Raw genomic sequence first — 144,179 nt, 5'->3', positions numbered from 1 at the left:
AGATAGATAGATAGATAGATAGATAGATAGATAGATAGATAGATAGATAGATAAGAATAGATAGATAGTTAGATGGATAGATAGATAGATAGATAGATAGATAGATAGATAGATAGATAGATAGATAGATAGATAGATATATAGATGGATGGATGGATGGATGGGTGGGTGGGTGGATGGATGGATGGATGGATGGATGGATGGATAGATAGATAGATAGATAGATAGATAGATAGAAGGATAGATAGATGGGGTGGGTGGGTGGATAGATAGATAGATAGATATATAGATAGATAGAAGGATAGATAGATAGATAGATAGATAGATAGAGAGAGAGATAGTTAGATAGTTAGATGGATGGATAGATAGATAGATAGATAGATAGATAGATAGATAGATAGATAGATAGATAGATAGATAGATAGATAGTTAGATAGTTAGATGGATAGTTAGATAGTTAGATGGATAGATAGATAGATAGATAGATAGATAGATAGATAGATAGATAGATAGATAGATAGATAGATGGATAGATAGATAGATAGATAGATAGTTAGATGGATAGATAGATAGATGGATATAGATAGATAGATAGATAGATAGATAGATAGATAGATAGATAGATAGATAGATAGATAGATAGATAGATAGATAGATAGATAGATAGATAGATAGATAGATAGATAGATAGATAGATAGATAGATAGATAGATAGATAGATAGATAGATAGATAGATAGATAGATAGATAGATAGATAGATAGATAGATAGATAGTTAGATGGATAGATAGATATAGAGTCTCTGCCCTTAGCAAAAGTAAGATGAGGTGCTGCAATCAAAGGCGACTACTCATCACATGCTGTGACGCCCCACAGTCAAATGCAAAGTAGTTTAAATTAAAACACACTTCATTTGAATAGATGAAAACTACATGGGAGATGAGTCGCCTTGTATTCCCGCCTTGCGACATTTATTTGTCGGATCAGCAGAACATGATTTGTTGGCTGGAGGGGTTTTCATAGAGGTGGCAGTGTGTTTGTTGGCTTCTCTTAGAACGTGTATGTGTGTGTGTGTGTGTGTGTGTGTGTGTGTGTGTGTGTGTGTGTGTGTGTGTGTGTGTGTGTGTGTGTGCGAGAAGCTTATATCTCAAGTCTTCTTTGGAAGAAGTTAGGAACTCTTGGCAGCAAAGATAATGGAAGTCCCCAGCAGTTGGCCACAGTGTGGTGTGTGTGTGTGTGTGTGTGTGTGTGTGTGTGTGTGTGTGTGTGTGTGTGTGTGTGTGTGTGTGTGTGTGTGTGTGTGTGTGTGTGTGTGTGTGTGTGTGTGTGTGTGAGTGCATGTAGGAAACGGCTCATTTGAATGTACTGGAGCTGGGTTGGGATCAGTGTGTGGGAGGTATTTTGTTCATATACCAAAATTGAGATTATTAAGGAGCAGACAATGTCGGACCACAGGAAGACAGTCTGTTCCCATCTTACACGAGTGTCACAGTTCACTTGTGTACTTAAAGTGATAGATCACTGCAAAATACAAATTCAGTCATTGCTTCTTTTCTCACCACCATGTCAGTCAAACTTCACTGAAGCTTTAAGAAACCAAAATAAATGGAGAAGATGTTACCTCCCTTTGTTCCACCCCAACTTTCTCCAAAACTATCTGAGGCCATATTTTTACTGCTCAAAACCATCCAAAGCAACACAAAGACCAACACAAGACCACAATAAAAAAACATTTCTTTATCCTACAGTGCAATTGTTTGGCTGCACGACTATTTGCATTATAGTGTCTGGTTCAGAAGACACAGTGTATTAGTTTCTATCCAAATGTAGCGCAAAATATAACCACATGCGAATACTAGGAGTTGGGTGCGATTGAGATAAACAGCTGGTGGCACTAATTCTCCAGTTGGGTGCCATTAAATCAAACTTGGAATCGAAAGGGAGGACTTGCTACTCAAGGCATTTGCGTCCATGTAGTACACTCGGGTATCAAGTTCCCCCCCCCCCCCCCCTCCTACTCATCGTGCATTAAAACAAGTGGATGGAAATGCACTTAGAGATTATAATCATGATTTCTACAGAAGCAAACATTATGCACTAGTGTGTCGGAGCAGGAGCACGGTGGAAATTATACAAAGAAAGCGTCGATAGTTACATGGCTTATTTACGAGACCTCAGTACAGGTCTGTTTCAGGGTTCAGGAAGGTCCCTGAATTATGCTTTTGAATATGGTTAAAGAATTCTACTATTTTTCTTCAAGGGTGCATCATAAAACTTACTCTTTAAGCTCAAACACTTTTCCTTTAGACTTTCCTACAATCCTGTTGCATCCATTATTATTTGAGAGAGGTTTGGTGTACAGGATGGTCTCAGAAGCCAGTGGGAGGCACAGCTATGTACTGAGGTGGTTTATTTGGTTGGGAGACACCTGGCCTGACTGGAGGAGCTCAAAACACTATAAGGCTGCTGTTCCTGACCTCCCTCCCCCCTCTCTCCCCCTCTGTACTCCTCTCTCCGGTGGACTGTTTAGCCGCTGTCCCCCCGTCTGTCCACATTCCATTCGCCAGGATACCTCTCCATCCTGTCCCAGAGGAGTGTGTGTCCGTCGTTGTGTGTGTGTGTGAGTGTGTATGTGTGTGTTGAAGGAGGAGGCCTACAGGCCTTGCCTCTGGTCACTTTATTAAAGTGTGTTTTAATTTACTCCTGTGCTCCTGTGAGCCCCTGCATCCTGACACACACACAGACAGACAGACACACACACACACACACACACACACGCACACAGCAGCCCCTCCTGAGACATGGCTTATTAACTCCGATCCTGTCTGTCAGAGAGTTAGTGGGGGGGCCAAAACTTCCGTACCGCATTCCTCAGTGTGGTCTGGTCACGTTGATTTTAGAAATCCTTTGAATGCAGTCACACAGTGAGACACATAACATGCATATATCTTTATGGTAATAGGCACAGACACATAAACATTCAAACATTGTTATATTGCCCTCCATGGAGTCATTGTGGGGTCAGACCCTGGGCTCTGCCAAAGAGCAGCAAGGTTGCATTTGTTATCCTAACAATTAACATGGTGATAATTGTCTAAATACCACTTAGCAATAATCACTATGTTTGACAACGCAATTACTGCTAAATCAGATTTCCTTGGCTTCAGAGAGCTAACAAAAAGCACACGGACTCACAGGATTTGAAGAAACCGATTAAATGATTTTTCTTTTCTTCGTAATTGACCAAAAGGTTTCCCCATGACCTGCATGTATCTATAGCACCCGCATATCTTTATCTCACGTGCATTCCATAATTTATGTGTCTCACATGTACATTATTCTCCTCTGTCTCAGTATTAAATATGGAGGGAGCTGGAGTCTGTCTCAAAGGAAGGTAGAGAAGTCATGTTGGGCTATCCTAAGGTCCTGGTGTGTGATGCTGGGGCCTCGGGCCCTCGACCTAGTCACACAGCAGAGGCTTCGGGGCACAGCCAGAGGGGATTCTCTGTGTACGTTTGCAGCTGTGTGCTTGTGTGTGTGACACTGTGCTTCTACCAGGGACTCCAGCAGACCTAAGCAGCATAAAATAGGATATCGTGCGGTGCATGGTTTTTATGTGTATATATTTGTGTATGCACATGAGTATATGTCACCATGGCGAGGTGTGTGTCCTTCGCTGAATGTAGAGTGACTGTCTTGCTTTACATGTGTCTCTTGTGAGTAGCTTGTGAAAAATGTATTAAGAGGGCCAGCTGGGGTAAGAAAGGACCGGGGGGAGTGAGATAGAGGGGGGAGGCAAGAAGGCAGGAGGGAGGGGAGTCAGGGAGTAAGGGGCACAGCTGTAGGGGATTAATGCCCAGAGTGGAGGAGCTGGAGCCCAGGAATGTTCCCCAGCACCCCCTCAAGAGGGAGGTGAAGAGGGAGGGAGTGCAAGGAAAGACAAGGGCACGGGCCTTAGATGTGTCCTGTGCTGCACAATCTTTACGTATGTTTGTTGGAGAAGAGGAGGGAGGCGGTATTTCATCCTTGTCAGTCTTATCCACTATCTCAATCTCCCCCCTGCCACCTCCACCCCACCCTCTCCTCCTCAGGCACTTTGGCAGTGATCAGGCCTAGTTCACAAGACTTTTCTCCGAGCTGCTCCTCCCTGCCCGCCTGCTTTTCTGCGTCACATTCTTTGTCTTGTGAGCGCCGTGATTTATGGACGGACAAAGGAAGCGCGCGTGTGTGTGTGTGTGCGTAATTGCACGGTTACGGTCAAGAGTGAGCAGAGGCGCATCTGTCAGACGTCCCGAGGCTGTCACTAAAATATCGATCCATTTTTTCCTCTCATGATCGCTTTGCTTTGTTCACCACACCCTGAAGGGCAGCCTAAAGCTAAGAAGACCGTATGAAATAATAAACATACATTTAACAGGCTATAGCTTCTTTTTGAGGCTTTTGAGTTTGTGTGATCAGAAACTCAAAGCTGTATTGAGTTACGCCTGCATGTGGACTTCTCACGCCCTCTTGAAGGAGTTTGGGTGGTGTTGTGGCAGAATTAGTTCCTTCCTCCATAGCTGTGCCCTTCACCTCCTTTTACTCATAGCAGTCCCCTCTTTGTTTGTTTTTCTGCGGATTCTGGAGCCTTGGCCTCCTGTCACTCCATCCAAACTCCCATTGTTGACAGTCGTCAGGCCCAACCCACTCATTTCCCTGTGACGTGTTCAATGGGGCTGCACTGATCCCCACTGACGACTCTGAAGAGGCGACCACGGCGATGGAATGGAGCGCCTGTCTTCGTGACGATAAACCTGTCCATCCATCCTCCTGCTTGTTCACCCGTGTCTCTCGTCCTCCCATTTGGAAACCACTCTACCTGGTTCGGACAATTACCTCACGTCCACTCGTCGCTGCCTTAACTCCTCTTCCAGCCACTTAAGTCGTGATGGGCTAAAAGGGATGCTCCAGCCACCGCATTGCCCCAGCACTGTTATTAGATGCTCAGAGTTTTGTTGACAGCCCATAAAAAAGCTGTACCCTCTCATTGTGCGTCTGTGTGTGTGTAAAAGTGTACTAAAAACCATACTTCGCCTCAATGGAATTTACCACAACTGCTGTGCGTCCGTCCATTAATGTCTCCGCATGTGTTTAAGCCCTTTGTCCTTTCTGATAGCTGCTTCCTGTTGAAATTGAAAGAGAAAGGGGAAGCCTCTCTAAGCCATCATCCCGCCCTGTACACCTTGGCCCGCCACCGAGTACAAGCTCAAACACTCTTCCCAGTTTGCATCAGCAGGGTGGGGTGAGACAGCAGGCCAGTCAGGAAGGTGCATGGCCTAACAGGGATACAGGTCTCAACACATCACCTCTCAGTCACTAACGCTAATTCTAACACGCAATCCCCTCCGTCTACCCAAGACCTGATACACTTCAAGTGCAGAACACACATTTAAATGTCCACACGCACGTTTACGTCAAAGAAAATCTTTTTTCCAATGCACACAGACATAAACACAAAGTTATGCTTCCTCTCACTGTCATTAGCCATGAGAAGGACTTCAAACACCAGGTGATATCATAGCAGCCTGGGAACAAACAGCGCAGTTTCCTTAATCTTCACATGACTTCTCAGCACTTAGACGATGCTTAATTGCCAGGGAAAGTTTTAACATCTGCTTTTATTCAACAGTCTTTATTGGCATGAGTCAGCCTCTATGCTACTGCCAGCCGCTTTCTTCACCCAGCATCATGTATTTGAAAAAAATAACAAAAAACAGAAAAAGGAAAAACAGAATTTAACCTAAATTCCTGCACACAGAACGACTGATAAATAAATAAGGTACAAGCCAGGCTTTCATGGGTACTTAGTCTTTGGAGGAGCAGTTTTATAATTCCAAAGCCATGAAATCAGAGGGTAACAAGGGGAGTAAAAGGCTGTGCTGCTATATTTATAGGAGTAATCATTAAGGGCAAATGCAATTTGAAGCAGGAGGAGGGGGCAGTGATGCAACTTTACGGTTTGCTTCTTGCTCCTGCCTGCAGGGGCAATGCATTGTCTTCTCATATAACCTATTTCAACTTGTGTCACTAACCATTGTTTACAATACTTTCTGAGGGCGTTTTACCTTTATTAAATAGCAGACAGTAGAGAGATGACAGGAAATGAAGGGAGCGAGAGAGACAGGGAATGCCATGCAACAAAGGTCCCCGGCCAGACTTGAATTGATTCTTTCGTATAAACTATATGAACGGGATTTCTTTCATCATCTTTGCTAAAAACATATATTTTATCAAACTACAAGATAACAATCCTGTTCTTGTTTAATAATTTGAATACATTTGATAAAGTGTCCTCAATTACCTTACATAATCCAGAGCCACTGTAAGTAATTTCCCAAAACATCTGAGTGTCAAACTGTGCAGAAGGCGGCAGCCTGCGTGGCCTGATGAACTGTTAATGGTGGGAATGAGGATCAGTAATTATTGTTCCCCATGAAGCTGAAGATGAAATTGGTAAAATTATTTTCTTTAGACATAGTTGAGAGGCCTCTGAGGACACTTTTTATGCTCCTGATACAGGACAGCTCCTCTTAAGTCACTGAACCACTCAAACCTGTGGTTATTAAGAGAGATGGTTTTATTGTGTTTTCTCGCGCATGTGTGTGTGTGTGTGTGTGTGTCTATGAGTGTGGGTTTGTGTGAATCTGCTGCAGCAGTGGTCAAAGCAAAGCGAGCCAGTATGTCACCATGACCTGGTCACTATGTGGGATCATGAAGGGAGGGAACATGGAGAGAGAAAGACAGATTAAGTCGGAGAGGTTTGGGTAAAGATCTTACGTAGAGACCAAAAAATGTGCAACAAAGAAAAATATATAAATGTTAACTAACCATTTGTTAAACCACTCACCCAAGCAGAGATTGTCCAATCATAGGTTAGCTAGACACACCACATATCCAAGTGGTTTGCATGGTGTACCAGTAAGTGCAATACTTGGCATTTAAGGAGTTTGGAGGGTGGTATCACAAAAACAACGTAATGACTGATTTAAATAGTGTGTTTTGCTCTACTGCAAACTGAAACTATTAGCGTGCAAGGCTAACTATCTTACTACCTACAGTAGTCACCATGCGTTGTATGCAAGCAAAGCCTGTTCTGGATGGTATCAGAGGTTAGAGTAACTTTAGCAACTCTGTCCTGTTCTTTATTGGATTTACACTCAACCTTGGCCAACGTTACCCGAGATAGTGTTAGCTTGCCAACAGTGCTTAATTTGTAAATCAGGAGTTCCCGGAGCACAGAGAGGGTGCTGTTCCGGCGGGTCGGGAGGGGGGAGATAAAAAGCCCCTGAACGCATCACAAATCCACAGAACCTGGAGCACATTGGACAATGCCTAAGTGCTAGCTATCAAAACTAAACTAAACTGCCATCACTAACAAAGCATTATTTTTTTACATTTATTTTGAAGAGCATTTATAATAATCACTCAAAATCAGCAGAGCGAGGCACGTGAACAACTGCTAAAGCCGGTTTCACTCTCTATCTGACCCCCTGTCGCTTCCATTCTGCCTGTGGATTGCTACAGTGGAGAAAATAGAATTAGAACAATGAAAAGCAAGCAGGCTAAGAAAACGGGAATTGTTCTGTCTGTCTGTCTGTCGATCGTGTTCTTCCGCTCTGTTTCAGTACTGTGGACAGCGCCACGTCTTAACACATGCCCACAAGGTACCGGATTTGCGCATATATACGTACCGGAACACAGGACGTAAAAACAGAGATGTCCTGTATCCTGTTCCGGCAAGATCCGGAAAAAATTAAGCCCTGCTTGCCGAACTCATCGCTTAACCTTCACCATAAAAGCCTTTTTCTCTTGTAGCGTTCAAGTGAAAACGTACTTTTGAAATATGAACAAGTATGGCTATATAACAAGTAGGCATATATATATATATATATATATATAGCCATCAAGAACATATTTAAAACCCCTTTATCAGCTGGAAACATTGAAAAGTCAGCCAGAGACTTGTGGAGCTAATGCTAGCTTAATTGGTTAGCTAGCTGACAGTTTTAGCTTGCGATTTAGCTGATCGATGATCAGTGGCTGGAATTGAGTAGCCTGCTTTTGTATACTCTTTCTCTTTGTCTACTACTTTGTCTGAAATCAAAGAACCATTTTTCAAAAACATATAATTTCCTTGACTAAATCTGTTACCAGGCGTAGCAACAGTAGCTAGTTAGGGCTTTGTGAGCAATCTGTTAAAGTAAACAAACAGTCACAAGTTATCCAGTGCAAAGTTGCTTTTTTCCACATCTGTCTCGTTCACTACAGTCAGAATATAGTGACAGTTTCATCAAATATGATAAAAAGTTATTTTTTATTAAAGTTACCAACTGAAGCTTTAACTTAGTCTAATCCATCTTGCCCAGAAAAATCGGATACATCTGGCAAGCCTGTGATCTGACACTGAGCCAAGGAATTTGAACAGTGAAGAATAAACATGGAGAGACTGAAAAAAGGGTGAAATGATCTTTGGGAAAAGATTAAAACGGTCAGAAGGATGAGGCGTCAGTTGTCCGGGACAAAGGTAGAGATGTAATCAAAAACAAAAACAGTAAAGGCCAAACATTGACGGATAAAAATAAGATTAAAAAAAAGGGTAAAAGTGAGAAAAGGAAGAAAGAATCTGAGAGGAGGGCTGGGTGGAGTGTTTTTAGGTGTCTGGCTGTAACAGCATGGGTCTCTCCCCTGACACCTCCACAACTTATCATCCCCGCATTCCTGCACAGGGACACTCCCCTGCCCACTGACACTGTGTGTGTGTGTGTGTGTGTGTGTGTGTGTGTGTGTGTGTGTGTGTGTGCTGTTTTAAGTGAAAGGGCACGTTGGCCTCCCTCTCCCGGGACATCTGGCTGCAGAAAGAGGGTTTGTGTAAGACATGTTTATGTATGTTTGTGTGTGTGAGTGTGTGAAAGAGAGAGAGCAAAGTGAAAGAGAGCCATAAGAGAAAAGCAACAAAGTAGGAAAGAAGAAAGCGGTATTGTGAGTGTGACACAAACACAGTTTCCCTTCACCACCTTAGCAGGGCCTTAGGTTGTAGCAGAGTACAGAAAACATCTCAGGGATTTCCTGCCATTCAAAACAGCCCCTGAGTCCCCTCTCCACTGCAACCTCACATTCTGTCCACCTCCTTGAAGCTCTTGAAGAGAGGGCTGTGGCTGCAGACAGACCCTCATTAATTCATTAAGGCATCCAGTGTGTGTGTGTGTGTGCGCGCGTGTGTGTGTGTGTGTGTGTGTGAGAGGGAGAGGCAGTCGAGAGGAAGCTCTCTGTGAACTTTACTGATTGCAGCAGAAGTGATGTGTGTTGTTACAGCAGCTTAGTAGACAATGAGATTTTGTGCAATGACAGAGGTGGAACTTTAACTATCTCTGACCTGCTTTGTCGTTTCAAGTCCAAATACTAAGTTCTCTTGACTTGTAGTCCAAATAAAACAACTTGTTGGAATACTTTCATGTTACCTACCAACCAAATGAAAAATAAAACTTAGCTTGTGAATTTTGTTGATGTATATTAGTACATTTGAAAAAAAGTAAAGTCACTAAATGAGGGATTCTGTTGTGAAGAAAATCTATTTTGCATGTTGGTTTGGTTTTTAGATGGTTCTTTCTCCAGCTAGTACGCTTTTTGTGTCTTAAAGTATACAAGCGGTCCATGTTTGAATAAGAAAAATAGGGAAAACAATCAGGGAGCAGAATCAGTTCCTGCATCCAGCGCAGTCATTAGACGTGACAGTGATGTAGTTGGTGATAAAGAAGAACTACAGGCTATTTTAACAAGTACTTCTCTCGGTAGCTAAATGGCGCTCAAAACCAGAACTTCCTTGTTCTCTTCGCTTGCATTGTAAACTAGCTCTGTTTCCGACAGCTGAAATGGTAACTGTAGCTCGCTGCAATTAATTCTGTGACTGGGCCAAACAATAATAAAGAACTCTCTGCTGACGCATAATAAATATGCTCTCTGTATGCTCTGTGCTTTCACACTTTGCCAAATATGGTTTTGCAGTAGAAGAAACATTTGAATGTAATGGTATCAATGATCATGGAGTTCCATATTTAGCACACATTTATGAGGATATTTATATCTTCATAAATGTAGAAAAACAATGTACACTCACTTAGAAGTGACAACCAATTAGCATATCTGATTCTCTTCAAGTAGAAACAAGACAATGTTGTGATTAATATGTAATAATCCCAATTTAAATGAAATTCACAGCATCAGTCAGAGCAATCTGAAATACATATTTCCTCAAATCGAGTTCAACAAAACAGTAATCTCTCTACATGAAAATGATCAGTTGTTAGGAGAGGTACGCTAGAGTATAAGGATTATAAATCGTATACCTGTATTAAAGTTAATAGGGGATATTATTCTTAGGGCTCTGTGACCCAGACAGCTGCAGTGTTTTACCACCCCTCTTAGAGACAGCCTCCTAATTGCACTTGATTGCTGTGTTTCTTTGAGTCACTGGCTGGCTGCTGTCAACATGTGGCTCGTACAGTCACCAGAGCCGGAGGGCACAAAAGCTCTGATGGAACCACTGTTGGCACAACAGAGGGCCGGGGGAGCGGGTGGCAATGCAAAGTTATCTCTTTGAAAGGAAAGTGTGTGTGTGTGTGTGTGTGCGGTTGTAGCTACAGGGAGTGTGTGTTGTTTTTACGAGCGCTCCCTCCCATCTCAGCCGCCTATAGCTTTGCTTTTAGACTGTGATTAATAGGAGATGGAAAAGGCCATCACAGAAATGCAACTTTGCACAACTATTAAATGTTTGCTGTGCTCTGCAGGAGTGAGTGCAAAAACCTCTAATGTGATCAGTTTGTGTAAAAAAACAATTGCAGTGTTGAAGTAACGTAACTTAAAATGAATACATCTTAAATCGTTTTGTGTACAAGAGCTTCACGGGGATGTAGATAAACATTAGGATGTTAGTTTTGTGTTTGGAAGTTGCAGTGGAGTTGTTTGCACGTTAAATAATTTCTGGACATTGTCTTTTCTTACTCAACCCTGCCTGACATGTCGGTCCCATGGTCTACCCTCTGCACATGAATTTGTATTTGCAAAATGTGTGTATGTTTGTGTGTATATATGAGTGTAAGTGTGTGGGTGTGTGTGTGTGCCAAGCCCCTGTGCCCTCCCCTGTCTCCACGACTGGATGCTAACCGCTAGTGAAGGCTAGCCAATTATCCCCAATCAAGCTACCCTCTCTGGAACTGGCGCGAGAGGAAGCTCCCACTAGAGCTTATACTAGTCATTATGGGGCACATCCTGACATTAACTTTCTTATTTTCCCTCCTTGACTACATCTCTTTATTACTTTCTTTCTTTCTTCTTCTTCTTCTTCTTCTTCTTCTTTTCTTTCTTTCTTCCTGTCTTTCTTTCTTGCTATCTTTCTTTCTTTCTTCCCTCCTGCTTTGTCTCTCACTTTCTCTCCCTCCTCCCTCTCACTGAAGGCCTGATGCGGCCATTGCTGAAGCGGTGCAGCAATCACACACAAACTGAAAGCACATGGGTGCTAATTCAAGCCTTCCTAATAACGCATTAAGGAAATTTGGGGTTGATGATGGAGGGAAGAAGCGTCGGCCATGCGTGACGTCATTTGCAAAAAGAAGAGCGTGTGTCCTTGTGTGTGTGTGTGTGTGTGTGTGTGTGTGTGTGTGTGTGTGTGTGTTTGTGAAATGGAGATGCAGAATGCCTGGTACTGCTTGAAAGATTGTGTGTGTGTGTGTGTGTGTGTGTGTGTGTGTGTGTGTGTGTGTGTGTGTGTGTGTGTGTGTGTAACTATGGGGAATAAGGAAGGGAGGCAGTGAATTATGGGAAATGTCACCCCCACACACAGTTTCCTCCCCTCTAGAGACTGAGAGACAGATTGGACTGAAATCAACTCAGGTAATTTACCCGTATAGAGACAGTGATTACCTCCTTCCCTCTGCCTCTCTTCCTTTTTTTTTTTTTTTTTTTACTCTTTCTGGTCTCGCAAACTTTCTAAAGTCTTTGCTCCGGGACCTAATTTGCAGTCCTCAGTCCTGTTCAGTCAGAGAGCTTCACATGTTTGATGTGAACTGTAGGGTGACACTGCCTTGTCTGTGCTCAGCCAGATCAGCAGGCAGCGAGTGGGAGACCAGGCGAGGTGTGGTGCCTGTAGGTGATCCACTTCATTCTGCTCCTGTCTTGTTGTGACAGGACCGGCATTAAATGGAAGGAGTCAGTGACGGAGCAGTGACAGGCCCAACCCTTCACCCTCCCCCTGGGTGTGTGTGTGTGTGTGTGCACGTGCGTACAAGCCAGCATACAAGTCTCCATATGCATTTTTCTGTTTCTCATTGGGACCTGACAACTGAATGGCACTTGAATGGCACTTTTCCCCCACTGCTCATCTAGCGGTGGCCATGTCACGTTAATGACAGTTGCAGCTACGCACAATAACACTTTCATTTCATTTCCATATATAGTACTCATGTGTCTAATAGCGGGGGCCGTGTGCAGAGCTCCACACTTGAGTTCAGCTTATCAATCATCGCACCATTTTGAGATTCGGACCACATGTAAATGTCACAGAGGGTTACATTTCACATGTGAGATCAATGGAAAGGTGAGAGCCATCAAAGCAGATAAAAAACACTTCTGCTTCTACTGTGCTGTGTGCAGCGTCTCTCCTCACAGTGATCGTATGTGTGTGTGTGTGTGTGTGTGTGTGTGTGTGTGTGTGTGTGTGTGTGCATGTTTGGGGTTGGTATGCAGCGAATGTTTGAAGATAAGCTTTTGCCTCTATACTCTCTCCCCTCGTGCTCTCTGTCTCTATTTCAAGCCAATTAGGTGTGTCTTTTAGCAGAGATTTGGAGTATAAGTTGAACATCAGCTCCCTTCATCGTTGAAAGGCACATCTCAAATTAGTGAGCACCACATACCCCCCCCCCCCCCCCCCCCCCCCCCTTTGCCTAGCCTATCACAATCTTCCCCTCCTTTGCTCCTGTGAAGACACAGAGGCCCCTGAGGCCCTGAAATGTCTCCACACGCTGGAAATTGAATCAAACGGCATCAATCAGGACACCCTTTCCCCCCCCCCCCCCCCCTTTCAGTCCTTCTTCCTCCCCCCCCCCCCCCTTTTTTTGTATGTGTTTGGTGTCTCTAAGCAGTCTGCCAGGGTATATAAACAGCACCACTAGGAAGCACAATTGCATATGAAGTGAAACAGAAGAACTATAAAGGATTTTTTAAGGCTGCTGATGCTTTGAGTTAGTGTTCGTTCATCTAAGTCAGATTGCAGGCGGCACTTTTTTACTTCAAGTATTCTGTCGGCCCAATGTCTTATAAACTGCATCCCGCTGACACACGAACACACACACACACACACACACACACACACACACACACACACACACACACACAGAGTGATATTATTATCCACCTCTTCTGTGGCTCTCTGCTGTAAAATGAGTTTGCCCCAACTCCATTAAAACCCGCGCCAGCCGCTCCCCTGACGCTGCCGCCCTATTTGCATGTGCTAGTGAGCCACTCCACGGAACAAAGGATCTCCTCTCTTCCTCCTCTCCTCCTTCACTCCGTCCCACTGGAATGCGCGATAAGTGGGCAGATGACATTCACGGAGAAAGACTGCAATAAAGTGACTCTCCCTCCATCTCTTCCTTTCCCCTTTTTCTCTTCCTCTATCATTTCCTCCTCTCTGTGCCACCCCGTCAGAAGCGGAAAGGGGATATTGCGAATGACACGGGCAAATCAGCAGTAAATGGGCGCTAATTTGATTGACATCTGGGCTGCTGTCACTAAGGCGGGAGAGGACAGGCCCCAGCCAGTAGACAGCTAACACCATTTACCCAGTGCACAAAAAGGCAGCTTTCGACTAAATCACTTCTTGTCCAGTGGGCCCTGCCTCCTCGTCCCTCTCTCCCTTTCCTTCGCTCCTGCTGTATCTCCCTCCCCACCTCCTGCCACCCACCGGCGGCCGACTTGCCAGATTCTAATTGCGTGTGTCCTTACTCTCGTTGCAATTTTCCCATTACCGCCACAAGAGCAGCCGCACAGCTCATCTGAAGCGAGGTTGTCTCCGAAAAGATGTACCTCCAGGTTAACCCTTGAATAGCTTCATGGCGGAGAGGGAGAGTGTGTCGCGTTGTGTTTATGGTTGTGGGGCTTTAACAATACAGTTGGTTACTTTATTAAAAATACATGTTTGCAGAAACTGTCACTATATCCTGGCAGTAGTGCATGAATAAGATAATATGTGAACAAATTCATGTGCCTCTTCATTTGCAAGATTCCACTGCACCAAATGAAAACAACCAATGAGAGCAGAGGAGTCTCTAGCTGTCAATCACTGCTCATTAATTCTGATTAAACTATCAAACGGGGCTCCATAGATCAAGTATGAATCAAGATTATGTTACTGCTTTGCCTTGTTCTCACCTCACATATTTGTAAAATGAGAAGGTTTGCTCTTGCCGGTGGTTGTTTTTGGCTCCACTGTTTTTTAAACATGGCGGCCAGGTCACAAACTCTCTCATCTGCATTTCTTCTGTGCAGTGGATTCTGGCAAATCGCATTAGGAGCACTAGGAGGAGAGAGAGGAACATGAGTTATAGCTTATCTTTAATAAAGAGCGGGCATCAGTTGTTCACAGACAGCACGGGCACATTCTTCTACCTCATGCAAATTTGGTTCATCGTTGTCAATGTTAACAAAATACATCAGTTGGATGTGTGTGAAAAATAAAAGTCTCACTTCTTTTTTTTTTCTTCTGTTTTTTCCCCCTCATGTGCTCCTGACGCCGTCTCTACATTACAAAGGTGAGTTTCTTTTTTTTTTCTTCTGTTCTTGTTCTACCAACAGGACACGTAAGTGATGGAGCCTCAGAGCCCAACTCTTCTGCTCACTATAGGTTTATTATGCATGATGACATACACACACACACACACACACACATTCACCCCCAGTCACAATCAAAGCATGTTTAATTCAGAGCATCGTATCTCTTTCTCTCTCTAATTCCCCACTTCTCTTTCTTGTCTTCCCCCCCCCCACACACACACACTTTATTTATGTTGGTGATGTTAGATTGTGCCAACAGCGATGCCCAAGGCAAACAGCAGGGACAACCATGGCAATGAAATGCTAATAAGTGCCGTGTCATTGCAACACAATTCACAAAAGTATGGTGTGTACATGTGTGTGAATGCACAGGCATGTGAACGTGTGTGAATGTCATTGTGTAAGAAAAATAAAGTATATAAAGTTATACAAGATAATTCACTTAAAGCTGATTAAAGCAGCCCTTCCCTTTGTGCAGGTGCATTGCTCACTACTTTGCACTGGTGAAGTGTCATTCCCCCCCCCCCCCCCCCTTATCTGTGCATCACTAGTGATATAGGAGGGGATATCAAGTTTCCCAGCTGATACTCTGAGACTCTCTAGTACCGCTACGAACACACGCCGCTTTCTCACACACATGAAAAACCCTAAAGACAATTAAAACTTCTCTCTCAGTTCTACATCGCCGAACTTCCTCAAGACCACCTATCCCCACAAATCCTCTGCCCACATCTTCATCCAAAAACCAGCAGGTTAGCGGAGTGAGAAGGAGATGAAGCCGCATGCTCCATCGCCCTCTTTCCAACATATCTGGCAAAAGCAGAGCATCGTTTTTCATGGCAAGTAGACCGGTCACTGTGATAACTGACCCGACGTATTCACAAAGGTTAAGAAATCTTAGGCGTTACCGGAAACTAAATAAATGAATGCAAGCGTAATAATAATCGCTCGGGTAAAGAAGGAGCCACCTCTGTGCTCTAATCCCTTGATTTGCATAAACATGGTGGTGGTTTCAAACCAACCTGATCTATTGACTTAATTAACTTAAAGAATAATGTAATGTAAAATAAAACATACATGACGATCACAAATACAATTCTAATCAAAGCCCAAGGAAGTCCATGTGTGGAGGAGGACGGACGGACGGATGGGTCAAACTACTAAAATGACTTTTTATTACTATTATTATGATTTGTCTGCTTACACAAAACAGTGTCATCTCTGCCTCGTGGTGTCAGCCCCCGACACTGCCAGCCCCCGACACTGCCAGGTAAAGACACTGCTCCTCATTACTTATGTACTAGTTTACTAGCACACTTCATGCTACACAGTACATGTCTTGTGTGGAGAAGTGATGCAGGGAGGAAAAGAATGGGGGCGGCATCGGGGACTCATTGCCCTGGGGCCAAACCTGCACTAGATGGAGGGAAAGAAAACTGTACACACACACACACACACACACATATATATATATATATATATATATATATATACATGCACATGCCATTAAAGGAATAAAACCGTGTTTTCTCTTTGTAAAAACTCTGCTCAGTATATTGAATTCTTGAGAGCTGGAAGAGATAAATCCAGGATGTGAGCAAGCGAGGAAACAAGGTTGTCCATTAGTCAGCTGCTGTGATAGTCTAAAGAAGCCACCCCTGGCCCTTAATGGCTTCTCAGCAATAATTGCTACACTACCTCCTCTGTTCCTATTCACCACTACGTGACATGCTTTCGCTGGAGCCACTGCTGTCCACGTCCTAGTTCTACTCAAAGCATCTCCGAGGAGCATTGTGCTTTACAAGTGTTACTCTAAAAAGAGAGGGTCCAGGTAAAGATGGGACTCTGAAAAGAAAAGGGCTGCCTCAGTCTCTTCCCTGCCCTCCGCTGCATTTATTTAGCTCTCTCCTCACCCTCTCCTTTACTCTCTCGGTTGCAAGCTGTATTGATGTAGAAAGTTAGAGGCTCTCAATGTGTGTAGGGCCACGTCTCTCATGTCTGCTCTTCTTTACCGACCACCTAATGGTTCGGCTGCGCTAAATGTTTTGGGGACTCTTCAGGTTTTTTGATAAAGTTCGGATCCTTTTGACCGTCGTCACACAATGAAAAAGCACGCTGCTTGAGAAGCTTGTGTCACTATAAGAGTCCCGTTATACTTATGTGATGTGTGTGTGTGTGTGTGTGTGTGTGTGTGTGTGTGTGTGTGTGTGTGTGTAAGAGAGAGACGGGAAGAGAGAAAGAGAGAGAGACGGGGATGAATGGAGAGTCTCACAGGTCCTCAAATTCAGCCCAGGTTAATGGAAACCATTATCACACACAGCCACTCTGTCTGTACAATCAGAGCCTCTCTCTCTCTCTCTCTCTCTGAGGGAGGCACTTTGTCACACACTCACTCACACACACACACACACAAACACACACAGAATATATTTGTGCCATATTCTTCAGCCTTCCCTACTTTGTGTCTGCTGCACAAGCTGCTCCTAAGCCTGTTACAGGGGAGGCTAATTGTTTTAGCATGTAGTTGCCACTCTTATTTCGAGCACTAAGAAACACTAGGGGTCATTTTTTTACTGAGATGAGTCAGAAACTGTTCGGCGAGCAGGCACTGACTCAAATCTCCCCGCTTTTCTCTTTTGTTCTGCTCAGCAGCTTTTTTTTCTTTTCTTCTCCCCAGCTTCCTGAACCTGAAGAAAAAGCTTTCATAGCAAACAGCAAATGTGGCCCAACAAACAGTTTCCCTTCTTTAAAAAGAGAAGAGAAACAAATGCTGCAGTGACATAGATTTGCCTGCTATATTTGCTGCGAGGCACAATGCAGCATCAAACACTTAGCGATATATGAGGCACACTTAAAAGAGCCTAACAGTTGTTTGCTGTGGAAAATTTCGTACAGTTTTGTTTGTCTATATTCGTGCCACAAAAAAAAAAATGTTCTCCTCCCACAGTGGCTTGATTGCTGAAGGCACAGAGAGGTGAAATGTCACATCCAGTCTATCTCTGTGTTTGCCACATGTGTATTTAAGAATATCTGCATGGCACTGAATCAGTGTTTCACTGTATGAAAGAAAGTACTGTAAGTAACACTTCCTTGGAGCATTATCGCCCCTTTTTTGATGACTGCCGACTGTTTGTTGTGGCTTAACTGTCACCATCTTGGCAGACTGAGCCCAGTTGAGTGGCTAGCCATTCACAAAGTTACATTACCAACCCTCAACAAATTGGGCACCTGCCTTAGGCGCCCCCAGAACCCTTGGGGTGAAACAAATCTGCTGGTTTGTGGTAATTTAATTATTGGGAATAATTTAGATTCTGCGCCACAAAAGCACAATATCAGCTGATATGAAGAGAGTCTTATCTTGAGTCCCTGGGTCATCCTTGTGTGTGTCTGGTTTCAAGACATTCGTCATCGCTGCAAATTCCTTATGTGTTCAAACAAATGACCAAACAGCAAACCTGGGGCCAGGTGCTATTCTGGCGTAGAGTGGAGAGTGGGAGGAACGGGGGATTAACGGGGCCCAGCAGCTAATTTTTTGCCTCGAGTGCCCCTTAATGGGATAATATGGCCATGGCTATGAGAATGAACAAGAAGGGTAGTGTGTGTGTTTGTTAGGCAGCAGAAATTACAGCTGAAAGGGTGGAAAGATGACATTAAAAAGAGGGCGTTTGAGGATAACATTGATAAGGAACAAAGTGCTGGGAAAGTGTCTTGAAAACTAACAAATGAATATTTTAAATCGACTTTTTTAGATTTATGAAAGAAAGAAACATCAACCAGAGACGGAAGTGGTGCTCGAGTTTACACTGTAGTCTAAGCTCTCTGTAGTCGTGTGTGTTTGTTGCGTTGAATGCATTTCTTGCGTGCTTCAGTGTCGAGCCCCCTAATTGTAAGCAGCATGTATATTTACGTATGGAGACATGCCACTGTACTTTTTTTTTTGATCCTGTCTCAATCAGAGAGGAGTCGGCCCATCATAAAAGCCACAATATTGCATTGTAAACCCACACACACACACACACACACACACACACACACACACGGAGCAGTAACCCTGCGTTCCCCTGTAAACAGTTTACAGAGCCTTCTCTCTGCCTTGTGCAGACACAGGCCAACGCGTCAGTGTTGTGTTCAGCTAATCCCAGTGTTTAGGCTTTGTTGGCGGCCTCTAGCTAGGACTATACATGACCCGAGGGGAAAAAGTGCTTCACTTGTGCATGTTTGGTTATGTCACATACATTAAGGACCTCCCCCCTCCCCCCCGCACTAATCTTCATCTATATTAATCTTACAGTTTGTTTGTATTCTGCCCCTCCCCAACCCCATTTGTTTAGCTGAGCTTGTGCTTGTTTTCTTGTCCTTCTCCCCCTTGATTGAGGTTGACCGAGCCATCTTCACAAGCTCACAGTATATACAGTATACATAGAGAGCTGTGTGTGTGTGTGTGTGTGTGTGTGTGTGTGTGTGTGTGTGTGTGTGTGTGTGTGTGTGTGTGTGTGTGTGTAGCCACTGTGCGGTTTTGGCTTGCTTTGTGTAGCAACGGCCCAAGGTAGGAAATGCTGTTGAGATTAAGTGCGTTGTGATGTCCTCTCCAGCTCGGCTCCTGCTGGATCGTGACCCGTTTGAACCACAAACCTCTCGAACACTACATGCGGAAACACCAGTGGTTTTAGGGTTAGGCACAGGACAGTGGTTTCTGTTATATGATTTGACTAACCTCTCACCACATCCTCTGTGTGACTCTGTGACTTTGACCGAAGGAAAAATGATTACCTTTGGTGGAGAATGCATTATTCAGAGAAATAATAATGCACAGGGGGTTTTTTTTGTGTCCAGGATTTGTTTTTTTAACCCAATAAATTAGATTTTTCCTCATTTGTTTTCTTTTGTTTTCAGGTTGGACTGCAAACAGCTCAAATAAAAGCTTGTCCTACGTGCAGGTTTTGAACCAGATGTTTCATTTGATTCCTTTGAGGTGTTCACGACTGCCAAACACTGAAGTCCAGCCAACTAGGGCACCTAAATAGCAGCTATCAGAAGTAAAGAGCTGACATCTGATGCCTGCTCTATGTTTTAATAGTGGGGAAAGGGAAAAAGCTTTATCCATAAAGTCAGTGTGGTCTCCTTATTTTCTCTCACCAGGCAGTAAGATGTTATGTTATGTGCTATTTGCACGTAATAATCTCTGCTGGTAAAGGAAAACACATATAAATAATCAACTAATACATTGGTTTGAAATAATTGACTAAATATTTAGTACATGTCTTTTTTTTAATCAAAAATAAATCTTGTCAAACACCAATTTGCATTAGATTATTTCATTTATTCCAAGAAAACGTGTCTTGATTATTCCAAATTCTATTTTTTGTCCCTAGTATCGGTCAAGGTGCTTTCCTACACTTCCCATAATGCAACAGGCTTCCTGTTTCCTTTTATATTAAGTCAAAAGTCCAAGCCGTGATTAAAAACAAATCTGATATTGTTTCATAACGGCCTAATTTGATTAAATCTTATTTGATTGTAGCAAATGTCTTTAAACGACAGAATGTGGTGCTTGTTTCTCTAACAGAGGATTTTCTGCAGTGTAGGTTCAAATGAAGCTCAAGAGAAGATGACTCAAACAACACGACGGCATTAGGGAAACGAAAAGTTGTCACTTTCGCCGGAGCACACAAGCTCGGAAGTTGTTGTGAGGCTGTTTGTGAAAAGTGTGTGATGTGATGAGCTCAGCAAAGAAGCACCAGAGACACCTCCCCTACACTTGTCTCAGTGGTCCCAGCATCATTACCAGCACCACCACGGTACACTGCCTTATCTACTGTGGCAACTGATACAGTGACAGCCACTCCTCCAGGACACACACACACACACCCCCACTCAATGCTCAATGCCATACTCACAGCGCTTACCAATCTACTGCAGTTTTCCCAGAGGGTCCTCTTCATTGATGCTGCAGTCTAACGGCGTGTGGATACCAAGGATACTTATTTTCGATCACAAATCTGCTGTAAAGTTTAATGTTTATGCACAGATAATGAAACATTATGTCACATTTGAGATGCGATCAAGTCAGGAGAGGGCAGTCAAGTCTTTCTATATTGTAATTTAAAATATGCGCACACACACACACACACACACACACACACCTGCAGAGCATACATACATAAACACTTATGTTCTGCCACTTTATTGGAAATATTCAACTAACCCCACGTGCCTTTGATTTGTGAGCTCAGCCGATTCAGTCACACACAGGCTCACAGTCATTTAAAATTACTGCTCAGGTGGGAACCATGTATGTGTGGGTGAGCGCGTGTGTCAATGTGTGTATGTGTGTGTGTGTGTGTGTGTAAGGCAGGCTCGGTGACTTCATTCATTTGAGTTGCTGAGAACTTAGCCCACACCTGTTCAACTTACCATGCCAACGCTCCCGAGTGGTCTTAGTCACATTAACGCTTTGAACCTCAAACACACTCGCAGTCCATCTGCTATTTAAACTCCAGTGGAACCCAGTAAAGTTAAGATTCATTTTTATGTAGTTGGCTCTTTTGCTGTTCAAGTTCAAGGCTCTGCGCTGCTATGTGCGTTTGCACCTGGTAAAGTGGCTGTATACTGGTTTAAATGGCAGAACTGATTTCCTCTTTAAACTACTCAGATTCAAAACATCTCCCCTCTCTGCTTTACCTGCTCCTTCCTTCTCCACCGTCCTGTTAAATTGTGCTTTTATTCTGACTTCTTGCCCGTCTCCTTCCTTCACCCCGTTCTCTGTTTGTATATGAAATGATGTAAGTCGATTTATGATGTATGGAGAAATGGGAAAAAGGAGATTTTGTTTCTTTGTTGTTGACATGAGAGGTAGTGCATGACAGTCTAATATAGCCACAACCACATGCGGTTACATAGGCCTAATACTGTTTTCTTTTGGCAGCGGAGCAGAGGATGACTATTGTTGCCCCTTTCAGACCCACTCCTGTTAATCATGAGTGTGTGTGTGTGTGTGTCTGTGGGTGCGCATGTGTTACTGAGAAAGAGTGTGCGTAATACTCACTGTAAATACATCAAACTGGAGCCTACACTGTCTGTGTACTGAAATATACACATGCACGTTGATACAAGAGGACAGGGAATAAGAAAAGATCTGTAAGTGAGCTACTGCGATGCGTTCAGCCCGTGTGTGAGCTGAGAATCTCTTCAATACATAAAGGACATGACATTAGATGAGGCTTTTAATTCTGCTTTTATTCTCTAACATTAACTATTTCATCGTTTACATATACAGTACATATGTTTATCTACTACCTGCTGAGGTGAACGGCTGTAAGCAACAGCAAGACAGATGTTGGAAATAATGTAAAAAAGTTAGTTAGTTTTGAATTGACCTTTTCCAGAAAGTAAAGAACATCACTGATGGGTGGAGGACATGTTTTGTTCAGAGCGCGTCCGTTTGTGTGCACCTGTAGGCTCTGTTCTATTCTTTATCTCCTGGAAGAGTAGATTTAGAAAATATTGTAAAATAGGAAGTGATATGTAAGAGTTTTGAGAATTAGAAACTAGTGACTGATGGCTATCTGGAAGAAGTTCATCAACAACTTTAACTTCAATCTTAAGGAACTTTTGTTTGCAGGCTTTAAACACACAGGTCGCAGGAATACACAGGTTAGCCGGCGTTCTCCTGCAGAGAGGCGTAAACATTGGTACCACTGTAACGCTGGAGTGGAACTCACTCCAATGATCGGCTCGTGCTTGACGTCCCTCGAGCTCCTTTTGATCTTGCAAAGTCGGCCTTTTCCTTTAGTGCTCCTGATTCATGGAACGACCCTACAACACGCTCGATACTCTTCGAACCTCTCAATCTCTAACTGTTTTTAGCCGATCTTCATATTTTGTCGTGCAACTGCCTTTGTCGCTCGATGTCCCTGCAGGTGAGGGCAACCTCAGTGAACCTCTCGAGTTCATCGAGGTTTGCACTGAGAACGCTGTTCCTGCGCCTCACCGCCTCATGCAGTAGCTCTGCTTTGTTTTATGACACATTTTGTGAAAACAGGATTCGGTGGTTACATAAACACAAACCTTTAGTGCACTTTCATGTAGCGTAAATGACCGTTTTATTAAGTTTTTTGATCTGGGGATTTTTACGGATAAGTGTCTGCTTTTACATTTTGAACCATGTGTGCCGGCATATGCATGTATGTGTGTGAGCATGGACGGGTCCTATATGGAAGCAATTACTGGCAGCGAGGGCCCTCAGACACCCACAGTGCCTCTCACTCTGGGCCAGGCGGAATGCATCTCCCTCCTCCTCTCTCCCCCTTTCTCTTTCTGTCTCTCCATTTCTCTCTTTCTCCCTCTGTCTTTTATTTTAAATTTTTTACTACCTCTCTCTTTCTGTACCTCGCTCTCTCTTTTCCTCTCTTTTCTATTACTTCCGTATGAGCCCCAGCGAAGGGGGCAAGGTGAAACCCCTTTCTATTTTTTATTGGAAAGAAAAGAACCACGGCCATATTTTAATTCACATCACACATTTCCAATTTGTGCAAACAAGCCCTGAAAATACCGCCGCTAATTAGACTAAACCTAACGTGTATGTGTGCTTACATGTGTGCATGTTCTCACGAAAAGAGACGGCCATCTCCAGTTGCATTGCTGTTCCCCCCTTTGGGTGCTGCACCGCCAGAGCCATGTAGGAATATGAGTTTTTGGGGGGTCCCTGTATCATGTGGTTCTACTGTGTGTGTGCGTAAATGTGTGTATGTGCAAAAGGTAGGCTTGCTTTTTCAGGACATCCTAATTTAGAATTTAATGCTTGAATCACCAGAAGAAATTGAATTAGTGGTAAAGCATCCACTGAAAAAAAGAAAACCCACAGATAATCTGGCAGCGAGCGGTGACAGAATTGCAGTTGTCAGGGTTTGGCAAAGGGTTGTCGCCCCCTCTCTTGTTACAGTAAAGAAAAGCTCAATGGAGGAATATCGTCAGCCCTGCCAGCGGTCTCACTTCCTCTGTCTGTGGGAACTGAGAAGTCGGTATTTGCCATGTGTATATCCCTCCAAACTGACTCTAAATAAGATAAATAAGTTCAGACTAAATTGGCAGCTTGCGTCCAAAGTGATTATTCTTTCCTTAATGTCTCCTCATTGGAATGGGAGAAGACTTGGCCTGAACGGTAATACCGCGGGGTGTGGCAAGGCGGTCTATTCCAACACAAAGAAGTGACGAGTGATGGCAGCCAGAGTTGACTTGTCAAGGTTTTTAAACACACACACACACAAGAGACACACACACACATGCAGCGCTCTCATGTGCTAACCCCGTTCTCTTTAAAACCGTTTGTCTCTCACTCCACACTCCTCGAAACTTGGCCCGTGACAGGGTCTTGCATTCCCTTCCCATGAGTCCTAGCGTGGCTAGTCAGCAGAAGGACCCCAGATTGCGCTGGCTGCGTCGCCGCCTGCCTCGTTTGGGAGCGTGCCTGGGCCCTCCTTCTCGGTAACCTTGGTTTGCCCCCTCTGTTTGTGAATTCCTGCCGCTCCAGTAGGACCACAGTGTCCCCAGCAAAATGATTTCTGGCAGTGGGCAGCTGGAAAGACTGGTGGGAAAGTGAAAAGCTCAGATTGTCTTTCAGGCAAATAAATAAAGCATGATTGTAATGTTTCAGCTAAGAGTCTTTTAGAGAAATTGCTTGACATAAAAATGGAGAGTTGGAGTGCGTCTGTTATTTATAACACGCTGCCAGGTCAAGAGTCACGGGCGAGCGGCGTTTGATGGTGAATAATGTGTCACATTTTATATACACATGTGTACCCGTTAGCCATCAGAGCAGCAGCACTTGTATGATCCTGGTTAATGATTGGTGCTTTTAAGTTTCGCTGAGAGTCGTGATTGGCGATCCAAGTGCTACCGGAGGTTGCAATTGGTGCGTTTTGAAGCCTCAGATTTCACGCTGTGGCGGTGTTTTGTGTCTGCCAACACCCAGACTCTGGAGTGTTTAGCCTTCGCTGCTAGTTCTGCCGTCTAAGGAGTATTTCTTTAGTTATGTCTCTCCATCTCTCGCTCTCTTTATACTCAATTCGGTCTAAAATCATAGTTATTTGTGGTGCAGCGCTGGATAGTTTGTGGTTTTTGGAGCTGCTGTATTATTCCAGTATTGGGTATCTAGTCTTTCACCGTAATGTTATAAGAGGCTTCCTTGGCTTTAAATATCAGATAAGTTAAAATAGTATACATATTTGTATCCGCCCAGTGTTTTTCAAGGTCCAATATCGATATAAACTTGATAGAGTTACAGTTTGGAGCTTTGATAATCCATTTTATATTCTAACGTTGTCTTATTTAAAGGGGATCTGCACTGATTTAACACATACGAGTCCATTTACAGGCCTTAAGGAATAAGAAAGAAAGAATATGTGGCGACAGAGGGAGCTGCGCAAAGTTAATGTTGTCTGATAAACTTTGGAATCTGAAGACTACAAGTCTGAAAATGAAAAAAAGATCTGTGGTGTGGAGTTCAGTCCCAGTTGTCTGCATGAGACTCGATCCTGCACTAGCCACTACTAGCATACCATACCCCGATTAAACTCCTGGTGATTTGCATTGTGGGCAATGTAGACGCCAGGTTTTGATAAGGAAGAGGAATGCGTGGAAATATCTCTGGTTCTGCAGCGTTCATTTTGAACTGTCCATGTGAGTTTGCCATTGTTATAAGAGCGCATATGTTATAAGTGGATTATTCAATTATTCAATTATTCAATTAGTGGACATTTCGGAAAATCAGTTTTGATAATCGATTAATCTTTTCTCTGTTTTACATCCTTGTAAATGGAATTGGTTTTGGACTGTCCTTTATTAGGATCTATTAATTGTAAATAGTAACAATTGACACAATAATCCATAATGAAAGCAACCGCTAGTTTATTTCAAACCTGCTAACCTGTTCTCCGGCGTGCCTGTCTGCCCACATCCATTCCCATTCTTCCGCCAGTCTATCTGTTTGCTTGACGGTCCACTGTGTCACAGCGCTACTAATGGCCATTGCTGAGCCAGCCACTTTCTAAATGACACCCTCCTCCTCCGCTCAATACAGCTGCCCTGCAGTTACGCACTCACTCCTCCTCTCCCCCCTTTTTTTCTTCTTTTCCTCCCTCTCAGTCTCCACCACTTCCTCTCATGCACAACACAGTGGCTTCCCTCCCTCGTGTTTCCACTCAACATGCCTTTTGACGAAAGAAACCTCATCTTGTCTGACACACACACACACACTTTCGTACATCACATATCACCGGCTGAATGACTGACTGACAGTGTACGACTGGAGCATCTTCTCCCCAGCTGTTAGCAGCGCCCTCACCAATGGGATGATTCGTTCATTCATCATTCATTCCCCCCCCCCTCCTCCCCATCTCTCTCTACCTTTAAAAAATATATTTTTTTCCTCCCCCTTCACACCACATCCCTTCCTCTCTCTTTAAATCATCTTTATCTTGTTGTGTGTGTGTGTGTGTGTGTGTGTGTGTGTGCGTGTTAGCAGCAGAGGGTGGCGTAGCACATTTCCTCTATTGTCAGACGGATCTGTACGGAAGACATATGGAAGCCAAATTGAGTTTGGCCTTAGTTTGACTACAGCAACCCTTGCCAGACTAAATCCTGGATCAAAACACTCGTGATCGCTCTCATTCTGCACACACACCAGCTCTCCAACCTCTGCATACCCGAGGTGCCACTTGTATTTACAGTTTTTTTTCCCGCATTTGCTTGAACACATTTGTCCACTCAGAAGTTACATTTTCAAAACGGTTCACACACACACACACACACACACACACACACACACACACACACACACACACACACACACACAGGCCTCGACTGAAAACATGCAACACAAGCAATTTTTTATATCAAAAAACACACTTTGTTCTCAAATGTATATGTTCTTCCAATCGATCATTACACAATTGAAAACAAAATATAGCTATCAATATGAAACGGTTTCACCTTCATTTATGCAATAACTAAATTAAACTTTATACATTTATACGGGCCAAAACAAAGGGAAGCGAGCGCATCACAGCACGAATAGCCCGATTTTTTCCAAAGATGATTTTAGTAGAGAAAAACAAACCCTGATGCTTTCTGCACCTGCACTTATTATTTATTTAAAATCTTTTTTTAGATGCATTTTGTAAAAAAATCAAATAAAAACTTAATTAAATTGTATTCCTGTGTAGGTTTCTCCATGCCCATGAACTGCTGTTGCATGTATAACCTACCGTAGTTAAGCACCTAGAATGGACACAATGGGACATTCATTATGGTACAGCTTTTGTACCATAAAGAACCAATAAAGAAACGCAGCAATACTCAGAACACACAGAGATGGGATCTTGTATAGACGGGGAAACTGATCGCTCATTGAAGAGTTGTGCAAAAGGAGTTTCTAACAGGTGCTTCAGATAAGGGATTTCTATCGGCTGTGAATGGATGTTTTCCTTTTGTTTGACACAATTATTCCAATAGAATTTTGTATCTTTTCTACAAGATCTGTGTTAAATATAGTATGTAAAAGTGTGTGAAACCAAAGAAAAACTTCTGCTCTGCTGAAAAGGTGATGAAGTGCAATCGAGAAGAACTGTAAAGTAGTTCGACTGACTCCAGAGGAGACACAGTAGCCCGTAACCGGATGTTCATCTTGTCTTTCCTCTGCACTTTTCTGTCCTTGGACCTCACACACACACACACACACACACACACACACACACACACACACACACACACACACACACACACACACCCCTCCCCTCAAAGTTCATTGGTTAATCAACCAGGGGTTCCAGCATCCTAAAAGATGGTGGTGGCAACATTTTGGCACTGGCAGCTCATAACTGGATTGCTGTAATTATTCATTGGGAGAGTGATGCCTTCCAGGGGCTGAAGATTGATTAGGTTTGATATGCGACTTAGTGTAATCTGTCTTTGACCAGGGCTCCTGTCCAAATTGGCAGGAATAATAAAAAGAGAGGAAGTTATTTTTACAGGGAGAGCAGAAACGAGTGAGCAAATGAAGGCGGAGGTGGGTGGACAAAGGGAAGAGAGAAAGATTGAGGCATATCCTGTGTCATATCTCTTGTGGCGCCCTTTGCCATACACAAACCATCAATCTGCAAACAACAACAGCGGGACAAGCATTTTGTTTACAGTTCAGAACCTCTTATTATCAGTGTTATGGTGTAAGTGTTAGTTCTATAAGCACATTTGGAGTATTATTTGTTTTCATGCCTTGCTTGTTTTGTCAGCCAGACCAACGCGATCCTCGGTTGTCTCATTTTCCACGACTAAAGTGTGTCTTCAGTTAATCCTCCAGTGTAAGCGTGGCAGAACTTAAAAGGCTCTGATTAGGCTGTTGTGTCCCACAGGTTGGCTGGATATAAACTCGTGACACACTCACAGTGCCCATACGTACCCCGGAGACCTCTCTTTGTGTTAATTAAAGGAGTCTCAACTGCAATTAGCAGGCTTTACAATGAGCAGATAGACACACACACATACACACACTGAAACGGATACATAACTGTGAGCACATTTATTGGCCCACAAACACTCTTTACAGTTGCTTTAGTATCACTGCCAGTGCATTTTGCTGTGAGGTCAAGTGCACCAGATTGTCTGCGCTGTCTGCTGGTGGTGGCTTTTAAGATGTCGACACGTGACAGCAGCTACTTTTTGCTTTAATTAAGATTGAATGCACCAATTCTTTTTCATTTGCTCTATTCTTGAGGCCTAAAATCTTAAAAACACATGACAAAACACATTTCTTTTAAGAATTTTCTAGCCTTAAGTTTCATTTTCTCGCGTCCAGGAGCGGGGGTCTGCCTCATCACTTCTCCAATACACTTTCTACTGTTCAACTAGTTGTAAGGGAAACTTTCGACAGTGCTCTATGGTGCCAAACTAAATTCTATTCAACTGCAGAATGTATGTGCAAATCTCAAAACACCAAACTGTCTGCACACGGTTTTGTGATTTTCTTAGTAAACTGACCCTGACACTTTTAGTTTGCTGGATGTCCAGTGTCTTGTGTCAAAGTAAGAAGCGAGTTGCTGTGCTCCTCTTCCTCATTAGACCTAAACATAGAGCCTGGGTCCATGGTGGCCAAATGGCCCATCATCCTGTCTCCTTATGTACCAAATTAGTCCCGAGCTGTCCCGGTGTGCTCCAGCCTTGTCTGCAGGAAATCAAGGCCAGGTGGAACTTAAGTGAATGAAGCCCCACTTTGGCACATTCTAGCTGGGGAGATGGTGGCAAGTCAAGCCCCCCCCTGGAGCTTGTCAGAGGTTTGGAGAGGACACACGCACACACACACACACACACACACACGCAGGTGCGAATACCTAATGTTCACACAGGGCCACAACCTCACAGTGGTTAGGTTCTGTCAACGCTGTAGCGACGCAGCTTAGCCACTCCACTCCCGTATTTACTTATTTATCGGCAGCAATGGCTGCGATGACAGGGCCACTCACTCTCGGAAAGCCTCCCGGGCTCCACGACGTCCCTTCAAGCGATAGCGTAAAAATTTTAAGAGCCCCGGGCCTAGTTTGATGATTTTGACGCGAATTAGCGTGTAGTCGAGTTGTCGGGTGCATTCAGGGGGCTAACTGTTCTAATGCGTTTTCCCGCTTGCCTTTCGAGTGCGTCTGCGTGTCTCAAAGCGAAGCGAAGTGTCACTTAATAATTTAGCCGTTGGTCTCGTCCCCCTCGCCATCCATCCATCCATTCACAACCCTTTATGTCTTGCCTCTGGGAATGCTGCGGCCATCCCCACCGGCCTCTCAGGGAGTGATAGAACGAGCAGAGACAGGTGACAGAATCCGGTGTGGTGGGGTGTAAGGACAAAGTGAGAAAGATTGACTGCGAGAGAAAGAGAGGCCGACAGCAGAGTGAACACAAATGCTCAAAAAACAGACAAGAATTAAAGGAGCATGAGTTGATTTATGAGTGATAGGAAGGTAATGAACAGCAGCCACCTTTTTTTAAATCTAAGTTGTTATAATGCAGGTTCATTACACAGAACCTCACGTGCACTCTGTCATTAAATCTGTCTCACGTGTTGTATGTATTAAAGCAATGCAACGCAGACACGCAACAATGGAATATACGCCCATGCCTCACACACAAACACACACACAGCTGAGTTTCTGGCCTCTGTGCATGCCAGATGTAGACTCTCTCTCTCTCTCTCTCTCTCTCTCTCTCTCTCTCTCTCTCTCTCTCATCACGGTTTTTAGACTAATAGGTTCTTGTTCTCCGTGGAAGTGGTTCTAAGGCGAGAGCGGTAAACTCAAAGCCTGCACGCCAAACCTGTGGCTACGGTTGTAATAATCAAATAATGTAACTTGGCCACGTGTAAGAATGTGTGTTAATACACGAGAGCTTTCAACAAAGTCCCTCAATGCCAGTGGCCTCCTATATACTTTAATATGACTTGATGTTCACTTAACCCCCCCCCCCCCTCTTCTTGGTAATTGAAACCTGATGGTGGAATAATAATCGTTTCTTCATATATTTCTTTCTGCATTCACTAAGCTGATTTCTGCCTGGACTGTTGGATAGTATTCACTTTCAAGAGGTTCGAAGGAGGGGGAGGGCACTGCGACGGGCTCTACACTCACAACCTCTCCACCATGGGTTCATTGGAAGAGAGGCTATGATTGAATGAATGAAATAAGAAGGATGAGCTTTGGGATTAAAACGGTCTTTTCTCCCAAAAAAAAGCGAAAGTTTGTTGTTTGTTTGCTAAGTGGTTTTATTACCACGGGATGATTTGTGTGACATTTATTTGGGATTGGGAGTCCCAAGTGTTTGCGTGTTTGCCGTGTAGTTAGCGGTTATGTTCCTCATCATGTGTGTGTATGTTAATGTAACCCACATGTTTTTGTTTGTTCCCAGCTCAGCATTTGTTTCCGGGGATGATTCAGATGGTACACACTTTTGGGAGGTTATTGAATCTTTTATGTCAAGAAGCAGTCGTGGACTTCCCTGTTACTCACAAAGATTTGATTCCCATTACTTCACTACCTCACCAATTAACAGATGCACAGCTGGTTAGGGATGACCTCTCTCAAACACACAGTCATACCCAGACATACATAGTAGACTGATAAATCCCTCATTTCTGTCTCAATTTGTAATTTCACATGCCAGTATTGCACCAAATATAAGATGACCCTGACCACAAGACGACTCCCCCTTTTCTAACATCTGCTTTTGGAAGAAGACTCGTCCTGTTGGGAGTGTTTCCTGGAGATGCTGATCTCCAGATCTCCGATTAAACAAAGCATTAAGTCGTACATTTGTGGGGCTTTGTTAATCTGTCTCATAATTAGTTTGTCTTTTTAAGCTCATCGGTAAGTTCTGTGACGCCAGTGATTCTTGGCTGCTTGACAAGATGGGTTCCCTATAAACTTCGCTTTCACGATTCAATTCTGTCTAAGTACGGGTAAGATCTCCCGGACAAATGAAGGCTTGAAGTGTGTCAACCATTGTGCCAAACAAAACAGGAAGAGGATAACACTTTTGGTTCCCCCAGCAGCTATAGGTAGCTAACCCCAGTTACCAAAGAGTATAAATGTAAGTTCTTTGCAGGAGCGGACAACCAAAGTGAACTGTGAAGAGAAAATGTAGCGTGTGTTTTGTTTTTAGTTGACAGGAAAAGGGAAAGTGATCCGGTCTTTGTCTGTTTCCAATCACAAAAAGATTGTACCTATCAGTAAAATGTTCACTGATGACGTATTTCATTAGTTGTCCATCAAAATATCTGGCCTTAGGCACTGGCAGCACTGGAGTGAGGTTAGGGAACAATCATGTCTTGGTTTAATACAGAAATAGTATGCAGTGACCTAAGATTGACCTAAAACTACTTGTTTTTGTTGCCTAAACTAACTCTGAACATAATCCAGGCAGCCATTACGTTAGCCACCAACACGTAGCTGCTAAAGCTAGCTTCGTAACACAACACAACTGTCATGCTTCAGGTGAGAGGTTTGGCCTTCTGGAACCGGGCTACATCAACACTTTCAGTGATGACTAACTCTAAAAGACACATTAAGGACTTGAAGAAACTTGCTAGCCTAGCAACATTAAGGCTCCAAACAACCCACAATGCAGCACTCTCCCAGTCAGTACACCGACAATCTCTCCACTCCAAAAAATAATAACACCATAATTGTAATTTCCACAAAAGAATACCGTCTGCTTTTTGGGCCACTACGGTAATTCTTTTCTGGCGCTGTGTTTCCTGTCAGTACTTTGTCCCATCACAACACAAAGACAGTTATGGAGGTAACAACCACTGACACTGCACTCTGTTTTATCTGGGCCTCAGCGAGAGGAGAAAGGGTTTCAGTGAGTGTCAAAGGGAGCAGAAAGCTAAAAGAGGTAAAAGATGTATTAGTGAGGTCAGAAGGGAAAGAAATCTGAGGAAGAGGAAGAGCAAAAAACAGAATAATGAGAGACGGAGAGATGGGAAGTTAGCGAAAAGAAGAGGACTTAGTCAAACTATCAGTGCTGGGTTCGTTGGAGATTCGGTTGGCGGTGGTGGTGGGGGGCTGTACAATGGGGGCGCTGGCAGGGTTGCCACAGCAGCGTTCCGGATGGGCAGGCGGTCTCCTCTCAGGGGGTGAGGGGGGACGTGGGGCTGTCAGGGAGCCTGGCAGGTAGAGACACAACGCCCTGTGACTGGGGGGGAGCACGGGTCAGTGAGAGAGGACAGGAGCGAGAGGATGGAGGCAGTGAAGGGGTGAGGTGGAGGCCTGTCTGATGAGGTGAGAAGAGAGAGAGTCGAAGGGGAGGGAGACATGAGGGAAGTAAATGAGGGTGGTGGAGGAGAAGAGCAAGAGATGATTAGAAGAGAATTATCCAAGTGTGAGCGTGGATGACTGTGGAGTTAGAGGAGGAAATAAGAGGGAGAAAAAGCAGAGGGATGGGCTCATGTTGCCCCAATATACACATCTGCCAGCCCAGTCAGGAGGCAAGTGATGGAACTCAACTTCTTCTTCTTCCCACACGATATCCCGACACCTCTTGGCTCATACGTAACCCTTTCCCCTGATGCGCCACACCGTTACTGTCAATTCCGCAAGTACTTTTAGCTAGGTACGGCGTAGAGCAGCACGTAATGCTACACAGCAGCTAACAAGGATGCTACGTCAGAATGTAAACAATCCCAATATTCGTTTTCTCTTCTTCTGCGCTGAACTTCCAGCTCCTATTGATGCCAGAATCACATCGTGGAGGTAAACGTATTTGGGGTTAAAGTTACATTTTGTCGAACTTTAGCTGCAGAAACCTGGCGGGAAAATCAGGGGGGAGGGTCTGAAAGTGTTGGTGAGTAACGGTCAGCTTTTGGGATTTTGATGGAGTGCAATATGTGAAAATCAAAAAAAGTCCAAAATATCTTTGGTGATGTCTGCGTTTGCTCTGTACACGTAAACGCTGCCAGTAAATGAACTAAAAAGCACAATATTGTTTAAATTAAAAGACTGATTTCATTCCATGGGGACGTGCAACAAGCTGAGAACATTACTTTCTTGAGGTAAACAATTAGTTGATTAATTGTCAAAGGAGTTTTCCAAGAAGAAATGACTGTTTGACTGTTTCCAGCTTCTGAAATGTGAATATTTGCCGGTCTCAATATTTCATAATAGTACATTTAATATCTTTTGGGTTGTGGACTGTGTGTTGAACCAAACATTGTGCTCTTTCATCACTTCATGACATTTTATAAATCAAGCAACTCTTCCAATAATTGAGAAAAGGATCAGTTGTAGGACCGAGTTACAGTATGTGTGCAGAAGATGCACGCTACATATTTTGGTGTAACAGAGAGCCTGTTGTGTTACTGTGATAACCTAGTAGAATAGGTGTGTGTGTGTGTGTGTGTGTGTGGTGGGGTGAACGTGGAGTGCAGAAAAGGAAGGCAGACAGCTGCAGGTTTTGCTGTAATTTGGTGAGAAGGGTCTGGTCAGTTTGGTGCTTGCAGGGTCAGAGGTGCAGATGTGTATTGGATGTGTGTGTGTCTGTGTGTGTGTGTGCATGGATACACTTGTATACCAGTGTTTGTGTTGTTGGCGCTGATAAAATCGTATTTTTTTTTCCTCCTGACCTCATGAGAGGAATCTTCCCTTCTTGGAAAAACAAGAGTAGCACGTGGAGCACTTTATACATAACATGTGTCATTAGGTCATGAATTGCCAAATAGGCATTAGCAGATTGTGCTCTCAGCCATTAACCTTTGTTACCACAACTACAGTTCAAAATCGTAAATAACTCATAAGACTTTAAAAAGACACTGCTGGGTTTTTTTTTCCTCCTCTTGTTTTTTTCTCACAAAGGTGCACTTATTAGTGGAGGCCAGATTGCAGTGATCAGTGACACAGACAATCATGTGGCTCTCTATCGTTACTCTCAGACCTTTCGGTGCCCTCGACTGTGTCTCTGTGTGTCTTTCTCGCCGTCTCTCTCTCTCTCTCTCTCTCTCTTCTCTCTCTCTCTCTCTCTCTCTCTCTCTCTCTCTCTCTCTCTCTCTCTCTCTCTGCCGTTATCACAAGTGGAGGGTTGTTCCTGTCTGTGTCATATGATGTCTTGTGGCCCTTTAGTGGTAGCAGAACAGTGACAGTTCTATCCCTGTGCCATCTGATCGACACGCCATTCCTTGTCACATGCACACTATGAACTCTAGATGTTTCCCATTGCAGCCCTCAGTGAACCAGTGTTCTCTCGCTGCGTTCAAGAAGCATCCTCCTCGGCAAAGAGACACTCATCGACCTTTTTTATACCGGCCTTAATCATTTGTTTCTGCGGCACATAATCACCATCACTGCACAAATTATGTTGTTTCACTTTGCTCCCCTTCTGCCCCTCTGCTTTCTGTCGTTCCATTTGCCCTTGTTTTAGTGTGTAAAAGGCCAATTTGAGTTGTGTTTCGCCCAGTTGTGATTTCATTCCATGAACAATTCTCTTAGATGTCAATGTTTGGGAAACAAAGTGCTGAGAGGTCTGATGGGTATAATAATCCAGACTCAGTGATGGAGGGTGCTTTCTGAAACACACTTGTATCTTACGGTCAAAAGAAAAAAAGTTTTTTGTCTCATTTTGACTCTGTGTGTACTTCTTTCACTGTGCTTTAGCTGACACGCTCCATACGCTTCAGTTTATTACTTCTTCTTACATTAAATCATCTCTTTAACCTGTACTTTATAAATGACAACTTCTATACTTAACTTGGAGCACATTACATCCATTCACACAGAAAAACTTAATATATTATATCAAACTCCACCATAGATAGTATAATAGTTATAGTTGTTATAGTTATATGCATAGAAGAGAAGCTCTACTGTCAGACTGTGCACAGACCTAATTGTATTGTAATACAGCCTCCAGGGATGTAGGGGGGGAGGGGTAAACATTCAGGTAACATATTGTGACTCTGGAAATTTCGGCTTTGCTCTGTAACTCTTCAATCTTGAGAAATCCTGCTTGGATCGTAGGACCGTACCCCAGACTGAGCGTGCTAGTCGCTGGGGAATAAGGATGCCATGGCAGAGCTTTAACCTCATGCACACACTTTATTGATCCATACAAGCCTCAGTGACTGTTGCTACAGGGCGGGCTGCACTCTGTCATACAGGGCTCCCCTGTCACCGGCTGCTAAGAAGGCCTACAACCCACACACATCATCCTCTGTCACCAACTCTGACCTACCCCAACCACCCTCACCCCCCCCCCCCGCCCCCTTTTTCTTTCCCTCTTTCTCTACCTCACTTTTCCTCTAATGAGTTGCAACACTGATAACGAGCCTGATGATCTTCCATTGATTCGGCTATCACTTGCTTGTCTGGTAATTGATCCGTAGCTGAGCCTCTAGTTAATTATATGGGCTTCGACATGGACCCCTGCCCCGGGGGGAATTCTCAAGTCCTGCACAATAATAGTTTTAATAAAGGAGCCTGCGAATCTCCTGCATCCTTTTTTCTTCCTGCTTCCCAGTATTTTTTTTTTTATCTTTCTATTTCCTTCTTCCATCCCTGTTTTCCTCTTAAATATCTCCATCTCCGTATTTGTACTTCTGTGTCTCTTTCTCGTTTCCTCTGTCATCACGGCCATTACCATCGGCAGAGGCAAGGGGAAAAGAAGAAGGGGGAGGGAAGAAAAAAAAGAGAGAGAGAGAGTGAGCAATATTGGCAGAGTCCACTCCTCCCCTCCCACAAATAACAGCCATTAACCAACCAGGTCAGAAGCTGAGCCACCAGCTTGACTTGAAACACTGAGTGCCATTCGAGAAAACCCACGGACTTGCACATTTGCAGACGAGAGGGAGAAAGAGAGAGAGGGAGAGAGTAGGAGAGGCGTGAGCTGGAAAGCAAAAGAAGGAACCTCGGCCTCTAAATTGTCACTTAATATAATTTGCATAAGCCTCGTGCATTACCTTCTCAAGAAGTTGTTAAGAGTGGAGCGTGCGGTACATGGACAGGAGGTGACACATTACGCCTTTTATGACAAGGCTGCGTGTGGCTTCTGACAAAGCGCAGGCCACGATGCAAGATAAATGAAGAAGGGAATAGAAAGGGAGGAGAGGGTGAAGAAGAGAAAGACATCACAGGAGACAAAAGTAAAGGAGTAAGATGTAGCTAGGGAGAGAGAGAAAGGAGGGAAGATGTAAATGAAGCCACAAGACACAATCACACATTTTCAAAGTGGTGAGACACGCTGTATACTTTTCTCTCTGCTCACAGAAATCTCTTGTACATAACAGTAAGGTACGGTGTCATCATCTCAGCAAAGGTTAACAGTATACTGCCATTAGTACATCGTACAAAAGGCTTTTAACAGTCGATCAAGCACCCGTCGACAGCAATTTACCACAAAATTTGAAGTGACTTTATACATCAGCCATTTAATGTAGCCGGGGAGAGAAGTTCTCTCCCTGTCCCTCTCTCTTTTGTTCCTTGGCGGGGGAGAGATCACTGTGACATCTCCCTCTCGCTGCAGACTGAGGCACCTGGTCTGTCATTTCTCTAATGATGGTCGGGTGAAAAGACTGGGGTGGAGAAGAGGAGATGGGAGATTTAAAGGGAAGAGGAAAAGGAAAGGAGGAGGAGGGGGGGGATGTCTTCATTGTTTGAGACGTGTCCTATGCTGTGTCAAAGGAAGAATAGATCTCCTTCCTCTTTTTTTGGTTCTATCCTCCTGTGTGTCTTTTTCTCCATGTCTGCCTCCCTTTACTCGTACATCCCTCATTTTATTCCCTTACCTTTGCTGCTGTGGGGACCAATTTGGCTAAAATGGAACCTCTTCCTCATTTTTTTCTTAATTAAAATCTGAGAGCCTCCGCGGGGGTGGGGTGGGGGGGGCGTTAGGGTTCCTGTGTGTGTGTACGTGTGTGTGTGCCTGCAAGTGTGTGTGTTCGTATGCATGCTGGTGGCAGATTGCCTGCGTTCCATTAGTCTTTCATTAGAGTGGGAGAAAATCAAACAAAGGCACCAGATTTTTTTTTTTGGGGGGGGGGAGATATAACAAGTCTATTGATAGTTCTTTTTGTTTATTTTTGCTTGTTTATTTTTGTATCAGCTGCCCTACAAATTAATTTCAGCTCTGTTTATTATTAAAGAACCTTAATGTTGCATACAATACTGCGTTATTTTTTTAATTATTATAAAAGAAAAGAAAAGAAACAAATACTTGATAACAATCTGCAACCGTGAGGCTTTTCTTCAAGATGTTTTTTTTCAAGGTAAAGGGCTCTTTTACTAAGCACCGTGCGCGCGCGCGTGTGTGTATGTGTGTGTGTGTGTGGCGGGATGGTCCCTGAGGGGAACTGAAAGTTGCTCTGAGACGTGCCGGCCGCTCGCAGCGCAAATGGTAATAAGGCAGGGGGACAAACGCTCCCCCCCCACCTTCTCCTGCTCTGCGATGGCGCTTTGCCCCACCTTCCTCCCCCTAGCAGAGGAGGGGTGTGTGTATGTGTGAGTGAGGAAGCGTGCAGCGCGATGTCATTGAGCATCTCAGAGTGGAGCGGCACAGTTGACTCAGTTGAGCCCGCACCGGCCCGGCTCACACACATGCTCACTCGCTCGCTCTCACACGCTCCCGCTCTATCGCACACACACACATTCATACAGACTCAGGCGCTCAGTTCAGTTCCTCAGCGGCTGCAGCGGAGTACAGAGGAGTCAGGGAGAGAGAGAGAGAGAGAGAAGCAGGGAGAGAAGGAAAGAGAGAGGACAGCCGGCACGGCACGGACGTCGAGAGAGGGACATAATCTCAGAGAGAGAGAGAGAGTAGCTAAGGGAGAGAGAAAGGGAGAGAGAGAGAGAAACGGGAGGCAGGGAGAGCTGGATAGCTGGTGGCTCACTCCCACACCTCATCTTCACTTTGCTGGGACAGGCACAGAATTGATGGTAAGAGACATTCATGCATTGTATTTGCTCAACTGTTAGCTTTATAAGATGCTTTTCATGGGACGTTTTATTTTATTTAGTTTACTTAAAAAAACAAAACATTTTTCGCGTGAAACTGTTTAAATTTGTTTCAAATGTAGTTATTTGTCTGCTGTTTTTGGTTAACATTGTAGGATACATTTTACATTTAAGACTCACTGATCACAAAAACATATGATTTACATGGATTACACAGGCTTGCATAGATTTGTTGTTATCCTTATGTGTACATGTGTTCGGTGTTGCAAAGTGCAGATGGGAGCTCCTAAGCTTTTCAACTTTTTCTTTCCTACTTTTTTTTTTTAATTCCTTTAATATTAGAGCACAATATGTCTGAATGTGTGCACGCAGGTAAATGTGCTCCTCTGTGTGTGTTTGTGTTGGGTCCATGTCCAAGTACAACATGACTGACAGATGGATTAAAGCACAAACTGAGGCCACGGGCAGCATCATGCACACCTCCTCGCTAATTCCCATAACCCCCCCTCTTTTTTCTTTAACTCAATTCTTGCTGAGCTTCTCATAAGCCCCCCCCCCTTCATCACCTCCATCTTCCTCACCTCCAGTGCACCGCTCATCTTGCCCTGTCCAAGACGAGGCCCCCGAGGAAATTCACTGCCCTCTTTTCTCTCTTTCTTCTTGAGAATTAACTCCACACACACTCCTCCGCCACCAGAGCTGCCAAGAAACCTCACACACACATCTTCTCCCTCAACTCCCCTCTCACTGTTATCCTTCTCGAGAAGCAGGACCAGCGCGAGACGGAAAAAAAAGGCAACACGACCCCAAAAGAACCCACCTTCACTGACTTTTTTTTTCCTTCTCTCCTCCTTCACACTCCCACATCCCTCATGCCCTCCCTCTCTGTCTCTCCCTCTCTCTGTCTAAGTCCAAGGAGGCAGACTTGGATGTGAGAGGCAGTGAGTGCGACACAGTCCCACAAGAGCCCAGCACAGACCCGGAGCCGCCCAGGCCACCTCCAGTTAAGGCTAACGGACCCACCGACACCGCTGGCGTTTGCACGAGCATCCCCTCCAGTAGCCACAGTAGCAGCAGCAACAGCAGCAGCAAAAGTGGTCTGGGTGGCATTAGCATCGTTAGCAGCAGCGCTGAGGGAGCAGGCGAAAGCTCCATGCAGTTCAGCACCAGACCGCCTAGTGCTGAGCAGCCGGGCTTCATGGGGACATGGCAGCAGCAGAGCACTGACAGCAACCTCCTCTACAGAATGTCCCAGCAGGTACGTCAGCTCAGCCTCACACCCTTCATCATCTCCATCTCTGTGTCTTCGCTCTTTCACTCTCTCCACATTTTTTATATTAATTTTCTATATTCAAGGACCTAACTTTTATATTTCTTCTCTTGGCGTATGTTCAGACTTTTGCTGTTGTGATTCCTACTACCTCTCGGTTTGTGTGTGGAAAAACAGAGAGTGCTTGTGTGTGTGTGTGTGTGTCAGTAGGTGGTTGTGGCCAAATGTTTTGTTTGTGATATTTCAAATTAAGCAGATTACATGCAATTGCATTTTTGCATGTAATCTTTGCATAACTTTTTTCCCCCACTTTTGGAAAATATCAGATTTGATGTTGTGTGTGTGTCTTTATGTTGTTGTTGTACACACACCATGCCTGGAAATGTTTTCATTCATGCAGCCTCTGTGTGTGTGTGTGTGTTCGTTTTACTAATTGAATGCATGAGTTATTCTCTGCCCAATAAAATAACTAAAAATCGAATATTTTGGGCATTTGTAAAAACACATATTTTAATGCAAAATTTGCACAATATCTGATAATTCGTTTATTTCACCATTTGATGAATTATCCCTTGTCCGGTTTCGTTACACACATGCTTAGGGCTCCGTAATTGGTCTATGAGCGGTGTGGAGTTTAAAAGCAAGCAATAGCAGTGTTTTGGTAACCTCAGTGCCGATAAAGACTCGGGAAGGGGCACCCCTCTGGGACCGGCTAATTGACTTCATGTGGCCGAGGCAGGAAGCCCCTCGCGCGGCTACAGAACAGCAGAGGAGCCGTGAATGAACACAGGCTCGCCTGGAAAAGTAATGATGATAACGGATAGCTTGCACCGGCTGAGCAAAGTCCACATTTCCTCCCGACATGTCTCGCCTGTTATTGTGGATGTTACACTGAATTCCTCTCTTGTTTAGTAGCTTTAAAAAAAAATTTTTTTTCAAGCAGCCCAAGTTAGAACAGAGTTATTTTAAGGGACGCGGGGTTTGTGGTTTCGTGGGATAAATGTCAGGTAAGGAAAAGGAAGAGGAGTGAGAGTGTTGTGTTTGTGTGTATGTGTGTGTGTGTGTGTGTGTCCGTTCTCGTGCGCGCACGTGTGTGAGGGGGAGACAGTAAAGATAAGACGATGGTTGTTAGGTTGCAGTTAATCATAGCGGGAGCTGCAAGCTCTCCGTACCATGCACATGCTGTTACACACTCAGGCCACAGCGGCTCTTGCGCAACAGCCGCGGCTCTCTGTTGTAAATGATGAGAAACTTATTCTGTCACCTTGACGGTATTTACAGCCCGTATAGTTTAGGCTATTTTTTTTATTTGTTACATTTGTAATCCCAGAGGTGTAATCGAGAAGGTGAAAGTGATGTGTTAACATTTCCACATCCCTAAATTATGGAATAGGTTATCACATTTCTAAAAGCATCTTTTCCGATATGATTGTGTGTTTCTACATTTCACTCAGCCTAACCTCTACCAAAAGATTATTATTTTTTAATTAATTAATTGCATAACTGCACATTTCATTCAATATCATATTTTTTTTTACAAGCCCCTGTCCTTAATTCTTTCCTAAATAAGCGATCATACACACTATTGATAAGTGAATTGGAAGAGCCAGAGCGCTCCTCTTCTCTTCCTCTCCCGGTATGAAGCAGGTGGATGGGCCCCTGCGCTCAGCATCTGCTGGGACCCCACGTTTGCATCCCCAATCCTTTTTACAAATGCGCACCGTTGTTTCAATATAATCAGCTGTGGGACTCGCTGTTATTTATCCTTCCTCGCACCACTTAGAAGACATCTTCCCATGTTTAGTAGGCATGACATAAATTCTCCGAAGGAAGCCTGTTCCTTGACAGACTCGCCTTCTTGGAATCTAACCGATAATGACTTTGTGTTTGCCGAGGCTGGCGCACCCTGGGGTGTTGGAGGAGAGAAATGCGTTATGGGCTCGTGTTTCAAAATCTCCACTCTCTCCCTTAAAGATCAACTAGGTGACACGAGGGATGCGGTATTTTATCGTTGTTAGGCCAAATTATATTTCCATCTGATCGATGGAGACACAAAACAGCTCTGCGCAGTGCGTTTAGGACAGATGCGGCTGTGGAGAGGAGCAGGGCATCACCAGGACAAAACATTTGGCAATCATTTGGAAATTCCTTGTAAATAACATACACAGGGAGAAGCTTTGGAAAAAGAGAAAAATGGGACTTTAACATGAATGCAGTTATTTCCTGTCGCGATTGAAATGACTATAAATATGCTCGTGCCTGGTTTACAGCAGGTGTCTGATCATCCCGGTGCATGCACACCAGTGACCGATGAAAGTAAAGAAAGGATTTGAAAGGATCAAATTACGAATCAGGAAATCTGATGTTATTCTTTCTCCTCGCTGTGTTTTATAAAGCAACACAAAAAAAAAAGCAGCACCTGTCTCCCCCAGCGTAAAGAAACCTACCTAACATAATGTCAATTTGAAAACGAATGCCATGTCAGAAATGTATTGATTTACTTTTTGTATATTTCTACATTCAAGACATTTTCACGTATTTTATATTTCGCCTGCAATTGTGAATTATTTCACAATGTATAAATGAATGTACTTCCATTTAACCTTAGATGTTTTTAAGACTATGACATATTTCCCTCCATAATATTTGGCTAGAGGGGATCCTGTTACAAATTGGAGAAACAGATGAAAAATAAAGGTGTGATAAATAATTGTTCTTATGTTTTATTAAGTTTGGGGTGTTAAGATTGCATATTGATAACCTATGTACATGCAATCGCTTTTTATTATTGCGTGTTCCTCTAAACTAACGAAATTAACGACAGTGGCGATTAAGACACGACTGCAAGCGAATAATTTACACCTTTCATAACAGGCCTTAATAGGCTTTTAATCTTAGAAGAAACTTGATTTTTTTTTTCTCCCCTACGCCACATAGCAGGAGATTCACAACCTTCATAATCCACGCAAATGTGTCAACAGGAAACAACACGAACAGCATGCAATTTAAATGAAATCAATGAAATGGATTCGATAAATACTGCCTATTTTCTCAGCTTCCTAATGTTCAGAAATCGGTGCACATTTTTTACAAAACACTGCAAGAGGGAACTTTCATAATTGTTTTTATGGAGGAAATAAATACAAACATTAATTAAGGAGTTGAGTTATTTCCCAGGCATTACGGAGTGATAATATTTGGAGCCTTAATTGACCCGCTGCTGTACATGCGTGGCTATGAATATCGACCCTTGCAAGTTAAAAACCCCGGAGTTAAGTGATACCACGAGCCTAATTGGTTCATCAGGGATAATTTCTTAACAATACAACAGCCGTAGGCCGCGTCTTTTTTTATTTTATTATTTTTCTTTTCCGCTTCAAGTCGGAGCAACGTGGGAACAACTCGTAAAAAAAAAAAACGTGCCTTAACCTCCACATGAGGATCTGGTGCTGCCACCCAGGCTTACAGCAGAGCTCGGAGAGAGAGAAAATCATGGTATGTCTTCAATCCCAAACTATCTTTAAAATATCCTCTCCCTTTTCTTTTTTTACAAGTAACGCGGCTTTCTTTGAAGTGCGACATTTGGACTCTGGAAGAGGTGCAGAGGCATTACAGCTTCTGTCTGCTGCCTCTCACACGGACACTTGTATACCAATGCAAGGGCTTATAATGTGCAAATATAATATAGGAATAAATGCAGAATTTTAGACAGTAATAATATTAGCAATAATAATAAACATTGCCCTAAAAAAAAAATAAGTTTTTGCATTCTTTAAATTGCACATGCATTTTTGACACTTTCAAAAAAGAAAAATATTTCTGTATTGTAAATGAAAACAGGCACACAGGCCTGCATTATTTTCCTTTCCTTCACATCATGCATTTGCACATTTTAAGATTCAAAAAAGAAAAGAAAAAGCTGCAAAGGATTGTATTACAACACATATTTATGCATTTTATTCAGTAATGTTAGCCTTATTTTCTTCCACCTTAATAAAAAAAGAAAATTAGAAATGCCTGTTTTTATTAAAGAATCTAATTGTTGGCATTGATCCTGAAAATATGAATATGAAAAAAATCCACCCTAAATATTTACTCTGAATCCCATCTTTCTTTAATATTTTCTCTCTTTATTTCTGTGTCTGGTGTTGTGTATGTACTTTTTGTTTTGATACATTTCACCATCATGCTGCTTGATTTTCCCCTTACTCTATTATATTTCGTTAAAGCACTGCAGCCTATACAATCCTGTCTGTGTGTGTTAAACCTCTGAATGCTGTTAGCTCTCAGGACGTGATGACAGACGTATTAGTGGAATAACATGTTCTGCTTTGTTTTGTCTGACTGAAGAAATGAGGTTGATATTATCCTCTTCAGTGCAGATCACAGAACGCGCTAATCTGCCTATTAACACACTGATACACTTACAGTGGTGAGTGTGCGTGTGCACGTAGTTTTGCCCAGTGGGGTACAGGCGTGATGCATGTTGCATATGTGGTGCATATGCATTGCTTCTCGCCCTTGTGTGTGACTGGGAGGCAGTGATTTGATGCATATGTGTAGAATTATCCACAGTCAGTAAATGTGTGTGTGTGTCGTTACACTCAACTGTTATTATTTCCATGTCTGTCTTTGATGGGTCGTTGCACACGGGGCATATGGATTCCTATACGTACGTGTATCTGGTGTCATGTGTGCGTGTGTGTGTGTGTGTGTGTGTGTGTGTGTGTGAGCTCTGACACTGAAGTTTACGTATGTGCGTTGAGGCGTTTGTGTCTGTGCTTTAGCCATTTATTTTTCTGAGTGGGTGGCTAAATACTCGTATGCCAGTTGTGTAAGTGTGTGTGTGTGCATGTGTGTGTGTGCGTGTGCGTGCGTGAGAGAGAGAGAGAGCATGTGCAGTTTTGTGGGTGTGTGTCCTTTCCTTCAGAGTGTGTGTTTCTGTGTGTTGGCTCTGGCTCCATGTGTGTGTGGGTGCGAGGTGAAGTGTCTCTTGGCTGGCCTTGGCTGGAGAGCTGGAGGAGAGCAGAGGTGAAAGAGGAGATTTGCAGAAAAGACACGCACCACTTCCCCCATTACTACTTTTTCTATATCTTCTTCTTCTACTACGTCTCTGTCTCTCACTGCCTCGTCTTCTCTCACTCGCTTTTCCTTCCCTCTTCCTATTCCCAACACCTCACCCCCCTCCTTTTTTTTTATTTTTTTTTAAATCTCTTCTTCTCGACTGTCTTTCCTACCTAAAACTATCTCCACCACCAGTCCACCACATTCAAAATCTGTTTTATTCCCCAGCTTCCGTCTTCACAAAAAGGGGCTCTTGAGATTGAACCTGTGTAACAAAGGGCCACTTAGGATTACCGCTTATAATAAGACACGAGGACAAGTGTCAGAAGGAGCACGCTGTTTCTTCAACAGGAGGAAGTGACTGGGTGTGCCTCTCAATCAGCCTGTTTGGAGAAGTTTAAAGCTACTTCTTCAGCAGATCCAACCGATAGCACCTAGCCCTCACTGTAAACTTGTGGTTGGCTATTACACTGTTTAATGCAACTATTGCTACTGGCCTTTTCAGAGTGTCCAGATAACATAAGCAAGCGCTGAGAAAGGCCACTGTGGCATTCAGTCAGCGGGCATCTCTCTCTCTCTCTGTCTTTGTGCATATGCAACGATGATGATGTGAGTGTTTCCTGAAGGCAGCATTATTTCTGCAAGAGAGAGCCCAGAAATGGGAGAGTAGAAGTGAGTGGGAAGGTGGCTGCAGCTACTAGTACATTTACTGTATGTGTGTGTGTGTGTGTGTGTGTGTGTGTGTGTGTGTGTGTGTGTGTGTGTGTGTGTGTGTTATTAAGAACCCATCTAGTTTGATGAAGTAGGAGGATGTACAAGGTCCCATTCATGCTGTGGTCCCCACTATATTTACCCAGGCACCAACCAGGGAGATATGACGTCCGCAACATTTTTACTTTTAACTTACTAGCTTCTTGAATCATTTTAATTTATTTATTTTTGCTTGCATCGCCAAACATGTCCTTTGATATTTTATTGAAATCTTAAAAATACATGAATATTATTTGTTTCGGTGTTTAATAAAAGATGTTCTCCATATACGGTAGCACAGCTACAGAACATGTTGAAGTGGATAAAAATCCATATCTGTGATTTTAATTCAATCATTTATTTGTTTGGTTTTCTGGAGTAATACAATGTGAGACCGTGCAGACTCCTCGTGCACACACCTCCGTGCTTTGCCTCACCATCTCTTACTATTATAGCCTTTTTTATAAAAATCCATTTTGACTTTTTTTATCTTTACAGCACATGCATGATCTTGCCAAAAAAAATAAAATTCCACCCCGCACATGGCCATGATCATGTGTGTCCCGGGTCATACGGTAACCTCTGTAGCCGTGCAGCAATGCCCTGCAGGACAGGCGTTATGGGTAAAGCACCGACCCTGACTCTGTGTGCGAGACCCGGGGCAACCAGCGATCAATAAGCATCATGTGAGCATCACTCACGGGTTCTATGTCAGCTGTTTCCTGTTTTTCCTGAGGAGACGGCCGCCTCACCGCCATGGTGAATGCCTGTATAATGGGAAGGATACAGAACGTAGAGACACTATCATGGAAGTCAAAAGGCTTTCTTTATCATATGTCTGGCAGGGCAGCGCGCTGTGCGCTTTGTGTGTGTGTGTGCGCGAGTGTTGAGGAACGATAGAAATGCAGAGACCATCTGCTCTGCTCTTATCAGAGGGCTGAGTGGTGAAATCTACTAGAGCTGAGTCTTTCCCAGAGACTCCTCTTCGTCCTGTGGGCATGTGCATGTACAAGGAAAGACATTTATTTCCTTCTTCTTCTTTATTTACTGTTATTATGCGAGTTGCTTTCGACAAAAATAATCAATAACGCGGCGGTAATCTGAATAGAAATGTAAACGTGTAACATTAAGGAGATTCATGGGATATTTTAGGCTGTTGTGTTGGTGTGATTTGTTTTAAATGAATATAGTGCTCAGTGTGGCAGCTTAACAGGGCTTTAGTAAACTCAGCCATGTGTGTGGCATGTGATTAGACCCTCACTGCAGTGAGACAAAGATGTAGAATAATACAAATAGAGGAAATACATAGTAATTATATTTCTTTTTATATTTGTGCAGTTTTTTTTGCATTTGGTTATATTTTAGTTTCTTTTTCTCCCCCACTGCTGTTTTAAAAACAATCCTGCTGGCTGTTTCAGCAACTGAACACGACTCCTTTCTCTGTTTTCTCCTTCGGTCATTTTCTGCATTTCTTCATTCAAAAGAGCTTCTCTTGGTTATTTGTCTTTGGGTAGTTTCCTGCAGTGGGAAGAAGTCGCCGGTGTGAAAAGGAAGTGTGTGTTTGAAGGGCCAGTCGCTCAGGATGTCACCACCCCGCCACTGGATAATGAGGGGGACATAAGCACAGGGCCAGGGCAGCAACACACACACACACACACACACACACACACACACACACACACACACAGACACACTGTGACACGACAGGAATGCAGCAGCTGTCACCAAGGTCCAGGCAGTTATGAAAGGGTTGAAGTATAGTCGTGTCTTCTGTGTGTGTGTGTGTGTGTGTGTGTGTGAAGTGGCAGTACCAGGGGTCACGGGGGTGTTGAGCTGGGATGGGCCCACGTTGGCTTCGGTGACCCAGAGATCGCCACCGGCAGAGAGGACCAGCACACGTAATTGACTTAAGTATAAAGAGACGGAGAGAGTGAGAGGAAACCTATACATTTTCTCTGTAGTATTTTAAGACATGGCCACATGGCAGAGACATTGTTGTGAGAGGCTGTTCTTTCCCGTCCTGTGTCCAGAGGAAGGTGACATTAGGTGTGACCTGTGTTAAGTGACAGGAACTTGGGCATACTTTCACCACGGCTTCTCCCTTTTCCTGTTATTCCTCAACTCCTGTTATTTTGTTTTCTTTGGAGCCGCGCCAGGACAACGGGCAAAAATTGACAGCCTTCTATTTTTACGTCCGTCTTAAGGACCCCCGTCTGCTCGCTCTGCCTGCCAATTTGCCCCATCAGCAGTGGCAGAGAAGAAGAGCTCTCAAGGCACCGAGCCTTTCATTTCTTTCTGTTGGCGGTGTGGCTAATGCTGTCACTGTTATTTGAAAAAGCACTCAGGGTGAATTGCTATTATTATTGTTAAAACCATCATCATCATCAGGCTTATTTATGGTTATGGATAATTATGGTAATTTTGTTCAGGGCTCACAGTGGACTCCATCTCTTTCGCCTGCTAATCCGACATGTACTGTTAAGTGTGTGTGTGTGTGTGTGTGTGTGTGTGTGTGTGTGTGTGTGTGTGTGTGTGTGTTTGCAGGCATTTTCGTTGTGCTGGCAAATTACCAAAGTTGTTGTGCAAAGAAAAGGTTTTACAGGTAACAGTGATTTCATGTCTAAAGTTCAAATGTGAGGTGAGGAGAGCTGAAGAATACATACGTTACATCTCTTAATGCATACGTTGAACTCTTTGGCTTTTGTGTTTGTGTGAGGATCCCCCCCCCCCCCCCCCCCCACACACACACACACACACTATTTTCTGTTTCATTTCTCCCTCTCGGTCTTTTTCGCTGCAATGTTTTACTCTCCGTCTATCTCTCCGCTCTGTTCTGTTCTGACTCCAGCTCACCGTGGAGATTTGATTGCTAGAGGCCCAGGGAGGATTTTAGGGAGGTTCTGGAGAAGGGAGGCTAGTGGTACAGACTGGGGTAGGCTTGTAGCCAACATACACACACACACACACGCACACACACACACAAAGACATTCAGTCCTACAGGCATAGATACCTGCTTTCACACACTCCTTTATTGTACCTCTTCTTTACACGTCTTTGTGTGTAAATTGCTTCCTAACTATGTTGTCATTTTAAACCCTTCTGAAAAAGAAACTTGAGTCTTAACTCATTAGCTACTTTTTGTTGTGAGCAAAGTGTTAAAGCAACATGTGTAAGCGTTTGTTTGCTCTCTGTGCTGACTTTGTAAAGATGTTTGCGCTGTTGGATTAATAACATTTAATGGCCACTGTTAAATGCAGCTGCCTTGGCATCCCACAGCTCGTGTTTTTCTGGCAAACTGAGACTCTGGGTGGCTTTTTGTTTTCGTGAGTGTGTGTTGTGTGTGTGTGTGTGTGTGTATACACAGAGCAATGAAATACCACAGTGTGTGTGTGGGCTGGGAGAGGCATTGTGTGTGTGTGTGTGTGTGTGTGTTGTCGCCGAGCATACCTGTTCACACTGCTGAATTGAACCTCTCTGCATATGAGCAGATGACATATTGAGCAGCATTGCGCTTCACTTTCTAACAATCTATATCGTCAATTAAGTCACAAATGATCTAATTAGCCGAACCGTGATACACATGAATTGGTTTGACCCTGTATCCGCGGCAACCAGCCAGAGGCGGGAGGCCACCGTGCGTGACCTCTGGCACCGCACACTGTCGGGCGTCCACCTCTCGTGACATTCATTGTGCAATTGATAGTGACGGCTTTCAGGACGGAGCAAAGTGAGAAGTCTTGTAAAGAAAAAAAGCTCTGTTTTTCAGTGTGTGTTAAAATATGTATTTTGTGTTGTTGAGACACACACACACACACACACACACACACACACACACACACACACACACACACACACACACATGTATATACTTGCTTTCTCTATGTTGATGTTTTCCCTGTAAATGGTCTAAGCCGCCTCTTCCATTGTCGGGAAACGCACTCAGCGATAAGTGCTTTGTTGGAGCCCCGTTCGCTGCATGATGTGTGTGACTCTGACTGGCATTTAATATTTCATAGCATTTAATCCATTTGATATGTTTCCTCCGAATACAAAAAAACAAAACACATTTTTTTTGGGAGCTTTTGTTTCCTTTATCCAGGCCATTACTTCACAGCTTGTTGATCAGTTTAGATTTGTAAAGCGTGGCAACAAGGGATTTATCACACAGAATTACTGCTATTCTTCTGCACCACCATAAAGCTGATACATTTAGCATCTTGATTGTGGCTAAAACGGGGGCCTCGTGAGGCCAAATCAATGGGCGACCAAATATAACTTAATAACATAAATAACACAAACGTCAGAAGAGAGATTCACTGCAGTAACAATGTGAAACGAGAGCACTTAAAGAGCAGTCGCGTTTACAGGATATAGCGGCAAAGAAAGATAGCGCATTATGACAAAGAAGAGGAAAAGGAGCCGGCAGCTTGTGCATCAGTCAGAAGGTGAGGAGGAGGCTCTCTTTGAGATCAATTGGTAATAGGCTGAAGTCACAGAGGCGATTAGAGGCGTCGACTTGCCTGTGTTGTAAATGCTGTCAGATCTGTTAAAGGAAGCCTAATACCTCTCAGGTTGAAAGCTGTAATAACATCAAGTGTAACTGGATCCGCGGGGAAGTGCAAGTGAGTCTGCTTATGCGTGAGTGGGAAAGGAACGGGCGGAAGACGAAAGTGTTTTATTGTGTGTGCAACATCGAGGTGTGTTTGCGTGTGTGTGTATCCGTGGCATAAAGCAGCAGCAGCACGCACAATGGCGAGAGCCGCGGGGTTGCTCCTGGCATTTTTTCGGCCACCAGATGCCTGTCACTGCTTTAAGGAAGGGAAAAAAAAAAAAAAAAGCAGGGGATGAGGAGGGGAGAAGGACAAAGAGGAGGGAGGGAAAGATGGGAAGTGGGAGGGGGGGGGGGGGGCACCACTGTTCAAATCATGTCACGTAGCGCTAATTCATCCAGCCTCATTAGAGAGAGGGAAGGGACCAGAGGGCCTCTCTCAGGACAGGGCCCGGGCTCAAACACACACACACACACACACACACACACACACACACACACACACACACACACACACACACACACACACAGATATATGCATACACTCATTGTCTCAGTTTTTCTCTGGCACATACTTACACACAGGTCCAATTTTTCTCTTCCTCACACACACACACACACACACACACACACACACACACACACACACACACACACACACACGCACGCACACACACGTAGACACACATACACAGATGACACTGGCACATGGCGCAGTGCGGGGGCAGTTTGGGGAATAGGAAATTGCCTTCTCAGGAAGGCCCCGGCCAATTAAGGACCTGACCGTATTGAATGTCAAGTGTTAATTTAGGCTCCCCCTCCTTCCCTCGCTCCAACCCCCACCCTCACCCTTCAATTTCCCAGCACTGGTGGGGGGAGTGTGTGCGTGCGTGTGTGTCCCAGAGATGAGCAAATACATGTCAAGCCAAAGTTGATTGCTTGCTCCGTATTATGTGTCGCAGGCAAGTGGCAAATGTGCTCCCTCCTTTTAGCCTCTCGCGTACCCCCTGAGGGACACCGCGATGGTAGGAGGAGGAGAGAGTGAGGATTAACTGTACCGCAGTGATAAGAACGGGGGGGTTCACACTGGGGAGGAAGGGGGAGAGGGGGGGGGGGGGGGGGGGGGGAGAGCAAAGGGGACAGACAGGGAGAGAAGTAGAAAGAGGGCACAGGGTTTGTTTGATCTCATAGGACTGGGTGGTGACTTTGATAGTCTTTTAATTGCCTTCATTTTCGCAGAGGTGACGTCCATGGCAGACTCTCGCACAGTAAATACTTTTAAATAGGGAATGTGTAAATTTCCTTTACAGTTTAGAGCCACTTATTTAAAAAAAAAAAACAACTAAAGAAGCTCTCTTAACTTTATGAGAAACTTCAAATGATGTCAACGCGATGGCTCTGCATTAGCTGTTGGCATGCAGGGGCAGACAAGGTTGTTTGTGAGTTGGACTGATGGTAAATGCCCACCTCCTTACCTCCATGATCTAATAGACATCCACTTAGTCTTAATGGGCAGATTCCCTTTCTCCTCTCGTGATGACTGTTGCACTCTTTAAAGGTGGAATTGCCTGCTTGTCTTTCCTATCACCCGCTCAACCCCCCCCCATCGCCCCTCCTTTAGCCTCTGTATCTCATGTCCACTACCTCTCTCTTAGGATAGAGGGGAGTATTTCTAACAAAATAAATATTAATGCATCGCTCGCATTCACACCAAAAGCCAATTCTCCTGCTTTAGCCAGCCCTCTGGCTACATCTGTTAGTCAAAGGCTCTTTGTTTTACATTCACACCCGTGTGTTTTACATCAACATGTGTGCCCGACTTTATGTGGGTGTGTGTGTGTGTGTGTGTGTGTGTTTGTTTGTGTGTGTGTCCCCGGTGATAGTAGTGATGTTGTGAAATTGAATAGAGAGGGTGAGTATTGATCATTTCCCCCTGTGTGTTATTAGTGCCTGCTGCTACTGACAAAGAGAGCATGAGCCACCCGCACAAAGACAAACTGACACACACACGAACACACACACGCACACACACACACACACACACACAGAGCCGTTGTTTACTCAAGAAATACAGTATGTTGTTTGCATGTTTTGACAAGCGTAATATATTGCCTAAACAGGAGAAAAGTATACTTTCCTGCAAAATATCAACATTATTGTTCAGAATTTCTGGTGGAAACCTGTGAAATTGCAGCTCCTGCAGTGTTATGACAGACTGCGTTATGTGTCACTGACTTATACGCGTCAAGGGCCTTTTCAAATGGAGCCAATTTTTGTCCTCTCGGCTCACACACACAAATCTACGTTCTTTATATTACAATCTACTTTGTCAATCTGCTGTAAGTGATGACACGTTTTGAGTTCACAAAGGTCACGGTGAAGTGTAATTCAATCTCTGAACACTGATATCCTAACAGCCATACGTACAGGCCTCCAGGGCCAGGGGAGACAGAGGGTGTTAAAGCCCAGTGTAAGTGCTCCGTCTCTGGGTAGATAGTGATGTCCGCAGGGCCTCTGGAGCTCCAGTGGTCAGGCAGGACTGAGAAGTCTGTCAAGCCCTAATTGATCACCCTGACCTGGGGAGATGAGGATAAAGGGAGAGGGGTGCGGGACATAGAGGGGGATAGATAAGGCCAAAGGGAAAAGAAAGAGGAAATTGTGCGACTCGTGGCTTAATCTCTCTGGATTGGCCATTTCCCCCCTCTGGATGATAGATATAGTAGGCCTAGTGTGTGACACAGATGGATAATGCACACGTCTGGGGTGATAGAGTTATAAATTAACACATTACTGGACCTTAATGTGGACTACTGTGGATGACCCCACGCCAACATCATCAACCCTCCAGGCGCATACACACACACACACACACACACACACACACACACACACACACACACACACACACACACGCCTCTCGCTGATGTGTCGAGCTGAGCTCAGGGTGCGTATAGTACTCCTCAAGTGGCATTGATTTGTTAAAGTGCTGAATTAGCAGAAGAAGTCCAGCTGCTCGCGCTTCTCTACTTTCTTTCCTTTTTTCTGTGTTTTACAAATTCGTTGTTGGAACTTCTCCCCCTCAAACTCTTTCAGGGAGTGAGCGAGTGCTTCGCTCTTCTTGCTCAAAGCAATGATTTTCCTCTCTTTCTGCTTCACTTTGTTCACGCAGCACTTTCTTGTCTCCCTTCTCTGTGTGATTGACCCACTCCTTTACCCGACAACACACCTTTTACTCGGTCACAACTGCTCCTTCAAAACAGCTTCGCTCCTCGGTTGTCCTGGCAAAAGCCTGTTTCTACCCCCCCCCCCCCCCTCCTCCTCCTCCTCCTCCTCCTCCTCCTCCTCCTCTGTCTCCAGCTGGAAGGTTTCACCTAAAAAGAACAGTTGGTTTTTCTCTCCTTCTTGTGGCCCACACAATACTGCCAGCCAAAACTGTTATGTCCCTGACTTTGAGACTGGAAGGGAAGTGGTATGTGTGTGTGTGGCTGGGGATTGGTATTTAATAGCCAGACATACAGAAGAACTAATATCCAGAGCAGCAGTAGCCTGCACATTGTAAGGCCACACACAGTGACAAGGTCCTACTCAGCTCGCTGTATTTAAAACTCACCCGACTCCTGCAGTGCAAAGCAATGGCTTATACATGTACAAGCTAACCGCATGAATTCCACTGGTGTAAATGTAATTTAACAACAAATGAGTGCTTCTGGAAACTGAGCAGCGTACAGTAAGGGTCACTGGTCCCTCTGTCTGCTGAGTATGTAGTGGTGTGTTGTACTTGGGCTTATGAGTTGGACAGACTGTCTGGCTTTCTGAGTCCGAGTCAAGGCCCCTGGCCAAGAGGTGCAGATTTGTTAGTGTCTGCTCCATTATCACCCATCACTCTCATGGTGTGTTGTGTGTGTGTGAGCGCGTGAGGAGGAGGAGAGAGAGAGAGAGAGAGAGAGAGAGAGAGAGAGAGAGAGAGAGAGAGTAAAAAGACTGTCCCCCTCTTTTTCTTGCTTGCTGTGGTCCAGCCCAAACATTTACCATCTGGTGACCAGTGACTGACCCTTTTCTTGTCCCACACACACACACACACACACACACACACACACACACACACACACACACACACACACACACACACACATGCATAGACATATACACACTGAGTGCCGGACTGCATCCAAGTGATGAGTGAGTGACCACCCGACTCCCCCACCTCCTCCCCTGCCGAGTGTCCGTCTCTGCCAGACCTCCCAGGTCCCTCCCCTCACTGCACATGATTGGTCGATGAAAGGTTGATGGGCGACTGATCTGTCCACAGCTCCAATAAAATGCTCAATAAAGCACCGATTCCGGCTCTGACGGGTCTAATAGAAAAACACCTAAGAGGAAAAAGCACCTAAACACACATACAGTACACACGGGTGCACACATACATACAGAATTGTGGCCCAAAATAAGCACATATCTCCTCGCTACTTTAAACCACATTGCTGTTTTTTAGCTGTTTCTTTTGTTTGCTTGATTTAGTTAGGCCCCCTTGTGCTACAGTCAGATATATATATCTTAATATATATATATATATATTGTATGTTCTGTTCAGAGTCTATTCTCTCTAACCCTAACCCTAACCCTAACCCTAACCCAACTTTTTGATGACAGATTAATTGTTTAAGTCATTTTAAAAGATAGATAGATACTATACATATATATATATATATATATATATATATATATATATATATATATATATATATATATATATATATATATTGTCACTTTGGGTTTTGGATGGTTGGTCAGACATATATTAAATTGTTTTAGATGAAATGATTAAAAGCGATGAACCCAAAAAGTAATAGCCAGATGAATAATTAATTGTCAGCCGTATTCCACATATCTAATAAAATAAACTTGGAATAGGAAGTATATTTGGTTGACAGGAAAGACTAGTGGTTGTTTTTGTGTGCAGTGAGGTGCAACAAGAGAAACAAGGGCGTGTGTGTCTGCTCTGCCTGGGTGACAGAGACGTGAGCGCCAAGGTCAGAGGCAGAGAAGAAGTGACACATGCATCACAGGGTTGTGACATGCCAGGGTCACGCCAAAGGTCACGCTGGCTGTCCAGAGAGTGTGTGTGTGTGTGTTTTTGTGTGTGTGTGAAAGTGTGAAAGTGTATCAAGAAGTGACCGTCACCTTTAAAGGAAACGGGAAGAAGAAGCAAACTCAACCTCTGCTTCTCTTGGGCAGTGCAGCCAGGGGAACAAGGATTGAGCGGAGAGCAGGTCACAGGCAAGGTCTAATAGTAGTGTGATGTTGTGACTACAACTTTCCCTTTAGGTTACCAGCAGGGAGGAGACAGAGAGAAAGAGAGAGTGAAAGAGAGAGGAAGTGGAGTGTGTGGGGAGGGTGAAAAAAAAAGAATAGACGGAGCGACGTAGAGAAACGGAGTGAAAGCACAAGTGGAGCATCTCAGCAAGAAAAACACTTAAAGTGAGGGATAGTGAGCGGGGATGGGGGTACGCAGCCGAGGGACTGAAGGAAGGAGGAGGAGGGAGAGGGAGCGAGCGGCCTTGCGTCCCTCGCCTGAGGCTGATGCATTGTGACAGTCACTTAGAAGGATTTCACTTCCCCTAAACTGTGGCTTGCAGGAAGAAGCACCATAACTTGGGACAATTATGGGCTGAAGGAGATATGACAGGACACATGCAGAGTGAGCCGCAGAGGGAGGGAGGAAGTGAAGCAAGGAGGGTGTGAAGCAAGGACTGTCTGTGTATGTGTGTGTGTGTGTAGGAGAACACCATCATATCATCTGCTTGCATTTGGCAGATTGGTCTGTATATGTACAGGACATATGCTGTCCAAATACTGTGTGTGTGTTTGTGCGCGCTTGCCTGTGGAGGCCAGGGAGGGGTTCTTGCTCGGTGCACGCCATGTCAGGGAGGGCCGGCGTCTCGCTCCTCATGGTACCGTATGTTACCACTCTGCCTCCCTCATTCCTTTGCCTCATGTCTGTAACTTAACCTGGTGACGGAGGGTAGGAGGGAGAGGAAAAAAGAAAAAAAAAGACAAGAAGTTGGATTTAAATGCAGCCAAGAAAACATGCCCGATTTTTTTCTTCTTCTATTCTTTGGTTGATTTGATTCCTTCCTGTGATTTCTCTTTTTGCATGCTAATAGTTTGGTCTTTGGTGTCCTGATAAGTGTCCCAAAGGTTCTTTTCGCTACAGTACATCGTATGTATGTGTGCTGCAAGCTCTGCCAAGAATGTCACTGTAATTTGAGTGTAAGTGGATTCCAAGAAATACACTTTTCCTGTTTCATTGAGTCGTTTTGCTTTCAGCGCTATTATGTCCTTCGTGCGAGTGAGGTGCTGGTGAAATTGTCTCTCTGGTTTTTTTCTTTGGCCTGTGTCTTTCTGCATGGCACCTACAGTTACAGTTCACCTACAGTTCTCTTATTTCTCTTTCCCTTTGTGTGCGTCTGTCTTTGTGTGTGTGTGTGTGTGTGTGTGAGCCCAAAGCGATAAATAATGACAACAGCAAAAAGAGCTTTCATTTTGAAAAATACTACACTTGACCGCTCGGTGATACCATCTATTCAAACATAAACAGACAGATGTGCGTCTCTCCTTCTGTCTTTATCTCCCCTCCTCAGTTCTTTATGTCTCCTAGATGTTTTTATATCCTTACATGTTTAACAGGCAAACGCACAACTGCCACAGTCCATGTGTAACTCATAGAAATCAATCAAAGTGAGGCTAATTTAGTATTTTGTACATGCCTTATTACTGCCGTTTTAGGTATTTAAGATCACAGGCATGGGAGGTTAGGGGTTGGAGTTTATCTTCATGATTGATCTGCTTTGTTAGCAGGGGAAAGTCCTGCAAAATGTTCTATCATTCATTTTTTTTGAAAGTTAAAACAGCATTTGATTTCATACAGTAACCGCCTCCAGTGTTAGCTGCCGCTGCGAGATATTTGATTTTGAAGATATGGATGAAAATATTGTGAAGATAATGATTCCAGTTTTCCCCGAAGTGATGTGTGAACTAAGCTTTAGTCTTTCGTCCTCACCACGGTCCCTCCCCGCTTTGCTCCCTACTCATCAGTATGGCGTCCGTGTTTGCTGAGCTGGCTTCTGATAGACTTTCGTTTGGTTCGGTCATCTGAGAGTTGGTATTAGCTCTTCCTCTCTCTCTCTCTCTCTCCTTCCGTACCGCTCTCCTGTGGGTTTTATTCAGATGCACCTCCACACTGGCTGTGTGAGGGAGTAACGGAGGGATGAATGGAGGAATGAGGGAGGGAGGGGCACACTGGGACTGAGGTTGAGGGGTATTAGACCCATGAACACAGCTGGGACCCCGACTATCAAAGAGATGGTAATGACCGTCTGCTAGCATTAGAGAATCAGGGATGAAAAAATGGCCAACAAACCCACTGAGAGGAGAGAGTTTGGCACTGTGTCGAGCCTGAGCAAGTAACCACCGCTGCCACCTCCCGCCTTGTGTCCTGGGGACTAATGAGTGAGAACTAATGTTGACAGATTTGACTTTGCGAGAAGTAAAAAGGTCCAGAAGAAAAAGAGGTAGGTTCGGGTGAACGCTAGACCCCAAAACAGTTTGTTGGTAGTGTTCAGACAAAACAAAATGCATCCTCCTCATTCATTTCAATGAGACCACTGCATTGGCGCAGTCAAGACTCAACCTTTAACGCATTGCAACTGTGTGGCCAATCAAATATCATGGATACAACTATAGTCTCTGAGATAAGGCTTAAGAGTCAAACTGGACGTGTTGGAGTGTCTTACATTGTCTCACCCATAGCAACACGTCCACACGTCCACACACAGCCTTTTTGTTTTTTTTAACACTGTGCTATTTTGGGTCTGAACGGCTGCTAAAAATGTTCTTAAGCAAACAAAAAGACGGAAGAAGATCCCAGAAGTTGTGCAAGTATTATGTTTAATCACGCACCTGCTGGCTGTCATTAGCCTGTAGGTAAAAAAAGAAGAAGGGCTGCTTCCCGCTCCTTAGTGCCTATTACCCATAACGCCTTGCAGCAGTCATTAACCGTGACAGGGGTCAAGAAGGGTCGTGGGCTAAGCACTCCATCGGCTATAGAGTCAATAAAAGACTCATGTCTGTCCACGATGTATAGTATAGTGATCTATTTAAGCGACAAAGCAATGTGCATTTGTACGTCGGTGGTGTTTGAGAGGAGATTACTAGTCAGTAGATTATGTTCTATGTTGTGACTTGCTGAAGCTTCTCCCATTGAGGTTTGAAGTACAGTAAGACCTCTTTACAGTGTATCTTCACTGACAAAACAAATCTGTTTACAAAAGGTGCAACCGTGGACTGAAGAGCACACATCTTTTCTGGCCCCAAGTCCATTTTTACCACTGGTAGCTGCAGCTCTCCATACAGTCCATGCAGCCTTAAATAATTCATCTCCTCTCGCTCTGCCTCGTTTTGCACTCTCTCTCTCTCTCTCTCTCTCTCTCTCTCTCTCTCTCTCTCTCTCTCTCTCTCTCTCTCTCTCTCTCTCTCTCTCTCTCTCTCTCTCTTTCTCTCTCCATGTCGCTCTCTGTTGCTCCCTCCCTTTTTTGCCCCCCCCCCCCCCGTTCCTTTTAGCGCTTGCTTCATTTGTTTGCTTTGAGGAGCTAAATCTTGTTTGCGCGTATTAATAAATCAAGGCGGATTATCTCCCCCCCCCTCCCTCTACCACAGCCCCCGTAGCATCCTAGCCCTCTCTGCTTACACTGTATTTGCGGCCGGGTGGCTATGTTTGCTGAATGCCTTCCCCCCCCTCCCAGAGAGGCCTAGTGCGCTAGGCTAATTAGATTAATTCCGATGCCTGTAATGATTGCTCGCCATCTATTTTTAATGACTGGTGCATATCAAAGAGTAGTAAAGCATGCTACAAGCAAGGCCTGCCCCTCTCCCCCAGCGTGTCAGGCGCTGTAGGGGGCACTGGCTTAGTGTTGAATGTTAGCATGTTGTCATTGTGTGTGTGTGTGTGTGTGTGTGTGTGTGTGTGTCACTGCAGGCTAAGAAGGAACATGTGTTCAGTTTGGCCTCTGCCCGGCCTCGTCAGAAAAATAAATAGAACACAAATAAATAAATTAGCATCCACTCGATGACATGACATCGTGATGTTTCTGTGGTTGTGATATACATGCTTCCAGCTGTTGGTGTCTCTGGGCGCTGCTCATACGAAATCTTTTGTTTTTATTTTTGGAGGGACTGGAAAGTATAATAGAGAAGGAGTTTCGGTTACGCAGTAGAAGAGATGCAGAAATAGATTTAAATGGGTATAAACTAAACAGTGTTACCTTGTTGTGCTCTATTAATCCCATCTGATGTTTTTCTCTCTCTCTTGCAAAACATATCCTTTTTTTCCCTGCCCCCCCCCCCCCCCCCCCCTCTCTCTTGTACTAAATCAAAAAGTAAACCTTCTTCATAGTATGTCATTAAGCATTAAGCCATGGCTTACACCTTGCCATCCCTGAGCAAGTGTGTTCATCACCCCTCTTTATGCATTTGAGATGTTTCTCATCTTTAATAGATAGATCCAAGTCTCTTCCCTCTTTCTTCACCCCTCTGTCTCTTGGCCCTGTAAAAGGGAGTATAAATATTTGAGAGGCAAGCAGCTCAAAAGTGGGGGAAAAGGGGCGTTTAGCGAAGCCATTTGGAAACACAAATTTGAAATGAGAGACTGTGAAGAGTAAAGGAGAGATGACAGGAAGGGCACAAGAAGCAGAAGTTCTTTCAGAACAAGCCTTCCACATACATATATCTCTCTCTCTCTCTCCTGATTTCCCTTTTTCTGTTCCTCTGTCTAATGCTGAATAAATACGTGCAACTTACGCTCTCATACACACACAGGGTAGATTTCCATAAAATATTAAAGAAGGTGTTTCCTGTAATTATAGCACTGTTTGCCTCTGCCTCAAAGCCTGATCTGTAATTAAACAGGATTGCACACGCATATGCCAAAGTAAAGCACGCACAAACACACCTACACGCCCCCCAGACACACACACACACACACACACACACACACACACACACACACACACACACACACACACTGAGCGAGGTGCAGATTTGTGAGTAGATCGCTGTAATTCATACTCTCCCATAACACATGCTCAAATTTGTACACACACACACACACACTCAATGGACTCATTCATAGCCAAGTACTCATAGACATCAATGCTTGAGTAAACACACACCTTTACTTCCTCACACACACACACACACACACACACACACACACACACACACACACACACACACACACACTGATATATACACCCATCTTTACTTCGTTCCCACAAGGAAAAAAAAAAATTCAGGAGTCTGTAATATGCTATCTTTCCTAGACACCCTATTGTGATGTTATCTCCATAACTATCCATATATTGATCCACCTCGCTCCTTCCTCCTCTTTAATTCTCTCTCCATCTGCCCCCCCTCCCTTCCACCCGGCCCTTATCTAATCTGGCTATGCCACTAATGGCAGCCATTCCCAGCCATGAACAAGTGCCATAATGTGCTCTGGTAAGCCGTTATGATGTGAAATGACCCTATTGATTGGCTTGCATCCCCACTGACAAAAAAAAGAAGTGGCGGCAGTCACTTATTACTGTTAATGAGCTGTGGGATGGGCCCTAAGTGGCACGGCACACGTGCGCACACACACACACACTCACACACACACACATGCATGTGCGTACAAATGCAGACTTGTGCACTTTGCATAATTGTGGAGGCATCACTCCTACCTGTCTGTGTCCCGCCACATTTCAGCTCGTTAGCGATGGGAGGTCCCACCGTGTGGGCGAGTGACGAGCTTTTAATGGCCGCCACTTGGTTTTGTCATGTCGCGTTTTCGATGACTGTTGCATCTGTTTCTATTTTTGCGTCTGTTGTACACACCTGGTGTGTTTGTAATGAACATAGCGAAACACTGCCACTTAGTCTGACAAATGATACAAGCTTTTGCTTTTTGAGTAAAGCGTGTTTTAGCACAGAAGCCCAGATGTGAGTTGATGTAGGCCGTGTAATGGGAGCTGTAGCAGCGGTAAGTGTAATGATGGCCAAAACAAAACTGGGAGGTTTGGTTAGACACCAGTGTGTCGAGGCCACAGGCGTAGATCTGACTCTGACACTGTGCCGTGTAGACAGACGAAGGGTGTGTATGCCAAGCTGCTTTATGAGTGAGGGGAATCTTCTCTTCGTTATGTGTGTGTGTGTGTGTGTGTGTGTCTGTGTGTGTGTGTACGTATGTGGCCGCCGCGTGTTTTCCAAGCTGGCAGCGCCTCCCGGGGATAATCCATGGGACACATCCAATCAGCCGCAGTGAATGTGCGACACATGTTTTTTTATTCAATCTTCTTGTCTTTTCATCTTCCGCCACCACCAGAACGTTTCCTGCTATTTTCTTCCCAGCTCGAGACAAACGAATAACAGATGTGAGAGTTTGGAACGTACCCTCCCCTCCACCTCTCCCCCCTTCCCCTCCTCCTGCGCTGTGACTAGTCTGTGACAACCTTTGCACTCTCACTCTCTCCTCTCTCTCTCTCTCTCTCTCTTTCCCGCTCTTTTGTTTCCCTGAAGCCTGCCCTTCCCTCGTCCGCTATGTGGGGACATAAAGCTGCACCCATCTCCCACCCGCTCCCTCTGGATGACTCTCTATGCTGAGACTGTTTGCCTCTTTCGTGTTTGTGTGTGTGACTTGCATCATTTTAGTGTAGACGGGGCCTCGGGGTGGGGGGGGACGGGGGACCCTGTCGACGCAGTGAATCAGATGATTTATTTAATTTACGGGAATGACAAGTCAGCATGGATTTGAAGAATATCTGCGTCATACATTTCAGTGGAAATCAGAAGGGGGACAGCTACAGGAGAGTCAAATAAAGCACTTTGTAGTCAATGTCATTGTGTTTTCTTTCTCTAAAACTTTCTAAAATCAACATTTTTAGTTTTGGAATTGAAGTTTTGAACATATCTTGAAGCTTACAGTGGCACTTTCTGCTATACAGCACATACAACGCTCAGATGTTCCCATACAAATCAATCAAGAACTTTAGTAATTAAACTATAATTCAATACATTTGCTTATTTATTAGCCCCTCAAACGAATAAATCAATAGCGTATCAATGTTGCATACTTGAAAAGATTTATTTATGCAAGGCTGCGGCTGGAGAAGAGGATATAGTGGGGTGTCTGGGAAGAGTCAATATTTTCATATGTAAGCCTGTGAAATTAATGACCTAATATCTGCAATGAGAAAGCTCGTTTTAAAGGCATAATCCTCCCCCTGTTTCTTGGGAAGACAAGAGCAACTGAATCAATGAAGGTTTAGGCTCTGGGAAATTAATACCGCATACACACGCACATGTATGGACTCACATGCATAGTTATATCCAAGACAACACACACACACACACAGTTTAATTCTATCTGGCATGCCAGCCTCGCTGCAAGAGAGAGTGTGCTTTTACTCGATCACACCTGCGACAATAAGTTCTACTAAAGTGGTATTAATGTCCTTTTATTAAAGGTGAAAGGGACTGATTCAAATGTAACCCACCGCATTATTTCTGTGCGGAACAAAAAGCAGTGCATGACATTTGGCAGTTCTTAAAAGTAGCAATCAGTTACTGTATTAAATCCAAAAGGCCGAATACGAGGGGGGAAACTGTACCTGCACTTTACATAGTGAAAACACATGTTGAAGGAGTGATTTCTAATTTTACTGTAATATGCTCCAGTTCACAAACTGTACACTTTAAGAATTCATTCTCAGATTATGTAGCAGACCTTTTTTTTTCCTTTTAGTTTTGAGGGCTCATTTATTTCAGCTTGTGCAATTTGTGCGTATGTAACCCTCACCGAGCTCATTGGTTACAGTTCCAGGAAAGACGAATGCTCTTTTGCATTCATCAAAGAGCGGTAGTTTCCTGCACACACACACACACACACACACACACACACACACACACACACGTGGAGACACGCTCACACATTTAAAATTAAAATGTCATTACTTAGCGGGAACAGAAGAGCTCAACAAGACAGAGGAGACTGTGAAAGCGAGAAAAAGAGAGACCAAAATGGTACTTAATTCTTTCATTATACAAATGAATGAAAATCACATCATTGCATCAAGACAAGGCCCGTGCATCTGTCGGACAATTAACTCACCAATTATGTGAGGAAGCTAATGAAGGCAGGGGCTCAGTGTGGCGATGGCTCACAGCCGTCAAAAGGCTTTTGATTCCATTTGGAGGAAAGACCTCCGAGGGCAGTCTGGTCCGGTGCCAGCTGACCTTCTTTATCTGACCTCTAACCTCTGTAGTGGCTCGGGAACTGGGCTGATAGCTGATTTGTTGGCTCGCCTGATAGCCTCAGACAAAGAGAGAGAGAGAGAGAGAGAGAGAGAGAGAGAGAGAGAGAGAGAGAGAGAGAGAGAGAGAGAGTTCTCGGAAATGTAGTTTCCACTGAACTTAGATACTCATGACAATTACTTGCTGGTTAGATGACTCGTTAACAGTGTTGCAGCCTTGCAGCGCACTGACCCCGCGCACACGTGCCACCACTGTGTCTCTACACCGTGTTTTAGAATCCATAGGAGGCCACAGCGGCCGAAGGAACATAGGAAGAATGGGATGGTAGGGGGCATGTAGAGGACAATCATTAGAGTGCACAGAAGGAGGGATGAGGAGAGGCGGCTGGAAGTGAGAGGACGAGAGCGGGAAGCGCAGCGGTCCCCGAGCATCTGGCAACGCGTCGCGGGGAGCCACGGTCCCTGTCATTAATAGTGATGAAATCATTTAAGCCATCAGGACTAAACGAGCCAGTTAAGAGACGCTCAACGCTACACTTCTGTCTTGAGACGGCCTGTGCGCCGGGGAAAAAGATGTGTGTCAAAGCTGACAGGGTGTAGAAAGTATATTATCGATGTGGTGCCTTGTGTGTTTATGGGATATAAGTTGTTCTGCATTTTTGTAAAGTTTTGAATTTGCATTAGAGACACACCATGTAGTCATCGGTCTGTACGTTATATGTATAGTTTGAAAGTCATGTTTAACTCTTGTTATAACATCTGGTCACCAGGAATGGCAGTACACAGGAGGAGATAGACAGATGTATTAGATGTAGAAGCAGAAGAAGAAAACCGTGCATGCTAAGTAGTGGTACTAGCTTACACAGTTAAAACTCAACAATCACTAAAGTTCAGAACACGTTGTTTATATTTGTTTGGTTCATGCCACAACTCTTTAACCTTGTGGTGTTTTTTTGTTGCTAAAAACGTTGTATGTTGTTTAAACGGAGACCCATGGTGTTGACATGAGGACCACAGGGCTGAAAAGCATTATGAGCTCACCACTAAATGAGTAGAACATTAAATGTGGTCCTTTTTATATCAAGTTCCAGCCTCAGCAGCGGCTCTGCTGAAACACTTTCAACAACAAACAGGTCAATTATCTAGTCCAAGCACTACCTTTAACTCCATGTTCCCAACCGTACTCGCGTTATATCCCATCTCTTTGTGTTGTCCCCACAGTGTGAGGAGCACAAACCGTGTACAAGTCTGTAGGATTAAAGTTTCTTTTTGGAATTAAGCAACAAACTGGTGCGCCACAATTTACAAGAGATGTTGCCATCATTAGAGCTGTAGCGAGTAGAGAGCCATACCACTGGCTAAATCTGCCATGAAATACTAGACTGCTGCAATAAAACCTGAGCATCTGCACCAAACTGGAAACAGATGAACCCTGTCAAGGATACACTGTGCTTTTCCCCCCTCCTCCTTGTTTCCTACGAGGCTGCGGGTCTCGTCTGGATGAGTGGTGAGAATAGCGATTTTGTGCGTAATTACGTGTGTTGATATGCGTGCACAGTGAGCACCATGTGCCGATCGTGTGTGTGTGTGTGTGTGTGTGTGAGAGAGAGAGAGTGCACACACTGGTGTACTCTTGTCGGCCTTTGTGTGTATCATGTTATGGTCTACACAAGTACTGAGGCCACAAAGGAAATCCATTGCCAACAACAGCACAGCTACTGGCAAGGAGCCATACCACCCCAGAGGCTTATGGGATAGGGTTTACAACCAGAGACGAAGTGTAGGAGTTTGAAATCGGCAAGGGTCACCCTGTTCTGTACTCTATATAGTGTCCAGTTATTCCTCAGAAAACTGTCAGATGCCTTCCTAGAATTCCATATTTCTCACATTTCTTGTACATGTGGAGATAAAAAGCCTATAGGCTGCTCCGCACACGATGTACAAATCAGGCTATTAATACCATGTATTACATTGATGTAGAGCAGAGTACCAGAGATTTATAGGCTACATTAGGAGTCAGACGAGAACATTACATCGCTTATTGTGAATTAGGACATGGGCTCTCTGCTTTGTTTGCTCCTGGGGAGAGGTTGTGATATCCCGTTACTTCCTCAAACCCCTCACTCGAGAGGGGACAAGTGTGCTTTTTCCATCTCTGTCCCAGACAACTTATTTCCATTGTGTTGGCCTTTTCTTTATATAACGATATTTGATCGCTGGAAGGCCACGCTGCATGGGCTGGTTACACTGTACAGATGTACAACGGCGATTGGTTTATTAGCCATATAAACATAATGATGTGGCGTATTACTAAAGTAACTGCACGATGGCTGAGCTGCGCCTTTCTCTTAGTCTCCCGGTGGCTCAGTTAAGACGACGTGTTATGTTTGTGGTAATTCATCTGCGTCAGTGTTAATAGCGAACATACATTTTCTTTTTTTTTATGGCATAATGTAGAATTGGAACCCACAGCCAGAAACCACCACGCTCACCACTAAGCTCGCCTCTCTCTCCCTTCTCCTTTGTCTTGTCATCCTTTTCTTCCCCTTCTCTCCTGTGAGCATCGGTGCTGCTCTTCGTCAGTGGCGGTGGCGTCTATTGACAGACCACTACATCCTGGACATATCTGGGGGATTAAGTTGCAAATTTAAGCAATGGGAAAATCAATGGGTTCCTCTTTTAATTCATGAGAAAGGCTGTCACTGTGGGGAAAAAAACAGTAGGGAGATGTGGCTGTTTAGATCACATTCATCTAGGGAGAAGCAGAGATGGAGGAGGAGAGAGTGAGGACAGCTTCCTTTAAATCTCTCCATCAAATGGGGGGGGGGGGGGGGGGGGGGAGGCTGATGGTGGCTTGCCAGAGATAAAAACCACCAGAGAGAAAACAGATCCTTTGTTTCCACCTTCATCAGTCTATGCCGCCATTTGTTTGACTGCTTTTTCATAGGCTGGATATTTGAATGTGATTTAGCTTTCATTTGTCTTTATCAGAAAGCAATGCGCTCTGGTTTGGGGAGCAGGAGTGTGTTTCCTCGTCCTTTAACTCCACGTACTGTAGAAACACTAGTAGTCAGCAGTGTCGGGAGAGGCTGCTGCAAAGCTTTTAAGTACAACCTGGCCTCTCAGCCAATGAAAACAGGTATCTGCCTTCACAGATGTATTCTTTCACTCTTGCCAGGGATTTCTTTTTTCTGCACGTATAGCTGAGAAGTCACCCGTTCCCTTTTGTTTTCATCCGCGATTAGAGATCTTTGTGTTTTTGATACAGCACACTTCATGTGTTTGAACTCTCGCCACCAGAAAGTAAGATTACAACAAGCCATTTGTGTGAGAAGTGATAAAAAGAGAGGGATGTGAGGAAGATTAATATGCACTTCTCAGACGCAGGTTCCTGAACATCAGACGTTTCTGGCCAACATTTCAGTAAAGTCATCAGATCCCTGTGTTTTATGACTCATCTTAACAAGTCGCATTCATCCCCCAGGTTACACTCTGGTGCCGTGTATCCACTGCTGACTTGAGGGAATTTGATTTTTTCTAATGAACAGCTCAATATCTAATTCATTAAAGTGGCCGTTTTCCTTACTCCGGCCGAATCCAGGGAGAAAGCCAGGGGATGAGGGGAGATGGCCCTGTTGATTGACGTCCATCTGCACACACAAAGTGCGCAGAGTGTGCGCCTGCATGTGTCCCCTCGGAGACTCGAGGGGGCTCCGGTCGATGGTGGCTCCTCTCCACGGGGGCTGAGAGTGGGAGTTTTACTCCTTTTGACTGCTGAAGGACGGGAGCTGTAATTGGCCTCGCACACACACTCTCGCTTGTCATTAGAGGCAGGCCAAGAGAGAGGCTTAACAATTGGTGTGGTGCACACTTGCCAGTGCTTTTCTCTGTTTCTCCGAGCGTCTAACTGGCAGTGAAAAAGCATACGGAGACATGTTAGGCTTTAGTGCTGTATTAAAAATGTCGCCCATGGCTTCACTTTGTGTGTGTTGTGACTGAGCATCAGTTCCCTTAGTACCAGTAAGGGGTAGAACTCTCACAGTTTATAGGCCCCTACTCACACCTACTTCAGATGCTTTTCATTCAGTGGCTTGACTGGATGAGGGGGGGGGGGGTGGTGGTGTAGGTTGTGAGTGTGGCTGGGAGCATCAGGAGAACACCTGTAGATCTGAGGGAAAAGGAAGATGGCTTGGGTGTCAATTGATGGATTCATGCAGCGTTTCTGATGTTTCCCCCATGCTGTAGTTTTTACCAATTCTGAGAAAAAAGACTTTACTCATAAATCTCTGAACCCAAGCAGCGAAGCGTTTTCTATACGTGGACTTGTCGTGTAAACAGCGGCAGCAAGTAGAAGCCACGTCTATCTGTGCGTATCGCCACAACGCAGACACGCTCAGCCCTCTGCAGGACACATGCACAGATACAATCAGAACAAACAGTTCATTCAGAGGCAAAATACAAACATGCATTGCATGATACAAAAATGTTATATACAGCAGGCTGGAGGAAACAAAAGTGTAGAGAAAAGGTGTAGTAAAGTGAAACAGAAGGCCTTGGTGGTAAAGGGGTCAGAATAAGAGTGGAAGGGGCTCCCTGGCGAGGGCCTGGGGGGGGGGAGGGGGGTGGCTGGGGATGTGTCAGGTGCCTGAGCCGCGCTCGGAGCTGGGCAGTGTTGTTGTTACACCGAGGGCAGCGCCACAAGTCCGAAAGTATTGATTTCCCGCCTTGTCGAGAGGCAGAGAACTGTCATGTGGAGAGCACTGACCTTGGTACACACACTAAGACAACTATTCCCCCCGGCCCCCCACGGCACGGAGAGGAGGGTAGAGAGGAGCAGATGCAAGACACAGCAGCGGCAAGCAACAAACAACAATGAGCTACCGATCCTCTTGTGTGGGGGGGGGGGGGGGGGGGGGGGGGGGAGAAGAGGAAGAGAGAGGAGCTGAGGAACAGAAAGGAAAGGAAAGGGAGAGAGAGCTTTCAGAGGGAAAAAACAGGGAGCAGGAAGCAAGCGAGAGAGAGGAGCTAACAGTCAAAGGCAGGGCCAGTTCCCCTGAGTTGTCAGTGGGCAGCCCAGTGTCTGGTTATCACGCTGTTTGAAATGACAATGGCTTGACTTGTATTTTCCTCCTGAGACCCAACTCAGATCTATAAGCCAGAGGAAGGGGAGGGAGGGAGGGAGGGAGGGGTGGGTTAGAAGAGCGGAGAAAAGAAAAGGCTGGTCAGAAAAGGAGACGATAGAAGAGACGAGAGGGAGGGAGGAAACGGCATGAGGAAAAGGCTGACAAAAAGAAAAGTGAGGGGGCGGGGGGGGGGGAACGAAGAGAGGGAGAGAGATTGACTCCTTCTGCCTCTGTATCACTGCAGCAGTTGTAGCCTTTGACGTCTACAGAGAGAGAGAGAGAGAGAGACAGAGAGGAAGGAAGAGAAAGAAGGCAGCGGCAGCAGCTCAAGTGAAATGTTTTTCATGTGGAAGCTCCATCAGGATTTGACAACAAAAAGGGCTCCCTGTCACCTGCAGCAACACGGCCCGGCTCATCCCCAGTCACTCCGGAGCGCATGCAGCGCAGACAGACAGACAGACGGAGAAAACACAGCTGTACAAAGAGTGACAGACACTTAAGAGACCCGGCTTTAGTCACACATCTCCCGCCTCAGATCAGGGTGTTTTGCTAACAAGCTCTGCAGCAAGTTCCCTCTCTTGTGCACTGGAGCTTATGAATAAAGGCCACTTCTTCATGATGAAGAGTTCTGTGTAGAGTTGTGAGGGGAAGCTGTTCACAAAGTCTCTTTTTTGGGGAATGTCAAAGAAGTGGAGTCCTAATTGAATTAGCTGGCTTATTAGTGTTTGACATTGTAAGCTTGGCTATAAGTAAGGAAGTGGGGACTTTGGGAAGTGGATTTAAAGAGCAGTGTTGGTTTTGGTTCTAATTTTACACTCTCCTGACACACATTATTCCCCTCAGCTGCAGTTAGGCCCAGATATGGTAATGCTAATAATATGTGTGCAAGGGGGTTTAAGTGGCTCTCTCACCTCAATTGCCAAGCCCGGGGAACACAGTCATTCGTAAAACCTCGTGGCTAAAGCCTTGACAATGGTGCGGACGCAATGTTTATGTACAAAGCAGAAATAGGGAAATGGGTGCGCTTCAAAAATAAACAGCAGAAAGGGTGTCATTAGACAAAAAAATAGAGATACTGAGTTATTGTTTCATTCAAAGATAAGAACAAGCAACCTTCCTCCTCCTCCTCCTCCTCCGCCCCATATGTGTCCGCTCACAATCCTCTTATTCCAACATGTCTTCGAGGGGGAAAACACACCCTGAGCACACCTTTGGCCATAATACTGTGTGGAAGCCTTGATGCAGATTTCTTTTTTGCCTTAATTTGTTCAAATCTAATTGCTAATTACACTTGCTCTCATTATCTCTGTGTGTTAAATCCAAGGGCTTTACTAGTATTATCTTTACTCACCGAAAGACAGAAAGAGCCTTTGATCAAGATTAACAGCATATACTCTCCTTTGGTCTGAGCACACACACACACACACACACACACACACACACACACACACACACACACACACACACACACACACACGGCACAAACTTAATGAATCTGTTTCATCCATCTTTTTGACTTTCTGTCTCTGCGTGTTGTCGATATTCACCTCGCCATGCTCTGAGAACACAATTTCTAACAAGTACAACTTCATGCTTTTGTAGAAGTGTATTAAATAATAAGATGCGCTCACATGCTAATGAACTTTTCAGTCAAGAGTTGTCTATTCTCGACACATTTACCATCCTGCCTGGTCTGTAAAGTGTTAAAAAAATGGGGGCAGGGGTTAACATCTTAATCTTTTTTTTTGCTTCATGTTGATTGTCCGCTTCCTTTGGGAGCACAAAGAGGAAACCTTGTGGCTTTTACCACATCACCACAAGTGCGCTGACCATTTAAAAACACAGAAACACAAACATGGGCATTTATTGCACCTCCCCAAAAAGTATAGTGGGACGACTGGCAACAAACAAAAATGAATAAATATAAGCCTCCACAATTAGCCCCTTGCTCTCAGCGGATGCATAATGGATCTCGCTACACAAAACGATTACGTGCCACTTGAGATAATGACAGATTGGGCTAAAAGGAGCTACTTTACCCACTTAGAACAGCTCTCTTTGGGGGTATCACACCGTTTGTATTTGTGGTGAAAAGGGACATGCCAGTGAGGCCTGTGGGCCCCTCGGCCTCCCTCGGTGCCAGAGGGCGTAATGCCAAACGAATGCCCAGCCTGACACGCGATGAACTTGGGGACAGGTGACCAAAGTGAAGCAGGACGTTCCTCGCATTCCAAGCGAGTTTGCCCGTGAACGCATGCCAGCAGCCAACATGTCACTTTCACCTCTCATAAAGCCAGCAGGGAGGAAGAAAAACAGGTCAACAGTCTCGCTGGAGTCAACAGGTATGATGAAATGAGGGAGCATCGAGGTTAGACATATTGACGATATAACGGCTACTCTTTTTCTCTCTGTGCGTATCTCAGAGAGGGCTTCATTGTACTCTTTTCAACATCCAATTTGGCTTGTTCTCAGCGGCTATTAAATATAGTGTTGAGTGCAAATGACAGTATATTACATAGCTACTTCCACGTCCGAGCTTGACAGTTTGACAATTATTCTTACAGATAATAACTCAGGATGAAGAAGATTATTTAGGACTGCTTTTATAGCAAGAAAATAGGTTTGAAAGAGAAAGAGAAGAATTGGCTTCACAACCTAATCAGAGGCAGCAGAGTGAGGAGGGGACAGGAATACAGAGACTAAGACGTTGGTGTTTGACAACATAATCGTCTCAGCACACAACACAACTGCCTCCCTTTTTATTTCCATCCTCGTTTGTCTGTGTTTTCTTGCCCTGGTCTTGTATCTATCCCACGTATTCCCCACTGCCCATGACATACTGAAAATGCCTGGTTAAGTGCTGTTCTGACATTAGCTGAGTGTAGTCACAGCATTTGGCCTGGGGACAAATGCTAGAAAGGCCCTATAAATATGGATGCCACCCACCCCTCCTCTTTCCTCCCGCTCTCCCCGGGCTCCCTGATGAGTTTGCATGTGTCTCTGTGTGTCTGCGTGGCACGCCGTTTGCTCTGTCACACCATGTCCCCACTGTTTGTTTACTCGCACTGACAGAGATACACTCGCTTGCTGTCGGTGCTCGCCACCTACGCCTGCTAACCAAGTGCCAAAGAGCTCGCTAATGCTCCAGCTCCTCATGTAAATAATGCATCCGCCAATGCCAGGCAGCTAGCTAGGGCCGCCGCCCCAGCTGTCTGAACTATTTCATAGGCTGATGAATCTGTTAGCCTGCGCGTCACTCTCAGTTCGCCCGTGTGAATGTGTGTTAGCGAGTGTCATTGTCACCTGCTGTTACATCGCAGAGCATCGCACCCAGAGAGCTCATGCTGCATGAAAATGATGCCAGTCGAGCCAGGCGTCTTCCTGTGTGCCCACCTCTGCCCCCGGCGCTGTGGCGGCCCCGTGGGTGCCCGGGGCTCCACTGATGCCAACACGTGCAAAGCTGCAGGGAGGGTCCCCGTGGGGAGGAAGTGGGCCATTAGTACAGTCCTTGCCCCGGCATTTTACTCCACTTCAGTACACATCACAGAGGGCCGCCCTCTCACTAACTAGCTAACACATGCTAATTAGTCTGGCGACAGAGCCAGTTTCTTCTTGCTTTGGGAGCATATGTGTAGCTCCAGAGCAAAAAGCTGGCGAAGGACTGACGCCGCTTCATTAAGTTTTCTTTAATGCACCTCAAATAAATGAGCGATGTAGTACAGAAGCTTAGTGTTTTAGAGAAGCCTGTAAAATATGATTGATGGGGCCAGAGTGATTATTTTAACTACAATTTCTACGAGGGTGAGAGTTCAGTCCTGTCTTAAAACTGTGGTGGTTAACTGTCACTGCTTCAAACAGGCGTCACACTTAAACAAGCTGCTGTGCGTTCGGACTTTCCTTACCTTTCAGATCAGTGTGATGTGCCGTCTGCTCTCTAACCAACTCGCCTTTTCCTGCAACGTCTTCATTTTCTGGAAACAGGAACAACCACAGCCTTAATGAAACATAATGATGATAGTCATAACACAACAATAATCCAGTGGTCTGGAAAACTAATCAATGCGTCTTCTCTCCTTCCCCTAATGACCTGTGAAAACAAAGCAATAAAAAGGCGGTGTGTGTTTATTTTGGTCAAAGCAACAGGCTGATAAGAGCGTCTGGCTGATTAGCGGCGAGCAAAGCCAAGACGGTCACAAAGATTAGGACACCACACAAAGCTAATGTCACCACTCGAGGTAAAGGTGCTTGCATTTCTGAAACCTTTTCTCTCGCTGTAAAGTTCGCCGGCCAATTTTCACTTTCCGTATTCGCTCCACCACAGCAGACTTTGTGATCTATGCGTAAGACGAGAATTTCCTGTTTCATGTCAATACGCTTTCCTGTTACTGTAACTCTAGTCAGTGTTGGTAGTTTGTCATCCCAGTAGTGCAACGATGAACACATGTTGTTTCCCTTGTCTTCTGTGTGAAGTGGCTTACCGGCGTAGCTCTCGTTTTAGCATGCCGCTTGTCTTTTGCTCTCTGGCTGATTCCTCCCAGACTCTGGCCCTTCACCACAAATCATTGTGGTGTGCTGCGTGCAGCTTCGGGACACAAACGTGCCCCCAAACCGTGTCTTAGATCCATCTTTTCCCTTTTCTCAGTGCAATATACAAAACATGGGGATCAAGCTTGTGATTTCCACAAGTGTTGACTTTGAGTGACTGCTTTTTATTTGTTGAGTAAAGATAGGGGGAAGAAGGAAAACATAATATTGTGCTTTCACGGTGGGAGGGATATATAAAAAAGCAAAAAGAAAATACAGATCGTCACATGTGTCAGTGCATGTGTTAAAAACCCACAAGCACACATTTATGTCACCGCATGCTACAGCACATTATCTGCATCCTGCCACTAGAAATAAAGGACCAGTCAGTGAATTATTCACATGGGTGGAAATCATGAAATGTACAAACACCCAGAGGAAAATACAACGTTTACATTGTGCTCTTGGGTCCAAACCCAATATAAGTCATGCATACTGTATTAGGACACGCAGAGTTCTCAGAATTAAAATGATCCAACAAGCCCTTTAATAAATGTATTTCTTATTCCCTGGCCAGATCATGTGAATACCTAAACACACAACACACTTCACATGACAACATGGGAGATCAGTGTCAGGTGGATTAAATGGAATGATGGGGTGATGGGTCTTTTTTTTCATGCTTGCTGGAGAGCCTGGTGTCCTGATTAAAAATTTCAGCTCCACTGCCTTTCTAATTAATTAGCGAGGCCACTCAGAGGAGCGCTGTGGACCAATTAGTCTCTAGCAAGCCGATGATGCCTATCGCTACAGCATCACTGTACAGCTGTCGCTCCCCGCTCCGAGGACGGCTGGGGATGGACCCTCAGGTGCTCGCACAGGTTCAAACAGCAGCGTGCGTGCATGCACACTACATCAGATGCATGCATACACACAGCATAATATTAAGAGTAATAATAATAGAGGAATAAGTGATGCACACGTACAGACAGGGTCATAAACATTAAATAAAAATAAGCATAAACAACAATACAATATACCATGTGTTAAGCCTGGATTAGATAGAAACAACTCGTGTAATGACTCAGTGAGTCTAAATGAATCTGTGAAGGGAGTTTGGCTGCAGACTGATGGAGAAATGTGTTGATTATTAATTAGCAAATTAAAAAAATTAATCCATGACAATTTAGGCAATTTATCAATTGAAAATTCCCTTTCTGAATTTAAATAGTTTATTTTTAATATGTGGAATTTCTTTAGATTTTGACCTATACAGAAATACTAATAATTGTTTATGACATCACTTCCTGTTGTGTCATATTTGATTGAGAAGCTGATATATTTTTATTATCTTAGAAATGTAACAATTGATAGATTATTTGAAAAAAAAAAACCTTATTTCTACCGTTAGAGAAAAATAAATCATTGGTTGCAGCCGTAATTTGAGACATAATAACACTGCAATCTCAATCATTTCACGCCAACTAAATATGGCGGCACTATTCAAAGATACTGTAAAGGCAATGCGGCGGGAAAACATCAATATGCAGCTAAATGAAATAAAGATAAAGATAAAATCGACTATTGAGCTCGGTAATGTCTTATAAACTGTAACACCATGAGTTTCCTTTCCCTGCCTCAACCTACAGTAGTTGACATTGTCTGCAGCATTGCTTTCAAAGTCAGGACAAAAGCCACCTGAAGACACTGACGCCTCTTTCATCCTGATAGAACAAGAAGAAAAGCAGATGAAATAAAGTTGACCTGATCCGTTTCTTAGGTCTTGATAGTGAATTCATCCTGCATGCTGACCACAGGGCCGGGTGGGGAGGGCGGAGGGGTGGGGGAGCTGTCTGCATTTCTTTGGAGGGGTGGCAGAGTTTGCTGACTTTGTGAGAACGGACTAGTTATAAGACCGAGGAAGCTCATTTCCACTTCAAGGGGTCGTCTGAAACATGGCATCAGCAGGCCTCTCTGTTAGCTCGCTGCGCACTCGCACATGTGTGTGTGTGTGCGCTCATTTGCACACGCACACACATTCTCTGATCGTCTCACATTCACAGATACTCATAATGTCGTTCCCCCCCCCGCCCCCTCCATCGCCTCCTCTCCCAAAGTTTAATGTTTATTCGTACTTGAGGAAAATGCGCTGATACAGTTTTTCTTCAAGGCTGAAAACAGCCATAAGCTAAAAAAAAAAGAAAAAAAAGTGGGACTTCAAAGCCCTGGATAATGGTGGTGGGTACATTAATGAACACATCACACATTTCACACAGACAAACAACCACATAACGTCCTGCAAATAATTTACTTTCTCTTGCAAGTTTAATTACAGCGTAGATTGGCACGTTCAAGCATTAAAAAGTGTGTGTGTGTGTGTGTGTGTGTGTGTGTGTGTGTGTTTGCACGGAGCAGAAACACACTAACACAAGTCACTTTGCAAGCACAAACAGTCAATACTGTAGTGGCTGATTAGTATGAGAGGAGGGGATGAATATTGGAGAAGGGCTCTCAAGAGTCACCCGTGAAACATGGAGAGGATGTCAAAGCATTTTGTTCTCATCTCGTTCATTAGATCTAACTCTAGTGGACGCTCAGTGTTTTTAAGTGCATTCACAATCACACACACACACACACACACACACACACACACTGACAAAGACAAAAAAAAAACAACACTGTCGGAAACAGTTGTAGTTATTAGATCGGCATGTCTGACATTTTGTCGACATAAGTAATTAATTTAGCCTTTCTATTGGGAAAGTCCAAAGAGCCCAATTAACATGGCTAATATCGCTGCATCGTGTAAAAACATCTTTTTTTTTTAATACAGAGGGAATATTCAAATGACTTGCCTTCATTATTCAAATGCATAAGCAAAGTCATCACTGGGGAAATAGTCAAGATGGGATTCACACTCGCAGGAACAAGAAAATTAAAATCAATCTTTTATTTCTGCAAAGCAATCAAATAAACAGCATATGTGATTTCTACTTCATCTTGTTTGTGTCATCTGAAATCTGAGTTTTTTTTACACTTAACTTTGACATTTAGAGGCTTATGTTTTGTATATGTCGACTACTGTAAGTGCCATGTTGCAGTGATAATTATTAATCATTCTTTATAACACAAAAAACAAAACTGATTCTGATTTCTTGACAGCATGTTTGGTATTTAAATGAAATGATACAGTGAAGTCGAGGCTTTAGAGAAAAGATGGAGTTTGGACTTGTACAGTTGGTCCAGTGCACATGCTCAGACGAGAAGCCAGGCCAAGACTCGCTCGGCTGCCAAATCCCACGGCTTTGTAAGCAACACGCTGCAGAAATGGAATCAGACAAATAATATTCTTAATTTAGAGAGTGAAAATGTAAAAGGTCAAAGGCAGGAGTGGGGGACATTTTATAGTTTACTTGAATCTGTTTTTATAGATCGCTATTGTGGTACTGTGTTTTCTATTTTCATGGCTCGTTCGGGTATTTGTTTTCTAGCGAACTCAGGGGCCCCACTACTGCAAGGCCCGGGCTCTTGGCTCGACTCTCCCACTCGTATAGCTATAACAAAGTCAATATTACAAAGAGGTAACACATGTCGAGGTATGCTTCAGGCCTGCCCTGGTGCTGTGATCCTGGATTGGGACGCACACTCAAACACACACACGCACACACACACACACACACACACACACACACACACACACACACACACACACACACACACACGTACACTGTGTAGAAGAATGCATGCCTTCAATAGTAGGCTGCCTACCTCCATGAAGAAAAATGTATGCCACTTTTTTTTTCTTCATCTCTTTGCAAATTTGTTCTCCGGTTGAAGCTGGTATTTTGGCTTTCACACATGAAATTGTTCATGTGTGTGTGTGTGTGTGTGTGTGTGTGTGGGAGTGTGTGTGTGAACTTCTCTTCCTACACAGTGTTATGTGTGAGCGCAAAGTACTTGTTGGTGTCTGCACGTTCCCATAAATCTTGTGTGTGTGTGTGCGTGTGCGTGTGCGTGTGCATGTGCGTGTGCGTGTGTGTGTGTGTGTGTGTGTGTGTGTGTAAGGGCCAGTTTGTTTTGTTTTTCCCTTACTTCAGCACATCTGAGAGAGCTTTTCTGGAACTCCTGAGCCCTGTCCAAACAAAGATGGCCGAATGTGAGGGATGGAGGGGAGGTGGATCAGGGTGTGCGTGCGCGTGTCTCTCTGTGTGTGTGTGTGTGTGTGTGTGTGTGTGTGTGTGTGTGTGTGTGTGTGTTTGTGATTTTTCAAGTAAGCTGGGACCAGAAGGGCCTTGCGAAAACCAAGAGGAGGGAGAGAAAACCGAGCCCCTGAGAAAGGCAGCTGGAAACACGGAGACTTGCGGTCTTTCTCCCCCTCATCCCCCACCTCTCTCTCCCTGGTCCAGCTGCACTCAGATGTGTCTGCCTGGTCCCCCCCGAATCCCCCAACACCCACCCACCCCTGCGCTCCAAAGCTCAATGCCACTGCCAAGGAGGGAGAGAAAGAGGGAGAGTGAGGCAGAGTGTCGCAGCTGGTAATACTTACTGGCCATTTTAGCGCGGTAAAGGCATGAGATTCATTAGGCCAGGGCCCGCGTGTTTTGTGCTGAGTACCGGCCGTGTTATTGTTAGGATGTGGTAAAATTATAAATATGGAGGGGTGAGAGGGATTTTGGGGGTGCAGGAATCTAAGTGGAAGGGTTGGAGAGGAGCGAGAGACTGAGGTGGTGGTGGTGGGGGGGGGAGAAGGAAAAGGAGAAACATGCCACTCATTAACTCCTCTGCCACAGTCTTGTTTCTCATGATTGGGTGGCAATAAAAAAGTCTGTCACAATTTGTCAAAGTTAATGAGTCAATGGCACACCAGCACTCAAGCGCTGGAAGACACGCTAACATATGTCGAATTAGTCAATAGCTTTATAATTGCAGAAATAAGGATTCCGGCTTTAGCCAAATGAAGCGGACTTAGAGGGTCCTGAGAGGGAATTTGCAATTTGGTCAGGTCGATTGCAGAATGGCAATCACCAAGGCTTGGCACTGTTTTCCTCACGCAATTGTGAGTTTCTTTTCTTTCTTTTCTCCCTCCCTCCCACATATTTAAGCGGCTCTGTGTCTTCTTTGTGACCTGCGACTCTGGAGCAGCGTCTAGCCTCCACTTCAGCCCCCCTATCTGTGAACTTTGTAAGGCTGATAAAGACTAAGACACCCAGATGAACTTTCCTTTGGTTTGCCGTCTCCCTCCCTCTCTCTTGTTGTCCCAACACACACACACACACACACACACACACACACACACACACACACACACACACACACACACACACACACTCCTCACTTCACTCCCTCATTGAGTGGCTTTGGGAGTGACACACTTGTCATTGCAGTAATGTAGCCATTGGTTAAACACTCTCTTGTCCTCTCCCTCCCCTCTCTTGTCTGTTTCTGTCTCGAGTCCTAGTTTGACTGTGTCGTTTGCCGACTGAGACTGTAAATACTAATAAAAGTTGCAGCTTTTTCTCGGAGTGTTGTATCTAAAGCGGGAAGTACCAAACTGAATGAGGAGCAGTCTTCTCACTATGCTGGCTGAGGTAAATTATTGCCCAGATCTGTAAGTAACTTAAATCTGGGCATTGATTTTTCTTTCTTCTTGTTGCTCTGCCACGTTTGGTGATATTTTATAATGTCAGTGGATGTAGCACTTGGTTGCAAATAATCTGAATAGAGCAATTATCCCTGGTTCAGCGTGGTTTATACATAGTTTGGCATTTCTACAGCTGTTATATGTGTGTGTGTGTGTGTGTGTGTGTGTGTGCAGGCTCAGGTGTTTACAAGTAAACCACCATGCTGACACAGTGTTTGAACAAAACTCTGAGGAAAGAAACAAACATTACGGCCCGGTCGTGTGTCTTGAAAACAATCCAATCTGTCTACAGTAGTGTTCGGTTTAGTTGAAAAAACACATACACATAATTTGGAGATTGCTTACACACAATTAGTGCAGCCGTTTTTACATTAAAAATGGTCAAAGAAAATAAAGAGCTATTGGCAAGATTAGATCTAGGAACTCTTCCAAGATTTCTCTGGCTGCGAGCTAGTTTGAGTAGGGGGAATTCACTGAGTGGGTGTGTGTGTGTGTGTGTGTGTTTGCATGAGAGGGAATGTGGGAGAGTGTGTGGGCGCTTGTATGTGTGTAGTTCAGGAGGTAGAGTCCCACCCTGTAGACTAGCGTGATGACTAAATGTCAATTTAGGGGAGTCTCAGCAGTGCTGGCCTCCTGTCGTCACGCTGCTGTCAAGCCTGCGCCGTGTGTGTGTGTGTGTGTGTGTGTGTGTGTGTGTACCGTCGCCCACGCCAACCAATGATCGCCATGGAGATGTCCCCTCGCAGAGAGGGGTCGGCAATGTGTCTGGGCTCTGACTAATACTTTCTGTTTGTGTTAGGGTGTAGATGGGGAGGGAAGAAAAAGAGCAGACGATGTCGGTCATCTTCTCTCCTCTCCACCATTTTCTCCCGTCCCCTGCCCTTTTACTGCCTCTGTCCTTCCTCCTTTCTTCTCTCTCAAACATGTGTCTGGTCTCACTGTGTGGTCATATCCCCTCCCTCAAGTCTCCGGGGCAGAAAAACCTAGCATGTTGCTGCAGTGTTGGCCCTCACTGTGATATTTGCATTTGGCGGGGGCGATCAGTGGGCCAGCGAGTGCAGGTGTCAAGTCTGACAGGGAGTCGTCCTTATGTGGCGCAAGTCCCTCTGATCGGCTGAAGGTCAGAGCAGATCCAGAAAATATGGAAGACAACGGCCTCTTTTCTTTCCTGTCCTGTCCTGTACACACACTGGCCAGTGATAAGGAAGTGTGTGTCTGAACAATGCAACGCCTAACAACCTGCAGAGGGGTTTCATTTGATTTAATTGCTAGAGCAATTAGTCCAACTTCACAAAATGAAGTGACAATTTGGATTATTGACTATTCTTTAATTAGATTTAAAAAAAAAGAAGAAGCTGGTTTCAGCTTCTCAAACATGAGTATTGTCTTTGCTTTATATCCCAGTAAATTGTATATATTTGGGTTTTTTTTAGACCTTAAAAATAAGCGTTTAGGTCTCTGGTAAACTAACTGTGAACATCCAGAATCATGAAGCTAATAGTTTGATCGTAACACCAACACAGATGTTTAGTTCTGTACCTTGTACCAAAAAGGTTGCGTAATAAAAGGAGGAATGTTTGGAGATCTGGTCTGACATCTTATGTGCGGCATTTTCTCAACCTCTGCTCATCAGCTTTCCTCTGCCTCCTCCACCTTTGCTGCAACACCTCTTCCCCACCTTTCCGATACACCAGCTTGCCCAACTCCCCCCCCCCCCCCCCTCAAACCCACCCCACTGATCCCTTGCTATCGCACGTCTCTCTTTCCCTTCGTTCTCTCTCTTTCTCTCCCTGCATCCCCTCCCTGCCTCCCCTAGCACCCTTCTTTGAACCTGGCCTTGTGTCAGTGGACCCAGAGGTCTGTCGCTGGGCAGATGGTTTGATCTCTGGCAGGGGAAATGCTTTGAGGAGAGCTGAGAGGCGGCCAGGGGCCTGGATTGGGGGCCTTTGCCTGGACCTGCTGTCTACACAAAAGATGGGAGAAACTGCTGCTCCCTTGATGCTCGGGTATTTGAACTGACAGTGCAGTCTAGTGTTAACAGTGTGGTACAGCTCTCCATCTATACAGGCTGCACTGACTGAGAGCATGGCATATGATAGCCAGATCACAGGGCTGAGTTTCTGGTCCAGTATTGTGATATTATTCTCCCTCTCCCCCCCCCTCCCCCCCTCTCTGTTTCACAATATCAAAGCCAGCTGGGTCCTTTTTCCGTCCACTTCATAAACAAGCATGACTGTCCTGAAGTACACGCACGGCTATCCATCAAGCGAGTGAGTCAGGCTGAGAGTTTCGTCATTGATCTGATATGAAATGTTTCGGGGTGGTGCTCATGATGGGGAGATTTACTTTCTGTGACTGTGTCAAAACCACACAGAAACAGCAGGAATGTTGGATGCAGAAGTTTGGCCTGTTGGATTGTGGAGTAATAACATGGGTGTTGTGTCTGAGGATGTGAAGGAGTGCAGAGCGTGAGTCACATCTGACAGCTGACAAACACAAAAAAAAAGACAGGACCGGACAAAGTTGAAATTTGGATGGTCACGTAGAACGACGAAGGACGACCGATATCATCACTCGCAATTCGGTTGTTTCGGTTGTCCAGTTATGAACTTTGGATTTATGTTCCCGATTAGTGATTCTTATCAATGACGACTGTATTGGAATTACTAGCAGGCAGCAGTACAACATTTCCCATGTGTTCACAAAGAAAGGTAGAAGAAAGGATTTCATGTGTCAGATGGAACGACAAAGGGCTGGGAACTGTAACATCAGTGAGTCGTGCCAAACTGTGACTTTATCTCTCCACAGAAACCTGATTAAATGTAAACCAGACTTGATATTTTGGATCGACGTTATGACCGCTTCATTCTTTGGGTCAGTAGGACCTAACATGGCTACGTCAAGGCAACATGCTGTTGCACTAACAGCAGGTGGACCTGAGAGGCACTGGCTAACATGTATATGTACATGTGTATTTACCCTGCGCACTTCACTTCCAAACGTAATTTCAAATTTGGTCTTTTCCAACATCCGTCTAGTCTAGTTAATAGTTTACAGTAAGTTACTGACACGCCTTTAATAAGCGCTAAATCTAAACACCGTAATAACGCTTTGTATACATTTGATCAGGTTTGAGACAAGGTCGCTGATTGACAATGAATCTCAAACGGTCAAGTCACAAAGAAGAATTAATGAAGGGTGCGTGCAAACAACCGACATTTGTTTGACTAAAAGAAAGGAAGGAAGAAAAAGAGAGAGGGGTCCCAGGTCTCCACATGAATACATGAAAACACATGCTTCTCTTCTCCTTCTGTAATCCACCGGGGACTCACGCCCCATTTGGTTCCCATTAGCATAGCTCTGGTCGCTCTGCCCCGTGTCAAAGCCCAGACGCACAGCTGCACAAAGGACAGGGACCTCTGGCTCTGTGACTGCCAGCCGCTTGGGCTCAAAACCAGAACTGACATGGAGGACGGGCCTTACACTGTGGGGATTTGAGAGGGAAGACACTCGTCTTTTCCACGGACTACAGTCTCCCCCTGTGCAGCGTAACGGTTTTACACTCAAGTCAGTGCACAAGTGATTAATCGTTGTTTATTTTGTATCACTTTGTAAGACAGGAAAAGCAAATCCAATGTATAAAATCAAACAAGCAAAAATTAGCCTTGGCATGAGGTATATGCTCCCCTGTATTTCTGTGGCGTGCTGTGTCTGACTACAAAGTCTTTCTTTATTCGGCATGTTTTATTTGTCACCTGTTTCCAATATGGACATTGTGAAGTCCTGATCTATCTGACGGAGCCAGGGCCTTGTTTTATGACACGCAAAGCTGCTGTGCCTCTTTTCCTACACACGTTGGCTGCACATTTCTGGCAGGAAATTGACAGCATTTCAGCAGCTAACTCATGGATGAGATAATATCTTGTGGGTGGAAGAGAGGACAAGATGCTCCCAGTGTTTTACAGTGACCCTAAGCAGACACAAATCTAAATCTGAAGCTGCTGCTGCAAAGACGAGGCGCGCACACACACACACACACACACACACACACACACACACACACGCATGTGCGCACGTACACACGGGGTTTTCATTTAAATCTCGGCTTTGCTTAACTCACCAAACAAGAAATGTGGTCTGTGGCTGTGTGTTGAACATGGTAAAGGTTTCAATTAAAGTAGGAGGAACAATACCGGACCAGCATCTAGCAGCTGTCTGTGTTGGCTCTCCATTGTACGCTGTCAAGGGAGGATATGGAGCGGCTGAAACGCACCAGTGGTGTGCTAGTGGTGTTTTCGGTGGCATATGGTTACAACGTCAACCTTAAAATATGACGGGGGAACAGTTGCTCAGGATATTAGTTTAGGATCACCATCAGTTCAATGGTTCCATAGGACTTGTAATGGCCGAGGCTCTGTGTTTGTTGACCTCTACATGTGCTGCTTGGGGGGGGGGGGGGGGGGGAGATCATTTGCATGTTTCGGCATTGATTCTGCCTGTCTTTCCCAGTCTTTTCCTCTTTGGACCCGATTACAAGAGTCCAGGCTGAAGCCATCTTGTTCTGCAGCTCCTCTTTCCTGCAGTTCTTCAGTCCATCTGTCCCACTAACAGTCTTTTAATTGAGTGTCCTCCCCAGTCTGATGCTGGCCATTGCTGACTGTCAGTGTTTATACAATTGGGCTGGGACAGAGACTGCGAGCCAAGCAAAACATCCATGAAACATCAAGCCTCCAGCTAAACAAAACCCAGCAGTGAGACGCACACACTTGAGCCAGATAAGGGCCGAAAATGATGCTTTCTGAACGCGGCTAGGTTAAGATTGTTGACCGTAGCGGTAACACGGCAGCTGTGCGAGAGTGTCGACTGGTGTCTGGGTCTAATTGCAACAGCATTGTGGGATTTTCTACACTTGCTAACAGCTTTCAATTTCGAGCTGCTCATTTTTCTAGTGATTTACGAAGTCTCACACTCACTCGCTCACACACACCCCTTATGTCCTTTTCCTCACCGTTGTCCTCTTTAGTTGTGAGCCAAAGAGGAAACCCTGGCGAGACGCTAGCACAGTGACTAATGCTGTGTATCTGGCCAGGCCTCAGATAACACAGCCTCCTCCCCCGCCTGCTGTGACAAATATGTGCGAGTGGAGCGGTGGGATCCGGGCCCAAGTTTGTCCCTGACCCAGCCCAGACGCAGGTTAAACCACGGCCAAATGCAGCCCTGATCCATGCTGGCCACAGAAGTTTTCAGTACGTGAGAATCATGAGAAGAAGTTTATGATTTTGTCTTTGTTTCCTCTGACAAGACACACACACACACACACACACACACACACACACTCACATCCTTAATGATGTTGCTTTTGATGGCCTTCCTTGACACATCCGTCTGCTGCCTCTCTTAAAAGATACTCTGTAATCAGTCTGTAATCTTTCAACGTATTGCGTGTGATCAATGTTGATGCCGTCATATCACAAACATCTCTCCGTGTTGCTCTTCTCCGACACGCTCCTAACTGAATGTGGAACAACGCACCAATGAATCCCGAGAAATAACAGGCACAGTAAATCGTCTCCCTACTCTTTTCTCCCGTCAGTGCCTCCTCAGTTGAGGGGGCTTGCTGCTTTAATGCTTCTTAATGCTGCTGTCTGCTTAATGGGCCAGATATGAGAGGTGCTGCTAGCCAGCGTAATAAGTCAGTGATTAGAGGGCGCCTTGTCACAGCAGCAGCCCCGCAGACAGTGGCACGCTCTAATTGCCGTATTAGACGCCCCTTAACTATCTTGTCAGCTGTCAGACCCCGGCTCGTAAACAGCAGAGGTGCATTTGATATTTCCAATTGTTTATTTCTGTCTGCTGCTCTTAGCGCTGCCGCACGGAGAGGTAATTAGAAAAAGGGTTGTGTTGTGTGACATCACTGTTGCTAAATTCGGGTACTCTGGTGAATGTTTACGTAAGGAGAGTAATATAAGAAAAAGGGAAAATCTTCTGCGGCATCTGACATGGTACACTAAACTTAAGGTGAAGTGCAAAGCAAAGAAGTGGACAGTGTGAAACATGATGAGGGCAGCGACTGAAGATTATTTCGACGATCAATTCATGAGCTGTTTATTTGTGCATCTAATAGAAATGTTTCTGGTCCGTCAATTGCACTTTCGCAGAACAGAAAGTGAACTCTTCATGATCCCAAATATTGCACAGAAACTGGAACCGACCATCAATCGACTAATAAATAAACGGACTAAATATTTAAAGTCTAAACACGATTGAAGGTTTGCAAGTGCAACAGCAGTGTTCTGACAATTTGATATTATAGATGCATCCTTAAACCATAAATTAAGATCTGGAGAAAAGACTTGTAGAATATGTTGTGGGTATTTCACATCAGCTTTGTGAGTCTGTCCTGTACCTGTAAAGGTCACAGGTTTGACCCCATCCAGAGTCAACGAACGGTAACGGACAGCCGTGTCAGCTGCATGCGAGCGGAACGCTGAACTCACTTACTGCACGTTGCTCTGGATAAAAAACGTCAGCTCAGAGCATAAATGTATGTACACTCCAACTGACACGTGGCGTATAATCCTCACACACAGTGAGGATTGCCGTGCCCGCACCTGGAGAGCTTAAAACGGTGTAAAGTCAAATAATCTCCGTCTCCTGTCTCGTCCGATGTCAAACAGCGAGGTGACATGGTTAGAAGTGGTGTAATTTTTATGTTTAATCTCGGATTAGCCCATGTTCACTTTGACACCTCCAGTTACTAATCTGGTTTAGGACACTTTAGGGCGAGCAAGGGGGGTTGTGATAGATTTTGTGGTCCCTTAGTAGATTATGAGTGAGCTGAGTTTTATATCCTGAATTACAGGATATTGGTTTAATCCACTGGTGCTATAAGTAAAGAGCACAAATATTCTGTCATCGGTAATGCGTGCATTGACCTCAGCCGTGTGGCGTGAAGGCTAATCTGTGCAGCTGATTTCTTTTCTATCTGCAAGTGCTGATCGACTCTTTCTGACGTTGTGAAATATAGGCTGTTGGAGCAGACATGGACTCCAACCTACGACCCTTTGTGCGCACGTCTAGTGTCACATTATTGTCACAACGTCTCCTTGTGAGAACAACAGAGAGACAATGTGAGATAGCATGTTTAGTGCGGATTGTAAATTCATAAAGTCTCATGCTCTGATAAATCGGGCTTTTGGTGTGAAGACACCCGCATGTATCTCTGCAGTTGGTTTCCTCAGTAACTGGACTATTAGGATTTTTCCTGTCAAAATAAATAGGCAGCCACTCACAGCAGTCACCTTGTACACTACACACAATTTCCTCAAGAATTTCTGATTTTCTTTGGCTTTGATTATTTATTTTTTATTTACAGCCTAAAGAATTAACCCCCTTAGCTATATTATATAAAATATATGGAATTGCTGTTTATTATACCAATAAATGAACTTTTTATTCTAACAACAGTAGCCAAAATACTTACATTAAATGTTAAAGTGAAGGACATTTGATTTAAAGAAGAGATAAGTTTGTTTTAAGAATGGGTTCCAACTCTTTTCTTTTTCTTCTCATAAGCCATTTGCTGCACCGATCCTCCTGCAGCTGTAGATTCCCTTTGAGGCGGTTTAGGTTGCTATCTTTATCCATCAATTCATCTTGATAATGGTAAAAGAAAAGTCTGATAAACAAAAGAGCTGCCAATGCTTATTAAGATTCATGTTTTTGATTCCCTTTTTCCCTTCTTTTGACTCCTTTTCGTGTTTCTCCACGTCAGTGAGAAGTTTACGGCTTGCAGCTGCCGCACTCATTTGGATGATAGAGCTGTTTTCATTTGTCTGGATTTCAGTGTGTATCATACGTTTCCTCCCCGCTGTACAATCTCTTTATTGTTTGGAGAATGTGAAACATCTTACAGGATCAAATGACCTCCCAGCAAAACGTACCTGGGATTATTGTTAGTTTTTTTTAGCAGCCCCTTTATGAAGGCTCAGGCAAGACGACGCATCGTGCTGTACTGAGTTGCCCTCGTCAAGTCTGGACACTTAACCTCTCACTACTAAAAGCTTTCCGGGGTCAGACTAAGTGCAGCTCTTGTGTTGAGTAATGGAGCCTCAGTCAAAACAAGTTACATTTCTGTGTTTTCAGGAAGGGAAGTCCTTTGTCGGTTCTCATAAACTCTGGGAAATTACAGTATTGAGAGGCAGATTCACACATCACAATGAAATAGTAGTTGGGAAATATGGTGGCTGAGTTATTCTTTGTTGCTTCAACTTGCTGACAATGTTTTGTTTTCAAGTAAGAGTTTGGACAAAGTAACCATCTGTGCCCGTTCTCCTTTATTTGTATTTATGACTGCTTTGGATAACTTGATCTTTCTCCTTGCTTTTATCATTCCTCCTCTGAACTCCTCTGTGATTAACGTGCGTTTGTCTCTCTCTCTCTTTCTGTCCCGTGTCTCTCTGCAGGCCATTCGCTGCACACTGGTGAACTGCACATGTGAGTGTTTCCAGCCAGGGAAGATTCACCTACGAACATGTGACCAGTGCAAGCATGGATGGGTAGCTCATGGTGAGTAAATTCATTGTTGGCGGTATAAATAAATATCAACTTAGTTACTGATCCTTGTAAAACGACCTCCTCCTCCTGCGGCGAGTAGAGAGCTGGATATGTGTTTATGAAGATTGTTACTTCTTGTTAGATAGAGAACAAGAGACTACACCTCTTGAGTTTTGTTAGGTGGGTATAAGGAAAAGAGAGAGGAGGCAAGAAAGTACAAAGGGAAAAAGGAAAACACCTGTTTGGCTTGCGTCCGCACAAGAGCGAGCCACGGGCCCTTCAGCGGATCGCACAGGACCCCATTGACTCTTTTTTAATCTCTCCCTCTGAACTGTCAGGCGCCCATCTCTCCTCTCCCCCACTTTTCATTTCATGTCGGCATTGGCAGGGACTCTGACAAGTAGTTCTTCATTTTTTATTATGTTCGTGTCTGGCTGCGCTGTGTTGTCAGGCAAAGCACTCGTCAGCAGGAAAGAAAAGCCGTCCCAGGATCAGAGAGAGACCAAACCAGGTGTCACCCAGACAGGCAGGGGAAAGGGAGGGAGGGAGGGAGGGAGAGGTATGAGGTAAGAGAAGAGAGAGAGAGGGATTGAGACGGAGAGGAAGAAAGAGAGAGTCGACCAGGTGTCGCGCAGACAGAGGAGAGGAGAAAGAGGCTGAGGGGTCGATGACAGAATCTAACTTGAGCTCACAATTAAGCTTTACGAATGGCACCGAGTTTCGCCATTCAAACAGGTTACTCTATCCTGTTGCTGGAGTTCTTTGTGTCTGTATGTATATTTCAGTGACACTGATATGTTACTCATATTTTATCTATGCTATACCCGCATAAAAAGACGCTTTTGAACATCAATCAAAGATAATGCAGTAAAGAACAGAGGTGTTTGTAGTAAAGAGAAGAGGCTGTATTTATCATACAGCATCAGCTCGCTATCACGGGAAGTTAACATTTTAAGTAGCATTAATAATAGCAGTCATTTTACCATTATTATGAAAAGCATGGTAATAATTGAGTATTATTTGCTTTGAATATATATATATATATATATATATATATATATATATATATATATATATATATAATAGCCCTTTTTTTCTTTAGTTTGCTCGATGAACCTTTGACTTCACCGTGCATACTGATTAGCTATAAATAAATAAGATAAAATAAGTAATGCAAGAAGAAATGCAAGTCCAGCTGCAAAGAGAAATAATTAAGATGTGAGAGCAAACAGGATGAATATAATGTAGGTTGGGATCGGGATGAAGACAAAAGAGGCAAATAAAAAAAGAGCAGTATACATGTGAAAGAGCAAGAGATTAGATTAAATAGAAAGAATGGCAGATAATTACATTAATGTCATTGCTTTTATCTGATTGATATGTTCTTATCAGCTAGTGCTGACCGCGCAGTAGCCTCCGAAGCAAGATGTGAGATGAGAACGACTCTTAGCAGTCATTAACCGGGCCTGTCTGTGTGTGTCTGTGTGTCTGTGTGTGTGTGTGTGTGTGTGTGTGTTTTCTTTTCTTCCTCCCCTTGTCACCCGGTGATTCACACAGCTTTGGACAAGCTCAGCACCCAGCACCTGTACCACCCGACCCAGGTGGAGATCGTTCAGTGCAACGTGGTGTTCGACATCAGCAGCCTGATGCTGTACGGCACCCAGGCCGTCCCCGTCAGGCTCAAGATCCTGCTCGACCGCCTCTTCTCCGTGCTGAAGCAGGAAGAGGTGCTGCACATCCTGCACGGCCTGGGCTGGACCCTCCGAGACTACGTCAGGGGCTACATACTGCAGGTCAGTGACAGTTACGCTACAGTGATGAACACATGTAAAGCATCATATGGATTTAGCGTGAACGTCAAGACCACAATATTAGCGGTACTTACGCACAAATGCATTCCTTGCATGTGCCTTTAGATTCTCCTGCAACTTTTGGTATCTACAACATTTCTCCAGCATTGCAATTATTTTGAGAGGTATTGATCCCATTGCACAATAGTGACAATCCAGGCCACTTCAGTCCCATTGCACATCCATTTTCTTTTACTTCTACTCCAGCCTGCCCTCTTTTTTCCTGCCCTGTCAACACTCTGCCCCTCTGTTGGAAGAGGAAAGGGATAAAAAAAAAAAAGTGGAGAAAAATGTCACGCCAGCAAACTATAAAACCACTGTAGTGCGTTTCCTCCATCCATCCTTCCCTCCACTACTCCCTCCCATATAATTGCAGTCAGACACATTTCTCAATCAAAGGTTCGGAGGTTTTGGTGTTGAAACCCAAACCGAAGTGTTCCTGAATGAATTAGTTAAGAGCAAGTGAACATGTGCATGTGGTTAGTGTTAGTGTGTGTGTGTGTGAGTGTCTATATATATATATACATATATGTGTGTGTTGCGTGCACATGTGCTTATCTGTATGCGCGTGTGCTTTAGTGTTTCAAGAGTGTAAGTGGAACAGCATGGCGAGGAGAAGGTGGTTTGTACGTGGAAACGGCTTCTGTGAACAAAGTGCTCGCAGACCCGGTCCCTTTTCTTAAAGTCTTAAAGAACACACACAAAAGACACACACCTAAGTTATATGAAGCTACAGTTATATAGTAAATACTGAGCGTGTACTTTAAAGACAAAGTCAAAATATGTGTTAAAAATCAGAATAATCTAAATGTAATATATAAATAATAACAGATATCCAGGTAATATATTATTAATATATTATATTCAGCAATACTACAGTTTGCTTTATTTGTAAAATATTTTCTGAATTTTTCTAATTGAAACAAAACTATTATTGCCATTACTCATAAATGTGATTAGTCAAATTAGTCTATTAAATGTAAAATAAAGTTAAAACCGACAAGCTGCAAATCTGCACAGTACATTTGGACATTCTTGCTTAAATAGCCAAAATTTCTATTTATTTTCTAATATTTTCCCTGAGAAAAGTCCACATCTGCAGTGTGGGAATGTCTTGTGTTGGGTAACCCATCGGATCACTGTGGTTCTCATGTGTTTGTATCAGCTGGCTGGGACAGTCAGCTGGTGGTGGTGAGAGCGCCGTTGCTCAGCCTCATGTCACGCTACTGGCTAAATCCTCTAGATCTCCTCAGAAGGGCTTCAAAGGGGGCCGCGGCCGGCGAGAAGCAGCCAGTCACTTAAGACCAGTAAGTAGTCATTGTACGGCTTTATTAGCCTGTAAGTAGCTATGAAATTCAATCATCTTCATCGAGCCCCCGGCAACGCTTTGTTTCAGGGGGTTTGTTCCCCAACACCACGCTGCGCTAAACGACAGAGGAAAAGGAGAACAGTATCGCAGATGGAAGATAATAAGTTGTCTTCTTTGATAGCGATGTCACATTATTTGATGATGAATTACTTTAGCGTAATAGCAGTCAAACGCTCATATTCATTTAGGATTTGAATAAATGTGTTAAGGCCACAGGTTAATTTCTATTTTAATGAGATATGCTAAAGCTCACTGTAATTACACTGCAAATACGTCCCCCCCCCCTTTTTCTGAATCGTTCTCTAATGGAGCCTCTCCTTACACCACCTTTCACATTGTGTTTGTGGCTCCCCCTACATTAATCTATCTCTTACTTTTTTCTTTGCTAGAGTGTCACAACGCGTCACAGTGTGTGTCTTATGACGCCTTGTGTTTGCCTGGTGTCAGTGTGTATGGGTGTCAGTGATGCGCCAGAGAACTCAGGACGTTGAGCTGACAGAGTATAGCTGCAGCTCCTGTGATGCCTGACCACCTGAATGTATGCAGCGCAGGAAGAAGGAAAACACACACACACACACACACACACACACACACACACACACACACACTTATATCTGCCCAATCACAAAGAGGAAAAGCACAGACGCAGTTTGGCATCAGTATTCTGCCTTCAGTCCAAGAATATTCCCTCTCTATTTTTAAAAAGGAAGCTAAATAGCTAGCAGGTCAAAATCATGTATTACACCCCCTTCATGACACCTTTCTATTGTTAGTGCGATCATTTAGTGTTTGGTACACCCACTGACCTCCCTCTAAACGGGCCGCCTATTACTTCTTCTAATCCTCTTTTATGTTGCGCAAGTGTAAATCACACAACTGCACATAAACTTTCATTTCCACACTTGTGTGTGTGAGTGTGTGTGTGTCGGTCACGTGCTTCCCGATGAGGATATTTAGGGGGCGCTCCCCTTGCTCTCACTTCCACAATGCATTTTCACTATTATCATGATCAACACTGGTAACCAGTTTAGATTATCCTGCAGAATAATCTCTATGTCACCATAGCATTTTACTTTTAATCTACAGAAGGAATTCATTTAAGTCAACATCAGAGATACACTTCGCCCTCTTCCGTCCTCTCTGACATTTACTGCTTGACAAAAGCAAACACACCGTGGACGTGTGACTAAATATGCAATTTTCCTTTGTAATAGGCTCTTTGAACAGAAGAGATTAATCGATATTATTAAAAGCACAATGACCTATCATGTGGTTGGGATTTTGATTTGTAAAGGAGAGGAATTATACATGACATCAATAACCATTAAAATGAATGATTGTCTTTCTCTCCCGCTCGTTTCATCTTTCTAGAAAGCGTTTGAAGTCTGACCTGCAGCCCACAAACCGCTTTCTTATAGCATTAACACACTTTCAGGGAATACACACAGTCAGTTGCTGTAGTATTCCCATACGCAAGCTTTTGTTTCCCCCTGACCGTGCATCCTCACGATAATATAGCGTGTCTGTATTTAAGTTACTAATAAACATGTTTAATAGAGTTTTAAAAAGTTATTTTATTACGTTACGTTATCCTGAAAAGTCTTTACTTCTGTTGTTTGGGATCACTTGGTTTTGATCTGCTGCTTCCTTTTTGCTTGACACAGCTCCACACTGACTTGTTAAAGTTAAAACACATTTGTTACATGTGTAAATTATATATCAAAGTTGTCATTTTCTCAGACAAAAAAAACACAAATTCTGCAATAAAATACACGTATTAATTAAATTGTATTAAATCTGTACATACAGTTGATCTAAAAACAAAAAGGAACAGGGCGCAGCATTTGGCCCTAAAAAGTGTAACTTCAAACTTTAAAGCGTTTTGTAGAATAAGATGAAAACATTACAGCTATAAGGCTTCTACCTGATAGTGATGACAGACAGTCATGCGTGTATCTCTGTGTGTGATATTGTTTCCACCCTTTAGCGTGCTTGATTTCTCTGCTATTTCACCCGTATCCCCTCGACTTCGACTTCAATCCGAGGCATTATGTGAACAACGCAGACACACGTGTTCCTCGCCAGAATTCCTTGCCCTTCACTTTGGCAGGACTTTTACCTTCTCCGCTCCTCGGCCCCTTCGTCCTTTTCTCCCTTCCCTCCCTCCCTCTACTCATCCCTCGCTCCTCTCCCGTGGTTTGTTTCCAGACAGACCCACAGCCAATGTGCACCAGATGCCCTCCCACCTCCGCCCCCATCCTGTCACTGCTCGCCCCTCTGTTCGATACAGACAGATGGAATTGCTATCAGTACTGGCTCCTCTCTCTCTCTGCCTCAGCCTCCGTCTCCCACACTCCACACTGTCTATTTTGTCTTCCTCTTTCTGATCCCTTACCAAGTGAAAAATAAGTAGAGAGAGAGAGAGAATGAGTGGAAAGAGAAAGAGAGAGAGAGACACAAGCCTTTTGCAGCCAACATATGGACCGAAGCCCAGGGTTTTCCTGAGCGACATTCTCAGTAATGTTCTGTCCTTGTAGAACATTGGGCTGCCTCCACTTTTATGAGATGTGGTTTTCCTGACTCCACACGGCTTCCAGGAGACCCAGATGGAACCGCTAACAACCCCCACCACCGCCACGCAACCACACACACACACACACACACACGCACTGTACACACACAAACAGTCTTAACCCTAATTGCACACACACACACACACACTCACACACTCGGAGGAAAGACACACAGCTACAAAATCCCTTTGGTCGTCTAACATAGGCATTGTTTCAGTGGCAGATGCGTGGGCGTGTTGGAAGTTGTTAATGCAGTAAAATATTCTCCTTATATTTCTGCTTATTTATCTACTTATTTGGTAAATGTATTGTTTCTCTAATAAGCATGAACACTGGAGGGAGCTTTGGAGGGCCGCAGGGGGGCTGTGCTCTTATTAAAGGAAAACGTGTGACTGTAATGTTGTACATGTGTACTTACACATGTGGAATATGAGATGTAATTACATGGATTAGGGTGCAACAGCGTTTGTGTAAGACAGGAAACCATTTCCAGTTGCAGGTGGGTCCTGAGGCCTTAGTGAAGGTACCACTCGGCGTCTCTATAGTGGTTTAGAAAAGGTATTTATTGAGTTGGAGTCACATTTCAACATTTCTGTCTTTTTTTCCTCTCTCCCCTCACTGCACTCTCCCTCTCCGTTTTCTGTCTCTCACTCTGTCAACTGTGAAGGGCACCATATCTCTTGATCCTCGCCTGAGAAACTTCCATTTTAGGTAGTCGGGCTCCGTGCAACAACATTTTTTGGACACAATCCCCTTCTCCAATCTCCTCCATACGGCACACTTGTAACCCCTATTTTCCTTCTGTCCTCCTCTCTCCACCCTCCATCACCTCCCAGTGCCTCCCCTTCTCTCAGAACCTGTTTTCTGTTATCACTACTTAATGCCTCACCCTGGGAGACGGACGGGGGAGAAAGCATTCTCCTAAGGTGGAAATTCTTACGTTCATATGGTTATGATTTGGTGGGGAGGTCAGGCTCCATTTTTGCTGGAAGGCTTACGGTTGGCTCTGTGCTGGCCGTGCTGGGCTCCAAGCACTTCAAAGAGGGCCGGTGCACTGAATCAAGGTGATTCTTACCCCCCCCCCCCCCCCCCCCTCCTCCTCCCTTGCACACACACACACACACACACTTGTTCTGCCGAGTGCTCTTAAGGGTGTCTTCTCCCTTCTTATTCTCAATCGCCGAGATAAAAGATTGTGATTCCAGATTAGAGGATCAGTCAGAGAGAGGCATTAAAAACCATTCGATAGCATAAGCAATTTTATATTAACAGCTTTATCAACAAGAAATGTGAAATCCATAGTAAACAAGTCATATAATGTTTTTCAGAAAGCCTTCTTCACTTGTCACCGTTTCTCACAGCTTGCAAAGCTCAGATCCAACTCCTTACACAAAGTCCTGCCCAATGCCAAATCCTCAGTCCCTCACTTTTGAATCCTGAACCCGAGCCTCAAATGAATTCAAGCTGGAGAAGCAAGGTTATGAGCAGGTTACATTGTATGCAGGAGTTTGGGGAATAATTCCCCTTATATTGGATTTGGAAGGAGGTCTGAATTCGACCATAGATTCTACAAGGCCTCACAAGCTGCTGCAACTTTGACATTGAGAATAAAATCATATTCGTATGACTATCTTATACCATCTTTTGATAGGCGGAGGTGCGTTTGTTTTATGCGTATTTCTCTTTCTTTTGGCCACACAGAGGCCTGAGATGAAGTTTTGCTGACTAATCTTTTTTTTGTCAAATATCTGTCGAGGTGTTATCAGACCTGCAGAGACGAGGCGGACGTGTGTGCTGTATCTGCTGGTGCATGATCACACCCTTGTGTTTTCTCATGTCATGCGTTCATATCTTTCACATCATAGCGTCTTCTAGTTTTTAATATCAGCCACTTCTTTATATTTTCTGTTCCGCCCGTGTGTCTCCACCGCCACCTGTCACCTTCTATGTCTGCAGCAGAGAATTAAGGATGTGTTCTCAGTGTGTGTACTCTGGTCTTAGCTAGTTATGAACTTCAGTACAGTGCTGTGTTGTTTATCTTTACTCTGCTGTTTCAAAGTGACACCATTGCTACAGCAACGGCATTCAACACAGTGACTCTTCCACGTCTCAAATCAAACTGAGGTTTAACCCTTTACTGTCTGCCTCACACACACATTTCCACACAGTATTAACAGTGCAAGACAATTATTAACTTTCCCTGCTAGTATGAACACTGTATTCTTTTATTACGGGACATCATTTCTGATTTACAAATGTGATTTTTGACTTAAATGTTATAACATGCAGAGGAGCAGTTCATTTGACTGCGGTCCAGGATCACGGACGCTGCATCACAGGAGGTGATAAAGAGCCAATACACACGTCAATTTCTTCTCGAGAGACATTTAAGTAATTACACCGCATTTGAAAATCCCTTTAATGCATCCATTACATGCTTGGTGGCCACATGTATATTTCAAAAAGTTATTTAAGCTTAGAGTGGGTCACCCCATATCTGGGAAAAAAAATGTAAAGATCATGAATATTCAGATGGGAGTGAGAGAAGTGTGTGTGTGTGTGTGTGTGTGTGTGTGTGTGTGTGTGTGTGTGTGTGTATGTATTCAAGGGGTGCTCTAATACAATCTGATTGGGGAGTTAACATGCTGTGCAGGGCAAACATGGGACGTGAAAATGACATGTTTAACATACATGGTCAGGTCTAGAGGCTCCCATGGGATCCTAGCAGGGATTTCATTAAACTCCGCTACGCTACACACACACACACACACACACACACACACACACACACACACACCATATATGAGTGCCACCTTCTTACCCATTTCCCTCTCAAATTCCCACGATAAGGCCGACTTCAAAGCCTCATAGCCAATCCTACAGTTTTATCTGAGATATGCTTGATTCACAGGCTGCATCTCTTCCCGTGCCCCCCCCCCCACACACACACCCTCATTCACTTGAAATCTATAGCTGAGAAAAGCATCTCTCTCCGTCCACTCTGTGGTGTCTCCATGTGTAAGTGAAGAAAAGGGGCCACCAGTGCTTTTATTCTCCCCTCTTAAGTTCCACTGGCATGTCATAATTAGAATAAAAAGGAATATTCTCCCTGTATTAATGGGGATGCTCTCTTTCTCCTCATCCCCTCTGAACACCCTGCTCCATGTGATATGCACTACACTGATCAGTGTAACGGGCTCCCTGCTTCTCTCACTGCACATTTGCCTTTCTCTTTTTACCCAGTGTCAAAGCCTCGGGAGAGTTCCCTCAACAGGTCCTCGCTGCCGCCCCGGTGCTGCTGAAGCTTCCCGTGGGAGCCTCTCATAGTCAGCCACGCACCCTAATTGAAACTGGAAATCTGCCAGCCTGCTTATCGGGAATTTTTATTTACCTCTGCCAGGCTCTGCCCTCTTTACTTTTCAAAGAGGACCATGGTATAATTACCTCCTCAAACAGAATCCCTCTCTTTCTGTCAGCATCCCTCGCTTCATATATCCCTTTTCATAAGTTATAATATCCTGTCTCGCCTGCGCTGGAAAGCGGAAATGGCTTCTGAATTCTGAAGTGGCTTTTCAAAGGGCTATGGGGGTTTGTTGCTGCAGAGGGAAATTGAATTTTACTTCAAGGTCAGCGACACTAATGATAGTGTGGGAAGGTGTTGATCTCGCGTAGCACTGGTTTGTCTAGCAGAACTCCACCGTATCGATCCGCGCAAGAGATGCTAGTCCTGCATTGATTGTCACACGGAATTGTTTGAGATTGTGGTGGAAATCACTGGCGGAGTATAAGCGGTGATTTGGGACCGTAGTTACTCTCAGGGGTCGCTACTTGTAGACGGAAAGAGAAAAAGATGTTTAGAAAAACACTGAGAAATGGATTACGTCTCTCAAAAGGAGTAAAAAAAAACCTGGAGCAGATAAAGAACAATACTAGAAGAGAGAACAGCTTCCCCACATTATGAGTGGTGCTTAATATAGCTGTTGAATGTATAAGCACACTCTAAATACCGCTTGAGAAGCCAACATTGTGCACACATACTCTCAAACATACACACACACACACACTCATAGAAAGTGCACATTTGAACCATTCACTTTCATGATTCACTGCTGCTTGTTTGCAAGATGGTTAGTTATGGGTAGGTGCCCTGTGGTGTAAGTGAATGTGTGTCACTTCCCCCACAAATGGAAACATTTAGACACTGAAGTGTGTCCTGAGGTGAGAGCTGTAAGAAGCTCTCACTCATAAAGTAGCGGGGAGGCAAGCCTGTGGAGGAAATGAGCTAGGCAGACTGGTGGAGGGAGAAGAGCGTGACACACACCGAAGGACCTCACACACACACACACACACACACACACGCTGGTGAAACCACACACTGGCGACTACTGTGGTTGTGCTTTTTGCACCACGTCTGTCACCGTCTCGTTTTTCACCCCGTGGCTCCAGCTGTGTTTGACTTCCTGTGTTTTCGACGTGATACTGTTGGCAAAAACGGACAGAGGTGTTACTGTCCCTCCATGTTGTGTGGCGGTGGTTAAAAGGTTGACTGACCTCACCGTGAACCGACAGCGGTGCCGAGACACCTGTGGAAGTTCACCGCGGAATGCAAAATAATGTGGAATGGTTGCTGAAACATAATGGAGCGTCTCATTTTAGACTTAAGCGAATCCTTATTTTAAATTCCACGTCATACAGTCTCTTAGCTTCTTGTAAAGCCCCAAACTCTCATGCTGCTTCCCAATGTCTCTCTCTCTCTCTCTCTCTCTCTCTCTCTCTCTCTCTCTCTCTCTCTCTCTCTCTCTCTCTCTCTCTGACGTGTTGTGCATGAGTACCTTTATTAAGCAGGATGACCTGTCATGCAGGTGTAAGGGGAAGGTGATGACTACCCCTGCACATCCTCATTCTCTCTCTCTCTTCCTCTATCTCTGGTCTAAAGGAAGACACTTCCTCTCCTCTACCAATTGGTCTGGCTTCACTTCACCTCCGACAGGAGAGGAGAGGTGGACAGAGGGGTTTGAGAAGAGGAGGAGGAGGAGGAGGAGGAGGAGGAGGTGATGAGAGAGGAAGCCTCAGCGTGAAGGAGAAGGACCCAAGAAACTTCAAAGTCAGTTGAATCCGTCGTAGGTCAGCCTGTTTTTAATGGTGATTGGTATTAGCATGCGTTGCGAGCTTAAAGACATTTTTTGTTTGTTTATTTGTTTTTATCCCCAGCCATGCCAATAAACAATCAGTGCATTAAGTGGCGAGCAAATGGAATCAATTCATCCAGTTTTGGGCAGATGAGTGCAGAAAACGAGGCGTGAAGCAGCCGCTCTCTGTGTTTGGAGTGGATAATTAGGAGCCCATTATAGAGCATCTCGGCATGGTGCTAGCCTGATTGTTTATTAGAATTTCACTAAGGTGAAGGAGAGCGAGAAGAAAGAGAGAGAGAGAAAGAACAGGGGACTAAGAGTTGTAATAAATGGATAATAAATGGATACCAAACTAAGATACACACACACACACACACACACACACACACACACACACACACACACACACACACACAGCCCTGGTGAATGCCAGCCCCTGGGCCTCTTACAAAAAAGAACTCTTGTAAAAGTGGGGGGAAAAAAAGACAAATCTGTACCCGCACCGTGCATATGTTTGGCTCCGTCCTCTTAAAGACTGTCTTATTAAATGTGTAAGTGGCTGAGTGCTGGGACCACCAAGTGAGCCGTGCTGTCACTGGCACACTGCGCTCCGTGGGCTGAGTGCCGCAGGCGTAGACAGGATATGATATAGGGTCACCAGAAATGATGCTTTAACACTCAATGATACATCAGTTCCCAGCACTCACCACTCAGCCTGCCAGTGGCTCTTCTAGTCATGGAGTTCTTTTTTTTGTAGAAGACGCAGAGCTAAGATGTAGCTACCCACAACTCTACCTTGAATGTGTGTGTGTGTGTGTGTGTGTGTGTGTGTGTATCTGTTGGAAGGCAAAGGAAGTAATCCACAAAGACAACAGGGCCTTCTGAAGAAGGAAGATCAATAGACTGCTACAGGTGACTGAGCCTAGTGAACATAGACACATGCATGCAGGCTAACTACACACAAACACACACATTCAGGCGTAGGCACATGCACCAGTAAGTACTTGTGGCATGCTCTCCTCTGTGTTGTCTCCACCTAACCTCTGGTTTACACTGTGTGTGTGTGTGTGTGTGTGTGTGTGTGTGTGTGTGTGTGTGTGTGTACGCTCACACACACCCAAGTCTTGCGCCCTCATCTTCAGGATCTAAGGCTCATTGCCAACTGGTGCTTTAGTGCCAGGCACTGCCTTATCACCTCCCCGGCGCACACGCGCATGCACACACACACACACACACACACACACACACACACACACACACACACACACACACACGCGCATGCACACACACACACACACACACACACACACACACACACACACACACACACACATACTTGAATTCTGACTCACATGTGCACTTTAAACAACCTTGTTGCGAAGGGTTTGTGCTCAGGCACTCACACACAGACGAACACGATGATCTACCCTCCACATAAACAAAGATAAGAGCAGGAACGGTCAGCGCAAGGCCCCAAGAGGTACAAAGCTATTACTGGGAGACCACAGTCGCGTGGCTGTGTGTATGTGTGCAGTCGTGTTTGTGTTTATGTACAGCCAGTTGCAGAGCAGAGCTCCAGAGCAGAGCTCCCAGAGCAGCAGCTCGGAGTGTTCTGCGTCACCATTTGCCAGTGTTGCAGCACTAACCGCTGCTAACTGCTTAACCGGAGACTGCGACTGGTAGCGCGAGGTGTTGAACTCCTCTCTGACTTCCTGTCAAAGGCTTTGCCACCAGCCGTCACAGCTCAAAGGTGATCTGACAGTCTAATCACAGCAAGTCACTGAACAAGGTGCCAAAGGGCCTTGACAATTCCACAATGACTTTGCCAGCTGCGGTGTCTCACACGGCATCACACCTTTGTCAAGCAGTGCGGCCTATTTAGGTATGGGGTGTGCCGTCTCCATCTTGATCCCTGACAAAAATCCAGCCCATTGAGGTGACACGGAACAAAGCGTTTTTCCACTTTGCCAAGCTGACAAACCTAATCACCGTGCTGAAATTCCAGGGATCAGTCCTAGATCAAGTCTCCTTAGTACTGCGAACGGCACACCCGGCGTCCCCCCAGGACAGGAATTTCTCTGGATTCCATTGATTTCCCAGATTCCCAGGTCTGAGCGGAGAACATGTCTCAAAGCTTTGTAATTACTCACTGAAATTCCCATAGTGTTACATTTAGAGCTATCGCAATTATAGGGAAGAAAGTATATGTTTCGCCTGCTGAGTGAGGGGGAATCTTATTACCTATTTATTGGCTTTAACATCCTTGATCCTTGAGGGAAAACTGTTGTAAAAGTTTGCCAGTAGCGACATCTATGACTGAACTTGCCATTTATAAATATTTTAAGAGGTTTTTACAGGTTCATATGCTGCACAAAATCAATCTCTTTTCAACACAGTATGATTTGAAAGCTAAAAATAGACAGTTTCATGCACTTTTCTCTGGCTGAAAGGCAGCGGTGGAATGAATTCCACAGCATTATGACCGCATCAGCTCCTTCAGCTCTTTGAAAGAAACGCAGGACAGAGTCTGTTGTTATCAGAGCGTAGGCCCAGCCACCTTCTCCCTTTATGGTCATGTTTCGCTAATCTTGCTACTGGCCTCTACTTTCTAAGTCGAAACAGGTGTTGCACTCATAGCGCAATCATGTATTAGTGCAAGCACCTCAGCTCATACTCCTCCCTCGCTGTGTTTTCTTTGCGGATTCCTTTCTTGGCCAGGAGGCCTACACCTTGTTTCATATTTGAGTGTGAGACTTGAGGACGAGAGTCATTATCTATTTTGATATGTTGTGTTATTTTAAGATGGGAGGGGGTCAGGTGTACTTGTTGCAAGTCGAAAAAAGCAAAACTGCTGGCACTAAACCAGTCAAGACAAAAGTCAGCTCTGTTGTGAGTCACACAACTCATCATTTCTGTTTTTTGCCATCCACCGTGTGCGTGTTAGCAGGTAGGTGAGTTTTATTGTCTCCCTTAAAATAAAAGCGATATAAAGTAAAAATCAATCTGGCACAAGACCCAGCAAAGAGTTCTGCTTTGGTCCATTCAGCCACCCTCCCTCTCTGCCTTTTCTTCCATTTTCATGTCCAAGGATAGAGAGATTAAAGGGAGGCAATGTCTCAACCCTGAAGAACGGCCATCACTCAAAGAGGAGCAGTGCCAAGCGGCTCTCTCTCTCCTGCTCTCGTTCTCCGTCTCTCTATCTGTTGAACACGCAGCATCCCCTGGTGCTCTTTGGCCCGTCTCTTCATCCTAAACCCACTCGCACACACGTCACAAGCGTGATTTACCGCGGTACACTCCTGTGTGTGCCTGTATGCGTGTAAGTAAATGTGTACTCACATATTTGCTCTGTGCGCATGGCGGCGGCCACATCAAATACACTAAAGCAGTGCTCCTTTGAGACATTATCCCATCTATTCTCATCCCCCCATAGTGATTCCCAATACCAAAAAAAAAAGTTAACATTTCAAAACCTGAAAATAATAATAAATAAAAGTAAAGGCAGACTACATCTGGCACGATGTCTGTACTTAAGGTTTCCAAGTATGTGTCTGGGGAGGAGATCTGGTGGGACGGAGCTTCAGTCGGCTTGGAAGCAGTAGAAACGGATGTCACACTGGAAATTTATACGGTGCGGTTCAGGGAGCAACGGCTGTAAATTGACAAGTGATTCTTGTGAGCAGCGTTACCCGTCTGTTTCCCTTTCTCTCATCTTCCATCTTTTTTTTCCCCCCGCTCATCTTTTCTTCTCTTCGCGTTACTTCATACATCTGTGCTCGCCCCCAAGCGTTATTGTTAACGGGTGAGAGGTACAAAAACACGGCAGAAGACAAAGCGAGGTAGCTGTGCGCAGAGACGTGGGAGAAGATTACTCGCTTTGTAACATGAAATAGTGACAGACCAAAAATATGAAGTACATCTGTAGCCTTTAATCTATAAGCAATATCTTTGCAAGAATGAACGTGACCCTTAAGTCCTGTTTTGGCAGCGATGAGAGGAGGAAATGTAATAGTCTAAAAATATTAATACCAGCAAAACATGAAAATGTCTGAAAACAGTGCTTTAAAAAAACAGACAGAATTCCCTATTATTTCTTATTTCTTCCTGGAAAAAATGTTTAATATGGCCGAGGCTATTAGGCCACAGTGTGTGTGTGTGTGTGTGTGTGTGTATGTGTGTGTGTATCTGTGCTGCAGTTTGATCTGGTCATTCTACTGTATAAATGTCTCTAATGGCAGCACTCTTTTTAATAATGCAGGAACCTCTTTTCTCTGTCCCTCCTCCCCATCCCATCATGGTGGAGTGACAGCCACATGAGCCACCATTCCACTCAGTCCACAGTAGGTCACCCAGACACAGAGAGAGTGAACGCGTACCAGGACCACGAGACTGGAGTACGATACTGAAACTGTATTTGAGCACTAAAAAAACATTTTTGGAAGACAAATGAAGACAAAGCAATGTTAAGGTTAAAATAAGAGAATAACGCTAATGTTTTCATCAAAGACCTTTACAAAAGAAACTCTTTAATCGAATAAAAATGTTTTCATAACATCCAAAACAATAGTTTTCTGGTGGCCCAGTGGTTAGTACTCCCAGCATAACATCCCCAGTTTGACCGGGGATCTTTGTTGCGTCTCTACAACTCTTTCTTTCCTGTCTTTGTTTCTATTTTTAAATACAAAACTGCCAATAAAAACTCTGATAACTGTCGTCCTGTAGCAGGAGTTTGTGCAGGGCCACAATCTCACATACAAACTATACATAAGGTGGATATTATATTATGTTGTAAAAGAAATGTGAATCGTCTCACACTCCAGTGAATCCTTTTGAGAGGATGAAATGTCTTGTGGTGTTACTGCTTCCCTGTACGAGTGTGCGAACACTGCCCGGGCAATGTTCCGCGATGACATCTGGTAGACCTTGCGTTCCTCCCACCAGCACCGCCGCACACCAATTGAGAACAGACAGATGCCAAGACCACTGTGGCAGCTCTGTCTTGCTCCCTCTCTCTTTTTTTTTTTCTTCCTCCCAGTGTACCAATTCTGTCTGATATGGGAAACACGCTGTCACATCTGGGCCTTCCAGAGAGAAAGAGACGTGAAGGGAGAGATAAGGATGGGTGAAAGGATCATCAGGGCGCACAGAGAGGAACTCTCACACCGCCGCTCTCGTGCACACACACACACACACACACACACACACACGCACACACATGTGATATGTCACGGACCCGAACATCAATGTGGGTGCCTTGAGGATGATGCCCCTTCAGGGTGACAGCGTGATAAGAAGGGTGTATTATATTGTAGCACCAGTGCAGCATGGTGCGCGTTACTTACCGCACCCCTACCTCGTCTCTTCCGCTCTTTCCCCCTCTCATTAACCTCAGCTCTGATTGCCCCCAGGACTCCCTTGTGCTAATTAGAGGGGGGAAATATGTCTACGATGCATGCACTATTGTACAAACACACACACACACTCACACTTTTGCGCAGCTGACAGCGAGGCTTCTGTAACTGGAGGTGTGAGAAAGGCTCGTCTGCTATTGTGTTTCATCTACGTTGTGAATGTGTTGGCAACCGCGGGGTTAACCCCAGCAGGTGACAGTTAGCAGCCCTGTTGAGTCCTTGTACACAGACAGCCTTCATCTCCGCCTCTTGATTTAGCCGCGCTAATTCAAGAAGTGAGCATTTTAGTTTCAACATGACACATTAGGGCTGAACAGGATATGAAACTGTGAATTTGATCATTTCAATTTTCCTCCCCGCTCTGTCAGTCCCTCGCGATAATGAGGAGTGTATCGCTATAATAGTACAAAGGATTTAATAACAACTGTTAATGGAGTATTTCAAATAGGATCAGACAAAGAAAAAAACTGTATAATTAATGTAATTCCTTCATATTCTAATGAGGATTGACCTCTTGTTGTGAGAGGCTTAGGATGCAGATTACACACACACACACACACACACACACACACACACACACACACACACACACACACAGCGACTGTTCCCAGATCCGTGGTGAATTAAAGCCTGTTTGACATCTCTGTTCAGGAGACTTGTGTCTTCTGTTGAGCAATTTGTGAATAAAGAAAGGGGGCCCATTTTCCTTTTTTTGTTTTTGTTTTACATGCTGTTAGGGACAAGCGCAGACATGTTAAGGGAGTTGTACAGCAAATTGCCATTTGTACCTGGACTGGACCTGGGGAAGAAAGAAAGAGAGGGGGGGGAGGGGTATAGATAGAGGGGGGAGTTGGAGAGAGTATTTAAGAGCACTTGAGTGCCAGCATAGATGTAGTCACTTCTCCCAGTGGACAAAACCAGGCCCCTCTGCACCATGGCATGATTTTTCACTTTAGCAAGCACCACTCAGTCCTCCTGCTTCAGTCCCTCTCTCCTTTCTCCTCTTCTCTCAGTCACTGCGTGCTTCAATGATTCCATCATTCCCTTTCATTCACTCTGACTACAAGGGGCACAAGTGCACACACACACACACACACACACACACACACACACACACGCACACACACACACACACAGTTTGACCCATTTGCCCCCCTGCCATGGGTAGTAAATAATTCCATTGTGAGGGCCATTAGCGAGTATCTCAAGGGTTAAGAGGGGACATACACAGGCAGTGAGATGGGCGATTAGACAATAAGAAGATGAAATGTCTACTATTGTTTTGTTGCTTATTGTTTCACATGTGCTCACATTAGACCTGTGGCTAATTCATACGCTTAATGTCCTTTTATATGCAGCGTTTTTTTCTTCCTTCTCAAGAGGCCACATACTGCAGAGATGAAGACATTTACACACAGACATACACGCACATTATTTGTATTGCTACCTCTCACATGTGGCAGCAGGATACTCTGCCAAAATGTAATGATCAACAGACCCGGTTCCCATCACGGTTTAAGATTCAACATCCCTTCAGACTAAAGGAAATGTAAGATGCAATTATGCAAAGTATAGAGAGGGCAGAGCCAAAACTCTTCGCCTGTCCTCATGCATTCCAACAGCAAAACTAAACTGTTTGTGTTAATGTACTGGCCTGCATGTGTGTGCGTATTTGTGTGTGTTTCTGTATGAGTAGGGCCTAAACTAATGCAGCTTGCCATTTTAGTTGAGGACTGCACCTTACATGGCTACATTACAGTCTTGCCAGTGACATAGCCTTTTAAGAATTAGTGTCACCAAGCCAGAAACCTCTCTAAGGAGACTGACTGTGAACAAAGCAATTCATCTTAATTGTGTCTAGACGTGTGTCAGCGCATGACTTGTACGTGTGGTGTGTGTTTGTGCGTCTGTATCCGCCATACAGCCTAAAGTCCAGTCAGTGCGCATGAACCTGCGGACTCACTAACTGGTCCTCTGAGCCTTTAGTTCAGCCACTGTCAGAGGGATCCTTGTATTTTTCCACAGGCATGTCAGAGGATTACACAGTCCCTGTGCTGTTTCACTGACCTCCCCCTGCAGTAGACACACAGACACACACACACACACACACACACACACACACACACACAGACATCAAAGCAGCTCAGCGTAGTGCCCAGCACTGAGCTAGGGGCACACTGGCCTACTCACTCAGCAGGCCGTTGGCACACACTCCACATCTGCCTGCAGGGATTGCCAATGGCAAGTATTGCCCATGTGTGCGTACGTGTGTGTGCGTGTGTGTGTGTGTGAGTGTGTGAGTGTGTGAGTGTGTACGTTTATAAGAGGAAAAAACATGTTGTTTTTTTTGTTGAGTGTGTGTCTGTCTGAAAAGATGTTTATGTTTACTACTTTTGTGACACATTTTGTGGTCGACTGGTAAAGTCTTTCTAGTTAGCCCAGAGCTGCCACTTTGGGAAAGAAAACATACATTTTAATCAAACAGTTTATTAACTAGGTTCCAATAATCTCGTCCACTTCATTTTCATATTTCAGGAGAACGAAGACAAAAAGCAGAATGCTTAAAAGTGGTTTTAAATCAGACAAACAGGTACATGTAAATGGGTATTGGGTAGCAATGTACAAGAGTTATAATGCTACATGAATTATTAAAGCACCTAAGCACATTGGCTGAGGGGAAGATATGGTGCATGTGAATTATGCCCGATCGATATATAGAGTTTAGTGGTAACAAGGTTCCTAATTACGCCCCCGTTTGACCACACGCTCACCTCTTCTCCCACCTTTTTGTTTTCTTCCCTTTCCAAGCTCTGCTAACATCCCACTCTTCCTCTGTCAGGCGCTTTGGCCTACACACAGGGCAACTATACAAGTGCAATACAAATCAATGGGTTAACACATTAACACACAGACAAACAGCAGACAAGGTAAGGGCATCAAGACATTTGACCCAAACACCTCTCGCCCTCCAGGTTGATCAATAGTCAGAAAAATAGCATTAACAACCCATCGCACACTCTCCAACACTTTCCTTCCTCACTAATCATTCCTTCAATGCCATCTCTCCCTCCCCTTCCCCTTTTCTTCTGCGGCAGAGAGGCAAGTTTATTTCCCAGAGCTCCTTAGAAATCCCAGAAGCCTGCATGCCCCCATCTCAACTCCAAGCCACAGCCAGACACCCTGTTAGAGGCTATTACTATCGTTAGCTCCTAACAAGACTCAGACAGAACCTGGACATTAGCTAATCCATACTTATTGCATCTGGGTTCCTCTCACAGCCTTGTAATTCATATGGAGACATATTAGCGCGACATATTAGGCTGGCAACAGCTCTGCGAGGTGAGATGCTACACTGACACTAAATTGACTTAGCTGGAGCCTCGTGGGACGTTGTAGGGCACTGCTGCGAGCTGACGACTAGAGCCCAGTCTGCCTGTATTGAGTTTCTGTGATGACTGTTTAGCTTGTAGTGCTACACGGGGCAGAGAGGGGGAATGGAAGGTGCTCCGGCTCATCGCGTTTACTGACAGGAACCCTGCAGACCACAAGGCTATAGGGATCAATAGCATTGCACTGCACAGCACTGCCAGAGCAGGCCAGACCCAAACACAGGAAGATTGCATTACACATGGGCTTAAATCAGGACAAGCCTACAGTAATATTAGTGCGGCACACACACACGTTCAATTTGCACTCAAATTCAGGCAAGCATTTCAATGTTCTAACGCATTATCACACAACATAAAACACGCGATCCGTCCCGACATCTGAAAGATGCACACACACGCAGGTTATGTTTTTGTCTGGTGATCCTGGACCTGAGCCTCCAGGTGGCCCTACATCCCTTTTCTGAACAAACAGAAGAGCGGTTCGCTCCACTTCCCCCATGTCACCGAGGCCAAACCCTGACATTGTGCGGCCCACCGGCCTGCTGACACGGCCACCCAGCCTGCCAGGGATTTGCCGCTGGGTCATAGAGTTGACATTTATTAAAGGAAGTTGCATGGAGAGTTACAGGGAGTTGACAGTCCTCTCGTCACGTCGCACTCCAGAATTTAGAAACCTGTGCAGTACACACCCCTCTATGTTTCCAACAATAAAAGAAACAATGAAACTGTTAAGCACTGTCTGACCCTCCCAGGGCCCACTACAATGAGAATGACAGCTTTCCTTCCCTAAACTAGTGCCACTGGGTTTACAGTAACTACAACTGATAACCATTAGAAGAAGGGATCAAATACAGATGTTTGAAAAGTATAAATATTCAAAAGATAACAACATTACAAATCACACGCAAAAAAACAAAAGCTTATATGTTAAAATGACTAAGTGGGCAGTATGAATGATTGTGAATGAATACTTGTGGGCCGCAAGGGGGAATGTGGAGTTTAGTGGACCGTGAGGAACAATGAAAATGTAAAAAGGAGAAGTCGAGTGAAATGGATTGAGTGTGTTGAGGACCAGATGTGCCGTGGATGGATCAAACATCTGCTGGCTCTGCAAGGCCTCAACGGTCTTGAATGACCCCCATCATCCAAATTTTCTCAACATGCGTTCCTGTAAACCTTTTGTTCTTCACTATCTGCCCCCTCGTAGAGATCCAGAGTTGCTCTTATAACCGACCGTGTTTTCAAAATGACATTCTTGAGCAGTCCGAATGAAAAGGTATTTGTCCAAGTTGTTACACGGCATGTGCTCGCAAACATGGACAGGGAATACGAAAAAAGTGCATTCAAATCTTACAGTGCAGATTTCTTTTCTGTTATTGTTCTCGATGCTGTGTGTTTTGATGGTCTAGAGCTTTTCTTGGTGTATAAGTTACAGTACAGAGAGGCGGCACCAGATGGTAATGGTGTTTATTTTTGCTGTAAGTAATCACCATTCTGGAACTTATGACAGTAGACAGGCCCAGGGACCTGGAACCGTGCCCCGAGAGACCTGAGTACCACTTCCTGTTGTACCCACATGATAGCAGACACACACACACACACACACACACACACACACACACACACACACTATCACACATACACACATAAACATGAACATCCTCCGGGCCGCTGGCGATGTGAGCCCCTGGGCCACACGGATAGATGTGTTCTGGCACATAGGGTTGGGGTAGTGTAAATTACACTGCAGCCACACTGGCACCCTCCGCCTCCAAGATGAATGAGCCAACTTACATGCCAGGCAACAATTCCAGTGAGGAGGTTTAAAAGCAAGGGGATAATGCACCGTTTGTAATTTGGGACCATTTTTGCACTATTTCACTTTGATTAAAAATACAATATTCTTAACGCATACCACTGCACACTTCTAGCCCGGCCTTAAGTGTCACTTACAATATTGTTACTAGTGTTGTTCACCATGAGATAACAATAAGAAACAATTATTATTATTTTTAGAATGATAGCCTACTTTTTACAGCTACTTTCGACCTGAATTGCAGCCTTTAATATCATGCAGAAATACTTTTTATAATGTTTTTCAAAAGTTTTTTTTCATCTGTAAACTGTGTCTGCACAAAACTCACCATACATTTGTGTTTATTAGTTTTTTTCCCTGAGCCTACATTAAACACAATGAATGATTTACCGAGTCCTGTGCAACACATTGTTGCCAATTCTCCAAACAGTCTCTATCATAGATTCCTAGTTAACATGACAGACACAGACTCCTTTGGGGGCGCCCGGACCCCCTAGTGGCCCTTCCTCCGAATGTGAATCAGGCTGGCAGTGAAATACTGTCGGGGAAAGGAACGGGGTGGAGGGAAGGTACCGGAGAGAGAGGCTTGAGTTAATGGTCTTGCATCTTCCTGGCAGCATGTCAATAATGGCTCTGATCACATTAAGTAAAGAGTCCATTAGCTTATTCTCTTTCCTCCTGCATGCTCTATAGCAAAGGCACAGGAGAAAACTGAAAAGCAGCCCTAATGCAGTGTGTCTGCATGTTACAGACACCTCTATCTGTTCCCAGCCAGACCAAAACAAAATGACTTGGAAGATACAATCCATTATCCAGTCACGTCCATTTCCTTTTACACAGTGACGTGAAAATGTTGCGTGGATTACTTTGATTGTGTGGAGATCAATGGCACGTTCCAGGTAGTGAAGAGGAACATTGTTGAAAAAAATGTTTCTTTCTAAATTGCAACTGGTGTTGCAACTATTTAGGACTTTAAAGACAGAAACAACGTGTCACATGTTGGTTTTATGAGCTGAGACGTTGCTGCACAGCAATAAATACAGAGTTAGGCTTTTTTAAAGTGTGAATACCAAACACTACTCACTACTACTACTCATTACTAGTCCTGAAATATAATGAGATAAGGAGCGGGTATTACACAAAAGAGGAACAGAATTGACTGATACATTCAGACAAACTACAAACATGTAACTATATGTGGCCAAAGTGCAAATTGTGAGCATATGTTAATGCGCCTTCGTCTCCGCTACTGCCAAAAGAGTAATCAAGACAAAGGAGATGTGATATAAGAGCGAAAGAAAAGCAGGTTGTCAGCTCCCCCCCCCCCCCTCTTGCTCTACCATCACACACACATACACACAGAGGACAGGCAGACCGTTTCTCAGCCGCCTCACTGCTCTCCATTGGCCCTGGAGGGGGCACAGCGGCCCCCACATCTGTCTCCCAGGCTCACGACAGACCTGGCTGCTGCATCCAGATCCAGCAGATCACACGAATCATCCTCAATTAATGTGAACCATCAGGCGTTCCCTCGCTGCTTCTATCACTCCACCCCTCTTCTCTGAGGCATCCCCTCTAGCTCAGTGCTAGGTCCGCTGAGTTTTACACATTGACCACGGCTACGCTTCCTTAGCACAGTTGGGTGAGGCCAGCCAACGTTATTGTGTATGCTTTGTGAAAAGAGACAGGGAATCAATACAAGAGTCCAGACCAAGACTCTGCTCACATGTAAGTGCTGCGAGGCGGCCCTTCAGAGGTTCTGAACTCAGAAAACAGAAGACTTTGCTCTGCAGCGAACCTGAAATGGCTTCCATGTGCCGCCCGATCTGCACCTCTGCTGGGCTGTGGCCAAAGGACTGTCATTTTCACTATTTAAAGATGCCGAGGGACAGCTTAAAAACAAAACAAAAAGGGTGTTGGTGATTGAGGTCAGCGGGGATTGGATGAATTAGAGGTCAGGAGACCTTTTTTTTTTTTTTTTTTAAACGAGGGGTTTGTTTTCAGAAACAGATAATGAAAAAAGACAAGTCAGTGGGAAAAGAAACGGAAACTGTTTACTAAAGCCCACCTGGAACCAGGGATGTGCCAGATTGTGACTCACCCAGTCCATGGTATAATAACCCCCCCCCCCCCCCCTCTCTATCCCTGCAGTCTGCAACTGCACTATAAATCTCACTCCAGTCGATTAGTGTGCCCTTAGCAACAACTAACACCAAGTCATGAAATTTTAACCAAAGCCATGAGTTAAATCAGGTTGAGAGGGGAAGGCAGGATATCTCGCTGTTGGTTGATCAGTGTCTGGCACGGTGAAATAAGCCCTGTGGCCCCTTCACATTTACTCACACCAGCGCCCAGGAAGCTCTCCTCTCTGGCAGTAATGAGCATAATATTGACCAAGACAATGCCCTTTGCATGGCTGCTAATTAACTGATAAAATAGAAATAGAAGTTGAATGGAACTGTTCCACGTTTTAATCAGTGATCTGAGCTGGTGCAGAGGGTCCTGTCTGGACACAGTCAGCTGTCTTTTAAAAGGGGGTGGCCTTTCTTCCATCAATGCTGGAATTAGTGGCTGTCAACCCTTAACATTTTTAAGATTGAACAAAAATTGCATTTGACATATTTATTGAAGCAAAGGATTAACATAAGTGGTCGTAAAACACAACAGTGTAACATGATTGTGAGCTGTGTTATCTGATCCACCAAAGTGTAACTGCAAAGTGTCACTTATTAAAACCAGTCCACACTCACGAAGGCAATCAAGGCCGTCTGCCGACGTACAAGATGACACCAGTGTGCTATTCTTTGCACAATACTCATCCGATCAATCAAACTCTTTATCCGTTTGGCTTTTTTGCAGTCCGATGTATTGGAAGACAGCTGTAAACACGAAACGCTGTTAACTACCACAGATTATTTTTTTCTGGATTTATTTAAAAAAGGTACAGCTCACTAAGCGATATCTTTATTTGTGAATTGCCTGTCCCTTTAATAAGCAACCACGATGTGACATGATTGCGAGTGATTTTTCTGAAGGGACACTGCTCTGTCTTTGATGACGGGATGACATATTAATTATATATTAGTGTCATCTTGTACGTCAGCAGACGGTCCATGTACAGTAGATGTTCATCATGCTGTAAATATACTGTATAAGTCAATGATTCTGGAGTTTAGATAACATCAAACCTCAAAGGTGGATACAAAAGGTCACATCCAAAAGTCACACGTTCTTTTGATGTGCAGAGCATAAAGGAGGAATTTACCATGATCACAGAGTGTAAATTGCAACATCTAAGATTCTTACAAATGTCCTCCACCCACATCTGGACGTAGCTACTGATTTCCCTGTGGTCCATCACAGGGGAAGAAGTAGAGCTGGTTGTTCACACATGACCTCTGACCTGCCACTGGGCAACCAATGGGGGAGCAGCCTGTGTCTTGGGAGCTGTTGCCCTCTGATGTGATGGCTCCAGGCATTGGGCTTTGCATGAACCCATCCCCCATGGCACCCCTGCCACTAGATCCTCTGCATTATTCATACAGCCCGAGATAGGGTGGGGAGAGAAACAGAATATGGAAAAGGAAGCACCAAGGTTCAAGACCTTCTCAGATCACAAGGAACTTCTGCTTAACCTCCCTTGAAGTGGCGAACACAAGAATAGAGCAGTTTCTTGAAGGAACTGGATCTGAAAGCTGGACTGGGGATCAATGGGGATTCCCTCGAGGCTCGGTGGAGATCGCATTCACTGAAAGGTGATTGGTGAATCAATGTGGTTCCCATGGTTCACTTTGCCATTGTGAGAACTGATCCATCGTATTTGCAAGTGATACTGTCTTATGATCGGTCGAGTTGCCCTCATGTTGATGTGGAACCAGTGTATCATCGTCCTATACAGATTGTACATATGACGTTATATGAAAGAAGCTCTATGGAGGGTCAAAGATCTCCCACTTGATCTACTTTATATAGTCAAAGTTCAATAAGATGTATTTATAGCTAACATTTTCCTTTTTTTAAGTGTGTGCCTGGCATGGCATCTCTCCCCACTGCTTTCTAAATACACTCAGTCATTGAGTATGATAGGTGATGATTAGTGAAAAGCATATACATGTTAAGCTTAATCCCTAATGTACACCATGCAATCTAACAACGCTGCACACCCCGGCTCTTAACACAGCCCAGAACATAACCTTCTAATTGCATAATTGCCTGATTTGTTTTAACTGACAGTGGTGCCCTGGCCCATGACAAGGCCATCATTTGCTCATCCTCATTGTCAGCAATTTGCAAGGTGGATACCCCACTACACACCCACTACACACCATCCAGCAGCACAGTGTTAGAGACAGCCGTGAATTAAGAATGCATAGCGGCGGCAGAGAGATGAATAAATACAGTCGTTGCTAGATTAATTCTGAGAGACACGGATGCAGGAAGATAAAATAAACTAACAGCAGCAGGCTGTCCGCTAGATAAAGTGGGTACTCCATCGTCTCTCTGCTGTAATTATTGGCTAATAGTCATTAACCTGGCAAACAGAGGTTTAGCTGTATTGTTTAAAGGACTCTGGGATGCATAATGACAGACTAATATGTCATAGCACTGGGGGAGATGGGGGAGGGGTGGATTAATGAGATTTTACTGGAGGGAGTGTACAAGAAGAGGTGGGGCACGCCTGGAAAATATAGGGGAAAGAGGGCCACATTAAGCTAATTGGAAGATGAGTGCCTACTTGTAAAAGTGCTTCTAATGGCATATTTGTTTCTCTCACAGCATCACAAGGCTAATGCAGGGGAGTGGAGTTGTGAGACTTACTGTAGTAAAGACTACAGGGTGTTCGTCTGCAACACATACATTAGATACTCATTCTAATGCAATACGTGCATATTGTTTTTATCATCTTTGATTGCTTATTCGCTTGTATCTTTGTATATTTAACGTTATAAAGTGATATCTTTGTAAACGAAGCACTGCATGGTTTTAAGAAACAGCCACGTATTGCGAGGCTTCTTGGCATAAAAACTAGTTGTTTCCACATGGACTGAACTTTAATCAAGTCTGTCCCCTCACATCCTTTTCTTGACCATTTTGTAAATTTGTGTTGACTCTGTGCTCCAAGCCCGACCATGGCCCCAACATTTGTTGACTGGCCTCCAAAACTCAATTGACCAGTGAACGAAGAGTGCTTGGATAGCCTCCTCTCAGACAGGGTCCAGTGCATAGCAGAACTGCTGACCTGCTGTGACAGCTGGCTGGCCCTTCCTATCATTAATGAGTTGCAGTTTGGCCTGTGTCGCTGTGTTTTGGCTTTTGTTTGACTTCAGGAGCGGGGAAGTGGAGGCACATGGTCGGACTGGTAGAGGATGAAATGAATGTCAGGGATTGAGACAGGGGGGTTAGGGTTAGTGACTTTGGTCAAGCAATCTTGTTGGTGTGTATAAAGCTTTTCTTTTTAAAGAAAAAGAATATCAATAAAACCTCAATCGAGACTAATCCCTAGCATTTATTTTTTGGTTCTTGGAATATGATTTAAATCTCAATTAGACCAGCAAACCACAAAGTGGGGCAGTTAGAACAATGATATTAAGATATCTTAAACTGGCTTTAAGTGACTTAAATGTGGCCTAAAAATAATCCCAAATACAAGTACTCTCTATTGTTATTAATTGCTTATTAAACCAAACTCATTGGGATAATAGAATTGTTCCTGCTTCTAATCAGAGTTGTAATTGTAGGCTACTTGAGTTTATTTACATGTGTATCATTCACAAATTAATCTTTTTTTGTCACTATGAAATATTAAAAGACTGCTCCACTTCTAAAGAACTACCATTTCTTAAGAAATCTTCTGGTTGTGGACCTATTTAAAGATTCACTTTCTAATCTGCTTTCATTTTTTTTTGTTTCAATTAAATCAAATGGAAGTACTAATGCCCAGATGGCCATGCAGTATGAAATAATAGTGCCCAGGCTTGAATTTAAAGTCATACCTCCAGGCAAAAAACTCCAGAGCGCACACAGAATGAAAGTGTAAAATGTTTTTTAATGTATATTTAACAACAAATACCCCAGTGACTATTGATGTTTCGTCTCAGAAGAATCTATTTCTCCAGTATATCTGAGGGCATGATATGAAACCACTCACACTTTTATTTTCTCTGTTTTTCTGCTCTTCTTCCTCTGTGTCTCTCCCATACTATCTCTCTTTCGCTGCCTCTCTTTAAACATTTATCTTCTGTTTTCTCTTTACAGGCCCTTTGTGCTTTGTGATGTTGGTTTTTACAGCTTTTTACTCACCAGAGTTGCCATTTATCTTTTATAGATGCCAGCAGCTAGGAGCACATATGAAATGTTACCATTTCACTGTGACTAATTGTCATCGCTTGCGTTATTCCCTTGATGTCACTTGCGCCTGTTCCCCTAGGAACCTGTGTGTGAAGTATTTACACTATGTCTTTCTGTCTCTCTCTTTCAAGCAAACACACATATTATACTATCTTATACAACAACAGCATATATGGCAGCAGAGACTGTAAGGGGATTAATTAAGAGTTCTGTCATCAGTGCTATGATGAAGCAGGAAGAGATGGGATTGAGTAGTCCCATCGGAATAGTTCTGGTCTTTCAGGATGGAAAACTTGATTCTCACCATTCCCAAGCCTCCAACAATATAGAAACTGGATATGCCAATAATTATCATAAATTATCTTAATTTAAATGTCTGCCTTTTTTCATAGGTAGCCATGTGCATCCTTCAAATCTTATTTACATATTGATTTGATTGAAATGTAAGGTAACATAAGATATACATACTTTTAGACCTCACTAATGTGATACAAGCATGATAAATATGCAGCCTACCAAATGAAAAGAGGACAGGCTCAATGCCACTGTCAAGGCATATGCAAACACCACCTTAAATAAACATGAGTTTTTCTCTTTGAATGTCTAAAGCCATTTCCTGATACATAGTGTAGCAGCCCCATCCTCCCTCAAGCATTTCCCTGCCTTAGAGATGGAGAACATACTGAGAAAAATGAATGCCAACCAAGGTGTGATTAGTGGCTTGCATTAATTATGCTATTATTTTTGCCATTTCTTTTCTTGCTCACACAATTGCGTAAATATCCCTAGGTACAGTTTGTGTACAGAGGGAGTCCCAGCAAGAGTTCACATCTTTTACAAAGCTGTTTTTGTCAGTCTCACAGATTAACATCCCTACAATGTTTGAAGTTGCAGAGACCTGCTAATTATCCAACCTCAGTGATTTTGATTTGTTTGCTTTAGACTCAATTAAACTCCTGCCTACTGTCATCACTGTGTGATTAATTATCACATTCACAGGACTGATTTCAAGAAAAAATACAATTATGTTCGAGAAAGCTCTACGAGTTACTTTTCGCTCCAGGAGCCTCTGAATTTCATGTGCAGAGAAGCTCGCCTTTACAAACTAACCCCTGCTCCATCTTCTCCTTTGACCACACTGATTATGCACAATCAATAACGGTTTGTATTTTTGTCTTCTCTCTTGTCTTTTCTGGGGCATCTAGGATACTGCAGGCAAGGTGCTGGACCGCTGGTCCATCATGTCCCGAGAAGAAGAGATCATCACCCTGCAGCAGTTTCTGCGCTTTGGTGAGACCAAGTCCATTGTGGAGCTGATGGCCATTCAGGAGAAGGAAGGTCAGGCAGTTACAGTTCCCTCCTCCAAGACAGACTCCGGGATTAGGACATTCATTGAAAGCAACAACAGATCCCGCAGCCCAGGGATCCTCACACATCTGGAAAACAGTAGCCCATCCAGCATTCACCATTTTGAGAATATCCCCAACAGCTTAGCCTTCCTCCTGCCTTTCCAATACATCAACCCAGTATCTGCCCCCATGCTCGGCTTGCCCCCCAATGGCCTGCCTATGGAGCAGTCTGCTCTCCGGCTCCGGGAGCCCAGCCTGCCAAACCAAGGTGAACATGTGGAGACCAGTGAGTCAGAAGTGTCACTGTCCCCCTTCCGCACAGGCCAGAGCCCTAGCCGTGGACCCCTTGGAGCCCTTAACAACATTGAACCCAAGACAGAGCCCAATAACAGGGCATCACCCATCTCACCAACCCCTTCCACCCAGCAGGCTCAACAACAGCATCAACAGCATACACAGCTCCAACAGCAGCATGGCCAACAGCAGTCCCAAAATCAGCCTCAGCAATCTAATAGTTTGAATGACCACCAGGTTCACCACCGCTTTATAAAGGACGAGCAGTCAAAATCCATCACCCATGCTTCCTTTTCCTCAAAGATGCATCGCATGCGCCGCATGGGATCAACCTCACGCAAGGGTCGTGTGTGCTGCAATTCTTGTGGCAAAACCTTTTATGACAAAGGTACCCTTAAGATACATTATAATGCTGTGCACTTGAAGATCAAACACCGTTGCACCATTGATGGTTGCAATATGGTCTTCAGTTCACTGCGCAGCCGCAACCGCCACAGTGCCAATCCCAATCCACGGTTGCACATGCCCATGCTGCGCAATAACCGTGACAAGGACCTCATCCGTTCAACCTCTGGTACACCTGTTATCTCAAGCACCAAGAATGGTGGCTTCTCACTCACCAGCCCTGGAAGGCCACCACTGGGATTCACTACTCCACCTGTAGACACTATGCTTCAGTCACCCCTGCAGAGCCCGCTGGTGTTCCCCTCCCTAAAGTCAGTGCAGCCAGTGCAGCCAGTGCCCCCATTCTACCGCACACTACTGTCCCCTGCTGACCTTGTCAGTCCTCCAGTGTCACTGCCCACCAGCCCCATCCTGCCCACAACCACCAACAGTACCACCCTGATGGACCAACAACAGCATCTACTGGCTGTTGCAGCAGCGGCGGCTTCCCACAATAATATTCATATGTCAGATATAGGATCCATGTCCCAACGCTTTCATACACATAATGCCAATCATGACCTCACCACTGGTAACAGTGACCCCACGCCCAAAAAGAAGCCTCGTAAATCAAGCATGCCAGTGAAGATTGAGAAGGAAGTGATTGATGTGGCGGATGATTACGATGACAAAGATGATGATGACGATGACATCCATCATAATCACCACCATCACTCATCCCTTCTTCACAACAATGTCAAAATGAATGGTAACTGTAATAGCAACAACAATAGCGGCAGTGGTACTGGGAACCACAGTGGTGGTAGTGGGCAACAATCTCCTTCCCAGGATGAGATGAGCCCTGGCCTAGCTCTGAGAGGCATGATGAGACACAGTGAAGATGAATGCCGGGAAGGGACAGGTAGTGACAGCAGGGGTGGAAATGATCTTCAAGGCTCTGGCGAGCTACGTTGTATGGGCAGCTTCACTTCTGAGGACCAGGACCATGAAAGAGACTTTGAGAATGAATCTGAAACCTCTGATTCCAAGATGTTCTATCGTGATGAGATGATAGATGTGGAGGACCAGCATAAACAAAGCAGGGGTGGAAGGTGTCTGGACAAAGATCAGGACGATGAGGGTGAGGAAGCCCAATTGAGAAAGGAAATGGAAGGCAAGGGTCATTCCTCACCCTCCCCTCATCAGCCACCTATGAGGATCAAGGAAGAACTCAACGATCCAACTTACGACATGTTCTGCATGGGCCAGTATGGCCTCTACAATGGCGGCATGGCAGCGGCTGCTGCTGCTGCAAGTATGGCCGCTCTGCATGAGAGCTTCATATCCTCGATGGGCTACGGGGCCAGCCCACCCAAATTTCCTTCTTCTCAATCACCAGAGGGAGACCCATGCTCAAGTCCTGATCCCAAGATCTGCTATGTGTGTAAGAAGAGCTTCAAGAGTTCATATAGCATGAAACTACATTACAAGAATGTGCACCTCAAAGAGATGCATGTGTGCACTGTGGCTGGCTGCAACGCTGCCTTCCCTTCCCGGCGGAGCAGAGACAGGTCAGTGACAGAACTTGGTAATGTTAACAAAATATTGTAATGTAATTGCGACAGTTGCAGGTAGGTTCAATGGAAGGGATAATTCAATAATTATCATTTATCATAATTTAAGGCACTACATAAATCCACAGAATATACTAGGTTTGTTTTGTAAGGATATAGTGTTTTTCTAAGAGCCATGTTAGAACATAGTTCAATAGACGTTAGCATTTCATGGTAATAAAACAAGATTTAGCTGCAGTAGTTCATTGCTCTATGACATTTACCCGGACAGACACAATTAACTTCACTTAGCATCTGTTAGTTAATTCAACACCAAAAAAAACTGAATCAAGGGCATCTGCTCCTTGACAAGTCAGATTTAGAAGAGTGGGGTGTCAGGATGAGAAACACACACACACACACACACACACACACACACACACACACACACACTCAAACGAGCACTAGGCTGCCCTCTCTACCTCACCTTGTGACAGCAAGGTGAAGGTGCATATATTAACATAGACAGCGGTTTGTTAAACCACTGCATTTATTAGCACATTAGGAGGTGAGGCTAGCCATACTCACCTGGGCTTGTTAGCACATATCAGTCCCACACACTAACTGCACAGAATATATATTCTGTAGCAGCAGTGGCAGCAGGTTGATGCTATAACACATGCTGGAGGTACATAACATCACTAGTGCCCCAGGCAAGCACAGGCTCCCTAAGGGATTACAAACAACTGTTTTTTTGCATTACGGGAGCACTTTTAAGTGATAACTTGGCCGTCATCCAGACATGTTTAATGGGCAGACTTTACCAATACTTTACATAGCCAATAAAAAAAATATAATTTTGATATTATTGTTAATAGAGAAATTAAATAGAAAACAACAGCAGTGTGTGAATTCATATTTTAGGTTTGGCGACACAGAAAGTCAATTCTGTCTAGAATCTCACAGCACTGTAAGTGTAACACATACCTCTCATGCTCCCACTCTCTAGAATCCAGCCTTTCTTCATAACAGCTTTACTCATTCTGTTCTTTAAGGGGAACATAAAATAAAATAAAAAATGTATCGTGTAAAATCTGTGACAAGTGACCTGTATTTAAGAAAGGTGCGCATGCTTCCAATTGGGAAACAAATCTTCCCAGAGGGAGCGTTATATTTTTCCTCAGTGTTTTGTTTTACCCACACACCGTCTCTGCCCCTCCATCATCTCTTCCTCCACCACTATAGCTACATCCCTATGCCCAAACTCGCTGCTCCGTCTCTATCCCGAGCCTTTCATTACATTTATTGTTTCGGTGGCATCTGTTCCTGCCACTGTTTGTTCATTAGCAGCATGTAAATAGAGCAGGTGATTCTGGGACTCTATTAGAATGGATGTGGGAGGGAAACAGGGGGAGCAGAACAGGAGACAAGTTAACGTTAGTGAAGGTGAAACCCTGCTGCTCACCTGACGCAGCTGTGCCGACAGCAGCAAGATTACAGAAAGTATTAATATAAAATGTATTGCCTCCGTGTGGTGTACTGCCACTGGTGAGTTTGTTAGCTCCCCTCTTTTGACAAGGCTTTAGGAATAGAGGATGCCCAAGGCATGCCCGACCTGCTGTGTAACACATACGTGCACACACACACACACACACACATGCACAGATGCAAACACACGTATGTACAAACAGTTAATAGAGAAAACTATTTTCTCTTCTATGCACCTCATATCTTTGTTATTAGTCGCTTAATTTGGTAAAACACTTGTTGGATATAAAGAATGAACTGCTTTATATGAACTTTTAAAAAGCATGAAAAGAGCTCCACAGTACATTTATAGGGGAATTTAACTTCAACAGCAAAAAATTGGTAATCAGCAGATATTACTCAGTGTTTTATTGGTGCTATAGTGGATACAATTAATCAGACATTACATTCGCACGGCTGCTTTTTTGTCCGTTATGTAATTTAGTCCCTTCCAACTGGAATCTGCTGTCATGACCTCATGATGTCTCGCGGAAAACTTCACGCAACTAAATGAGGCGACTAAAGCCAGAAGTAAAAATATAACCATTAGAAAATAAGAGGGGAAAACGATGATGCGGATGCATGTGGTGCATTTTCACAAATATGCAGTCAGGCGTTTGGTGTTGAAGGCAGGGGTGAGTGAAGTGCGTTAGTTCGGCACAAGTGGCTCAAAGTTCAAACCATATTGCACAGAGAAAAGGCAACACCTCAAAATGAACTCTTCCTACGCTCGCTCTCCTCCCGTGTCAGCCTGGACGTGTGTGTGTGTGTGTGTGTGTGTGTGCGTGTGACAGTTTGACTGGAACACATAAAGTGGCAGAACATATGGGAGATAGAGATAACTTTGTTTCAAGGAGGGACAATTGCTGCTGTGAACATAAAGCATCTTTGAGCCAGGGAGTGTACAGTTTTAAACCCGGGCGGGTATAAGACCGAAGCGCAGTATTGTTTCCATACCTTTTCTGTGGGGGATAAATTCCTGATAGCATATGGGACATATTACTTTGCCGCTGGTTCAAACAGGGAGCACAAACAACAGAGAGAAGGGCATTACAGGAGTCACAGGAATCCTGGGGCTTTGAGACAAGTTAATACACAAACCGTGCTCTCGTCAAACCTGTGTCTAGATAATCCTCAAATACCATGGTGTGTGTTTGAGTGTAAGGGTGGCAATAAAATGGGAATATAATTTATAATACACTAAACTGCATGAACGCAAAATAATTTCATTTGAATTTAGTCGAGTAAAGTCAAACTCCATTCTTTCTCCTAATTATATTTCTTTGGCAGAACTGATTAATACACACTTTGTCTGCTGGTTCACCTCAGACATAAAGGAATGAACACTTAATACTTGACACGAAGTCAAAAAATAATAATACCCACATTTCATTTTGAATAAGATAAACATGTGGTTATGTGTTTTTGTTTTTGCAACATACGCTAAATCAGTATTATAATTTGCATCCCTGCCTGGCTTCCTCTTCCCAACACCTCCCAAACACAGCTGTTGACATTCAGCAACAGTGAAGTCCAAGCGTCTCTACATATCTGATTAGTCCACTGACCGAGTGAAAAGCCAAAAGGCACGTAAACACACCGTCAGACACCGGCATCAAAGCGCCCGTATCAAAGTGAAGAAGAAAAAGGAGGAGAGGTCATTTGATCCACCAAGAAAAACAACCAAGAGCCAATGACATTGTCAGAGTAGGACTGGCTGTAAATGTGCTGCCACGGAAAAAAAGTATCACTCGTGTTTGTTCACTTTGGATCGCTGCCCTATTTATAAGACTTCATACACATACACAAACATCAGTGCACATGCATACTGTACTCAGGAATGCAGGAAAGGATCATTTAATGTGCCCTTGAGCCGGCATGTAATGTGTGTGTTTTTGAGTGTAAAACAGAGGCCGACATCAGAGTGTGTGTGTGTGTGTGTGTGTGTGTGTGTGTGTGTGTGGTTTTACAGTGGGGTGTTTTCTCCAAGCCTCCTGGCTGCCTGCTGCACGGAGGTAAATGATTGCATATTTATTGTGGGGAGCTAGCAGCGTCGGCAGAAGTGTTGAAGAAGCTGCATGATTAACTGCGGGAAAGACGCGCAGACCAGTAATCATCACCATTATTGGCTTTGTTAATCATATTTTATTCTTTTCAAAGCGTTGACTTGAGACTTACCTTAACTTATCCTATTCTTATCAGTCTATCCTGCTTCTTCTAACTTGCTTCTTTGTCGCTACAGCAAGTAGGTGTCCTCCTTCTTCCACATTCCCACGGTGCAGCAGCGCCACTGAAAACGGAGAGAGTGAAGGTTAATTATGTTGGAGAGTCTCTTTCCTCCCCTCTCCTTCCTCTCTCCGTCTCCCTCCCTTTCCCTCGGTCCCCTCACGGCATGTGGTCGCGGCTCCGCTGCTTCACAATTAGCTCTCTGTTTGTCTCTTATAAACAAAGGGCACGCTGCTCATAGAGAGAATATGTTAGCAAGAGCCACTGGATCAAGAATATCTGCTGATTAAAGTGCGGATATTACATCCCTTTAACGTCTCGTTGTTTCCTCGCAGTGTATTTTGAAGAGAATAAGAGGAATTATTCTTATTCTTAGATAAATAACATATAGACGCTAGCATGCTGTCATCAATCGAATTCTCGTACGTAAAAGGAAATGTTTTTCATATGATATTTAATGCATATTTAATGTCTATGCACTCATTTATTTGAGGATCCTGGAGCCGAGGCTGTTGCACAGACTGAAACAATGTAAAGCAGATACAATACTGACAGAGAGTGATGAATGTTACTCAAACTATTGTCCTCCCACTCACACCTAAAACCTCATAACACAACCCAAATGACAGGAAAGACAAAGAAGCAATCGTGTCAGTTTAACAACACTCAGCCTTCCATCTCATTTACACATTATGAGTCCGTTAGACAACACACGCGCGCACACACACACACACACACACACACACACACACACACACACACACTGAAACAAGGGCAAGGGCCATCAGATGAACCTAAAGATGATTAACGCCGGTTGGGACGCTCTCACTCTACCTCCTCTGCACAGTCAAAAATGGGCTCTCTGGAGGCCTCCCCCATCTTTTGGGCAAAGATGAGACTGTCAAATTGCTTTGCCAGCCACATTACTGGCCAACAGGGAGGTAGAGACGGAGGAAGGGGGGGGGGGGGGGCACTAAGGAGTTGGGTTTGGGGGAGGAAAGATAGAGCGTACTGAAGTGGAGTGATGGAGGCGGAGAGGGGAGTGGGAAATGGGGCAGAAAGTCTAAATCTGATAAATGAAGGGATAAGTGCATTATGCCCACTGTGTGTGGATTCAGCTGACTTATTTTGATTATGTAGGGCCAGGAGGCATCGCCAACACAGGAGTTAATAATCATGTTTATGCAAATGATCACAAACTGGGCTCTTTTTCTCCTCTTCATCTCTTGAGATTAAATCATTTTCCAAATGCTTACAAATGAAATATCATAAAATGATCTTTTTTTTCTCCCTTCTATTTATTTTATTTCCTTACATCTGTACAATAGATTAAAACGTTGTAGTTAATGTGAAAATATTGTTGTAATATTCTAACAATGTGCTGTGCATTCTTCTGAGTATTTAAAATGGCTACTGTAGCTATAGCACAGACTACTTACTGCATGATATTTAGCATGTTTGACTTTAATATCTAAAACTGAGATAGCCATGGTTAACTTAGAGCTTATTAGCAGTGAAACGGTGTTGTTATAGAGATGGAGACATGTTGCAAAGGACCTGCCTACCTGAGCATCATCAACAGCATCCATGAGCTTCTTTAACTGAGCAAATCTGTGGCCCTTCTTCACGACAAAGTCTCCCTGCACATTTCCCAACACACTGATCACTGATTACGGCGCATTAGAGGCCGTTTTAAAACACTCTGACCTCACACAGCCGAGCGTCCACACATGTGTTCGACTAGACGGGGGGATACAGCGCCACAGACGTTGAATCATGACTCCCATATTTTGGCCATAAACTAACACCATATGGCTGCAACTGCACTATCAAAAGGATTTCTTTTTTTTTTTTTTTTTTTTTAAAGAAGAAAGGATTTATATGCTCTTTTTGGATCCAAGTCCAGCTATATGGACGTAGCATATTTTCTACTTCTCACACATACAAACAGACAAAAGCATGTGCAAAACACACACACACGCATGCGGTGACAGCCACGGCCAATCGATTTGCCACGCTCTCTCTCCTCAATGCTGACGATGCTTGAGTGGACGGGCTCCTGGTTGCCTGGTTCACGGAAAAGGGTCCCTCAAATGAATGTATTTTTACCTCTTGCAGGACAATGTCGGATAGGGAAGTAAATAATTAAAGGAAAGGGACCCTTTTTGACTGCATCAACCCTGCCACTGCTGGTAAGCTCTACTATCCATTGTGACTCCATTTTTGCCCTTCCTGCTAAGGATGAACCTTTTGTTTTGTTTTTTTAATTCATTTTTTTTTGTTTTACACATGTGCCCTCCCTGCATGGTAACCCCTCACATTAAAAAAAGGAGTGTTTGTATATATTTTCTTATTTGATGTTAAGTGCTGGCCTGATGAGAGGAGTGGGCCTTTTATATATGTCATACCTGACGTCGGTCTTTAGTTGCTTACGTTTCCGTTCTGTGTTATGACATGTGTGCAGTGGGTCCCTGTTTTCTCAGTCCAACTTGGCAACTGTGAAATTGAAGCGAGAAAGCACTGAATTTGATTTTTCCCCCCTTTGCATCCTGTAAGCATGGTTTTGTTTGCTGACTGAAATCCTCACTAATCGTATCTTGGCTTAAGCATGGCACTTGTTACTGAGTTTCTTTCATCAGCTGTAGCACACTGTGCGATACAGTTCGCCTTGTGTATGGGGAAAAATGCCCTTCTTAATTAAATCCAGGGCTACATAAAGACATGTTCATTGAGGTGCTCGATTAAGCCACCTCCAATAGGGAACGAATGCGATAATGCTGTCAGGGCCTAGTGCTAATATGCTATCCAGTTCCCCTCGATTATCACATTACCACAGCTCGAATCAATTGATAAACTCCCATTCAATATGGTGGAGTATTTAATTGAGTCAGAGTCTATTGGATTTGAGGGCTGTGCAGTGCAGACATGCTGACAGCGGTAAACACCAGCAGGATGCTCTCTCTCTGTGCGATCTTACAGCCCTTTTCTCAGGAGAGCTGCAGGAGAAATGTCTGTTTTCTGTGCGACTGTTTGTGTCCCGTGACTGATAGTAACATTGACTACACATAGTCCCTAAACATTGAATGGTTTTAGCCTCAGATAAGTTGGCAATATGACAAATTCCTCATCATTATTACAAGTGAAAATACTTGTATTTCAACACATGTGGCTGTTTTGTATTTGTACATTCCTCATACACTGGCAGCCTTCTGATTTACAACTATGACTGTCTCCCGACAGGCACAGCTCCAACATCAACCTGCACCGCAAACTGCTGACCAAAGAGCTGGACGACATTGTCCTGGACCCCCAACTCCCGCCACTGCCCAAGGACCTGCGAGCCGAGATACTGGCCAAGATCTACGCCGGGCATCACATGGGCATGGACCCATATGCCGGGATGGGCATCAGAGGCGGCAGCCTCCGGCCCCCTGGCCTGAACCACAATGCCCGTTCCCTGATGAGCAGCGAGTATCCCCATCACACTCTCAACCATAACCTTAAAAACCACCACACCAACGGCTTCTCCCGGGGCCAGCCAGACGACTACATGGTGTTGGACCTGAGCACCACATCAAGCGTTCAATCCAGCAGCAGTATCCACTCCTCACATGAGTCAGACGAGGGCAGCGATGAAGGCATCCTATTGGATGACCTGGAGGAGGAGGAGGAGGGAGAAGACGATGAGGAGGAGGGCAACAGTGAGGGGGAGGACTTCTCCCAGCTTGCCGAGGGGCGGGCTGAAGGAAGGCATCGGGATGAGACTGGAGAACTAAGAGGAGAAGGACAAGTTGAGGGGTTGGAACCTTCCTCCTCACCATTCCTCTTTTCGTCCACCGGGGGCAGTAACGGTGGCAGCAGTGGGATCCTCTGCAACATCTGCCATAAAATGTACAGCAACAAAGGAACCCTGCGTGTGCACTACAAGACTGTGCACCTGCGCGAGATGCACAAGTGCAAAATCCCCGGTTGCAACATGGTGTTCAGCTCCGTGCGCAGCCGTAACCGACACTCTCAGAACCCCAACCTCCATAAAAACATGCCCTTCTCTACTATAACAGACTAAATAATGACTTGCTCCTCGACCCTGCTGTCAGTCGGCCCGCTCCTCCCTTCATTCCTCATCCTTATTCCTCCTCGAATTAGCTTTTATCCCAGCCCAGGGCCATCAAATACAAGCTAAATGCCTGTATGCCTCCTGCCCGTCCTCTGTAAGTCATTGCAAGACATTTCTATGTCCCTCTATAAAAATCCATCGACTCTAAATACAGTTTATTATTGAGATCTTTGACTTTTCCTTCTTTGGAAGAACAGGATGACGCTCGTGCGCATTGGAGTTCGCTTTATAACAAAACTCCATTTGTTTTGTTTTTTCATAAGCCCCCCCCCCCCCCCCCCCCCCCTTCTCCATCTTTCCTTTCAGACTTCTCCCCCGATTTGTTTTTGTCCGTCTCCAAAGAATCTATTCAAACTCTTATTTGTGACTTTGCCTGCAGAAATGATAGTATTGAAAAAAAAGAAAATCTTCTTGTTGTATTTGTGTAATGATAGCTTTTAAATGAACCCCTTACAAAAAGCATGACAGCTTCATTTGTAAATAATGTCCCAAGAGGCTTTTGGTGTAAAAGAGTTGTGTTGATGGTTGTTTGCTTCTTTTCTCTCTCTCTCTCTCTCGTTATGGTTTTATGTTACAGTCCAGTACAATACTTCCAGCTTTAGGCAAGAAAGAGGTAGCATCTTACTAGCTTGACTCATTTATGTTAGCTTCAAAGACACATTTTTAACTGAGTCCCAGGAAAAAAAGAATATCATGTGACTTGTTTTATCTACTCGTTAGATATTCAGAGGTTGCCGGCATGCTTTTTTTTAGGCTCCTACACTGATATCATTCTCTGTATTTCTATTGTTTTATTTTTGTTTTTTTTATTTCGTCTGTTATGTTTATGAGCTTTAGTATACCGATTCAGTTTTTGCACTTTGCATCTATACAAGGGGATGTGTAATATTATTATAATGAGGACTTTTGCAATGGTGAGTTTAGGTGTTGTTCGGGGGTCATTGATGGCTACAGTGCCAAGGTAAATAATACCTTCAACATACTTGTGCCAGTTTTCTTTTTTTGCACGTGCTCAAACACAGTTTGCCTCCCTGAACAAAAAACTGAGATCTCCCCCCCCCCCATCCCATCGCTAAACAACATATTCAGAGTGTTTCCGAAGTGTCTTGCCTCAAAACAAATCCAAGTGTGACTGAACACAAACACAAAATGAGTTTAAATTTTGATAAAGTCTCTCTCTCTCTATCTCTCTCTCTCTCTCTCTCTCTCTCTTCTCTCTCTCTCTCTCTCTCTCTCTCTCTCTCTCTCTCTCTCTCTCTCTCTCTCTCTCTCTCTCTCTCTGCATGTGTGTTGCTGCTGAAACACTGTGCCAAAACTGCTTCATTGAAACATGTTAAGAGAAAGAGGAAGGAGGTTGTTCTACATGTGTGTGTGTGTGTGTGTGTGTGTGTGTGTGTGTGTGTGTGTGTGTGTGTGTAAGTGTGCTGTATTCAAGCAACATGTCTTTCAGGACAGTATTCAAGACTTTGCATGAATACCAGAGAAAATAATAATTACTCAACCCTCAACTCAGAAGTTTACACGGTTCCACTTTCAAAAGTGTGCACACATGCAGAGGAGATTTCCTGAAACATGTTCTCCATGACAAGAATCTGTCAGTTTCTAAATCCTTGCATGAGAAAACAGCCACAAAGTTTGCTGAATGTGTCAAAACTTAGATGAAGGGAGGAGATCTCCTGATTGAGTCATGTGGTTGCATATTATCCCTCAAATCAAGCAGCATGTGCTCTGCATCTACATCTGCACAGAACACTGAACATCTACGGCACACCACAGCTCTGCCATGAAGTCCAGAATACTTCACACCCTCTTAAGGATATAAACATTATTGTTGGAAGACGTATAGATGAAATGCAATCTAAGGGTCAGGGTGAAACCATGATCTGTCTTTAACAACAGACCTTTCCTTCCTCCTCTGATTTTCTTACCTTCTGTTAACATTATGCATTTATGTGGAACATTTGTCAAAACCTCAGGAATGTGCCCGCCTATGATTAAGACATTTCCATAAAACTACATGCAGTCAAGAGTCTGTATGGATGCAGCTGCAGAGTATATGCGGAAACACAGAATTGAATGTAAGAAATGTGTACAACAGCATTTTCACACTCTATATTTCATATGCATATATTCTGCTTTATAGAAGTCATCTCATTAGGAGCAATTGCCATCTGCACATAGAGCTACCCAGTGGCTGGGATAATTGTACAGCTAATTGTCATGTGGTGTCTGCTGGTTGCCAAGAATAGACAGTGCCATGTGGCCCGGTGTCTTGGGGTTTGTTTCTGGCCTTGATAACTTGATAGGGAAGATGGGAGGGCATTGGTCTCCCAGAATTGAATTAAACAGTAAATAATGTTTGTGTTTTTGTCACGATTTCCTGTTTGTTAGTAGTCCCATTAGGGGTTTATCTTGGAGCGTTTTCTCTCTCGCACACCCTACCACTCTGTCTCTCTTTGCCCTCTCCCTCACACACACACACACACACACACACACACACACACACACACGGAAGAAACACTGTCTATTTTATGCTCTACAGATGAAACGCATTAGCGAATGCATGGCAAGGGACACTGAGGGAGGGGCAAAAAAGCTTCCTCAGTTCCAACGACATCAGCATCTTTTCGCAAATTTGCAATTAGTCTTAAGGGCCAGTGTAAATTAGGTCTCCTGACAAATGAGCTAACGGGACAGGACATGAAGTTTCTATAAATCTGAGAGGCTGCTCAGGGCATTGGTGTCCTCTTACTCTACAGCATCAAGAGAGTCCCAGCAGACAGCAGGGGGAGATCCATGGAATAAGCCCAAAGAGTGCTCACCAGAGGAATTTGTGCAGCCAAGCTCCTGCCTCTCCCCTCTCAAAACTCCACGAGGGAGACCACTCCATAGGAAAGAAAAGTATTTCATGATGGAGACGCGAGAAGGAGGGGGTGGGTCTCGAAAGCCCTGATAAGAAGCCTTTAATATGGCTAAACTAGCACCGGTGTCGGTGTCTACGCTCATAACTTCATGGATGAGACCACTTTGCGCTGAGACACTGAGAGTGAGAGTGCCGTGGTCCCATTCAGGGGAGTCTAGAGTTGCGTCTCATCAGTGTTTAAACATATTAGAGCAGGGCCTGCGCTGTTGCTGATTTGATCTGCTGCCTCAGAGGAAAGACGTCAAATATAAGGTTTTACTTTTTAAAGACTGTACAATTCTCTCGCCATGGTTATTGATGGTGCATCCACTTACACATTTGGCCATTGCAAAGGAGGCCTTCTGGACAAGAAGGACAGTTAATGGAGTTGGCTGAAGAAGCCTGGGCAAGGATCGGGTTCAAATGGATTCCTAGTTACTGTCCATTTAATCTAATTGGACAAAATAACACGCCACAATAAAGTGCTGCTTAAGGTCGAGAAATGCGTTTAAACCGGGGGAGGCAAACTGATGACAAAGCGAGGGAATGTAGGATGGGACTGTGAATAGCATTAAAGCTCCATTTGTCTGCATTACCTGTATGGAAGGGAGTTGAGACTTCCACGAGAAGGAACAGTGATGAGAGAGAACAATAATGCGGTGGCAGGAGGGACTGCTTACTAGGTTACACACGGATGAAGCCCAAGATTGAATTGGGACACTCGCAAAGTACAGATAGAGACATCTGCCTCATGTTACAGCGTGATGCGTACAGTATCACATTATGTGACCATGTACTGGTTATTTGATCGGTTTCAATGGTGCCGGATGAGAAGCGGTGCCTCAGACATTGGGACTGCCGAACAACACGCTATCGGTGTCGTCAAAGCATGTTCACCGTATCAGTGTTCCCTGCTCAGAATAACACATCATTCAAGTCAAATCAGTGTATTGAATACAGGTCAATTAATTTCAGTTAATTCAGCTCACTATTCCCAAGTGCACAGTAAAAACCTTTAGTGTAGGGCTCAATCACATTCTGGCCACTTGGCCTTGGCTCTGCGCCTGTTTGCACGTTTGCTCGGAGGGGTTTGGCATATTTAGTGCCGTCCCACATCAGTTTCTGGGTAATGGAAGTAAACTATAAAATAGTCCAGTGCTTACTTGTGATACCCCACTATCCCTCAAACAGAAGTGCAAGTGTTGCAGAATCAAGGAAACACGAAACACATGTACGCTCTCTGTCTTGCCACTTTGTCAAACAATGTTTTGGTCACACACGGAGAGTTTGAAAGAAGATTTGGAAAATAAAAGATTGGGTGCAGATACTGTCAGCCTTAATGAATCTTTATTCTATAATAAATACTGCAACGCGACAATGCAGCGGTCGATTGAAAAGTGGGACAGGTTAAGATCGGTATCCAAACAAAGGGAAGCAACAAGGGTGGCAGGTAGTGAGATGAGAGGAAACACAGGGACAATATGTTGAATAAAAGATAAGTCAGCTCTTCCTTTCCATCTGCAGGCCTGTTCTTCTTGGCTGCTGCTGTTGTGTTGTGCAGACACTATTGACACAAAGTAAAGCTGATAATTAAATTACATGTGTTGTGGCAGTCCTGAGATACTCTGAATCATTAGCACATGTCGGGGGAGGAAGGAGGCAGTCATGAGAGACAGCGTGCATGCTCAGACCAAATTTGAAGCTTTCCACGTCTCCATCGTGGGCTACGTAATAAAGCTTAACGACAAACAAAGCGTTAAAGATGGTGGTGTAAAACGTAAAGGAAGCCGGTGATTCCAGTAAGCCCCGGCCACTAACTCGCTGACGTTCGTCCTGGACTTGGTCCCACACATCATTTTCAAGAGGGAGAAATAAAAGAGGGAAGGGATAACGTCAAGAGTTTCACAGTTTGGCGTCTGCCCATCTATTATAACTATAAAGGCTTTCACACATTTCCTTTGATGCGCATCACTGATACGAGCTTCAGGGGCTTGTACTGCTTACATGGGAACAGTCTATCTAAGTGACAGCTCCACAAGCTCCCTACAAAACACACACATGTGCACACACAAACATACACACTGAGTAAGGCAGCTGCTTAAACCCATTACATCTCGTTTGGTGTGGAGATGGAAAAATGTTTCCAGATAGTAAATGTCTCCAGTGGATCCGTATGATGCCATGTCCCTTAACTTACAAAAGACATTTAAATGCAACTAACAGTCCATTTCTGCAGCACATTAACCTGCAGTTTAGGGATGAAATCTCTCTCTCCGACTGCGGCCTCACCAGTCCAGTCCCTGTCCTAATTGAGTCAGCTCTCCTCTGCTGCTTGGACCTTATCGTATCACGCTTTCTAATTGACCTGCGCTGCTTCATAAGACAATGCGCCAGGAGCTTGACAAAAGTTATTAATTTTCACTTTGTCCAAGGCTCTGTCCCAATTAGGTCCCCTGGCTGGGGCCGACAGGGCGGCTAACGTGATTACAGGACAAGCTTATTAGTCTGCAGCAGCATCGAGGAGCAGGAGGAAGACCCTAAATGAGAACACACAATGTAGTGGGCGATCACTAGAAGTCAGCAGCACACTGGGATTGTTCTATTCTGATTTAATACACACAGACGTAGGCCTACTCACCATATTTAATGATTCAAAATGTGTCCTGTTAATACAATAAAAGATCAATAATCTACAGTATTATTACATCAGATATTTCATAGATCGTTTATTAAACTGTTGTTTAACACATCGCTGCAATTCATATTCGTTAATCTACCCATCTCTCTCCTAAAAGGTACGCGGCTGTAACTGTGAAGTAGGCAGCAGTAGTCACACTAAGTCTGCGGGTTGGTTAAGGAGAAACCATGCGAGCCATTGCTCAGTGAAAGTTCACCAGATGCCAGGAGCAATGGCATCAGTCCAGTCCTGATTCACAGCCAAGTCACTCTCAACTGGGAAGTGAGTGGAGAAGCTGAAAGGGAACCAATCGGACCCAATTAAGTATAATTGCCTCAAGTCCATCACAGTTTGGTCTGAAGTTTCTACTTTTTGTTTCCCCCACCACCTCAAACACAAGGTACCAAGTTGTAAAAAAATAAATTCAACAATGATGGCCTTTGCAGTTCTGTTCTGCTTGATACACTTATTCATGTACGGTATCTATTTCTGCATAACGCACATGAGAGAAGAAGAGATTTTCAAGGATCAAGGATTTCAGCAAATTTCGGTTCCTCAAGCCTCCTGGAAAAGTAGCTGATGCTACTTCCAAAGAAAAGTCACAACAGCAGAATGCATTCTGAGACCCCTTTCAAGTTTAGTTACAGTGCTGTCATGTTCAATCAAACGAGGATTAAGATGGGAGAGATTTGAAGCCAGCTTGTTGAAAAGAGGGGGGAGAGAAAAAAAAGATGGCGACTTCAATAGCCCTGAGTGTAAAATCACTACCGCACTACCATGCCTGTGGGGGACGTTTTAATGACAGCTCACAAAGATCGTCTTCACCCACCGCGATTAAGGTTACCCTTCATGATCAGAGGCAGAGCAATACAAACAGTTAGTCCAGGAAAACAAGAGAGAGGTTTTCAAACAAAGACACCTGCCCACTCAGCAACTCCTTGCATAGTTTCAGCCACGGGGCCTCGCCTGTAGCTCGCTGGCTAACAAGTCCAAAGTCCTGTGGATGATAGGAGAGTGACAGCAGCCTGGCAAGCTACCTCTCTCTGATTAATATTTCATCTTGGAACTTTGGCCCAAAGATGTATCATAGTCTTAGATGACTTACTGCTGAGACTACAAAACTAGGGACTTCAACACTATTTAAAATCTATCTCGTGCAACTTTTTTTTAACAGCGTGTCAAATGTTTTCACCAACAAAGAAAAGCGTTTTTTCTGCTGTGGTCACTGTATTTTAAACACGAGGGTCATTACTCGTGTTTTATTTTTTACGATGTATTTAAAATGCACAATTTTAGAGGTATGTCCATATTATTGCATTAAAATAATAATTAATAACACAGTATAGTAGAGAGAAATACATTATAAATATGCAACATTTCAAAATTGTCAGGGAATGTAGACAAAAAGGACATTTTTATTGTAGTTTCTCGGCCAAAAAATTGTGTGTCTGGCAAATTAATGTTGCATTCTGCACTTTGCTCATTCATCATTGGTGGTTTACTGGCAGAACTCTGGGTGTAAATATTTTTCTTATCAGATTTTCCTGGCAGGCGCGCCTGGTATAGAGCATAATTTATCATATCCACTTACAGTACAACATAATGAGGCATAATAAACAAGGCAAACCTTCATTTGATTATTTTCATCTTGTGGAAAAATACATTTCTAAAGGTTTGATAAAATGTCCTGTTCAGGGTCCCGATGGTGAGAACCGTGTCTCTGTTTAGTGTCCGGGCCCTGGCTGGGAAGAAATACGATTAAAGTGTGAAATCTAAAGCACTGACACATGGCTGGGTTCACCTGGCGCTCTCACATTGTCTCTCTCACATTGTCTCTCTCGTTTCTCAGATGCGGGACAAGTCGAGCTTTTCTTTCCCCCGAATGGTTTATTAAAATATTTACCCGTGCTGCTCTGTCACTTGGAGAAAATGAGAAGACGAGGATGCACAATCAATAAGCAGCAAAGGCAAAGTCCAATTATGTAAAAGTGTAAATTATAGATTTGGTGCGATGCCAGGGACATGGACACTCTATTGCTCTCTTGCTCGTGCTCTCTCTCTCTCTCTCTCTCTCTTTCTCTCTTTCGCATGCACACACAGAAGCAACCAAGAAGAAAATATGAAATTCTAATGTTTTGAGCCACGAGCTATTTCAAGTGCAGTGTGACTGCACAGTGTACATGTGAGACCGTATTCAAATTTGGACTCTTCAGCATTGGGGCGCACATTTTAGCTGAAGGTTTATGAAAAATGCATCTATTAATTCATTATTTCGATTGAACCTGTATTATAAAACCCGACACTGAAACACAACAGTGATTCTGTCTGCCTCAAGTTTCTATTTCCATAATTTAATTGAGGTCACAAAAGCGGCTTTGAAGAAAGTCAAAAGTTATGGGGCAAAAGCTACGCCATATGTTTGCATTGACCTTTAATTTTAAGAAAAATGTGTTACACAATCCTCAGCTTCCATGGGTCAACCTCAATGATTATTCACAGCGAAAAACTAGCAGCTGTTGACTCTGACAGCCACATTCCTCTCTAGCCTTCTGCGTTTCAATTTGTCTTACAGCAAAAAGCCCTTCCGTTTTTAAATACCAAGCAGGGCTTTTTCCCACACAGGTCCTGCTGAGGTGAAGAATCCCACTCCTGCCACCACAACAGCAGATACGCCAGGGTCTTCTGAGAGGTTAAAACATTCTGCCGATGTTGGAGGAGGAGAGATGAAGAGAAGGGGGGAGGGAGGAGGAGAGGGTCTCTCTGACAGTCAGAAAACAGTCCCTCACAGCGTTCGCCCCAGCCTCTGCTGCAAAAACAACACTTGAATTCCTAACAGCGAGTGCCAGGTGGTCACAAGATGAATTCATCAGGGCAATGCATAACGCAAAAGGCAGAGATTATCACATTGCAGCAGCCCTAGGGCCATGGCAGCGCAGGCTGATTGGAGACATAGAAGGAGGCCCAGGAGAGGCGCTGGTCTTCCCTCTGGCCAGCGGAGAGGTGTCGGTCCACTCCTGGGAGAGATGGAGGAGTAAGGGAGAGAGAAGGGAGGGGGTGGGTGGTTCAGAGTGATGGTTCACCTCGCTACAGGCAGCCCTCCCATTGGGGCAGGAGCAGGCTAGGAGAGGCCTGAAGGCCACACACACACACACACACAGAAATACACACTTGCATTCTGCTTTTCAAAAGACACAAACACACAATGATCTTTTTCTACCAAAACCTTGGCAACATGTTATCTTGTCATGGGACTTGAAGTCCCAACAAGATAAGGGTTAATATCAAACAACAGTGCTCGTATGGTTTGCCACTGTAACCCTGCATTGTTGAATAGTTAAGTCTTGAGTAGCTGTAGTGAAAGACTGTGTGTGTGTGTGTGTGTGTGTGTCTGCTTTTCAAAAGGTGATGGAAATCAAGAATCATCTACGCTGTCCAATAGCACAATGTAAAAACAGATACTACTGTCATTCAAGAGCTCATCAAAACGGCCATATGGGAGATGTGTAAAATGTAAAGGGCATAAACATGGAATATTGTATAAACTATGTCAGCGGGAGGGTAATATATTCGGTTATCTGCAGCGAAGAAACTTGATGTGCTGAGAGTCAAGCTGATTCACATTCATAGCAAACGTTATACGGTTTAAATTGTATATGTATATATGTGTTCTGTTCAATATGATAACAGATAATATAATGTAAATGTCAAAAAGAAGTTAAACTTTTAAGTTTAAGAAATTAACCTGAGAGATTATATATATAAAAAAAAAGGCATCTGGATCATCTGCGAGTGCTAAGTAAGAGCGGGTCGACCCCAAATTAAACCTGAACACGTGTTCTGAGGAAGGTTTTATTACATGTTGGAGAAATTTGTGAATCAAATCAAATTAATTTATATAGCTCAAACATCACAAATGTGTGTTTACAGATGCCTTCTGTCCTCAGAGCCTCGCACCGCACAAGGAAACACTTCCTAAAATTAAAAGGCGACATAATGAACGTAAAGTTTAATACCAAAATGTATCTTTGTGTAATAATTTAATGAAATGCAAAAACGCAAAAGAATTTCAAATATTATATTTACAAATCTGCACGCTACTACTCAAATACATGCAGAGAAATAAGTAACAATTATATAACTCTGAAGACACGATAACCACCACACTAAGTATCATTTACATTACATAATTATTATAAAACTTATATTCTCATACGTTTGTGTAGAAAAGGAAATATTAATATTAATATTAAAGGTGTGTTTTATCATCTGAGGACACTAGTGTCACCTGTGGATGCACTTCATTGTTCTTTGACAGTGTTTTATTATTAACACGTACACAACATACTACAGCAGGATTAGAGTAGCAACAAATAAGAGTTTTTATTTAACTGTGGTGGAATAAAAGATAATTATTTATTTCCACAGCCATTAAATAAATCAGCACATCAGGCCGAATATATGAAACATTTTCAAACGGCTGATATCTAATTAGTTTTTGTGAAATATTCTAAAAGCACTTGGTCAGGTTACATTCACAGCTGTATATCTGCAACATAATGACCCAATAGTCTGATAATAACACTATAAATAGAATATTTCTTTTGACACTTTTATTTTTTTACATGAAGCTGTTAATTTGAAGTCATCGAACGTATGTTGTGCACATTTACAGTGCACAACAGCAAACAAATCAATATGTCACATCTGTCTCTTAAATATTCAATATTCATGGAAGGTGTGTACAGTCTTTCCCGTTCAGATAAAATGTTTTTAACAAGCTCCTTCTGGATGGAGGGAAAGAATACAAGACGATAAAAAATGAAATAAAACCCCGACCTAAGCGACTGACCTTAACGCAACAATCAAATCCTACAATCATGTGTATGTCGCTGCCGTTTCCACCCAGTGTTTTTGTTCCTCTTTGCTTATTCTACATAAATTATTGACTGGCTAATTTGGTCTGCTGGCCCTGTGAGACACTGCAGCATCGGCATGACAGCTTTATCTATTCGACTGAGCCCAATGACAGCCTTGTTCCGGCTGCGTGTGTGTGTCTGTGTGTGCATGTGTGTTGTGCCTGTTCATGCATGTACACGTGTGTGTGTGTGTGTGTGTGTGTTGTGTGTTGTGTGTCAGTGTTGCAAGTGGGGTGGGGGTGGGGTGGGGTGGGGGGGTCAGGCTCATTCTCAGTTGCATTAGCACAGGAGCAGGACTGGGACACATCAACATCTTAATCAATATGCGAGAGTCAATTACTGAGGAAGCGCGTGCTTAAGCAAGATCTGATTATTGGGTTCATGTTCAGTCCACCAAATGGACCGAATCAATGCGATGCGATATGTGCTATATACACCCCCCCCCACACACACACACACACACACACACACACACTCTCCCATCCCTCCTGCTCTCGCCTCCTGTCACCTCACCCCGTGCTCCCTTTCCACCCACTGTCCCCCACCCTATCACATTCCTCATGGACACTTGAGGAAAGGAAGGGGAGGCTGATCAAAGTGACAAAGAGGAAGGATTTATGCTCTGGTGCGGTAACTAACAGGACTGCGCTGAACTTGTCCAGACAGCACAAGTGTATTAAGATGAAAAGGCTGGCGGAGCTTCAAGCTCTCAACGACCCTTTAAATAAGTCATATTTGGGCAGGATTTATGAAGATAGAAGAGGGCTAACAAAAAAAGAAACTGAGTATCATCTTTGAGGATATGGGAATGTGCTCACTACACTCTTCTAAACCATAACACACTTTATAGTGAATCTGGGTTTCACCACTCAGCCGCTGGCTTTGATAAGCCCTGTGTTTCTGTGGCTGTGAAGATACGCTGCAAACTCAATCACACTTTTTACTTCAACGTTGGATTTGAATGTGTCTTTGGGAGCGTAGCACTGTTTCCGTTGCTTCTCATCATGTCGTTCCATCGCTTTGTAATGATATCTAGCGTTCTCTCCTCAACCACCTCAGTTCAATAACGAGTGAAACACTACTATCTGCCTTTCACTGTAGTATTTTCAAGGGTTTTGTGTTTTAGTTATCGGTGGTTGTGCTTTTTTTTCTTTCTCCTTTTCAACATTTGGCTGTCATATTAGCTTTTATAGACGATTCCGTTTGGTGTGCGGCTCCTGTCTATAGCCCGTCAACCCATCAAGATGGATCACACAGAGGGTTTGCCGCTCTTCCTCACAGGGAAACCTCGCAACACCTCAGGCCCCTCCTCGGCCCGCAACCCCACCTTCACTGTCGGACCACTTCTTTATTTACCTGACTGAAAATCACACCTGGAACACGGAGGACACAACAAAGGAGAGAGGGAGGAAAAATAGGGCGCTGAGAAGCCGGGTGGTAGTGAGAGGACCAACAAGGCAAGAAATCAATAGCCCAGAGATTTTTAACTAAGGTTTTTTTTTTCCTCTCACTCTCTGTCTTTTTTTATCTCGTAAGCTGCCAAACATCACCAGTGAAACTTGCACGAGGCAGTCGTTGCCAGAGGGTGAATCATAGCAATATTGATTTGATTATGTAAAAGCTCGGTGGAACCTCAAGCCAGATGCAGAAATAACTCCTCACCTAGGTCCTGCGGGAGAGTACACACACTGGTTTTGGAGAAAGAGAGAGCGAGAGAGACAGAGACAGAAAGGAGAAAGTGAGAAAAGGAAAAAATATTGTTGAGGATAAAAGCATAATTACTTCCCTCACAGCTAAAATACATTTTTCTTATTTTTTTTCCGAATAGCTCTTCCCTTTTGTGGTCCCCTGCCTCTCTCTCTCTCCAGCCTTGCTGGATGATAATTAACACTGTTCTACTATACTGAATTAGGAGCTGACAGATATGAAGTCTGCAGAAGAATAAGCAGCTACCTAGGAGCGTGCTACCCTACTTGATCAGATGTGTGTGTGTGTGTGTGTGTGTGTGTTACCAGACCGCACCACGGCTGATAGAAAAGAAAAGGCAAAAGAAAAGGCAGAGCGTGCTTGGATTCTGATCTATGGCACCCTCTTCTGGACCCACTATCTCTGACTATCCTCTCCACGGAGAAAACAACAAGACTGGATGATCTGAATTGCTTTTTTTTCTTTTGTTATTCACCAATAAAGACTCTTCAGATTTAAGTATCGCTCTCAAAAGGAGGAAGATCTAAAAAAAGTGATGTAACATAATCAGATCCAGGCGCACATGTAATCTTGCACAATGTGTAAGTGTGATCTTTTAGTGTAAACATGAATGTATTTTGATGTTAAATGAAAAGACAAGGACGTAACATTTTATAGACAATTTTGCAACGTGTAGCTGTTAAAATTACAACATAACATAAACTTGTAAAAGGCTGTGAAAGATTAAGAAACTCCCGTATAGGATTTGGCGACTAATTGCAGGCGTACTCTAAGCCAGGTTAGACCAAAAAATGCACTAATTGGGCCATCCTTTTTACAGTGCATTATGGGAGCCACTGATCCGGCGGTCTGTCTTTAACTGCCCTAAATTATGATTCCACCTCACTGAATCTCCACCCCATCAAATGACTGGAACATTGTGGTCAGCTCTCATAATTGGCCTGGGCTGGTATCTCATGTAAAATACTAATCAGATCACATGAGTGGTGGGAGTGTCTTCAAAGGGAGATGGGGTTTCACAGGATCTATTTGAGCGTGTGATTAGGTGGGTATAAAATGGGCCAGAATAACAGATCTCATTAGACTGGACTGTATGCCTATTTTATTTTTTTTTTTTCCCTTCCTGAGCATTTTACTCGTCTGGACTTCCTGCGAATTTAAAAAAAAAAAAGGCATCTGTGCTTGTTGGTATTGTAATGCAAAGCAGAAAGCTCTGAAATGATATTGTATCCTCTTCTCCCGTGCTCTCCGAGGGCTCGTACAGTACGAGATAAAAGCGAGGCACAGACAAAAGATGCGCTGTTGCTTTCCTCTGTTAAAAACAATAACTGTGTCTTCGCTCTGATTTAATGGATATTTAAAAAACACACTTTATTTCAGACTTTTTCATGCTATTGAATCTCTTGGAGTTCATTGAAGTGACATGTGCTCCACATGTTTTACAAATTATTCTCTTCAATAAAAAAAAAAAAGGTCTCAATTTAAAATAACAAGAGTGATAATTTCAACTAACACATTAAACCGAGTATTTTGTTAATGCAAGGGGGGGTAATTTTATAATTCTGTTGGAGGTTTTTCCTTTCAATTACAGTAAAAGGAAACAATTCAGATTGTATTTCTTTGACATTTTTCCAGGGCCTCTTTGTTTAAAATAAATATCCACCTGAATTCAACACAAGATTTAGTTTTAAAAAGAAGATTGGAAAACTAAATTGTAATTTAAACTGCGTTTGTAACCAATTGAATTTCTCCCTCATTCTGGATGATTAGGTATTAATGTGATTTAGTGTGAAGGAATGCATGGTTTCATACCTAACTGGCATCGACTGCTTTAAGAGTAAACATCAATTCCAAATGCACATAATCATATTACCGGGCTAATCCGCATCGATTTCATTTTATTTGACTCAAATCAAGACAATAGAAAAAGGTTGAATGCAAACAAAATCGTATTTTTTACCATGAGAAGCAACGTACACGGGGAATCTGAAGGACAGTTTGCACTTGAGGTTTGAAGTTTGGAAATAAACAAAATGTTCCTTTGTTGAAACTAATAACTCCTCTCTCTAATTTATCTATTACTGTAGCGTCTGCTGGAAAGGAATCCTCCTGCAGACTCTTAGCCATTGCTTGATAATAACATCGGAGCACTTAATTAAGGTCTGTTTCAGTGAGAAGCCCTCGCTCCTGTAAGCCCCCTCTTCAGAATAAGGATAATTCCCATTCATTTGGAGGATCTCCTAATGATCACTCCCACACTGGACCCAACCTCTAAATAATACCATGCCTCAATCAGCATATTCCACAATCAATTCTGAATGGATTTCCTTTGCTGCTGATTACTTTAATAACTTCAACATATCTATTAGCGAATGGGCATGTGAATCTGTGTGATGATTATCATTCAGCTATGAAAGGGAAGGGGTGTAATTTAATTAGGGTGCAATATTGCTTTGCTCAATTATGGTCCATGTTCCTTTTTATTATCTAAATTGTTGTTTGAATACAGTCCAAACAAAATGGGAGGAAAATTACTTAGATTATAATGTCAGATTAAGTTGTTTTTTTCTGTTTTGCCCACAAAGGCCAATATAATGTGCGATGTGAACCGATCTCTAATTACATCAGCGGTGCTCCTAAGATTTGAGCTCTGCGAGGGCTCGCACACTCCAGTGGGTACACACTCTTCTAATGAGTTCCGAGCACAGGATATAGACATATTTTACAAGGAGCTGAAACCTTGGAGGGAGGAATTCTTGGATATAATCCCACCCATCTTGGATTTGTTTCATGCTGCAAATACCTGTGTGACATATCAAGTGGAAAAGAGTTCCTAGTGTTCAAACCCACTGTTTCAAAATCAAGCGTTAATACCGCTTCAGCTTAACTCAATTTGCATTTATGGATAAGAACTAAATGTTGTGCGAGTGTCAGGAAGACCCTAACCCTAACCCTAACCCTAACCCTAACCCACATCAAAATAATGTGTGTGTAGATTTAGATAACAACAATTATTGTATCATAATCTGCATACTACATTATTGCATATTGTATTGAATGGTTTACGTAACACATATCTTTACGCCATGGTGTGACCCTTCGGATACCACAAAGGACTAAAAATAACTCTTTTCTGCTCATATCTGACGCTGATATTTTATGTAATTGTTATCGTCTGAAAAAGAGATTATTTTGGGCGTAATTAAGATCATCACATTAGCCACATTACTGTAAAAAAGGACAGTCATCCGGGACAACATTCATGAATCAACCCCACCACATACAAACAAACACAGTAGCCACATTTGTCATCCTCGCTGACAGAAGCTCCTGGAGAGTGTCATAAAATGTGCATTTGTCAGGACACACACTGATTTGTCAGGAGACCATCATTCATGGTTCATAATGCTCTCCCTCTGTCTGCCTATCCACCAACGTTAATGTTGTTTAAATGCCCAATGGAGTTGCACTACACCAGATAGCATCCATCTCCACCAATCAGTCAATCAGTACCTGGGAGAGCCCCAGAGAGCCTCTGGATTAGGCCAGTTAGGGTGCTCTCTGGTCTAGTCAGTGGATTAAGCCCCTTTCTCAAAAGGCTCAATACAGTAAGCCACACACGAAAAGGTAGCGTAGCTGAAAAGTAGCATTTCCTTTGTAACGCATTTGTGGCTTGTGGTCTCCAATGTGTTCTTAATTCCGAGGACAGATGTAATTGTTGTAGTGTTGGCTGACTGTGGTCTGGTCCTGTGTGGAGCGAGTCTGTGCACTGTTACACTTCGTCACAGAGAAGATGGGAGAAATAAGATGCATTTGAAATGAATTCACTGCAGCTCTTGGGACGTAATGAAGTTAAAAACAATTCCAATTATTCTCCACAGATCATTTAAATAAACCACAGAAAATGCCTGACCCTTAATCCCAATCCTCATTTCTGAAATCTTTATCATATCAAATTACAATCTGCTGCACTTAACTGTGGAATAAACTATTTGTGTCATGATCCCAAAGAAAAAAGCCACTTGTAAATGAACACATTCAGACTCCCAGTTTGTCCCCCAATGAAATTAGTATAACATGTTGAAGTTTATCGTCTACTGCTCCGCTTATCATGAGCTTTGTGGAGAATCCCAGGAGCAGAGGGTTTAAGATAGGACACATCGTTCTGTTGGGGAAACTCATGGGGTCATTGAAGTAACACAGGCTTTTTCCCCTGACGCATACAAGCATTGAGAAATTAAAAACACTGCAAGGAAAAACAAGCAAACGCTGCAATTAAAGGCCAATTCCCCTCATATAAAGCAAAATAAAAGCACTGTACAAATGGCAATAAACTGCGGATAATGACCTCAGGATGCCAAAGTAATATTTTTTTCCCCTTTTTAATTGTAGTTGTATTCGATCTCACCGTTTCATGTTATGGGGTCGGGCTTTTTAAACTTTTCACAGCTGTGTGGAAGGGAAGGGGACAGCATCCTGAGGCGCTTTCAGGCCCTGGTGAGCGGAGTCACTGTGCCAGCTCCCAAGACTTGGATTCATTAGCCGCTTTAGCAGCGCAAACATTACCTTAAATGGTGAGGCCATGTGCTGGCAAGGACCCACTCTCGCCTTGTTTCAATTACATGGAATCAAACATTGCAGGTATGCTAGGCACAGGGTCTTTATTGAAAGAGGGAAAGGGAGGGAGAAAGTGGTTTACAAAGCCCTTGCCCTCCTTCGCCTGTGAAAGGCGGCCTGGTTTTATTTGAAAAATATTGTAAAACAAAAGAAAGTGGTAGTTTGGCAAACAGTTGTGTTTTCAGTAACAATGTGATTTCTTTCCTCTTTTCTTTTACCAAAGCTGTGCTAACTATTATGTGCAGAGTTTTATAGTGAGGTTCCTTTGATTTTATGTGACTTGTCAGCCTTGTTAAAACGTCTGAAAAGATTAGAGTTGGATTATACGTGTCACTCCCCACATGTATGTGTTTCATTATGAACCTTGGACTGATCCTCGATATGCAGAGCAGCATTCGGGCTGTTTGCATTGTTCTTGGGACTCCTGGAGTGCCCGCAGCGGGTGCCAAAATGAGGCATTAAACCTTCTTGCCCCTGCAACACTAAACAGTTCAAATGTGCTCACACATCTACGAGAAGTCTTTACAGGTAATGAGGTCACCGCATTGGAAAGGGATCACGAACACATTTTTATAATGTGACCCAACTGGAGGGAATTAGATGGAATGGCAAGTCGGTACCATGAAAAACAAAGAAACTGACGCTCACATAGAGGGGAAGGTGCAAAGCTTAGGCGTTCAGAAAATATAAAAATGGCAGCCAGGTTTACGGTAAGGTGGCGAGACCGCTACAGCACATACACAATGATGTGTTTGTAGAGACAATCTAACGTAACAATCTGCAAAACAAAGCACACTGTTAGTCAGAAATGAGCAGAGGTAACCAAAATGCTCTATGCAGCAAGATGAAATAAAAAAAAAATGACAAA

At 44.1% G+C, this 144,179-nt stretch overlaps 1 protein-coding gene across 2 annotated transcripts; it reads left to right on the top strand.

Annotated features, from left to right (window-relative positions):
- The first annotated feature begins 38,125 nt into the window (after window positions 1-38,125).
- On the top strand, window positions 38,126-126,774 carry bnc2 (basonuclin zinc finger protein 2). Of its 2 annotated transcripts, XM_029442471.1 has the most exons (7): window positions 38,126-38,312; window positions 39,241-39,588; window positions 87,064-87,166; window positions 88,712-88,947; window positions 116,248-118,640; window positions 124,494-124,567; window positions 125,616-125,748. In XM_029442471.1, exons 1-6 carry the CDS (start codon window positions 38,310-38,312, stop codon window positions 124,522-124,524), a joined length of 3,114 nt encoding a protein of 1,037 aa, XP_029298331.1. In that variant the 5' UTR covers window positions 38,126-38,309; the 3' UTR covers window positions 124,525-124,567; window positions 125,616-125,748. The 2 variants fall into 2 exon arrangements, with proteins under 2 accessions (XP_029298331.1, XP_029298322.1); XM_029442462.1 differs by lacking the exon at window positions 124,494-124,567 and having other exon boundaries at window positions 125,616-126,774.
- The last annotated feature ends 17,405 nt before the right edge of the window (window positions 126,775-144,179 follow it).

The sequence above is a fragment of the Cottoperca gobio genome, chromosome 1 (assembly GCF_900634415.1).
Source record: "Cottoperca gobio chromosome 1, fCotGob3.1, whole genome shotgun sequence".
Classification (NCBI taxonomy): domain Eukaryota; kingdom Metazoa; phylum Chordata; class Actinopteri; order Perciformes; family Bovichtidae; genus Cottoperca; species Cottoperca gobio.
This window is presented reverse-complemented; position numbering and strand designations above follow the sequence as displayed.

What these genes read in the sequence shown, in the direction of transcription:
- bnc2 (XM_029442462.1), top strand. An exon ending in TCAGGGGCTACATACTGCAG is followed by an intron (nt 88,948 to 116,247) that starts GTCAGTGACAGT and finishes TGGGGCATCTAG; the next exon opens with GATACTGCAGGCAAGGTGCT. An exon ending in TCCCGGCGGAGCAGAGACAG is followed by an intron (nt 118,641 to 125,615) that starts GTCAGTGACAGA and finishes GTCTCCCGACAG; the next exon opens with GCACAGCTCCAACATCAACC.